The sequence below is a fragment of the Cricetulus griseus genome, chromosome 2 (genome assembly GCF_003668045.3).
Source record: "Cricetulus griseus strain 17A/GY chromosome 2, alternate assembly CriGri-PICRH-1.0, whole genome shotgun sequence".
Lineage (NCBI taxonomy): Eukaryota > Metazoa > Chordata > Mammalia > Rodentia > Cricetidae > Cricetulus > Cricetulus griseus.
This window is the reverse complement of record NC_048595.1, coordinates 18,002,749-18,146,927: the sequence shown is the minus strand read 5'-3', so window position 1 is coordinate 18,146,927 and position 144,179 is coordinate 18,002,749. Positions and strand designations below refer to the sequence as shown.

Genomic DNA, 144,179 nt, shown 5'->3' with positions numbered 1-144,179 from the left:
AGATAGTGGGCCCATTGATGGCAGTGCCTTGAGGTGGCCACATCAAAGCTGGAACTTGCTTGGTTACCTGAAGGGGAGGGGCCTGAAAACATGACCTTCCAGAAGACTCTGTGAGACAAGAGGGTAATGACTGAAAAGAAAGTCCAGTGTTTGGCAGACCTGAGCTTCTGAGAGGTGGGGGACAGCCCTGAACTTGGAGTTCAGTGCAGCATCCAGAGTGCTGTGTCTGAATCCCGCCTCCCAGGGACCTGCCATGGGCAGGCTGTCTTTTTTAACTTTTAAAAAATGCAAACGTGTTTGAAGTGAATTAAATTTTTTAAATTGATGAATGTATGTATTACATGGGAAGGTTCTCCTCCTCGTCCCCCTGCCCTCTCTTTGCTGGCCCCTCCCCCTCCATTTAGTCCTCTTTGTCCCCATGACAGTTTTCCTTCTACTTTCTTGTCATATATCCATCCATACATGATTTTAGGTATCCATGTAACACCTAGGACTCGCAAATGAGAGGAAACTTACCTTTCTGAAGCTGGCTTGATTTGCTCAATGTGATTATCTGTGGCGGCTCCATTTTCCTGCATGTGACATGACTTCGCTACTTAGGAATGAAAAAATCCCACCATAGATAGATAGAGAGATCCGCCATGTATGCACGCACATACACATTTTCCTTACGCAGTCCCCTAGTGTTGAGCTGGGAGCCCCTTTGAGCAACTACCCAAGTGTAGTATAGCTGGGTCACGTGGAAAGTCTACTTTTAGGACTGTTTGTTTGTTTGCTGTTTGAGACTGGGTCTCATTATGCAGCCGTGGCTGACCTGGAACTCGCTATATAGACAGGGCTGGTCTCAAATTGAAGATATCTGCCTGCCTCTGCCTCCCAAGTCCTGGGCGTAACAGTGTGAGCCACTGCGCCCAGATATTTCTAGTCTCCTGAGAAAGCTCCGACTTGCACTGTGGCAGGATTAGCTCCTACTCCCCCCAGCAGTGTAGCAGGGCCCCTTTGCCTCACCAGTGTCTGTTCTTATTTTGTCGATGATTGCTATTCTGACTGGGATGAGATGGATCCCGGTGTGGTTTTGATTCTCTTGTGCCGGGGAAGCTGGTTTTTCAAAGGCCTATTGTCCATTTGTATTGCATCTTTTGGAGAACTGTCTGTTCATCTCATTAGCCTGTTTATTGATTGGGTCGTTTGGGTTCTTGCTGTTGGATTTTGTTTTTCTTGGCGTCTTTGTATATTCCAGACACTAACCTGTCAGATACATAGCAAGAAAAGGATTTCTACCATTCTGTAAGCTGTTGCTTCGACTGATCTAATTCCATGAGGTTCTATTTGTCAACTGTTGGCCTACACCGCCTGAATGAGAGTCCTGCTTGGGAGGCCTTCCTATATCTGTATATGGAAGTTGTTTTCCTTGCTTTTTCTTCCAACGGTGTCGGAGTCTCAGGCCTGACATTAATTTAAGATCTTTGACCCAACGCTGATGAGATGGTTCAGAGATTAAGGGCAGTGGCTGCTCTTCCAGAGGCCCCAGGTTCAATTCCCAGCAACCACATGGTGGCTCAGAATAATCTAAAACTCCAATTTCAAGGTGTCTAATGCCCTCTCCTGACTTCTATAGGCACTGCACACAAGCAGGCAAACACTCACACACACACACAAAAAAAAAAAAACTAAAAAAATAAGTATCTCTGACTGTTTGGAGTTCTTTCCCTGATGGGTGGGAGGAAAGCATCTTTCTTTGTTCTTCGTCCTGTGTGTACCCAGTCTTCCTGGAATTGTTTGTTGATGATGCTGTCTTTACTACAATGTGCATTTTTGGCATCTTCATCAAAAATCAGGTGGCCATAGCGACATGGGTAACATATGCCCCTCTATTCTAACTGATTGATCTAGATGTCTGGTTTTGTGCCATCTGCAGACCTGTAGCTACCAGGTATTGGTGAGTCATACTGTGTGTGTGTGTGTGTGTGTGTGTGTGTGTGTGTGTGTGTGTGTATGTGTGTGTGAGTGTGTGAGTGTGTGTGTGTGAGTGTGTGTGAGTGTGTGTGTGTGAGTGTGTGTGTATGTGTGAGAGTGTTGTGAGTGTGTGTGTGTGTGAGTGTGTGTGTGTGTGTGTGTGAGAGAGAGTGTGTGTGTGTGTGTGTGTGTGTGTGTGTGTGTGTGTGTGTGTGTGTGTGTTACTGGGGATCAAACCCAGAACCCTGGGCATTCTAGGCAAGTGTGCCACTGCTGAGCTGCATCCCCAGCCTTCATCTCCATTACCCACTCTGCTAGGAGTTGCTCCAAGACCATCTGCAACAGACCGGAAATTCTGAGCACTGAGCCTCAGTTCCCAGGGCAGCTTCAGGACTTCCTAAGTCATTTCCAGAGAAGGGGGGGGGGAACAGGAAAAAATGGGGAAGGAAGGGTTTCAGTGCCTGAATACCGTATCCAGGCCCCATCACAGGCCTTGAAACAGCAGCTGGGCTGGGGGCACTACTCACGGTGAATGGGGGGTGAATGGGGGGTGAATGGGGAGATGAGGGCAGGACTGACTTGGTCTCACCTATAGAAGTCCGAATGAGAATCGAAACATCACATCTGTAACAAGTCGCTCCAGAGAAAGGAGGAGTGGGCAGGAAGAGACCGCCCCTCCAGTTCAGCTCCAGAAGAAGTCGAGTTCAGGGCTCAGGCACCTTGTGAATCTACTTACTCAGCAGCTGGTACTCGGGCATGTTAATCTGCTGATTCCTTTGAACTGCAATTGTATAAATGGGGGCTGGGGCTCACTTAGTAGAGTGCTTGCTTAGTGTGTGAGGCCCTGGGTCCGATCTCAGCAAAGCAGCAAGCAGAGTGTCCCTGGGATTCTTAGCAGTCAGGAGACAGAGGCAGGAGGATGAGACACTGGAGGTCATCTTTCTCTACATGTCAAGTTTCTCTCTCTCTCTCTAGAGAGAGAGAGAAGTGGGGGCTAATAAGAGAAACTTAAAAGAGGAAACATAGGCTCAGAGTGTATGCCACGAAGGTTGGCCTCCTGTTTGAAGCCCCCAGCTTGCTCACATTCACCAGTATGCAACTCCCTCTTTCCCAGTGCTAGAGAGAGCTGAGCAGGGAGCTTAGACATGGAGCCCTGGGGAGGGGGAGACAGCACAAAGCTTGGCTGTGCACACCCAAGCTGTATCCAGGCTCTACTACTTCTTTGCTGTGCATCTTGGAGAGACACACCTTCCCTCTCTGTGCTTGTTCTCTCCTCTGTGAAATGGGAGAGATTAACAGTACCCACCAAAAGCTGTCTGGATGGCCTATGCATAGGATGAGGTCAATACAGAGCATGACACAGTCAAGCCTGCATCAACGTCAGAAAGTATAAACAGAGATCCTTCCTCTTCCAGTACGTGGAAAACAAAACAAGCATGACTCTGAGCTGACAGAAAGTGGGAACCCTGCCTTTCTTCAAGACCCAACTTCAAGCCCACCCCCACTTTTCCCAGGAATTGGGGTGCCTACTGTCGTCATCCCTCATTCTCAAATCCAAAGAGATTTCCAAGTAGTGGGTGTGGGCCCCAAAGTGACGTACAGTGTCCTAGCTACAAAGTGGGGGGGGGCAGAAACCCTGATGGGTGGTGACTGAGGGGGGGATGAACAGCGCTGCTGTTCTGAACAGGTTTCCATGCCCCCCTCACTTCCCCTAGGCTGGCTGGCTTTTCTCTGAACGCCAAGCCAGAGCTCTCCCAGTCTATGGGCGCTGGCAGCTCAGAGGGTTAGGTTCCTCTTTGGGGTTTTCTTTTAAGTCTGGGAAAGGCATTTTTGGCACAAGGCTCAGACTTACGTGTGGGCAGAGAGGGTAGATTCATATAAGTTACGATTTTTGAGATTGCCACAGTCAGCCCCTCCCACCCAAACACCTTCCAGTGGGGAGTCCAGAGAGTCTTGACCCCTGTCAGGGCACCACTGTCATGAGACTGTAATTGGTGTGGGCTCCTTCTTGTCTCCCACCTGCATGTCTGTGGGTCATCTGGCCCCTTCGCTTCTGCTAAGAAGAAGGGAGTCGCTAGTAATAGGGGCAGCAGGTGTTAGGGGTCCTTGGAGACCCTGAAGGGGAAGGGGGGAAAGGGAAGAAGCAGAGGAGATCTTCCTTAATGTCACACCTGTGCCCCAAACCCACCTCACCTGGGAGAGGCAGGTAGCTCAAGAGTTGCTCCTCTGAGGACCTCCCCCATGTCTCCCTTGGGTGCTGACGGTGCCCACCCAGACCTGGAGACCTCAGGACCCCCTGAGTTGGTGCCAATGCTCTAGATCCTGGGTGTCTTAGCAAGAGGTAAAGGCCCTGAGTAAGTAAGGAGAAGTTTCCAGTGGGTTAGTGGGGCCCTTGGGCAAAGCCTGATACCCACCCCCGTCCGGGTTCCCGACATGAAGCCAAACGAGGCCATCTTCAGGCCAAGAATGAAGGAAATAAAATGCCAACTGTAGTTAGGCCACTGGGAGTGAGTGGAGAGCCAGAGGGGCCCAGAGGATTTATGGGAAATTCTCTTAGTGGTCGCACTTTTCAGACCTCTCAACACGGAGCCTGTGGTACTTACAGATGTAGGAAGAAAAAAAACTGTTTTGTCTTTTCAAAAAGAGAGCAAGCAGAAGAGGAGCTTTGCCCTCTCAGGCACAGGGGCTGAAGGACACCTGCCCTTTGCATGTCTCCAGCTAGCTCCATGTCTGTCTTTGCCGCCTCGGCTCTGGCCTGTCCAGTAGTGGAGACAGGATCTCCCTTGGTTTTAGGAGGGGCTTTAGGAGTGTCTGCTGCATACAGCAGACACTTGGGCCACACTTGCGTCTGAGGCATGGGCCCTGTAGCTCCCTGGGAGAGGCAGTCTGGTGTCCCGGCATTGCTCTCTCTTCTATTCTAGGTACTACTGACCCCTCTGGTGGCCATTTGTTGAGCACCTACGGCAGTGGTTCTCAACCTTCATAATGCTTCAGCACTTCAATAATACTTCCTCACACTGGGGTGACCCCCAACCATAAAATTCATTTTGTTGCTACTTTACAACCAATTTTGCTACTGTTATGAATCAAATTATAAATATCTGATATGTAGGATATCTGATATATGACCCCTAAAGGGGTCATGACCCACAGGTTGAGAACCACCGACTTACTGCATGCAAGCATGCAAAGTAAACACAACAGGCAACTGTGCTTGCTCTCCTGGACCTGCTATCCACTCCGCTCCATGCACATACACCCAGTTTATAGATGGGAGAAGTGAGGCTGCCGTGGAGGCAGTCCTTACCCAAGCCCGCAGTTAAAGAGTTCTGGGACCCCACTTAGGCCACCTATATCCCTGAATCGGCCTCTCAGTGCCTCTAGAGAGATCTATGAGCACACTGAGTCTACTTTGCAGTGGAGTGGGCATCCTGAGATCCACCGTAGAAGTGAAAATGCATCCAAACTCAGGGAGTTGGTGGGGCCCTCTCCAAGCAAAGCTGAAGAAGAAGAAAAGAAGGAAGGAGGCAGGGGTTGCATCTGTTGACAACTTCCTGTGTGCCAGGCACTGTGATGGTTCTGTTACAGTCGGGTCACATATCCACTTATTCTCCACGATAACCCATGCAGCGGACAGCATTGTTACCATAGCCATTTTACAGTTGGAAAAACTGAGTGAGGCTCAGGTGCCTAGCAAATGTCAAGGTCTGTGTGATGTCAAAGCCCCCTCCTATCCGGAGCATGTCTCCTCTTCCTTGAGGTGCAAATTCGCCAGCTCCTCAGAATTCTCCCGGAATGTCCCCAGCCCTGTTCAAAGACTTCCAGAGTGCTCCTGAGGAAGGCGGAGTCTGAACTGGACCCACCTTAGGCAGACCTGGGGAATAGAGGATGCCAAGGGCACCTGTGGAGTCTGCGGAGTGAGAAGGATCGTGCAAGGAATTCCTGGAGATGGGTGGGGGAGGTTGTATGTCTGTGCAGGGGACACGAGAGAGGAGCACGGAAGGAGACAGCCGAGTATGAGAGTTGAGCATGGCTTCAGGGCCAGTGGAGTTCAGGCAGGGTGCAGGCTGGGCAGTGATGGCTGCCCCACATCTCATGACGCATAGTCAGCTCCATGAAATAGGCCAGTTCAGAGGCACACAGTGAAGACAGGTTCCTGTACGTGCGTGTCTGCATGAGTGTGGTGAGACCACAGGCTTCCCGAGCCACTTGCAGCCCTATTTTTATCCCTCTCTAGACACACAAACATATAGCCAAAGCACGCTGCTTCTCTGACAGGAAGACTGTGCCAGGGATGTCCAAGTCTGGTTCCCGTCCAGCACAAGGGCACGGATTCAGATCAGTCAAAATGAGACCTATCTCAGGGTCACCCCAGGGACCCGGGCAGGTAGTGGAATTTCCAGGGCAGAGTGTAAAATGGTGATGCAGAACACAAAGTCTAAGTATTTGGGGTGGGGATGTGGAAATGGCCCAGGAACGGGAACCTGCTACAGAAGCTCACGTGAGGGTCTAACTTCGGATCCCCAGAACACACAGCGCCAGGCATACTTGTGTACCTCTGTCAGATCAGAGCCTCTGCAGCAAGACGGGAGGCAGAGAAAAGAAAGTGCTGGGACTCACAGGCTACGTAGCCTGGCCTACACAGCAGAACAAGAGACCTGTTCAAGCTAGGTGGCTGAGGACCAACACCCTAGGTTGTCCTTTACACACACACACACACACACACACACACACACACACACACACACCCTTTTAAAATAATATAGAGTCAGAAAGAGAGAGAAAGAAAAAAATTTCAGGACAGCCACTGATGATGGCATAGGCCTGTGATCCCACTCTCTGGAAGTAAAGGCACACCATCGCCACACACACACACACACACACACACACACACACACACACACACTTTTAAAATAATATAGAGTCAGAAAGAGAGAGAAAGAAAAAAATTTCAGGACAGCCACTGATGATGGCATAGGCCTGTGATCCCACTCTCTGGAAGTAAAGGCACACCATCGCCACACACACACACACACACACACCCTTTTAAAATAAGTTTTAAATAAAAATCGAACAACAATGAAACTTCATAGCAGACACCATCAGAGCATGAAGCCAGGGTCGGTGCCCTTCTTTTCAAGGGACCATGGACCTGAAAACCCGGCTCTTTCATTTCCCTGTCACTGCCAGTCATTCAGCCTTACGTGTCTTTGCTGTCCCCAGCTGAATAATGAATGAATGGGTCTGGGAGGACACTTGGTTGGTAAAATGCCTGTCTGGCAAATATGAGAACCTAAGCCTGGATTCCCAGACCCCACCTAAAAGCTGATATGGCTGTGCACATCTACAATCCCAGCACTGGGGAGGAAAAGACAGGGGGAATTCCTGGGACAGTATAACGCAGCTGGTAAGCTCCAGGTTCAGGGGGAGACCCTGCTCAGAAACTGATCTCATCTGATCCCAGAAGTTAAACAAGGTCAGGCCCGGTTAGTTCTTGGATGAGAGAAACAAAAGTGGAGGGTAATTGAAAATGCACAGTGTCCGCTTCTGGCATCCAGACACGTACACACACAGGTCTCCACACATGTGCACACACAGGTGCACACACACAGGTGTCCACACACACTGGTGTGCATACACACACACACACACACACACACACACACACACACACACACACACACACAGAATGAAGCCTGTGATGAGAATAAGCCCTGAAGATTCAGAGTCAATGAGAAACAGCATCCAGGAAATGTCCAGCTGACCCCTGACCCCATAGCATTTAGAGTTACAAAACACCTTTAGAATCCACAGAATATAAAAGCAAGCTGGAGGTCCCCACCCTCAGACAAAACCACCATCATTTGGTGTATTTCCTTCTAGAACACTCCATGGGGTAGTTTCCTGCCATGTGTGAGGCCACACGGAGAGTGTCTCAGAACCTTAGGATGACTGTCAGCAGTCAGCATGCTACACTGTGAGAAGAATCCTGTCTCGAGGGACTTGTAAGGACGGAGGGAATGTTCTGTGTCCAGTCATGCCATCCGGTGGCCATTGTCACATACAAACACTAAACAGTTGATAGACAGCCTGGTGCAACAAAGACTCTGGACGTTTAATATTTCAGTTATTCATTTGTTATTTGTTGATGCAGGGCCGAGGATTGAACCCAGTACTTTATACATGCTGGGCAGGCGTGCTACCACCGAACTATATAGCCTTGGCCTCCTTTTACTTTTTATTTTAAAATAGGGTCTTATTAAGTTGCCCAGGCTGGCCTTGTGAAGTCCGTCTGTATATACAGCCCAGACTGTCCTTGAATTCATGCACTGGGTGTTTTCATGCCTTTGCTCAGCGAGCCCTACAGATGCTAGTATGAAACTCATTTAATAAAGATGCTAAGGTCCAAAGAGGTTGATCCACATGCCTGAGATCACCCGTCCTGGGTTCAAACCAGACAGCCTGCATGGAGGCATTCACACTGTTCACACTGTTCACACCTCCCTGCAACAGCACAGCTACACAGAAATCTGGGTTTCCCTATGTCAGGGTGCACTCCTTGGTTCTACTGCCTCCCTTCCATCGCACATCCACAAACGCAGATCACGTGACCCCCAAACAACTCCAGTAAGAAAGGGGATGGAGGGGTGGGAGGCAAAATTGGCTCTGTGCTTTCTTGTAGAGCTCATTAGCGATGACTCTGGTTTGGTTCTGTCACCAGAGCAATGGGTCTGAAGGCCCAGAGTACGAGGGGGTGGAACCTGGCTGCGGATCCCCAGAGGCGCCGGGTCATCATCTTCACAAAGACAGAGGGAGACACTGAGAGAGGACTTAGCCTGAGCTGGAGGGACTGCAGAATCCTTCAGTCCTCAGTTCAACCCCAGGTCCACACCAAGCCCCTGACTGGGGTGCAGGCAGGAAAAGAAGAGCAGAGTGTGTGATGTGAGGACACGGGAGCCCGTGGTAGGCACCCTGAGCCAACTCTACAGGCCAGTCAAGGACGTCCAAAGCTCTGAGTGTGGCCCCTGTGGCCTTCCCAGTCTTGCTGATCCAGAGACTTGACTTGACCTACAGTAGCAAACCTGGTGTAACAAGAGGCGTCACGCCCTCTGCCCTGCCTGTGTAGACAATGGGGCTGGTGATAAAGCCTTTTGTCCTTGGCTTTGGGAAGCTTCTAAGAGGCCCTGATGAACAGAGTACTGGGACTTTAGCTCAGTCAGTGACCAGGGCTAGGGCTGAGGACAGTGACGCCTGGACAGGAACCAAGCTAGGATCATGGTTGGGGCCTGGTTTGTGGCATCTGGGGTTTCATGTCAGGGACATGAATGTCTTGTTCATGGCACATACCACAAAGGGTGGGATCTGCGAGCTGTTCTGCCAGTGGGGCTTCAGCTCAGGACTTCTGGGGGGTTCACTTTCAAGTTCACCAACCCCAGCTTCCAAATGTCATCTCAACTCCATCTCCACCCACACGGCGGCACCACCCTTCTGTGACTCAGTTGTGATCTCTACACACACACACACACACACACACACACACACACACACACACACATCACACACACACACACACATCACACACACACACACACCAACACACACACCACACACACATCACACACACACACACACACACACACACACCATGCACACACACACACACACACACACACACACACACACACACACACCATTCTCTCTGATGACGCAATCTCAAGCTTTGACATTTTTGCTCATTTTTCTGTATTCACCAGTTTCTCACTGCGCTCTTGTGATTTGCGTCCCAGGGTGGATAGAATGGCAGCTCAATTAATGCTCCGTATTAACCCCATTGTTTAAATAGACAATAAATAAGAGAGGCCAAGCAAGGCAATTCCCCCAGCAAGCATCCCCCAGCTCCAGCTGCTTCAGGCCCTAACAGCACGAGGTCCAGACATTCTCACCCTCAATACAGTCCCCAAGGAGCTGTTCCACAGGACACGTGGAACTGGCCCTCCCAAAACCCTCCCCACCTGTGCCCTCCTTTGTACTAAGTCAACACAACTAAAATTTGACCCCATAGCTACTTCATGTCCTATATGCCCACTGTGTGGTGTAGGCACACAGGCACACCCCCTTCACCCCAATAGACACTGGACCTGCTTTTCTAACCGGGAAATATCTCACACTCTTAGAGGCCCCAGCTCCGGCTAAGCACGATGTGACAGTGGAGGGGCCCCTCGGAAAGGCAAGAGGGCTACAGGGAAGCTGGTGACATCCTTCTGGGCTTTGAGCTCTTCAGCCCTCACACAGGGGCCATCAGGGCCCTTCCCACTGCCATGTGCCATGTGCCAGAGCTGGAAACCCTCTTGGGAATGATGAATCCACAGGGCTCTCAGGGCGGTGGGGAAAGACATGCAAATAGGAAGTGTCCCCAGGGCCCTGGGCAACCCCAGAGCTCATTGCTCGCCCCTTCTTCCTGTGAGGCAGCCTAAAAAAGAACCGTCTATCATCAAGCATGGTGAGCGCTTCATCTGGGGGGTCAGGGGCCCTCCCAGCGCTTCAGGGATGAGGTCTGATGCTGGCACACTGACTGTAGGAAGGTGGCCATTTGAAAGGTATTGCCTACCTGCACCTGAGCCCCTCTCCACTAGAAGAACTTCCCAGGGCACAAGGGGATTCCAGGCAGGATCTGGCTACCTCACTGTCTGGCCACCGACAGCTAGCTGCAGGTGTCACACAGCAGCAGCTCTGCCACCCAGACCACAAGGCCTGGGTCCCTCAGCTCCCTGTGGCAGCAGCAGCAGCCTGTGGTGGGGAATCAGAAAATTCACTGTGGGTGAGGCCCAGCCACAGGGTTTCTCGGACCTTCTGTCTGTCTTCTCTTCGGGAGGGCACTAGACGACCACGCCCACCTCCAAGAACAGATCTTCAGGATCTGGTGCCTAGCCAGCTTGTGGGTTATTAAAGGTATGAGGTGTGTCCAGCCTGATGTCACAGCATCCTAAGCCCCACTGGGGTGACCTATGACTGTCCACTGAGAGCTGAGCAACTCAGAGACCGATGACAGTCCTTGGGCATGGCTTGGATGGAGCACTGGATAATGGGTGTTCTCACCCTTGGCTGGAACCCGGAGGCCTTGGGTGTGGAAGGGCTTTCCTTGGAAGAGAAGGGACTGTGCTCAGAGCTTCCTGCCTGGCAGGGACTTTGAGGTTCTGGCAGGAGATGCTGGAGAAACAGCTGGAGGGCTGGTGTGCAGGGCACTCATTCCTGGCTCAGCCATCCCTGTCCCGGAATTTGTCCTGAGGGTTGTGGGGTCAGGGCTATGACAGACTCCATTCAAGGGGTGTCCTTCACAATGACACCCTAGGCAGCCGGGCTGTTGGCCTGAGGGAACACAATGGTGGTCCAACCTGGGCCCCCAGCTTAGCAACCTCTAGTTGCTGCCATCATGGAGGGAACTTAGTGACACCAGGGACACACAGAGTATGTCGGGTTGTTTCAAACAGCATGTACTGTGTGTTCTCGGCATTCTACAAAGATGCTAAGAAGGGGCGGGGGGGGGCAGAAAAAGCTACACAGGAGGAAGAGTAGCGGCCAAAGGGCAGACGCCAGCAACAGTTCTGGGTGGCAGGCTTGGGGTGGTTTTAATTTTCTTCTTCATAATTCTATTATTTTCCAATTTTTCCTTAATGAATAGGTATTATTTTCATACCCAGAAAAATATGTGTTTTGTTTTAAGAGATGAGGGAATGAAGGATCCTCTTCTCCCCTCTTGTGGACTCTGGATTCTAAAACCAAGGCCCCGAGTGGGAAAGGCAGACTTCACTCATTTGCCCATTCTGCAAATCTCCAAGAATGTGACCCATGTCTGTCCTCAGAATGTCACAGTCCTGGGAAGGAACGAGCCATCAGCACGTCCTTATAGTACATTGGGACAGGGAGCCAGGGTAGTATCAGAGATAGCTTCTCAAAGCAGGGAATGAAGACAGGGCTTTGGTGTGTGAGTAGGAGTTTGACAGTCAGGAAATGAGGATACCCTGGGCTAATAGAGCGGCACTGCTGTGAGAGAGGGTGGGAGGGAGACAGCTGGAGCACCCTTCTCCTCCAAGCACTTGGCATTTGCCCAGCTCTAGCACTCTGGCTGAGTCATCCTCTGGGCCTCAGTTTTGTCCTCTAAAAAATGGGTTGATGACATCTCTGGGTTAATGGAGCATTAGAGAGAGAGAGCAGACCCGCTCCTGGCATGCAAGGGTTTGGCTTTTGTTTTCTGAGACAGGCTCTTGTTATGTAGCCCTCACTGTAGATAAAGTTGGCCCCGAACTTGCAACAATCCTCCTGCCTCGGTCTCCCAAGCACCTGGCTACTTGCTTTCACCACACTTTATCCTGCCGGTGCTCTGGAAGCCAGAGGGGTCACTAGAGTTGGGCTGATCACCGGATCGTCCCTCCACTCAATCCACCCATCAGGTAGGCTCCAGTGTGTAACCTGTGCTGAGCTCCAGCTGTGTAACCAGGACTTGCCTTGGCTGAGGGAAAAGGACAGAGGGTACCTAGGGTACCTAGCTTTCCTAGGTAAACAAGGAAACATCGGTGTACCGGGGCCAGGTTTATCATTTTCCCATCTGCTCTGTCCAGGAGACTCCGGTCAAAGTCAAGCTCTTGTCTCTCTGCAACAAACATTCCCTGAGGGAAAGAGGCCACTAAGCGCCACCACTAAGGCACAGGTGTCTGCAGAAGAGCCTGGCCCAGGGAGGTCCTTTCCACTACCCGCTATCCCAAGTGACCACATGCCTGGTGAAACCTCCAGAAATCCCAAGTGAGAATCAGGGCAGGGCAGAACTGCACTCTGATGCTGTAGGCCACCATTGTTGTCACAGGATCCTGGGCTGCTACCTGCCCCGGTGCCCATGTCCCTGGCTCATAGCCTCTATCCATCTTGCCTCCCATTGCTGACAGGCCAGCTTCTCTGCTGTGCCCACAGTTCCCTAGCCTATTAGACTGGATGACCTCTCTCTCATTCTCTCATTCCCCCCTCCACACCCACCTGCGCAGCCCAGGGTAGTCTCTGAGCCTTTACCTTCATGGCATCAGGCTAAGTCCCTTTTGCCCTCTAAGATGGCTTATCCCTGGATCTTGGGATTTAGACATGGGCATCAGTGGGACTCTGATTCTGCCTGCAACAGGGACTCAGAGAAGGAGAAAGTACTAGATGGAGCTGAGTTGACTAGTACAGACAGAAGGACAAGCGGAGGCCCTGCGGCAGGGAGGAGAAGAGACTGGCATGTTGAGGACCTCTGTGGACAGACTGGGGCAATGGAGGGGCAGGGTAGAAAGAGACCAAGGCGGAGCTCTAGAACGGTGCAAACTACACAGAATCCCATCAAGGCCAGTCAAAGGGAACAGATGATCAGTAACACCCCCAACCCTCCTTGTCCTCCAACCCTGTCCCCAGTGTCACCCCCATTCTGCTCAATTGCTACCCACTCTGAGAGTAATCACTTCACAGGTTAAGGAACGCTGCAGTATCCACCACAGAGACGGGCAGGGAATAGCGTATTTAAGAGAAGTCAGCATTCTCCCCAGCCAGTCACAGCACCAGGGGACCAGTGGTGTCACTGACATCAAGGGCCAGACTTCTTAAAGCTAGTCCCAGATAAGAGAGTGTTCCCTGAAACATGAGGAATCTGAGTTAGAACGTAAAAACAAAAATTTGGGTGGGCAAGATGGCTCAGTGGGTAAAGGTGCTTCCTGCCAAGCTTAATGACCTGAGCTCAATCCCTGAGACCTACATGGAGGAGGGAAAGAACCCACTCCTGCAAGTTGTCCTCTGATCTCCACACATACATGGCAGAGCATGCGCACAAATAAAGGCGATATAATTTTGTTTTAACTAGAACTTTCTGTGTGCCAGAAAGGAACTGCCCATTAAGATTAGGAGCATGTCATAGCCCTCCGTGGTCTCCTATGTGGCCCCTCAACATCCTGTCACTTCAAGCACACCCTGCCCCCTCTCTGGACCTGTGTCTCTAGCAAGGCCGGATGCACACAGGACATTCTGTCCAAACTCCTCCGGCTACGTGGACCAACTGTGAGTCTCATAGCTAAAACCTGGTCCCAGGGATCTTGGGTTCTTTTGTATTTGAGGGAAGGTCTCAGGTGGCTAAGAGTGGCCTTGAACATCTGATCCTCCAGCTCGCTCCACCTCCCCTGTGCTGAGATTAAAGGCCTGCGCCACTATCTCCAAAGTATTGGGCGCTGCAGAGTTGAGCCCAGGGCTTCCTGGTGCCAGGCGATGGCCTCGCCAACTGAGGTACATCCACAGTCCAGACAAAGAACCGCTGGCGTGGGCAGATCCCTTAACTATGAGGGGTGGCAGTGTCCCCGTGTGCAAGTCGGGGATGGGGGGCAAACCTATGTGGCACACAGAGAGAATAGAAGGACAGTAAGGGGACACAATGTCCCACAGCCTTCCTGTAACCGGAAGGCGCTCGTCCCTGTCTCCTGACCCTCTCCAGGGTGTGGCACTGCTGGCTGTGGGTCTCCAGCCTCCAAGCCCCCTCTCCACTACCAGCGTAACCCCCCGACTCCCTGGCCTCCCCCACGTGCTGGGTGGCAAGGCATTGCCACAACCACATGAAAAGCCATTTCCCCGGGGTGTCCCCACACCTGGGAAAGCCGGCAGAGCGCCCAGCGCGGCCCCGCCCAGCGGCTGGAACACCGGGCGAGATCAATGCGGCCGGCGGGGCGTCGCCACCTTGTTCCAATCAGGGCCGGGCGCCTTCCGCTGGGGACCGTGCCCAGCGCCAGCCCCGGTCCTCCCAGGCGCAGCCTATGACCCGCAGGAAAGCCGCGGCCGCAGGGCCTGGGCCACCTGAAGCCCTCCCCTTCAGCCTCAGTTTCCTCAGCTTCCAGGAGTCTCTGGTTCTCAGCGTTAGTGTGGGAAAGCAGAAGAGACGAAAGACAGAGGACACCCAGACAGCCTGTGGGGAAGGAAGCCGGTATCCCGGGGGTGAGCCCTGCTACCAGCTGCTGGCTCTTTAATTCTCCCCAATCCTCCCGGTTTAGCCCAAGGTCATCTCCTCCAGGAGGCCCCTCCTGACTGCTCTAAGGCATGGGGGCCATCCCTCAGCCCCATCTCTCTTCACATCTGTTTCAGCAATGCCTTCCAACAGCGCTACCAGCTGCCAAGCCCCTAGCCGCATCCCCAGCACCCGGGGCATATTGCGTGTGCTCGACCTAACAGGTAGCTCCCACCTCATCTCCGTTTTCCTTTGTCTTTACCTTCCAATAGAAGCGTAAGACTGTAAACCTGGCCCTAGGTACAGGCTGGGATGAGGACAGAGCAGGTCTCTAAGCTAAAGGCTCTGACTGGGGTCCTGGGATGGGCTGAGAGAGAGACCCTGGGGCTGAGGACACTTGTGAGGATGTGAAAGCCCACTCTGGCCATGCCACACTCTCACCAGTGAGAGAGACTCTAACAAATGACAAAGAGCACCCCTGTCTGAGCCTGTGGCCCGGATGGTCCGGCAGGGTTTATGTGTCCACACCAGCCCAGGGTCAGCTGCCCACATCCTCAGCATCTCCCTCCTCAAGGGCCACAGACATGCTGAAAAGGAAGGGACAGCCAACCACTCACTGCACAGGGCTGCTTAATCGAGAAACAGTCTTCCCAAGCAGTCCTTGTCATTCACCCCCGCTGGGCCTCCATCCCTGGGGCTGGTGGTGGAGCCAAGGCCACAGGTCTGCCCTGCTTCCTGGAGTCTGTGCTCCGCTGATGCTCTCCGGTTCATTGTGATCTTGGACCAGTCACCAGCTTTGCCTCAGCTTCCTCCTGTGACAAGGGGGTGATTAGGGAGGGGCCTAACATCTAAGGCAGCTGAGCCAGTTATGTGAACCGGTCTGCAAAAATGCCTGGCATATATTGTTAGGAGCGAGGGTCCATGGGTGGAGGTGGGGGTGCAGCTACTGTACATAACAACGCAATGTCAACATCCGGAACAGTCCTCCATGCCCCAACCTCACCCTCCCAGGCTGAATCCCCAGGCTGAGCCCTCTCTCACCTGTGAAGTGAACCATGGCAGGGACCTGTAGGGTTGGTGGTATTGGAGGAGGCCTCAGGGAGCATGCTCAGTGGGCACTGGGTACCTGCTGGGTACCAGGAGATGCTGATGAGTGAGCCTGCTGCCATGAGATGGCTTCAAGATCCACTGGGCAACTGGGTGGAGAGCTAGGTGATAGAATGGCAATGTAGTTGAAACAGTGATCTGCCTAAGAACAAACAATGCACCAGGGACTGGGGACAGTGGTTCAGTGAAATACTTGCCTGGAACATGGGAGGCCCTGAGTTCAATCCCGGGTACCAAAATAAATTCAGGAATAAAAACTAGAAGGATGAACAGCCCCAGCTTTGATGTACCACGGACAGACACACAGCAATGCACACAGGAGCTTTTGTTAGCTTGGGGTTTTGTTATTGCTGTTCTTGTTCTTGTTTTTGAGACAGGGTCTGACTATGTAGCCCCAGTTGGCCTGGACCACACTCTGTAGACCAGGCTGGCCTCAAACTCACAGAGATCCCCCTGTCTCTGCTTCCCGAGTGCTGTGATTAAAGGCATGTACCTAAATATAAGCCTTTTAAATTTTTTTCTGTCTCATCCCTTGCCCCCAGGTTTGGAAGACAGAGAATCCTTTAAGACTTTTTCTATATATTGATTTATTGACAGGATCTCACGTAACCCAGGCTGGCCCCAAACTTAATCTGTAGTAGAGGGTGACCTTAAACTCCTGATCTCCCTGCTCCACAAATCAAGTGCTGGAATTAGAGGCATACATAGCTATACTTCAGTTAAAAAAATATTTTTTGAGACAGGGTCTGTTATGTAGCTCTGGCTGTTCAGGAATTTGCTATGTAGATCAGGCTGGTCTTAAACTCATAGAGATTCTGCTGCCTCTGCCTCCCGGGTCTTGGGATTAAAGGCAGACTAGACTCCACTAGTCCCAGCTGTCTTAATTTTTTTTTATATTTTGCTTACCTTTAAAATATTTTATTATAAACCAGGCATTGGTGGTGCATGACTTTTAATCCCAGCACTTGGAAGGCAGAGGCAGATGGATCTTTTGTGAGGGTGAGACCAGTCTGGTATACAGAGCAAGTTCCAAGACAGGCAGAGCTACACAGAGCAACCCTGTCTCAAAAAAACAAACAACAACAAAAAAATATTGAAAACCTTTAATCCCAGCACTCAGAGGCAGAGGCAAGTGGGTCTATGTTGAGTTTGAGGCCAGCCTGGTCTACAAAGTGAGTTTCAGGACAGCCAGGACTGTTACACAGAGAAACCCTGTCTCAAAAACAAAATTAAAATATTATTATAAAGCTTTAAGTAAAGAAACGTGTATGAAGTATGAGTTTTGTTGAAAGATGAAAGGACAGTGGCAAAGCAGGCCTCTGTGTCCACTTTGGACTTAACTGCTTAGATGACCAAAGTGATGACTGGACCCCACCTCTACCCCAAGGAGCCTCTTTCCAGCCACACCCCTCCTTGCACCTTCCACGGCGAGAGTGGGCATCACCCTCTGGTCCCTGTGTATACTGGTCCCTGTGTATACTTTCTAAATTAATTTTTGTTATATTATTTACTGATGTGCCACAGCACACCTTAGGAGATCAGAGGGCGACTTGCAGGAATTAGTTCTCTCCTTCTACCATGTGGGACCCCGGAGATCAAACTCAGACCATGAAGACTTAGCGGCCTTTGCCACCTGAGTCTTCTTACCAGCCTGGTTGTATGTGTGTTAGTAAGAGCAGGAGCTGGGTAGGAGAGCAGGCCAACCCTGAGGGACCTGAGAGAGTGAGGCTGAGCAGAGTCTCACAGTAGGTGATTTGTTCTCCCCATGCCATGGGTGCCATGGGTGAGCAATCACCTCCTGTCTCACAGCCTGAGGCAGAGAGTTCAACAGGGTCAAATTCAGCCCAAGAGTTCCTCTCTCATTTGTCCAATAAACCTTTACCATTTAGCTGACGCTGCCCTGAGTTAGCCTCCTGCCCTATTTGACAGCTGAACTCACTGTCTAAGATCCTGTTCTCAACTTGGATACCTCTCCTGGCGGTGGGGACAGTCCAGGGAGCTCTTCCTTTGCTTGTGTGGAGCCCGGTACTCACTGTCCCTGGTTCCACCTCAGCATCATGTGACCAGGAATGGTGGCACATACATGTTATCCCAGGACTTAAGAGGTGGAGGCAGGCAGATTGGTCGTCCAGAGCTGTCCTCAGCTAAACAGTACACTTGAAGCCAGACTGGGATATTTGAAGCCCTGTCTCAAAACTGCTGCCGCCGCCGCCCCGCAGCAGCTACTGCTGCTGCTACTGACTGATGGTTACAGCCAAGACTGAGGAGACAACTCAGTCAATAAAGTGTTTGCTGTGCAAACATGAGGATTTGAGTTCGATCCCTCAGAACCCATGTTTTAAAAACCAGGTGTGCTAGCATGTGTGCATGCAATCTCAGTGTTGGGCAGGTGGAGACAGGAGGATGCCTAAGACTTCCTGACCAACCAAATTTAGTACCATCACTGAGCTCCCGGCCAATGGGAGATCCTGTCTCACACAGTAAAGTGGAAGACATTAAGCTCTAGCCTCCACAAGCATGCACACACATGTACACGCATACCTGTATACATGTGTGTACTCACATAAGTGCGCCCACATACAGAAAATAATCAGAAGTTACTAATTAATCTGAACAGGAGTTCTGATGCAGGGTGGGTAGCCCTTTTCCAGAACAAAGTCCCCAGTTACCTTAACAGTTTGTCACGTGACACGGCTTCAGTAGTGCAGGTGTCACAGGGCCTTAACCAAGGGGTTCAGTGAGTACCCTTTACGGGGGTTCCAGCTATAGCAGCTGTGGCGAGTGTGCCCGAGCCTCACTCTCCATTTTGAGCACAGGAATGTTCCCCACTTTCAGGTGAGGGAGATGAAGCAGAGAGGGGAATGTGTCCATCCAAGTAGGAACCCAGTATCTAGCCCAGGCTAATGCTCTGCCCTCAGGGACTGTGCTGGAGGGTGAGGTGGGGGAGTGGGAGGGTTCCTTCTCCCAGTCAAAGTCATCTTTCTTTGAACAGGCAGATGGGCTCCTCTCCACCCTGGGACACTCTGGGGGAGGTGTGACGTTTGGGTGCAGGGCAAGGATCTCCTTCCGCTCCACCTCCTGGTCCACCACCTGCTCTCCCGTCCTGTTAGCCAGTGGCCACACAGCCCTGAGATGGGTCCCTTGCTCTGGACCTCATGCTACCAATGCTTGTGTTGCCCTAACGAGATGCCTGAGCTGGGGCCACGAATTCCTCCCACTCCACAAAGAGCAGCTCCAAGACCAAGACACTGCAGGACTGGTGAGGCCAGCGTCACTCTGCTTCCAGAATAGCACCTGTCCCTGTGTTCTCCAGAACAACAGGAGAGGGTGGAAAGAGGCTCAGCTGCCTCCCAGCCCTGTAAAAGAGGCCAGTCCCTTGGTCACTGATGCACACAGCTTACCTTAGCTCAATCCTAAAGCCACAGTAAAGAGGAAGTCTCTGCAGTGAATTGGGGTCATGCAGTCCACAGCAGGGGGTCATTAACACCTGTCAGGAAGTATGGCTGTGACTTCCACGCTTGGCACTTGAGGTTCCTGAAAGGCCAGTGTGGCTAGGGACATAGCAAACAGAGTCAGTCAGTGCCCTGAGCCAGAGGCAGGGTCCTGTCAGCACCCTGTACAACCTGGGTAATTCAGTGAGTGACCTTTCCTGGCTCTCAGTTTCTCCAGCCATAAGATGGAAAATTAATGGACCTACTCTAGGTGAGTAAATTCTAGGTCTCTCAGGGATGAGGCAGGAGCCAAGCCATTGTATCCCTGAAAGTGAGCCCAAGGCCCAGGGAAGGAAGGACTGCCCTAACTCACCCAGTGGTACCACAAGTATGGCTCCTCTGAAGCCACATAGACAACCAGGTCTATGAGCCTCAGGCTCAACCCAGGCCATAGGACCATCATGACGGCTGTTGGCTCTGTTCAGCATCCCAGGCTCAGGCCAATGACCCACACAGAGGTTAATAAATGACACAAACTGCAACAGAGCTACTCCTCAGCCCAGCTCTATGGACACAAGCCAAGTCCACGCCAGCCAGACTCTTCCTATTGTTTAAGTTGTACTTTCTACTGTTTGGTGATAACAGGGGAGCAGTCTGACTGTGCACAGCCACCTGGCTCGGAGAATAAGAAACATTACAGAACGGTTAGGAACACTTGCTTTGCAGCTGAGGACCTGAGTTCAGATCCCCAGCACTCATGGAAATGCCCCGTGTGTGTGACAGCCCACAGATAGAAGTAGGGGATCCCCAAAGCAAACTGGCTAGCCAGGTAAGCTGTATGGTGAGCTCTGGTTTCAGTTGAAAGAGGCTGCCTCAGTACATAAGGTAGAGAGTAACCAAGGGAGATTCCTGATGTCAGCCTTGGGCCTCTGCGTGAGCACATGTGTGCCTACACACACACACACACACACACACACACACACACACACACACACACTTCATTTCGGAGTTTGGGAGAACTGAGTTCAAATCTTGACTTCCTTGGCATTGATACCTCTGAACCTCTGGTCATTCATTCCACAAGTTGTTTTGAAGTTCACCTAAGCTACTATAAGCAAAAGAAGCAATGTGCGCCCAGGACATCCTTCCACCCTACATGCCAAGCCATGGCATGGGGTAGGTACCTGGCCTGTGTGAGCTCTATGACCAGGAATGGCCGCATGATTTAGGGGACCCCTTGTTCAACAGGTACTAAAACTTGCAAAGTTTCTGTGGTGGAGCATGTGTTCAACATGGTGCATGCCCTCCTAGGACCAGGGCCCTGTGATACCACACGGGTTACACCCTAGGGAGCTGGCACCACCTCAGAGACAGCCCGGGAGCTTAGACCCAGCCCAGGTGGAGGAGCTGAGGCCCTTCCCTAGCAGCTAAAGGCCTTACACTGGGGCCAGCCCTGCTCCCTGTGCTGCCTGCGGCTGAGAGGGTGACCGCTGGGCCCTGCCACTGTCGGTGGTCATGGAGGAGGCATAAAAGCCTGACTGTTCTCCACCTCGGAACGCCTGTTTTTATCTCACGCCATGCATACAGTACATAGCTGCTTTCTTTCCGCAGAGGGTTGCATTTTTTTTTCTTTTCCAAGGGCGACGCTGGAAAGCCATGTGGCTTTTATTGCTGGCAGGAATGTCTGCAGCGTTCCTCCCCACCACATAAATGGAGCCGTCATCTTCAGCCTTGTAAGGCCAAGGCTGCTCCCCTTCAAGCCATCAGCCTCTGAGATTAATTAAAGTTTCACAAGGACTGACAGGCATTACGACCTTTTTAGAGAGGTGGAAAATCCCTAATAGGACCCTGTGGCCCAGGCACTGCTGGGTGGGCTTCAGGGACAAGGAGGCCTACAACACACAGAAGATCAGGGACCCAGCCAGCAGGAGGTGGCAGCAGGAGGAGCCCAGGCTCTACCCTGTTCAAGGCTGTGATCTTAATAGAGCCCCTTCCCTCCCTGGGTCTTGGTTCTGCCATTTGACAAAGTTGGGGTCTTGAACTTGATGTCTTAGGGATTTCGTTTGTGACAGTAGAATTCTAAAGCCAACCCAGGACTCCTCTGCTGGGATTCTAATTCTGTCCCCACCACTGTCACTTCTCCAATTTGATTCTGCCCCATGAGACAGCAGAGTGATCAAGCTTTGCCTGGATGGAATCCCAGCTCTGTGGTTTCCCAGCTGTGTGACCTTGTGTAAGTTTCTTAACCTCTCTGTGCTTCTTCTGTTTTTCTGACTTGTCGAATGGACATGACGACAACAACCCCTAAAATACTTAAAAGGTGGCTGTATAAGTGAGCATGAAGTGCAGAATATGACAAAGGTGACTGCCACTTACAGGAGCTCTTCCTGTCCCTGCCCACTGCTATATGGGATGGTAGGTGTGAGCTGGGGAGTGAAAGAACAGATTTTTTTTGTCAGAGTCCCCTAGGGCTCCAGGTGCAAAGTGGAGGTCCATGCTGTGTTGCAGCCAGCAAAGAGGGCACTGGTGGGGAGCCCTAGAGACTGTTGGTCTGGTGCTGGGGAGCACATTCTTCTGGGATCCCGGGTCACCCCGAGAACCCAGAGAATGGAATCTCTGCCTTGCAGAGGCATGGGGAGGCTGAGTGGGCACAGCAGAGCCAGGGCTCTCAGTGACTGCTTATACAGCCTCCTTGAGGGTCAGAGACTGAGCCAACTCCCTCCAGATACAGAGGCTGCAGTGGGCTTCCTTCCCCACCCCCAAGCCCAATGAGCCCCCTCAGGGTTATCTGCATCCAGATAGGACAGGTCGGAGGGAGTGGGTCCCCATCCCCTAAAAGGCAATCGGGCTGTGGGAATGCAGAAGTGGCTTACAGGTTCTGATCACGAACAAAACCTGTCTGGTGTCGGTGTCCCCCAGGCAGGAACCCAGGACTGCTTAGGAGCACACTCTCCTTGTTCAGAGGAGAAGCTGAGGCCAGAGGGAAATGGAGAAACTCTGCCTTTTCTGCTTGCCTCTGGCTGGGTGCTGGGGTCGCATCCTCCCTCCCTCATCCCCGCAAGGCTGCTGAAGGCAGCTTGGCCCCTGCTTTGGACAGCACTCACCAGGGATCTGCTCAGACCTGGCTGCACCTCCCCACTTCCACAGCCTTTTTGGAATATTTTCTATGTCGTCTGGGCGTGAAGGGTCTGCTGAAGCCTCATTTCCGTTACAACGAATGGGGCCAGAGCTGCTATGGGGACTGCACCCTGCCTGGTTCTTGGTCAGGGTCTCAGTCAAGGCTGGGACTGGTTTTCCAGTCGTTCTCATTTCAGGACCAGATTCCCACAGAGCCAGGAAAGGTATCCCAACACCCAGCTCTCCCTCACACCCCTGCCTCCCTCTAAATCTGGCTATGCACAGACAGGTGTGTTTTCCAATTGCAGAAGGCATAGCCAGATTTAGAGGGAGGCAGGGGTGACTCCAGAGTTGGAACCTCTGAGGTAGGGGTCCCCACCTCTCAGGAATTTAGCTATATCACGTGTTCTGATCGGTTCAGTATGTGCACACAGCCAGGTTACACGACATCTTTGTATTTCGATATTTTATATCATGCATCTGAAAACAGGATGCAGAGATCCGTTTACTATCAGCTCTTTCCGGCTTTCTCTTTCTTAGCCTTCAGAGGCTCACTGCTCCTCCCCTCCCAGCAGGAACCCCTTATCCTCTTCCCAATGAAAAGGTGTTTGATGGAAGTGAAGTTCCTTGTGGGACAGGAAAGTCCCCTGAGAGTTCCAGGGACTAGGCTGGGAGGCAGGGTCCACATTGGGTCCCTCACACGTGGGTGCCAGGACCAGAATGGAGAAATTCAGTTTCTGGGGGTGGGAGGAACTATGGTGTTGATGGTGGTGTTCACTTGCTGCTTAGGTTAGGGCTCATTGTGGAAGGGTGGTGGTGTGACAGTGGGAGCCTGGAAGGCAAGAAAGCCCTTGAAGGTTGCCTTCAGTGCTGGCTCTGTCTAAAGGCAGGCAGTCTTTAGTTCCCAGGTAGCCCTCAGGCGAGCCTAGGAGGAAGGAGGGGCAAGATGGCCATGACCATAGCGTGGGCTCTGAGTCCTGGCAAGCTGTGTGGAAACTACAACCTGATGGATGTTTCACAGTTGAGGGTGTGGCACTTGCCAACAACAGTTGGCATAATAGAGCATCCCTCTGTGCCAGGCCTGTGCCAAGCACTTTACACGTTATCCCCAATGTTATCCCCTGTACAGATGAAAGGAAGGCTCGCTGATATTTGGTGCAGGGTACCTGGATAAAGGAACACAGACCTACTAATAATAAGTCAGGCTCCAGACTCCCAAGGAATCACACCCACTCAGTCCCTCCCCGAGACAGGGGCAGCACTGTGCTGCCAAGACGCCATCAGAACCCTCTCTTGGGTGGGGTCATTCTCAGGCGAGGAGCCTGCTGTAGATGACCCAGCTTGGTCCAGTTTACCCAGCAATGCACAGACAGCTGAGAGAGGAGCTCCCATCTCTGCTTCCTGGCCTTGTAGGGGACACAGCGAGGTGCTCTTAGATGGCGGCATTTGAGAGAAAGTAGACTCGCTCATCAGTAGGACAGAAAGGGACAGCGATCACGTGTGTGCTGCACAGGCGGGAAGGGAGAGGGTATGGCAGGTCCTGGTTGGTGGCAGGAGCTCTCCGGGTCTGAAAACTGACAATGCTAAGTAAGATAGTTCTAGGTTCGTCAGTCCAGAGCAGCAGAAGGAAGCTGGGCGGGTACCAGACGGATCTAAAGATGAAAGTCTGAGCCTTCTGTCCTAGCCTTAGAATGAGTCTCAGAACAAAAGTAGGAAAATGGTGCGTTTCTGTAGAAGAGACTCCAGAGGAGGGCACCTATCCCTGAGAACCGGGGCAGGCAGCCCTCGGCCGCGGCCGTCCGTTTGTCCGATACGTGGCCGCAAATACAGTGAAGTCAGGCCAACGAACACTCTGTCCAGAAAGCAGCTCTTTCCCGGCGCCCGGCTGCTTGGAAAACCAAGGCATTGCAGCTGGCGCACATCTGTGCCCTGAGCCTGGCGGGGCAACTGAGCAGCCAGCAAGGCGCCAGCGCCAACTAGTGGGCAGTCCCCGCCACTGCTTCAGCCCGGGAGACCCTTCGCCCGCCACCTCGGGCTGCAAACTGGGAACCAACACTTCCCCAACTCTAGGTTCTGGTGACCACAGGGGGCGGGCGCCATCCTAGGGTTGTAGCTGAGTCCAGATCCAGGATCAGACGAGGGGGCCCCCCAGAGCCTCATTCTCTGGAAACCGGTTTGTTAACTCGCTGCAGGGACAGAAAAAGAAAAAAAGAAATTAGGCGGAGGGGCTAGTAAATGAGGCAGATGCAAACTGGAAATCCAATTTACACACCACTGAGGCATCAGGTCACGGCCCACAGTCGTTCGAGGGTAGAGTAGGTGGCTCGTCGAGGGTCTGGGCCCTACCTGGTGGCAAGCAGTGGTCCCTTTCCAGGGGAGCCCCTTGAGGTCACACATTACCAGGCTCGCAGGATTTCCTCTGGTCCTGAGACTGTTGCTGGAGCTTCGGAAGGCACAAGGACCTTGACCTAGTGATAGTCAACTCCGAGTCATTGGTCCTCTAAAATGTCCAGTAAAGGACCTTCACAGTCCCTTGATTCCTTGATAGCCTGAGGCGCTAACTTGAGGTCCAGAGAGGAGCGCAAGACAATTCTCCTGGAGTTCCTCGGATTCAGGACAGAGCTCATGCCCACTGTCGTGCGCCTACGGCCTGATTTCGTTTTTTGACAAAATGGAGTGTGCTAGGCTGAGGTCAGATACAGGATGAAGTCTTGATGCCGCCGTCGGATCCTAGGTAGTGTTGCTCTTGGGGCTTGGAATTGGTCGTTATAGACGCGTCCACTGCCACTGGCAACGAAAATGCAGTCGAATTTCCAAATCACTGAGAGAAACGCAGGCGTTCGTTCCCGCAGTCCAGGGAGTGCAGTTGGGGGCGACCCCCAGTGACTGTGGGCTCTCCTCTGCTCTCTAGCCCTTTAGCTGTGTGCCTGTACGCCCATGCTGGGCCTAGGAGACGAGAGAAGGAAAAGTTGGGGGCAGTGAAGCCCAGGAGCGGCCGGGCCACCGTCATGAGTAACCGTGGAGACCCCAGGACCGATTTCCCACAGCGCCCCTGACAGCGCTGTAGATCACAGCGCACTAGGGCCAAGAAGACCCCTTTCCATCCACAGGGAGAAAGCAGTCCGGCTTCTCTCCAAGCCACTGACAGCTTTCTTCCTGTCACAGATCGGCAGATCCTTTCCACGACACGGGAAGGAGGCTGCATGCGGGGCGGGGGGCTTGGTTTGACACCAAAAAGCACACGTGTTGCAGGCCCTACTGTATTTTTCAAAGAGCCACCGGCCGCCACGACAGAGAACGACTCCACGAGGCCTATAGATCCTGAAACTAGTTTTGATTGGACAGGGTGGTTGACCCCAACCCACTGCTGATCCGTGTGGGAACCCCCATTCTGTCTGCCTGGAAGGTTGACACAGAGGCCACTGAAGGCCGAGACCGCGCGGAGCTGGGGAACGTGGAATCCCGCGTGGGGAGGAAGCCCTGGGGTCAAAATCGTTTGTCGGGTGGAGGGAGTGAGGAACCAGCCTTGGGTGTCACCGCAGCGACCAGTTGAGGGTGCAGGTTCCGGGCTGCGGTGGCCAGAGCTGGAGAGCCCAGGCTGCGACCCGAGGGAGGGGGACGGAGGCTCAGCCCAGGACGCTGGAAACCCATCTCTGCCCCAACGGCAGCGGTTGCTCCCGACTCCCGGGGACCGCGGCTCCCGCGCGGCTACTGGGACGCGGGTGTCTAGACCCTTCGGGGCGGGGCCTGGCCCCTGCTAGGCCCGCGCGGGCCCGAGCCTCCCGGTCCTCCCCGGCGAACCCCGAGCCTGGGGGCTGCGATTGGCTGCGCCCCGCGTCGCTCGCGCGGCCCCGCCCCGCGGCCCGGGTACTAACCCCGCGCGGGCGGCCCGCGGCGCAGCCACTTGATTCTCTAGGATCCGGGCTGGGGCCGCAGCCGCCGAGTCCGAGGGGCGGGCGCGCGCGCGCGGGATGCGGGACTAGCGGGCGCGCGGCCGACCGTCGGGGCGTCCCCCCCGGCGCCGCCCCCGCGCTGGCTGGGCCCCGCGCCGCCGCCTTCCCGCCGCCTGCTTCCCGCGGCTGCGGCCGCCCGCGCCCTGACGGCTGCGGTATGCGTATTCCCGTAGACCCGAGCACCAGCCGCCGCTTCACTCCCCCCTCCACGGCCTTCCCCTGCGGCGGCGGCGGCAAGATGGGCGAGAACAGCGGCGCGCTGAGCGCGCAGGCTGCCGCGGGCCCCGGCGGCCGCACCCGGCCCGAGGTGCGCTCGATGGTGGACGTGCTGGCCGACCACGCGGGAGAGCTCGTGCGCACCGACAGCCCCAACTTCCTCTGCTCCGTGCTGCCCTCGCACTGGCGCTGCAATAAGACCCTGCCGGTCGCCTTCAAGGTGAGTGCAGGGGGCCGGGCCGGGAGGACGTGAAGGAACCTGGGCCGTCCCCATTCCGGGAGCCCAGGCCGGGGAGGACTTGGGGAGCATCAGGCTGGGAGGACACGGAGGGAGATGACACCCAGCTGGCAGGACATAGGGGTGCCCGGGAGCCCCTGATGCAGGACCCCAGGCCCGGAAGGACCCCAGACGACCCCTCTATAAGAACCCAGACCCCAGAGGACATGGGGACACCGGATTGGGAGGAAGAGGGGTCACCCAACCAGTAGGACATAGGGGTGCCTGGTCACCCACGCTACAGGAGCCCAGGCCAGGAATGACATGGAGGGAACCTGGGTGTCCCCTCTGCAAGAGTCCGGGTCCAGAAAAATATGGTGTGCTCAGTCAGGGAAGATGTGGGAGGGCGGCCAGGAGAACTGGGTGGGGGAGTCCTCCCGCCGCTCCCACTGCAGGCGCCAGTACCGAGGACCCCGCTTTGAGATCGGTGCACCACGGCCTGTCGGCCTCGCTGCCCACAGGACTCGGGGACTTGGGGTGCTCCCTCTCGGGTGCACCGACAGCTTGGAGGAGCCATACCTCTCCACCTGGCCTTGGCAGGGCCCTGGAAACGGGAGGATTGGGCATTCCAGATTCCTCGGGCATAGCCTAACCCGTAACCGGGAAGAGGATCGCCAGAGCTGGGCGAGGAACCGGGAGGTTTGGGGTGCAGAGGGCAAGGAGGGCCTGGTCTACCCCGCGGCGCCGCGCCTCCTGCGCTGCTGTAGAGACACTTCCTTCCCACACTCTCCACCTCGGGCGGCTGAAATTTTGCACTGGGCGACCATAGGCCAATCCTGGAGCGCGGTTCCCTAAAGGGCTGCCTCCCGCACAAGTCTGCATCCCGAATGACAGGCTGACACTTGGGTAATGCTTCCATCCTGGTAGCCCCAAGTCGTTCAGAGAGTTGTTTTTTTTTTTTTTTTTCAACTATGCCAGGGATAGGCAAGTGTTTCGTTTTCTTCTCTTTCTTTCTTTTTTTAAGGGGGGCAGCCAGATGAAACGAAAACGCCTTGGTTTTCCCCTAAACCTCTCGCAGCTGCCGCGAGAAAGGGCAGGGCAGGAAGGGCCAGCGGCTGGGGAGGTGGTGGTGCCCGAGGTGGCTGGGAACGCCGGCTGCTGGCAGCTGAGGCCCTCCTTGCTCCCATTAAGACTTCAAATTGGAAAGAAAAAAAAAAAAAGACTGGTGACTCTTTGAGGTCTCCCGGGTGACATCTTAAAATACCAGCGGGGGAAATCTCCAGGGGAGGAGGGGGGAGGAGGCCCGTGTGACTGTAATCGTCAGATCGGAGGTTTTACTGTCACTTGGAGCTTAAAAGGAATCTTTGAAATTAAAAGAAGACAGGATGTTGACAGGAAATCTGGCCTTTTTAATCAGACCCCAAACATTTTCTCCTTGAAATCTTTACCATCTGGACCCCCAGTCCCTGCACACGGCAGCCACGTTTAAATGGCTGTGACTCTGTTTAAAGTCTGGTTCAAAAGGCATCGGCCTCTTGGTGTGCCTTGGGTGGAGAGGAGGGGGGAAGAGATGACATTTAAGTGGGCAACGCCACCCACCCACCCTGCAGTTCCCAGCAGGTACAGGTTTAGTTATCAAAACGGGGTTTTCTGGATCAGCTTACACAACATCAGTTTTGCTTTGCATTTTGCATTTTCTCTGCATAACGAATCCAGACTCCAGCGAGGCTATTTAACTGGGCCTTGGCCACATGGCTGGGCCAAATTTCATGCCCCAAAGGGCGATGCGTTAACTTCGAGCAAGGAGTACCCCTGTTATTATCATTGCTGGTTCTTCTGCAAGGAGTGTGTAGTCTTCTTTAGAGCCCCACCCTTGGCAGTGACCTTGCTGATTGACAGCTCTGGCTTAGACTTAATTTATTTAAAAAGGGAAGGTTTCTTGGGGCTCACATTAACCATTGGACCCAGGATTTTGGGTATGGAGGGTCCATCATTTGTGTCTTGTGTTGGAGAGGGACCTACACCACTAAAGCCTCTTCCACCCCAGCCTCCGAGAAATCTTCAGTGAGCCTGGAATCTAAAGGAGTGGCTGGGTGCATCCCTCCTTTTGGCCTTTCTAAACCCGTCCTTTTTCCTCAGGTGGTGGCACTGGGGGATGTGCCTGATGGGACCGTGGTGACAGTGATGGCGGGCAATGATGAGAATTACTCCGCTGAGCTGCGCAATGCTTCCGCTGTCATGAAGAACCAAGTGGCCAGGTTCAATGACCTTCGCTTCGTGGGCCGGAGCGGGCGAGGTGAGCAGGAGGGACCCTGGGATGGCAAAGGTTGGGATAGGGATTGAGGGAGGCCTCTGGGTCTCAGCCAGAGCCCTGGAAACAGGTCTGCAGACCCAGCCGCTGTCTGAATAGCAGCTCTCCAATCGGGTAGACATTGTACTACCCTTTCATGTGAATATATTTATGGTCTCCTACTAGTAGAGTTTTCTCCCAGGTTTCAGGGTTTAGCAACTACTAAAAGCCTCTAGTGTGGCCGCTTTTCCCACTAACATCCCTGATCTCACAAAAGATCCGGGGTGAAGGTCCTGTGCGGGAGCTCAAGCAGGGTGTGGATGTCTTTTGGTTGGGGCACCCCAGCTACTCGCCCTAGGTGCAGGAGGACCCCGTGGTCTCCCGAGAGCTCTGGGCTTCTTCAGGTACTTTCAAAGTGAGGAGAATTCAGGGCGGTATGATGAATGTTGGAAAGAGAAGTTTGAAAGCTACCATCTCAGCCTCAGGCTCACGCTGGTGGCTGCCCTGTCAGTATGATCCACCCCGGTAGTGGCAAGAAGGCAGGACCAGACGCCACAGTGGCTGCCGCCAGAGGCTGTTGAGTGGGAGGCACTGGGACCCGAAACCCGTCATCATGTAACTCTGGGGTGGTGGAGCCCTCCTCGTTCCCATGCCCTGAGGCTAGGAGGATCTGCGGCTTTAAGACTAGCCCTGCTGAGAAGCGGCTGAGCCTTGAAGTGGCTGAGCCTTCACCTTCTGAAGCTCTGGGAGCCTCCAGGGTTAGGAAGTGAGCCGGCTCCCGTTGGCGGCTGCCATGGCTGGGGCAAAATGGTACTTTTCAACACCAATAAACAAGACCTTCTCAAGGTTGGAGTTCCCTGGAAGCCGCCAGCCTGCCCCACTGGGCATCTGGGCACCATTTTGCCCTCTGCAGCCGTACAGTATATACATACAAATGTCAAACATATTTTTTGACTTTTCAGCATTAATTAAAACCAGAATGTTATTTGCATGTAATAACTGTTTACTTGTTACTTTTTATGAAACTGAAATAGTTTACATTCTTTCGAACATTTCCTGTTCCTGTTGGCTCCCTTCCCCACGCACAGATTTCTTTCAAACGTAGCCCTTAACTGGCTGCAGGTTGATGGATGGAAAATGTTTGCTTTTATGAATTAAGCTTTCATTGCTGCTCCTAATTAGTCTCCAAGCCCCTTTTGTCATCCCCAGTCCCTGAACCCTTTGCAACTTAATCGAAGTTCTATCCCTGAGTGGAACGTCACTGCTACAGGCCCCAGGTGAGGGAGCACACTATAATGTCTGTCCCTAGAGAAGTGGATAGAAAGTGAAGCCCCACAAGTCGCTAAGCACTCCAGGCTCCCTTCTCCCTCCACGCTGCGCTGCTCCCTCTCCTGGGAGGTGACAGGAAAATTAAAGGGTGATGATTCTCTGATGTACTGTGACCTCTCTACAAACTAAGGAAATATTTTGATTTATTTCGAGACAGTCTCACAGTGTAGTGTAGACTGGCCTGGAACTTGTTACATAGTCGAGATGAACCCCAGGCTTTCAGCACTGCCTCAGCCTCCTGGGTGCTAGGATTGCAGGTGTGGGCTGCCTCACCTAGCCCACAGAGGATTTCTTAGTGAATTGTACCACCCACAGACAAGGGCCCAGGCCATTGAGGTCCCTGGGGAGAGATGTGTTTTCAAGGTGTCACTGAACTGCTCCAGTTAAAATGTTCTGTGTTCAGCCTCTCTCCAGCCTCAGTGGTTCCTGAAGGGAGGAGGAAACCCCATAGACTTCTTCTTGCCCATGGAACTCTGGACTGAGTGCTCTTGGCTCCTGCTCTTCCAGTCTGAGTCTGAGTTCCAAACCAGCTAGGGACTTGCTGGATAGCATTAGGGAACTGACTTAACCTCTCTGTGCCTCTGTTTCCTTATCTGTGAAACGGAGGGCTGATAACGGCATATTTTAATGAGACATAAGAACACATTGATATAAGTGTGAGTTCTCAGGTACTGAAAGTTGGGTACGTGGTAGAGATTTTGTTCTTTAAATGGTTGGCACTGAAAAAGCCTTTGAGGTCCCTTTGAGCCCTGTCACACTCACTGATTCTCTGATTGCAGTGTGGTTTGGCCGGGGGTGGGGGAAACCCAGAAGGTGTGCACTGTTGAGTGGGACTGGTGGAGGCGCTGGTGTGAGGGAGGCGGGCCAGAGTGCACAGTGGCTACACCTCTGCCATGCTGTCCCAACAATTGGGAAATTCCCTCTTGAGAACATTCCTCTGATTAACCCGGAGAACCTGGGCCACTTTAAGTCAAGATAGAGATAACCCAAGAATCTTCCCTTGTTCTTTGATGTCTTCCAGGACTAACAATCCTAGATGATTTCTATGTATTTTGGCTTTAAAAAAAAATTCCTGCTTTCTGTCTGAATCCCAGAAAGATCACTTTCCATAAAGGACAGACATGTACCAGCACCCTGGTACTTTCATGACACTGCAGGTGAGAACCAAAAGGAGAGCAAGCCAGACAGGTTCCTCCAACCATTGCAGCCCCAATGTCTTGCAATCTGCATTTTAGCTTCCTTCGGAGGCCATTCAGTCCCTGAATCTCTGCCATCCCATAGCTTCGAGGAAAAGAAAATAAACATCATTTGTGGCAGAGACAGATTTGAATATGTAAATGTCTAGTGAAACCACACCTCTTCAACCTGGGCCGGTGCATCCTTCACCAAAGCCCCTTGATATGGGGTGACAGGACTCAAAAGTGTGACTGTGGTCTAGCTGTCAGTCTGTGTCAGGACTTTCTGAAGATGGAAGAAAAAGTCTCTGCGGAGCAGTGAACAATGGTGGTGGTGGTGGGGAGGTGGAGTGATTGTTGTTTTGTTTTGGCTTTTTTTTTTTCTTTAAACAGTGCTAGGTGTCAAAGTCAAGCGAGCCAAACGATCTGACACTGAACCACATCCACAACACCCCTCCAATAAAAACAAAACGAGACCCCATTCTCTGAAAAATTCACTAGTTATTAAAAGAACCCCAAATTTGCTTTAGTTTAGGAAAAACTAAGTTAGGTTCTTGATTCAGGAAGATTTTTTTTAGCACAGTTTTGTTTTGTTTTGTTTTTTAACACATTTTTTTCCTTCCTAGGAGAATTTAATTCTTTGTGACCCTATGCAGTGCTGGGCTTATGTGCTCTCTCTCTCTCTCTCTCTCTCTCTCTCTCTCTCTCTCTCTCTCTCACACACACACACACACACACTCACCTGTCCGCATGTGCATGGACTCTAGGGTGCATTGAATCCACCTCTAGGGTAGATGCTCTCTTTGGCCCATCACCATGCCAATCCCCAGCTTGTCTTCCAGAAGGCAAAGTAACTGCTGGCTTAGGCCAAGATGAATCACTTAGCACCTGTCATTAGCTGGCTAAGAGGCCGCAGAGTATGTGCAGAGAGACTTAGGGTGAGAGCTGTAGCTGTAGGCTGATGGGACCTCTAGACAAGGCATAGATGGTGTCTTGCTGAAGCTGAGAGGCTGTGGAGCTGGGGGCGGTGTCCAGGCAGCTCCTGTAGGTAGGGCTTGATTGTAACTTCTCCCCTTGTGGCCTGGCCCCATTACATGGCTGCTGGGCTCCTGTACCCCCACCTCCTCCATCTTCCTCTCAGCTTCCTGCTCCAAAAGAGAGTTGCTCACACTACGCACCACGGGGGGGGGGGAGACATTGGGGCTGGAGGCAGCTTGCCCTGCCCGTATTTCTCAAGGTTTCTCATGCTCCTGGACCCCAACCCTGATGTCCTGATTCCCTTTCCTCTCTGTAGGTAGCTGAGAAGGCAAGGAACTGTTGAGGTCTGCTGGTGACCTCAGGAGTGTCATGTGGTTTGCTCCCTGGGGCAGGATGGGAGGGGAGTGGCAGGTGTTTAGTTGTGTGGGGTTAGAAGGGGGTGGCAGCTGCAGCAGATTCTGGGTCCTACCTGGATACTGTGTGAGCTGACCAACCATGTCCCCTATGCGAGCTGAGCATTTACAATAGTTAACTCAGTCTCTGCCACACACCCGGTGGTATCCTGGGGACTGGGCCAATGGGGTGACACTTCTGGCTCGGGTGAGCTTAGCATCTAAGAGAGTGAGAGAAAATCAACTCAAAGATGGATTCTGAAGGGAACTTTGCAAGGAAACTTCACAAAGGTTCCTGAGCAGGAGGTGCATGGGGCTACAGAGGCTAACAGCTACATTTAAGCCATGTTGGGGGTGGGTAGTCGTGTGCGTTGCCACTGTGTGGAACAGATTCCATAGTAAGCTCTAGCCAAGGGTCTGATGATGACTATAATGTTGACTTTGTGATGAGCATTGAGGGTATTTGGAAAACTCTGTAAGGACTGTCACGTGATCTCTGAATGTCTGTGTAGCTTGTTGGTGACAAGGTCATAGGTACTGCTCGTTTAAACTTCTGTGGCTTGTGGCTTGCATTCTGGCTTGAGAGAGGCTCTTTCCAGTTAGGGGTCGGGGACAATACTATTGCAAATTTTCCTATCCCAGATCCCTGGCCTGCTCTATACTAAGAAGGGTCAACCACAGAGGCCAAATTGAAAATGTCCACTTTGTGTGCTTGGTGTTTGAGGCCCTGGAGATGGAACTCAGGACCTGAAGCATTCTAGGCAAACCTCTGACACTGAGTCACACTCCCCCGGCCTCTGAAGTGTCACCTTTAAATAAAGAGGCCAGGGAAAGTCCTCATTGAGAAGGTGACTCTACAGTACAGACTTCGTCCTCAGAGTCAGGGTTCCTGGTAGCTGGGGCTCCAGGTACCAGCCCCCCCCCACTTCACTGTGGCCCCCGAAGCAATGAGGTCAGAGAGCCAGTCCTGCTTCCCTCTAGCTTCCCATTGGCTGGGAGGAGGAGTCTAGGAGAGAAATGATACCAAATGAGAGGGCAGAGAGAGGACTGTCCCCAAGGAGAGTGGAAAGGAGTCTGCCCTGTATTGGCCTAGACTGTCTGCAGTTCTCTTTCCAGAAATGAAGCAAATGGCCTCTGGCCTGAGGATGAGGGCCAAGCTGGCTTTCCTAACTAAACCTTCAAGGATGGATGCCTTAGCGTTTGCATCCTGACCTCTGCTGCCTGCCTTGGGGACCTTTTTCCACTGAGGGATCTGTTTCCCAGGGTACTCCGACTGTACTCTCCTGAATCCCAGAAGCCCTTGGGTTCGGGGGCTCAGCTGGCTAGCCTGGCTGCCTCAGCCATGCTCAGTCGTCTCTTGTTTCCAGGGCTAGGGGCTAGAATTTTCCCTTGAGCAAAGAGAACATTAAGATGGCTCTGCCCTCTGGTACAGCAGGGCTGTGGAACTGCACCAGTCCTTAGGGCGCCATTAATGAGATCTGCCTCCAGCAGCCTCCTGAGGGCTACCAGGGCCACTCTGAAGAGGCACAAATGCCTGGACTTGGACTGCCCGTGGGAGTCCCCAGGCTTCTATCTCAGGTTCACAGTTAGATCCACAGAAGCAAAGCAGGTTGAGGGGAAGTCAGGCTGGGTATCTGTGGAGTCCCACCCCTCACCCCAGTCTCGTCTCAGGGTCTAGCCACCTGCCTAGATCCTGGAGATACCTGTAGAGACACAGAGCTCTGGACACAACCCAGTGTACAAAGCAACAGAGTGACTAAGATGCAAAACAAAACAAAACAAAAACACAGGCTTGCCCTTTGACATTCCCTCACCTGAGACCTTTCATGCCAGACAGAGCTTTCACAGCAGAGTACCTTCCTCTATTTCCTGCCTGGGGAGATCTGTCTAACACTGAGAAAGAGAACAAAGTTTGAGAAAGGGCTGAAGTTAGAAACCAGGGTGTGGTGGCCATCACCCAGACAGCCCATAGCTGTGGACAAGCCTCAGATGGAGCAGTTGTCGAAGGTCCTAGAGCCCCAATGGGAAAGTCTCGAGAACAGGAGGTGGTGATGTGCACCAGATTCTGGTGACCGATAGTAACCAGAGACAAAGTTTCAGTCTCAGTAATAAAAGATAGACAAACAGAGTCAAGAGAAATTCGAGATCTCCCATCGTGATAGACACAAGCCAGTGGCACTTGAGTGACGTATGACCTCACACCACGCATGATGAGGTATGTGTCCCCAGAGAGTCCAGATCAGTCCCACAAACTCATCCCAGGCCCCTGAAGTGAAGCACTCACTCAACACTTCTTGCAACTCCCTGGGAGGAAGTCAGCGATACCGACAGAGATTTTGACACATGGAAGGTCATTTCCATTTTATTTTAAATGATAGAGAGAGAAAAAAGTATTATTTTAAAAGATTTTCCCCTCGAAGGAATTTTGAATGAAGGCGTTGGAGCCAAAGGTCTATCTAAAAATAGAGCTGGGTTCTGGAAATAACAGTACCTACAGCTCTCCGGTCCATCCTCCTGCAGCTCTGGCTGCACACGGCAGCAAGAAATTAACAATGACATCAGGAGGTGGACCAGTCAAAGCAGACTTCCACCAGGGGGAATATTTAGTAGCCATTAAAAATTGAAGTTTATGGAGAATTTGTAATACTGTCACAGGGAAAGAAAACAAGGCAGGGGTTGGAGAGATTTCTCAGTGATTAGAGCAACGGCTTGTCTGGCAGCAGACCTGGGTTCAATTCCCAGCACCCACATGGTGGTTCACAACAGTCCGTAACTACAGTTCCCAGAGATCTGATGCTGTATTCTGATCTCTGTGGGTGCCAGATCGCATACATGATGCACAAACAAGCATGCATACATGCGGGCAAACAGGCAAAACACTCAGACAAATAAAATAAATATTTTTAAATTAAAAGCAAGACAGGTCCCAGCACTCGGGAGGCAGAGTCAGGAGGCTCTCTGTGAGTTTGAGGTCAGTCTGCTCTACACATCAAGTTCCAAGACAGCTGGAGTTACATAGAGAAACCCTATCGAAGAAGAAGAAGAAGAAGAAGAAGAAGAAGAAGAAGAAGAAGAAGAAGAAGAAGAAGAAGAAGAAGAAGAAAGAAGAAAGGAAGCTATAGATTTTAGTACCACAGCAACTGTGTAAATATGCATGCCCACTCAGATAGGTGGAAGAGAAAACCCCAGATGATGATGGTGGCTATCTCAGCTAGTGGAACTGGGGGGGTGCAGTTTCTTCTTCACTTTAAATATGTTTTGTTCTTATTTTTTCTATGGAGATCACTAATTACTTTCAGGAAAAGAACACCCCACCTATCTGAGATCTTTACCTTAAAACTGTATGGGTCCCTAAAAAGAAAGACTATCACAAAAACAAGTCACATAAGAGAGAGAAGAAGCCAAGAGGGTGGTGTATGGTAGGACAGCTGGGGCCACACCTCCTGAGGCCTTGAATGCCAAGCCCAGCAACTTGCACTATACTCTCCCGCCTTCTCTTTGTGTTTAAAGTCGGGGGCGCTGGTGGCAGAGTGAAGGTGGGTGACCGGGAGGCTGAAAGTGTCTGGCATCAAACTCCTGCCTTGATTTTCCCAGGGAAGAGTTTCACGCTCACAATCACCGTGTTCACCAACCCTACCCAAGTGGCCACCTACCACCGAGCCATCAAGGTCACCGTGGATGGACCCCGGGAACCCCGACGTAAGTGCTGCTAAGCCCTGGTCATGGCAAAGGGTCAAGGGAATAAGGGAACAGGGGGCTGGACCGGTAGCTTTGTGTCCCCCTCTGAGAATTCATAGGGTTTCAGCTAGACTTGCTCAGCCCCAGGCTCTGAAGGGTCAGCAAGGAGGTCAAGACAGTTGAGCCTCTCTAGGGACAGCCTGGAAGAGGGATGGAACCATGTTGAAACCATGGGGGGTGGCATTTGGGATGAGGATTAGGCCAGTTTTTTCTGCACCCCAGTTGCCTCCACAGTAATGAGGCATGTAGGGGAACAGCCCCCCCCCAAGATTGGAGCTGGTCCCATGTGCCATGAAGCCACGCCTCTTTCTGAAAACCCTAGGTCTTCAGAGCTCAGGCAGGCTGGCTACAGGACCCATATAGACAAGAACGGGAATGCAGTCGGAGTTTTCAGTGTGCACTGAGTGTGTGTGCAATATGCACAGAGTGTGCATGCAGTGTGTACTGAGTGTGCAGTGTGCACTGAGTGTGCAGTGTGTACTGAGTGTGCAGTGTGCATTGAGTGTGTGTGCAGTGTGTCCTGAGTGTGCAGTGTGTACTGAGTGTGCAGTGTGCACTGAGTGTGCAGTATGCACTGAGTGTGCAGTGTGCACTGAGTGTGCAGTGTGTACTGAGTGTGCAGTGTGCATTGAGTGTGTGTGCAGTGTGTCCTGAGTGTGCAGTGTGTACTGAGTGTGCAGTGTGCACTGAGTGTGCAGTGTGTACTGAGTGTGTGTGCAGTGTGCACTGAGTGTGCAGTGTGCACTGAGTGTGCAGTGTGCACTGAGTGTGCAGTGTGTACTGAGCACCGACTACATTCAGGGAGTCTCAGTCCATCAGAGTCCAGGTCTGCAGCGGGGGTGGAATTTGCACACTTACCACAGGGGTCCCTCATGACATTTGAGCCAAAGAGTTTCTCTGTTTCAGGGAGGTAATGGCCCAGGCCTGATGGCTGCGTGCTTGTGGGGACCATGACTTTTGCCAGTGGGGATATGCTCCTGCCTCAGGCTTCCACTCTGGCTGATAGGGCTTGTGACAGGAGAGCAGGTCCTGGGACCTCTGCTTAGTGCCAGGGGACACAACAAGTGTGGCTTGCACTTACATCGGTGAGTCCATTCAAACCTTGGCGTCAAGCTTGACTTCCCATCTAGTGCTCCAGCAGGTAGATCTTGGGAGGGGCCCAGAAATGGACCAGTGGCCTTGGGGAAGTCTCTTTGCCATCCCCTTAACTGTAGGACTTGGGCAGGTCATTTCCACCCTCATTTTTCTTGTCTGAGAAATGGGTTTGCACCAGCAAGCAACGGATGGCCAGGAGACTGGCCCTGAGCACCTTCTCTGTGATGGGGGCTGATCTACCACCACCACCCCACACCTGCAGCTCAATGGCAGTGTGTACATAGCAGATGGCTTTGCAGAATGGAAGGGTTTCCTGAGCTCCTGTGTCTGGTCCTTACCTTCGCACTTCCACCACCACCCTCAGGAGCAGCAGGGTAGCTGCTGGGAACCTCATCAAAGGGGCCATAGCTCTGCACCCTGTCCCCAGAGTGGGCTTAGCATGAAGATGCAGCACTTGGGGCTATAGTGAGCCTGGGAATTAGGGGCAGAAGGGAGAGGTTCCAAGGAGATGCCTGGATGGAGGTCCCAAGATGCCCCTGTGTCCACCTGTTAGCTGAGTGCTCCCTGAGACCTGTGGAAAAGGGTGTGGCTCAGCCTGCCCACAGAGCCCTATGAGTCCCCTGCCTACCTTCTCCTGCTTCCCCAACCCGCTACACCTTAGTTGTCCCTTTCTGGAATAAGGTGGCTGGGAGGGGGACAAAACAGAAAGAGGTCACTGGGGTCAGAAGCTGGAATTGCTGAGTGGCCGAAGGCACATGCTATCACTCTCTGGACCTTCTTACTAGCTCATTTTTGCAACAGAGCAGAGGGGTGGGGCATTTCTCCAGGGTACCCCATCCTTGGGACATGCTTACTCCTGCCCATGGCCTACCTGGCCCAGAAATCAGGTCTCCTAGTCTCAGCGTGCTTATGCTTCCTCTTCGTTGGACTCAGTTTCGCTCTGTAAAAGAGGGAAGACCCCCCTCCACACACACACACACACACACACACACACACACACACACACACACACACACAGCTGCTGGTCACGGAGTGACCCTGTATGCACAGCCTGTGCAGTCTTTCTATGAGCTGACCCTCAGCAATGCCCCCTACCCTGGGGAGGTAGTGCCACTGCCTGAGGTGACCTTACCACCTCCAGATTCCAAGTGGGTCTCCTGGAGGCAGGCTGAGTGTGCAGGAGGGATTTAGGGGGATTGTGTGATTCCTAAGTCACTGATGACCCACAACTCTCTGAGGCCTGACTCAGCCTCCTGGCTCTCAGATTTCTGTACTTCCCTCCTCCTCCACTCCTGGACCCCTGGACCCCCTGGATGTCAGAGCCTCTGAGGGTGAGTGGGGCTGGCCCAGAGTCCGAGAGCTGGAGTCTGCATCCCTGAAGCCCAACTGTGGTTTCTGTGGCCAGGTCGTTCCCCTCTGGTGCCTTGCAGAGCGTGCCCAGCCTGCAGCCGGGTGGCCAACTGGGGCTGAGGCTGGCGCAGTGGCTTCCTGCCTGTGTGGCCTCGGTTTCTGATACATCCCTCCCAGTCACTGGGGACTGGTTCAAATGCAGGTTGCTGAACTGGATTCAGCACTGGGATAGGAAGTGACGCAGGGCCTGACCACACTGGCAGTGACCACAGTTCAGGAACAACTAGCCCCATCCTCCAGGTTCAGCAGGTGCTGGTACCTACCGTGTGGGGCCCAGCTTCCTCACCCTTCTCAGAGTTGAGGGCATGGCCTGGAAGCTTCTGTTCCCCTAAATACACACAAAGCAATTCCCACAAATAGTTTCCCAGGCACCTGGCATCCCCCCAGCGCTGTTCCATGTGCCAGGGATGCCGCCCTGAACCCCACCTGCTGGTTCCAGAGGAGAGGAGGGGTAAACAGGTTTGACAGTGACCACGGTCACGGTCGTGCCAAGTCTGGTGATGACTCCTCCTTCCTCTCTTGTACCCTCCACCCCAACTCACCCCACTCCAGCTGCTGGCCTCTGCCAGGTATGCTCCTGCCTCAGGGCCTTTGCACAGCTGCTCCCATGCCAGAGTTATGCCTCCACACTAGTCTGCATGCTCCACCACACCAGGGTTCTTTTCTTTTGCTTGGCAAACACGTGCTCCTGGCCCTGAGGATGCCCTCTCGAGCATTTAGTTGATATGTCTTAAATGGGTCAGGAATAAGCTCAGTAAATAATGTGTTCTTTTCAGCAGTGGGAAGGAAGCTGGAGTGGGCAGAGGGTAGGCAGTTGGGCCTGGGGCTTCTTGGTGAGGTTCAGGACTGAAGGAAGTGGACCAATAGCAGTGTGGCTCTTGGGACCTGGTATGGGCAGGAAAAATGACCCAGTGCTACTACACCTGGGCCTTGAAGAAAACTGAAGTGTGGTGCTATCCTGGACTCTAGGTGTGGGGAAGCTGAGAGAAGGTCTAGAGAGACGGCCGCAACTGGTCATTCAGTATTCCAGAGCCTGGGAGCACCCCAGGCAGATCCAGGAGAACCCGCCTAGCGGAAGAGAAAGGGTTAACCTCAGACCTCCCAGCTCCCCTAATCAGGCCCAGGCCTGGAAGCCCCAGTTGCAGCCCTGGGCGGGAGCTACCTCCCTGCCACTGGCCCTCCGCCAGCCGGCTTCCCTGCCCAGCCACCACTGGTTTTCATCTGCTCACAGGGGGCCAATTCACAGCAGACCACCCCAGGCCCGGCACCCGCCTGCCATCCAAGTGGCTGATCCGAGTCCGGTGTAAATCTCCCCACAGGCCGCAGAGCAAGCTCGGCAGCAGACGCACAGTGGCTGCTGTGTGTGAGTTGCTGAGTAGCAGGCTGCAGGGTGGCTGCTGGGAAGCGCTGAGCCAGCCCAGGGCCTGGTGGCTGGGGCTCACCTTGTTCCCAGGGCCCTGCCCGACTTTGCCTCTCCCTACATCCCACCTCCTGCCTCATGGAGGCCAGACATGGAGCTGGCCTCTTGCCAACCAGAACCCAGCTCTCCTGTCAGAGGAACTCTGTGGGCTAGGCAGCTCATTCCAGGTTTTAGTATCACCTTGTGACCTTGGCCTGGTGCCTTCTCCTTTCCATCTGTGTAGCTGGGGTGGGGGTGGGGCAAGAGAGCCTCACAGAGGATTGTGGCCTTGAAGTTGTCTGTGCGGTGGTCCTCCGGGCATAGGAATCCCAGCCTCCTGCCCCGCTCCTGGAGGCTAGGGCTAACCCTGGCAGATGCACCAGGAATCTGGCAGGTGGAAGAACCCATGCTGGCCTGGTTGGGGACAGTAAGGGAGTCACAGCTGGACTACATAGTGTGTCCCTGTGGAGTCTTCCAGTCCAGTGGCTTTGACCTGTGTCACCTGCCTGTGAGGTTGACTAATGACTTAGCTCTGTTGCATGGGAGCTGTTGACCCAAGAGTGGGAGGCAGGTCAAAGGAGGGTTGACACCTCCCCTGAAGGTCAGAGCCTGAGGCTGTGTACTTCTCAAACCTGACTTCACCCTCAGGCTGTAAGCTTTTGTCCCCATTTTACAGAAGGCACAATGGAGGCCCAGTGAGAGTCAGCAAACTTTCCCAGAGCCCCCACTGGTTGATGGCTGCCTGTAATGGGCCTGGGGCTAGCTGAGCCCTGCCATCCCACAGACAGGGTCCTGGGCACTCACTGTGATCAAAAACCCTCAGCAGGAAGCTGGCAAGTAGTACAAGCAGGATAAGACAAGTCAGGGGCCCTTCCCCAGGCACCCTCTGTCCATGAGGGTCCTACCTTTGCCAAGCCCATCTTCCTACGCCTGGGGCAGGATGACAATCACTTTACAGGTATGGAAACTGAGGCCCAGAGGAAAGCAACAGTAGTTGTGTGATTGGGACTCAACCCTGAGCTCCAAAGCAAGGCAGAACCCTCCAGGGTTCCACTGAGACCCTGAGTCCTAGTTAGGGTTTCTGTTGCTGTGACAGAACATCACCACCACAAGCAATTTGAGAAGGAAAGAGTTTGTTTCATTTTACAGCTCTCAGGTCACACTCTGCCACTGAGAAAAGTCAGGGCAGGAACCTAGAGGCAGGAGCTGATGCAGAGGCCGCGGAGGAAGCAGAGGAAGGCTGCTTCCTGGCTTGTTCTTCAGTGATGGAGTGTGACTTGAGAGCTGGAAGATGACATTAACCCTTTCCTCCCCGAGTTGCTTTTGGTCATAGTAGCATAGTAACTAAGACGCTCTGTCATACTCCTCCCTGGGCTGGGCCCTAAGACCATGTCACACCTTTCTCCCCAGGTGGGCCCTGGGGAAAGGAGCTGGCCAGTTGTCTCCTGTGAGACAGCCTGTCAGTGGCTCTTCCCAGCCTTGCTGTTTCCTACCTGTACAGTGGGGACATATGGGTCAGTTCTCCCTCATGAGGCCACAAGGGCCTCCTAAGCCTGCTGTGGAGAAAGCTCCCTATGCCCATCAGGCTCCAATTTCTTCTGCTCTTGACTGCTTTCAGGGCTGTTCGCAGGGCTCTTAGATTGGGCCCAAAGGACAGGCAGCCTTTCTGACAGAGACTGCCCTGCACTCAGAAGGACAGAGGGTGAGAGAGAGGCCAGGCCAGGAGCAGCGGGAGGCCAGAGCTGTCCAGAGCTGTCTGGTTTCTTTCCTCTGGGGGCTGAAGGCCAGTATGACCAATGCTAACTTCTTGTGATTTTAAGCCAGTGACTCTCCAAAGGAAGGGACCTAGGTGAGCAGACTGTGCAGTGGGTGTCTGAGGGAGAGACTGAGGCACCAAGCACAGAAGGGCAAAACCCCAAGTGGCTGAGGGAACCAGGCAGCTCCATGCTCTTTTACTGTGGGAAAAGGAATAAAAGGCTTTTTCTGTGGCCCTCCTCCCCGGGCACAGGCCAGGCGCTTTCCGCTCAGTTCTGCTCCCAGTATGTGGGCCTCAGCCTTGTGGCACTGAGACTTTCTGGCGCCCTGGCCACGTGGGGTCAGCAGGCTCTCCTCTGCCTCTCCCTGGCAGTGGCTCCAGCACTGCACAGCCACAGGAAGCAGTCCTGTGCAATCCTCTTCCAGGGAGCCTGCCCTATGCAAGCCACTGGGTCCCAGCTGGCTGTGAAGCCTCAGTGTCCCAGGGGTGTGGCCACCATTACAGGTTCACAGACAAGACACCTACACCACTGACCAGTGGGAACGCCAAGAGGAAACAGTACAGAAGGGACACTGGGCCTGGAGTTAGGGATCTGGGCTGTCCTCCTGGTCACCATCCTAGCCTCAGTGCCTTGCTATGTCATCTGCCTTCCCTGTGGTTGTTGTGATGAGGACACTGTAGCTCAAAGTGGAGGGAAGAGTGATCAGTTAGACCCATGCCACACCTGTTAGGATCCATCCTTGAACTCAGACTGTCCTCAAGTCCCGCTCTCCTGCCGCTGGCCACAGGAACAGCTGTAAACACACAGTACACTGTGACTCAGAACCAGAGGACTTTGCTCATCGGTGACGACAGTGGCAGGCCTGAGGTTTTGCACTAGCATTTCTGTAGACCCATTGGATGTCTTGGAGCTTGTGGTTGACTGAGACACCCATTTCCTTGCCCCCAAACTGCCATCTGGTCAACCCGAAAACTCCCATCTATCCGGTGGGCTTCCTGCCTGTTGAGATGGCTTGGAATTCATTGTCCCCATGTCATCCACACATCCTTGCCATCTCCAGGAGCCTCAGAGCTTTGGCACTTCTACTGAGCCACATCAGGGCACCATGATACCAGCCAGTTGACCTCAGCAAAGCACAAGCCTTCTATCCAGTTCCCAGCTACCCGCCTGTCTCATTACAGACTTGCTCAGGCCCTAGGCCAAGGTGCCCCAGGCCACACTTTCCCCTAGAGCCTTTGGGGTGGTGACAGCTGCTGCCAAGCATACTACAGGCCTTGGCTGGGGCCTTATGAGAGGACAGCAGGGTTCCCTGGCTATCATGACCTGCTGAAGGATGCCTTCCAGGAACCCCTACACAGTTTCTGAGGCTTTCCCGAGTCCAGCTGGTCCTGTGGTAGGCATGTGTGGGAGGTTTGAGCTCCATGAGACCCAGAGCCTTTATACTTCCCTTTCAGTCAGGAGTCAGGTTCTTTCTGGGTCCCTCACCCCAGCGCTGGTCAGTGGTCACACTTTTCAGGTCATAGTATCACTTGTCCAGCCTCAGGCAGAACAGTGAAGACCCTGATGTACCACTCACCTTTCTGTAAATCTAGAAAAGTCCATGTCACTCCAGACCCAAACACTCAGGCAAGCTTCTCATGCTGAACACCCTTCTTACACTTTCCTAGCACGTCCAGGGTTAGGAAACCCCATCATCTTGACATGCTGCGTGACCTCAGACAAGCCTCCACACCTCTCTGAGCCATAGTACAGAAAAAACCTGGGAGCCAGGATGAGCTAGTAGTTAGACAAAAGGCTGAGATGCCTGACGGGAGATGTGAGCTTGTATGGGGCCAAAAAGAGACATTCAGAATTGCTGTCTACCAAGGAAAAGGGGCAACTGCAACTCCAGGGGATGTGACAAACAAAGTCAAGGGACATCCAGTGATGTGGCTCTTCTTGTCACACTCATGAGCTCTCCCAGGGTGGCAGGGAGGGCATTTCCGAGAGGCTGGTCACTGTCCCCACATCACAGGTGAGGAAAATGAGATCCCAGAGAAAGTGATAGAATAATAGACCAGGCTGAAGCCATTCTAGAAAGTTCCATGAATGGACTCTTTCTCTGTTTTTCCATGCACATAAACCCCCAAAGAGGCTGGGAAGAGAAACTTCAGGGTTGGTGAGGACAGGCACTTTCTGACAAGGAGTCTCAGTGGCCAGAGCTCACCTATTCTTACTTAGGAACTCGGTGTGTTGTTTGAGAAATGAAAGATGGGTGGTTGAAGAGTGTGTGTGGCTTAGTGGCACCCCTAGGTGTCCCTCAACCATTAGTGGGTGCACTGCCAGCCTGGAGCTCCTATGTGGGCTGTGGCTGTGCAGAGGATGGTAGAGAGGACTAATACGATACTCCACCAGTTACACTGGTCCCTTGGCCCTGTGTCTAGGCAGGGACCTGAAGCCTGTATGTAAGCCCTCAATGACCAATGCCTCTGCCCTCCTTCCTCGGGCCCTGAGGGGAAACATGTTTGAAGGTGGCTAGGTTGGCCAGGGCCAGGTGGCCAGCACTGCCTTACTGTATCTCCTCATGCCCTCACAGGAGTGCATGGAGTATGGGGACCTACAGGCAGGGAGCGGGGATGGGGGGGGTGGGGGCTTGGGGGCTTGGGGCTTGGGGGTGAAGGTAGTATCACCCCTGGGGGCCCCTCCTGACTCTTTGGCAACATGCCTGCCTGAGCCATTCTTCTAGGCCTGTTGTCTCAGTATTCTTTTCTGTCAGACCATATTGGGGAGGTTTAGGTAGTTCAGACCTTAACATCACAGCATGCTGACTGGCCCAGTCAGAGTTCCCAGTGTGATGTAAGAACGACCATTCTGAGGAGAGACCAGGCAGCCTGAGGTGGCACATAGCCACCATCTCTGTCTCGTTCAGAAAATCAGAGCCTTCCAAATTAGACACCAGGAAGAACTTCCCAGTAGGGCAAGGCATTGCAATGGCTGATGGGCTCCTCGTGCTCCACAGGGCACCGGCAGAAGATAGAAGACCAGACCAAGGCCTTCCCTGACCGCTTTGGAGATCTGCGCATGCGTGTAACACCAAGCACCCCTAGCCCCCGTGGATCACTCAGCACCACAAGCCATTTCAGCAGCCAAGCCCAGACCCCAATCCAAGGTATGGAAGAGCAGAGACTTGTGGGGATCGGGCAGGGTGTGGATAAGGAGCCACGATGTGGTCCACTTACTCCAGGCCAGGTCCTCGGGGGAGATGGCTCCCACACTGTTTCTTGGTGCACAGCTGGAGCAGTCTGCAGTCTACACTACCAGGTCAACTCATGCACAGTGTCTGACCTTGGGATAAGCATGGGCAGATGTGGCTGTCCCTCCCTTCTGAAGCTCAATATCCCCTAGGGAAATGAGGGTGACCCTGTGGTGTGCACAGTCGTGGCCACCATGTCCCCGCTTGACACACACTTCTATGACCTCAGCCATCTCATAGCAGGGGAGGGGAGAGATACAGTAAGGATATAGCCCCCCTTTTCTTTCTTCCTTGAGATGTGGTTTCTTTGTACAGCCCTGGCTATCCTAGAACTAGCCCTGTAGTTCTAGAACTAACCAGGCTGGCCTTGAACTCACAGAGATCCACCTGCCTCTGCCTCCCGGTTGCTGCGATTAAAGGCGTGCATTATCCCAGCAGGGTGGGGATGTCTCTTCCTGGGGCTATTCACACCTGAGGCTGTGACATGGGGTGCCAGCACCACCTAGCCCAGTCCCTCCACCCATTGTCACACAAACAGAGAGCACTAGGGTTGGACTGTATCCCCAACTGCCTAGATGAGGCAATTAGGCTGCAAGCAGATCTCCCTGCGGCCTGTTAGCCTGGGGCAGGTGTTTGACCAGCCCCATGGCAGACTTTGTACTTCCACCAAGAGTCAGAGACAGGAGGCTAACTGTAGCTGGCTCAGGCCAGGCAGGAGCAGATGCCAAGCCACAGAGGCCAGAGGGCTAGCTGCTGCCCTGTGTGGCACTTGTCCCTTCAGCTCACCAGCTGGCTCGGGGTCAGTGTGGCAGATGAAACGAAGCTGAAGAGGGTTGGTGCCACCCTTGGGTCTAATGTCTACCTGGGCCTCTCCCTAACTGAGGACTTCTGAGGGCCTAAGAAGGGACCAACCATTGTGGCCTGAATGGGCTGAATGCTGGCACGTCTCTGCCCTACCTTCTGCCCTTCTCCACATTGGTCTTACCATGAGAATGCATTGCCAGGAATATTAACCACGTGTTCTAGGCATGATACAGTGTCAGGGGCATGGCACCATTCCTTGGTGTGCCAGGAAGCTGGCCCAAGGTCAGGAAAGGCCCTACCCACAGTTTGAGCCCATGGGCTTGTGAGTTTGAGATTCGGCTCTTGAGCCCTGAGCCCTTGGAGGTTCATCTCTGGCCTCAGTTAGTGCCTTGCCTCATGCCTAGCCCTGTCCAGGAGCTTTTCCTTGCCCCAAGCCCTCAGGCCAGCACCTACAGATCCTGACCTGAAAGGGATGAATGGAGTCTAGCCAGGGACACCACAGAGTCCAACAAGGCTGGACAGTGCTTCCTGTCCACCAGTTCCCTTGAGAGAGGAGTACATGGTTGGCCTGCCACAGTGAGAGGGTGTGGTCTTTGGACTCCGTGCTCCCAGGTGCCAGACTCGGCCTCCCCATAGCCCTAGGCCTCACCTAGCCAGTATGGCACGGACGGCCAGTCCTGACCCAGGGTTCTTCAGCACCATGTTAGCTCCAACTGGCCCTTTGGTGTTCAGGAGAGGGTCCTGGATACCCACCTCAGGAAGAAGCATGTACTTTGCTATGGGGTCAACCTGACCAGTTCTAGCTCTGCCTTGCATTGGCTGTGTGATTTTAGGAAAGTCACCTAACTTCTCTGAGCCTCAGTTTCCTCACCCATAAAGTGAAAACTGGTTTCCAGTGAAAAGAGGTGTCCGTCAGAGTGGCTTTGGAAGGCTCAGATATGAAGAGACACAACGCACTCTCTGGTCCCAAAGGTTCCCGAGGGGTGCCTCACCACTCTCCTTAGTGCCTGTTAATAGCTTTGACCCCTAACTTTGGTCACTGTAGGCAATGCCAGGACCAGGGGGCGGGGCTTGCTGCAGCCTCCCACAATGGGGGCTTCTCACAGCTCAAAGGGCCCATTCATCTGCACACAGCAGCTGGGGCAATTTGGAGAAAATAAACATTTCCTCCCGCTGCTGGGTTGGCTGCTTGACAGTGGCCCCCGGCAGCTCAGATTTCTTGGGGCTGTGAGGCTGAGGAAACTGCTGAGGGTCTGAGAGGGTACCTAGGGCAGGTACTTCCCCACCACTCTGGAGGAGAAGCGGGAGCAAAGAGGAAAGAGGGGGGAGGGGCAGTGGCAGCTCCATGCATTCCGGTCCCTCTCTGCAGGGCGGCGGTCCCACTGTCCCATCATGACAAGCCTGGTTCGGTCTGCTTTGAGAACAGGGTCCCCTGCTAGCGGGCATCAGTGTGTGGTGTCTTCTCATCTTGCTGGTACTGCAGCATCCTCTCCGTAGGACTCCTGCATGTAGACGGGCATCAGGCATCTTGACCTCCCAGACCTCAAGACAGACTGACCAGTCAAGGAGTCCCAGTTTTCATTTCAGAAAGCTCCAGCTGCGTGACCCTTGTCCAGTCTCTTCACCTGGAGCCAGGGTCAGCCCTCTGTGGTGATCCACAGCCAGGACCAGAGACCCAAGGGTACCAGATCCTGAGGTCACCTGACACCTTGGTAGAGCCCAGGAAGCAAGAGGCCTGAGCTCTGCATCCCCAAACACAACTGGTCATGGCCAGAGGGCCCACCCAGAGTGGACACCAACCCTATTGGCCCAGAGATAGGGCCTCCCCTGGTCTTTCATCCATGATGGAGGAGGCAATGGGCCTCATGAGGCTTTGCAGGCCAAGGCTCTGGGCCACCACTCAGGACTGTCCCCTGCCCACTGCTGCCAGGGTATGAAGAGGGCCCCAGGTCAGGGTTTCATCTTATCAGGGTCCCAAACCAACCACCTCTGGGTACCCCAAGCAAGAGGTATGACTGCGGCTGCAACAAGATAGAGAGAACACCACAGGCTGCCCGGCCTGGCTCAGTTCTCAGCATTTTAAATGTATTAGCAAATTTGATCCAGGTCCTCAGGACATTGATGCACAGAGAAGTTAAGTGATTTGACAAAGACACATGGAGTGAGAGGCAAAGCCAGGCAGATTGAATGGCTCCAGAGGCCCCCATGGAAAGTCCTGCCATCTCCATGAAGAGGAGGCCAGTGTTGGGGCTCAGGACAGTGTGTGCTCTGTGACCCTCATGCCTCTCCCTTGCTGGGTCCCTGTTTTCCCACCAATGGGGTTAGGTTTGTTCCCAAAGCCCATGTGAATACTGGGATTGGGACGGATGGCGGGGGTTGTGATTATAATAGTAGGTATACAGGTTGGCATATCCCATCTTAGAGCCCACTGAGGAATCCAGACCCCTGGTGTTCCTATGTGGGATCTGACTGCATTTTAGTCAGGCTGCGGAGGACCCCCAAGAGCCTCCAGCAAGTGTTTCACTTTGCACCAGAGGTGGTGAAGGTTCATGTATGTAGTTGTGTGACCACCAGGCAGCTCCAACCTGCAGGACAGCCTTAGAAGACATAGGCTCAGGAAGTAAGGTTGAGGACCAGCAGGTCCCCTCCCAGCTAGGGCCCCAGTCTACCTACACAGGGCACACGGGAATGCATGTGTGCTGCTGCCCAGCCTCTCTTACTTAGCCCATGGCTGTTCCCAAGATCAGAGGTGATGTGTCTGTCTTACTGTCCTGCTGAGAACTGTCCTGACCGTCATCTGATGCCTTGCCCCCCTTGACTGGGCAGTTTACAGACCGAAGCTGTTTAACACACACACACACACACACACACACACACACAACACACACACACACGGGGGGGGGGGAGCAACGGAGAACAGAGGCCTTCTGGAGCATTCTAGTATTTTTTTTTTTTGTGCACAAGGGGGGGGGGAATCAGCTTTCTTTATTTCTGCCTCAGTTTTTTCCTCTTCAGAGGTAAGGTCCAGCTCCCAGTCTCACTGGGCCGCTGAAGACCCTATTCACACCCTTGATGAGAGTGAGCTGGTGGGGGGCCCTGTCTAGTGACTGACCTAGCGGGATAAGGAGGGCGGGGCCCCTCTACCTTGGCCCAGAGTTCACCTCCCACTCCTGCAGCAAGAGTTCCTAGAGCACTCCTTGAATAGCCTAGGCAGAGGAAGGAGGGGTCCCCAGGAAAATCATCCTGCAGTGGCAGAGGGCCTGTGGTGGTTCTGGCCTGTGCATCTGACCCCCCCTCTTGTTGTCTCCAGGCTCGTCAGACCTGAACCCCTTCTCGGACCCCCGCCAGTTTGACCGCTCCTTCCCTACGCTGCAAAGCCTCACGGAGAGCCGCTTCCCGGACCCCAGGATGCACTACCCGGGGGCCATGTCTGCCGCCTTCCCCTACAGCGCCACGCCGTCGGGCACCAGCCTGGGCAGCCTGAGCGTGGCGGGCATGCCGGCCAGCAGCCGCTTCCACCACACCTACCTCCCGCCGCCCTACCCCGGGGCCCCGCAGAGCCAGAGCGGGCCCTTCCAGGCCAACCCCGCGCCCTACCACCTCTTCTATGGCGCCTCCTCCGGCTCCTACCAGTTCTCCATGGCAGCTGCGGGCGGTGGCGAGCGCTCGCCCACCCGCATGCTGACCTCCTGCCCCAGCGGCGCCTCGGTGTCCGCGGGCAACCTCATGAACCCCAGCCTGGGCCAGGCTGATGGCGTGGAGGCCGACGGCAGTCACAGCAACTCGCCCACGGCCCTGAGCACGCCGGGCCGTATGGACGAGGCCGTGTGGCGGCCCTACTGAGCACCCTGGGGACTCGCAGGCCACCCGAACCCGGCTTTCCAGCGCTAGGCTACAGAAAGAAACAGACTTCGCCCTGGTCCCAGGGGCCAGAGCTGTCGATGGCTCCCAGAGCTCTGACTAGCAACAAGTTTGAGCGGAGGATGTGGGGACCTCCCCCAGGACACTGCCCCAGCCCAGATCCACCTCTGTTGTCTCCAGTCATGCTTAGGATTATCTCCCGAGTCAGAGGCTAACCCTGCCCATGAGGGAGGAGGCCTTTGCTGGCAAGAGAAGCTCAGGCTCAGAGATGTCCAAATTTCCTCTCTCTCACCCTGTACCCTGGGGACCAGCCCTCCCTCTGCATCCATACTCAAGTCAGTCCGAAACCCCAACCCCTGAGATGACTTCTTCACTGTAGAGAAGGAGGACCCAGGAGACACCCACACCGGTAGCAAACTTGACTTCCCCATTATCCCAGGCAAGCTGTCCTTGACCATTTCTAGCTTACCTAAAGACACCAGGCCCCAGAGCTGACTCATCCCTGGTGGCAGGTCCCTAAAGTGAGGAAGGCCTCAACGCCTCCAAGCACATTGCAGCCTGAAGAACCAACTCGGTTCTCAGGGGCAGGGGGCCACCCCAGCAGAAAGTCTTAACCATGGGAAGCATCCCTGCTCTGTGGGCTCACTAGGTCCAGCCAAGCTGCAGCCCCACTCCCTACATGTTTGTACCTAGAAGCAAACAACCTTGAAGCAAAAGAGTGACTTCATCACGCATTTTAAAACAAGGTCTGTGATAGGTGAAGTTCTGTGTATGTGAAAGCCCCGCCTCCGCTAGTGTGATGTCAGTAGGCTCCTGCCACCCTCAGACCTGGCAGAAGGGGACCAGGGGCTCCAGGAGACCTTGTGGAAGCTCTGTTGAGGTGTGCAATGGCAGAGCAGTGTCCAAGCAAAGGTCGAATGGGAAGACTTGGCCTGGGGCTTGGGTCATGGGGACTGCGGGAGATTGTCAGTGGGATAGGTTTAAAAGCTTTGCCAAGAGCTGGCCCACAGGTGGTTTTTAAACTGAGTGAGCCACATCCTCTGTGGCCTTGGGACTCTCCTCTAGAAGGCTCCTTAGTGATGGTCTCTGTGGTTGTGCTTGGCTTCCCCTCTGCCCACACCTGTATCAGCCACATATACACTCTGGTAGGTCGGAGGGCCCTGCCAATCCTGTGCAGACACCTCCTGTTACAGTTTCTTTTGCCCCACCCTCATGGGGGAAAATACAAAAACATTTTCTATCTCTTGAAAGTAGCTGAGTTAGCCTTCCAGCTCCTGCATCTGGGAGGGCCACCTCACCTCTTCTCAGGAAGCAGCTATAGCCCATTGCCCTCCTACCTGCCTCTGCCACTGGTCCATGGTGTAGATTGGCCCCTACTACCAAGGAAGACACCTTTCAGGGTCCTAGCGCCTAGCACTGTGCAAGTCACCCCAGACAACTGCCCTTCCTGATATCCAAAAGCAGCTGGAGATGGAAAACACACACACACACACACACACACACACACACACACACTCACACACACACACACACTCACTCACACACACACACACACTCACACACACACACTCACACACACTCACACACATACACTCACACACACTCACACTCACACACACACACACACACACTCACACACACATACCTTACCCCTCTTTCCCAACCTTGATTAACAGAGACTGCTGAGTCTCTTGGTCCTACAGTGAGTACAGGCAGCCTGGGCTGGTAAAAATGGGTCCTTACTCTCAAGGCTACTTTAAAGTGCTCCTTGGAAGCACTGGCTAGTAAGAAAGCACAAGGAAGCATAGGGGGTTGATACAATGTCACTGTAAGTATGTGTGTGGGGGTTCTGACCCTTTGTGACATTGTTATCCTGAAGTATCCAACCCGCTGTGAGCAGGTCTTCCTGAAGCAGGCTCAGAGTTGAGGGGGAGGAGAGGGCCTGCTTTGCACTATAGGCTGCTTGGTGTGTTTGTTTTTTATGCACAACTTGCTTGTACAGTCAACTGCCCATCTTGGGTACTATTTAACTGTAAAATGAAAATTGTATTTGTTACAATAATATAACAGATGCCTCGAAGGACCTGTGTCAGTCTTCTAGAGTTGTGATGGTGGATGGGGCCTCCTGCCCTTGAGCAGGAGACCGGGGATTATAGGACATGGTTGCTGGGAAGTCCTCCATCTGGCTCCATCGGAGTAGCTACAGAGACCTGGCCCAAGGACCTCTGGAAGGCCACCTTCCTGGCTGGGCTAGGACCCCAGAACATCAGATAGATCTTCAAGATTACACTACCCCCTTTTCCCCTGCTGGCCATGTCAGTCGCACAGAGTCAGAAGCTACAGACTTCAGACACAGACACAGATTTGGGAAGGGACAGGTTGAAGGAGCAGCCAGCCACCATGATGAGGGACTCTGAGTAGGGTCTTCTCTGGGATGGGTGTGATAAGGATCCCTTTGGGGAGCCCTATGAGGTAGAAGTGCTTCCAGGTCTGCTTGCTGGGACACTGGCAGCAGAAAAGACAGGACTGCAAAAACTGTCATTTGGAGATGAGATGACTGATAACAAAGAGAGCTGTCATGGGGTCCATGGCTCCTGGTAGCTGGTAGTTGCCAAGCTAAGACCATAGCCTGAAAATGGGGGCTGTGGGTGATGGTGTAGGGACCTGGCTTGATAGTCCCTTTCTACCCCACTCTCAGCCTGTGTCTGACCAGTTGAGACACCAGACAGAGATTTTCATAAGATAGGCAAAGCTCTGTGGTGCCTGTCCATTTAAAGTTTCAAGATGCTGCCCTGTGGTAGTATTAGCCTGCCTAAGATCAATCCCCAACAGAAAATTCCTGTTTTCCTATCCTGGACCCTGGACCTTTTCCTACCCAGCAGCACCTCTGTCCCACAGGATTCTGGTCGCTGCTGCCTCAGGACCTGTCCCCAGGTACACCCTGAGTGGTCACCCAGCAGGACCTCTCCTTGGGTTAAGTCACAGCCCACAGTCTTTTATTTGGTTTATCTGAGGGTGAACCTGTAGGTGGCCCCTACAACTGAGGAACAAAACCTCTGACTTTAACGCCTGTCTCCTGCACCCCACATGTCAAAAGGAAACAGATCAGAAGTCCTGGGCTAACTGGAGACAGGGATACTGGAGGAAGCCATGCAGTTACCTCTGCAGCCTGTGGGGTGGTGGCAGGAGTGACTTCCAGGCAGCAGAAAGAAAGCAGCAATTGCCATTGCCTCCCCCCACCAATCCCCTCCCACTTTGGAGAGGAGTGTGGACTGATATTAGGAGGCGCTTCCCAGCCTCAGGAGAGTCACTCTTGCCCTGCCGGGGGTTTCCTCACCCAGTAGTGACAGTGACAGTAGCAGCTTCCTGTCTCTGCCCTTCAGAGCTACCCTCCTAGTCACATGTTCCAGATGTTAGCACAGTCACAGGCCCTGAGCTCCCAGGTCCCACCAGAAGAAGGGGACCTAGAAGGAAGAGCAGACTTGTGGGTAGGAAGGCTCCACAGCCCAGTCAGGCTCGTGTACTTTCCAGAATCAAAGGGACACTGCCAGCCCAGGTGAGGAGGTCAGTCTGCTGCCAGTCTGGAAGCCCTGAGGTCCTTGAGTCTCATCCAGCCAAGGAATCCACTGACTTGATTTGTGACTGGCTTAGTGGCAAACTGAGAAACAACTCCCAGAAAGGACCCAAGCCTGTGACATCAAGCTTTGACTCTTGTCCTGAGAAGTATCCGTCCTGTCCGGACCATGGGGAAACAGGTCTGGGAGAGCCAGTGCTGTGTGACATGAGGACAGGACCTGACACAGACAGACACAGATCTGCCTCCCTTCTCACCCAGCGTGTCCCTGCCCCAGACTGCACTCCCACAAGCAGCGAGACCCCAGCATGGACCCGGAAAGGGGCAGCTCTCCACATCCCAGCTCAGAGGGCTTCAGTGGCTCTGTTCATCTCAGGCTCATAAATGAAATGAGCTGTCAGAGGAGCTGAGTGTAAGAACAACCCTCTCTGGCAGGAACCCAGACCTCCCCTGACTCCTCCCCATGGGGGCTGTGCAGAGTGGGGGCCCACGTCCCCCCAATATCCGCTGCTACACCTGTGTGGTCCCAGCCAGGGGAGTCTGGGAAGCCGGATTCCAAACTTCCTATTTTTAGTTTGCGACTAAGAGTGGGCTGTTTGTTTTATATATTTATATCCACCACAGAGTGCCTGCCCCAGCCAGCCGGGAATGCAAAGGGGTGGGTGGCCCTCCTGTCAGTGCCACCTCCCTGCTGTGCCCCAATGTTGGAACTGTCCAAGACTCCTTGGTGCTCTAACGGGGCAGCTGCCATTGGTCACATAACCTGTGCTCCGCTTCTGGGCACAGTATCTTCAAGGCTTTGGCCACAACCCCCTCGGTCACGCTCCAAGTGCCATCTGCAGATGCTCAAGTCACAGCAAAGCAAAGTGCTGCTCTCAGGACAGGCAGGGGACAGCAGGTCGGACCAAGTACAAAGACTCCTCAGAGGAGGCATCTCTCCCCAACAGACAGGTGGAAGGATGAGTTGAACATAGGGCAGACAGGACAGCCTTCTCCAGTCATAGAGTCCTGTGTATAAAGGTTGGGAATCAGCTTGGGGTAGCTGGAGAGGAGGGTGGGGAAGGGAGTTGGTCTGGGTCTTGGGGCAGTGGGGAGGCCAGCTGAGGAGTGTGGGAAAGAAAGTGAGAGCCACAGAGAGACACTTGGGAAAGAAAGTTAGAGAAACTCAATAGCTGGTCTCATGGTGATCTGAGTACAGAAAGCAGAAGCTGTGAACATCAGAGTAGGAAGAGCTAGACAATGTCACAGACACCTAGCCCCTATGTCACAGGAAGGACTCCATGCCCCGACATTATCCAGTTTGGACAAGCTAGTGTTGTGTAGTCCTGACTATCCTGGAACTTGCTACATAGACCAGGCTGGCTGAGAACTCACAGAGATCTGCCTCCAGAATGCTTGGATCAAAAGCATGTGCCACCACATCTGGCCAAGGTGAATGGTGTTTAACGGAACCATGGAAAGAGGCCATAGTCATTGTTACCACTCAGTTAGCTCTTTTGGGATTTCCCCGTCCCTGTCTCGGTTTCCTCATCACAGGCCTCTCTGACCACTGCCAAGGTCCTGTATAGCTCAGTCTGATCTGGCCATCCACTCTCTTCTGGAGTCTGAGGCTGTGGAAGTTATGAGAGGGAAGTCCCAGGTTCCCGTGTTTATGTATTACATCTTAAATACTTTTTTTTAGGAGATAGGGTCTCATGTAGCCCAGGCTGGCTTTGAACTCCTGATCCTCTTGCCTCTACCTCCCAAATTCTGAGATTACAAGTATGATCCACACCTGGCCAAATAATGCTTTTTAAAGTGACATTAAATAATCCTTAATCATGGAAGGAAAAAAATAGAGCAATACAGATTACTAAAAGGAACATAAGAAAATTTACTGATGATTTCAATGCCTCCCAAAGTGACTATTGTGAATATTTTGAGTTTTCTTTTTAGAAATAAATATCTTTCTAGTCATTTACACTGTGCATAGTTTATCAACATTTTTTTTTTTTTTTTTGGTTTTTCGAGATAGGGTTTCTCTGTGTAGCTTTGGAGCCTATCCTGGCACTTGCTCTGGAGACCAGGCTGGCCTCAAACTCACAGAGATCCGCCTGCCTCTGCCTCCCAAGAGCAAGGATTAAAGGTGTGTGCCACCAACGCCCGGCTTAGTTTATCAACTTTTTGCTTTTGCTTGTTTTTTGGGTTTTGTTTTGTTTTGTTTTTGTTTTTGTTTTGCTTTTTGTTTTGTTGGCTTTTCGAGACAGAGTTTCTCTGTGTAACAATCCTGGCTATCCTAGAACTATCAACTTAGTTTTAAAACTAGATAAAGTGTCAGAAGGCAGAGACAGGTAGATCTCTGTGGGTTTGTAGCCAGTTTGGCCTACATAGTGAGCTCCAGTTTCCTATATAATGAGGCCTCAAAGTCAGAAGGAAGTCAGCCCCTCAAGGGGTTAACACTGGCTCTGAAGGGAAACAAGACCATTCTCATTCTCCTGTGGTGTGCCTTCCATGACATAATTTTGCTATAAAAACCATCATCAGAGGAAAAAGAGAAGTAGAAATGAGAAAACATCCTTGCTTAAAAGCAGAAGCGGGAAGTCCTAGAGTCTGGGGATGGGGCTCCACAGAGGAGGCCTTACCCAGCATGCTTGGGGCCTGGGTTCCATCCCCAGCCCTGCACAAACCAAACTTGGGTAAAGGGGCTTGTAATTTCAGCACCTCTCCTCAAGGTATCTGGAGAATAGATCTTCACATGAGGCCTCTTGCTTTTTCCTTTTATACCTCTCAAATCCTAGGATTAAAGGCATGTGACCCCAAGTGCTGAGATCACCTTTGTGTGAGCTGTTTCTCTTTAGGACTGGATCAATTCCGTGTAGTTCGGTGTGGCCTTGAACTAACAGAGATCCATCCACTTGTCTCTTGAGTCCTAGGATTAAAGATGTGTGCTACCCCTGCCTGGCTCTGGCTAGCTAGTCTGGCTGCTGGGATTAAAGGTGTGTATCACCATTGCCTGGCTCTATGGTTTATAGCTAGCTTTGCTTTCTGTACCCTCAGGCAAGCTTTAATAAATCAAAAATAATACATCACCACCACCCCCCTTTGGCTCACAGCACTCAAGTCAGGTGGCTTATAACTGCCTGTAACTCTATGTCCAGGGGAAGTGACACCCTCTCTGGCCTCCATGGACACTGCACATAAACAGTGCACACACATCCATGCAAACACACAAACATTTTAGTTTAGCCCATTTTTAAAACGTATCACTTTTTTCTAACAATAGATTCAATGCAATCCCAGTCAAAATGCTAGTATATGATTGTGAATGTTTCAAACTGATCCTGATGTCTACACAGCATTGCAAATGGCCCAGAATAGCCAGTACAATATTGACAGGGAAGAGCAAAAATGGAGCACATACATAGATGGCTTAAGGCAATTTTTAACCACTCCTTTAAGATAAACATGTTAATTCGATGATTTTTAAAGAACAGTTTTAGGCCCATAGCAGAACTGAGAGGAATATACAGAATCCCCCACTCCCAACACACACACACACACACACACACACACACACACACACACACACACACACGCACCTTCTCCCAACACAAATACAGCTTGTCCCTTAGCTGCATCCCCACCAGAGCTATGAAGCTATTCCTGCTAAGGAACGAGGAGGACACAGCAGTTCCATTCCAAGTCTGTGGCTCTCCTCGGAGTGGCTCTTGGGTGTTCTGTGGGTTTGCACAGTGCACAATGACACAGTGCATCTCTGTAGACCAGACACCACACCTCATGCCGTTAGTACTCACCGCCTGGCCCAAACCCTGACCCCCACCCATCTTGATGACTGGGATTGCATTGAATCTATTGTTAGAAAAAAGTGATACGTTTTAAAAATGGGCTAAACTAAAATGTTTGTGTGTTTGCATCTAGATATCTTGATGATATCTAGAATGTTAGATAGTTCTGACACCTTGCATTATTTAGCCTTCTCTCTCTCTCTCTCTCTCTCTCTCTCTCTCTCTCTCTCTCTCTCTGTGTGTGTGTGTGTGTGTGTGTGTGTGTGTGTGTGTGTATACACACACGTGGGCATGAGCATATACGCACAAGAGAGGGGGAACAGTCATGCACACATGATGTCCATGGGTGGAGTGTGAGAGGACAACTTGGAGAAATGGGTTCTTTCTGTCTATTATATGCAGGTCCTGGGGACCAAACTCAGGTCATCAGGCTTGGCAACAGGCACCTTAACCTATTGAAACATCCTGTCACCCACCCTGCTGTCGGTGTGCTTTTTAGGAGAATTTTATTTTTCACACTGAAAGAGAGCTACAGGACAGGTGGTTTCCTAGTTCTTTTCATGGCTTGATAGTCCATTTCATTTTAGTGCTGAATAGCATTCCATTTTCTGGTTATACCACAGTTTTTCTATCCATTCACCTACTGAAGAACATTTTGGTTTCTTTCTGGTTTTGACAATTATGATGAAAGCTGCTGTAAACATCCATCAGCAAGTTTTTGTGTGGAGTACCAAGAAAATGAATGAATGAATGAATGAATGAATGAATGAATGAATGAATGAAGCAGACTGTGGCTTGCATGTGTCATCAGCCCAGCATGTGTCAACACATGTTACAATACAGAGGAACCTTAAAAGTGTTACTGTAAGTGAATGACAAGACCATACACATTGTGCCATTCTAGGGCAGCCACGCCCAAAAGAGGCAAATACAAACATGGAAAGTAGACTAGTGGTGACCAGCAACTCGACAATGGGATGTGTTAGTGAAAGGTTAAAATTTCCATGGTGTCTTGACTCTGAGGCAACAGGAAGTTGACTGACATTCACACTGAGGGAAGCTTGAGCAAAAGAGACCTCAAAGCCTGCCCCCACAGTGACACACTTCCTCCAACAAAGCCACACCTCCTAATAGTGCCAATCCCTTTGGGAGTAATTTTCTTTCAAACCACCACACATGGGGAGCAACAAAAATATTCTACAATTAGTGGTGATGGTTGGATAACTTTATATTTTTATTATTTATTTTTATTTATTTATTTTTAAAGAGTTATTTATTATGTATGCAACAATCTGCCCTCATATATGCCTGCACGCCAGAAGAGGGCACCAGATCTCATTATAGATGACTGTAAGCCACCAAGTGATTGCTGGAAATTGAACTCAGGACTTCTGGAAGAGCAGTCAGTGCTCTTAACCACTGAGCCATCTCTCCAGACCTTTTTTTTTTTTTTTTTTTTTTTTCCTGAGACAGGGTTTCTCTGTGAAACAGTCCTGGCTATCCTGGAACTCTCTCTATAGACTAGGCTGGCCTTGAACTCACAGAGGTTCACTTGCCTCTGCCTCCCAAGTGCCAGGATTAAAGGCATGCACCACCACTGCCCGTGACCTTTTAAGTAACAAATAAGTGCTACCAATTAATGCACATATCAAACCCAGATCATGGGCAAGACAGCAAGTGCTCTACCACTGAGCCACATTTCCAACCACTAATTAACACATGGGTCAATTAGGGCTAATTAGGGGCTGGAGATGGAGCTTCATTGGTTTTGCCTAGCCTGCATGAAGGCCTGGCTTTGATCCCCAACAGTTCATAAGCTAGGCATGGTGGTGCACACCTGTAGTCCTAGCCCTTGACAGGTAGAGGCAAGAGAATCTGGAGTTTGAAGCTAGCTTGGCCTACATAGATAGTTAAAGATCAGTCTGAGCTCATGAGACCCTATACCCACCAATTAATTAATTGGATAATTAATTAATAATAAAATGACCCAGTGATAGAGAGTGCTTGATGCTGAGTTTGCTCCCCAGCACCCAAGCCAGACAGCTCACAGCTGCCAGATCTGGTGCCTCTGGCCTCTGAGGACACCAAAACACTCATGCTCACACACACACACACACAAACACACACACCAAAAGATAAAATCAAATTATCTTGAAGTCAGCGGAGATGACAGATACATTTTCTCCATGTGGTGACTGTCCTTGTCTCAGGGTTGTCAACAGAATCGTGAACTAACCATCCACTCAGATCACAGGCTTCTTCAGAATCTCCAAGAGTGTGTGTTAAAACATGAGTCCTCTCTGGGACCTCCTGACTCAGCCAGTGCAGCCTGGGAATTTGCATTTCTGGTAAGTTCCCCGGTGCTGACATTTGCATAAATTCACTTGCAGACAGCACTCTAAGTCTGATCCTAGACTGAGGGAGGCCTCAGGGTCCTGTGACCCTCTGCCTGAGCCCTATAGCCAAACACCCCTGTTTGCTATTGTCTTGGTTTTCCAGTTAAGGAAACTGAGGCTCAGAAGGAGAATGGCAAAACAAGTCTTCTGACTCTGGTTTGAAGATGTGTCCCAGAATTGTGGGAGGGAGGAAACTAGCGCTCTGCCCTCACCCCATTCTCCATCTCCCCACCCCTTCACCTCAGTCTGGCTCAGGATATGCTTCTCTCCTTTATGCCGCTCTCCCTCTTTCTGCTCTCTCTGGAGCAGAGGTATGCCCCACCCCCCACCCCCACCCTCACCCCCCACCCTATAGACATCCTCCCACTCTGACCATTAACTTTAGTTCTCAACTTGATACAACCTAAAATCACCTGGAAAAAGGGGCTCAATGAGGGATGATCTACATTGTCTTGTCTTGTCTTGTCTTGTCTTGGGGGATTGTGAGCACCTGTGTGGGGAATTGTCTAATTAAACTGATTGATGTAGGAAGACCCAGCCCACTGTGGGTGGCGCTGTTCTCCAGTCAGGAGGTCCTGAACTGTGTAAGAGTGAAGGGAATCAGACTGAGCACCAGCAAGCAAGTGAACTTGCATGCATTCATTACTCTTGCCTCTTGACTAGACGAGATGTGTCCAGCTGTTTAACTTGACTTCCCCACAATGATGGACTGAAACCTGAAACTGTAAGCCCCTAAACTGCTTTTTGTCAAGATATCTTAACACAGCCAGAGAAATGAAACTAGGATCCACTCAACCTGGGAACCTGGTCTTTGTCCCAGCCGGTGGACTCAAGATGGGACAGTCTGAACCAAACCACAGAAGCCATGATTCTGAGGTCTGTCAGGGGTCACAAAAACAGTCACAGCTGGGCATGATAGCCAGCACCCATAACCGAAGCACTAGAAAAGCTCAAGACCTACCCGGGGAACATGAACAGATCCTGTCTCAAACACTAAAAACAACTGAAGACTCCCACAGTGAGGTCCACGGAGCTTTTCGGGGCCACGTTACATCAGTGGCTTCTAGCTGCTGTCACTAGTACAGAAAGTGACCTTACCCAGGTCAACCTTCCAAAGGTGTGGGTTCCTGGCTTCATACATTGCCTGGCTTTTGAACTGTTTGAGACATACATGGCTTTGGGGACACAATTAGGAATTTAAAACCAGTTGTAGGGGCTTCTAGGTGGTGAAGGTACCTCTGGCCTGGAACAATCATTGCAAAGGATGGGTGTCAAGGCCACATTCCAAGAACCCTGTGCACAGCCCCACATCACAGACCACACTGCCTGCCGCAGCTGGATGCAGGAGAGAATCTGAATCACTCTCTCTCCTTGTTATGAACCAAGGTGGCAGCAAGACAAGTCCATCTCAGCTGGTGCAGGGGAAGAGAGACCAGGGAAGGCACTGGCCAGGAGGACATGGATGTGGCCACTTTGTAAGCCACAGCCTTCAAAATGTGCTACTTCTCAAAGGCCTCATTCCCTGTTTGATAAACACAATGTTTAGTGGGGAGACACTGTTTGAGCATCTCTGAGAGGCTGGGTTTGTCCTGTTTTAATATTTCTGGAATTGGGTGTGTCCCACCACAGCTGCTGGTGGGGCTCTCTCGTTGCCTGCCGATGCTGAACGTCACATTTGTAGGGGACTCTATGACTTGGGAGAACCCTCAGAGACAATGGGGGAGTGTTCTTTCAAGTCCTAGGAACCACATCTTTGTGGGCACGGGGTGGAGGAGGCTCAGCAGCATTCCTCAGTGGGGAGTCTCAGACACTGGCCACACAATGGCAGAGCTTGTGCCAGCGGCTGTCTGCCATCTGAAGACTCTGCAGGAAACACCGCATCCAAGTTCGGTTTGGTGACTCACCCTGCAATCCCAGCACTTGGGAGGAAGAAGCAGGAGAATCAGGTGTTCAAGGCCAGCCTCAGCTACATAGAGAGTTCAAAGTCAACCTGGCCTACATGAGACCGTGTCTCAAAAAACAGAACAAACAAAGAATAAAACAAGAAACAGCACAAGCAAAAGCTTCCTAAGTAGAAATAGGCTGTGGAACTCCGTCTGCCAACAGCTCTCTCCCAACATGGTGGGAGTTACACTCCACGATGAGCAGGTAAGCAGGATATCAGAACCCCTGAACTGTGATGTTGCCAATTCCCATGGTGTAAATGCTCCCTACACACACACACACACACACACACACACACACACACACACACACACAGCTTATAATCCTAAAAGCGCTCTTAAAAATAGGATTAAAGGTTCTAAGTTATAAATAATTATAATTTTAGCCAGGCGTTGGTGGCGCACACCTTTAATCACAGCACTCAGGAGGCAGAGGCAGTCAGATCTCTGTGAGTTCAAGGCCAGCCTGGTCTATAAGAGTTAGTTTCAGGATAGGCTTTAAAGCTATACAGAGAAACTCTGTCTCGAAAAACCAAAACAAAAAAAAAAATGTAATTTTTTGCTTCCTAGGACATGTAAAGTAGAAGTCTGTCTACTTTGAATGACATTATAGACCTGTTAAAATAGAATCATAAATCCCTTTAAGTTGTTTTCTGGGGTTTTTTTTTTTTGTTGTTGTTGTTTTGTTTTGTTTTTGTGCTCTCAAGACCTGGGTAGAGCACTGGGCCAGGAGTTAAAACTAAGAGATGGGTCCTAGGTATGCAGTGCTGTGTGACTTTAAGCAAATCAGTTACCCTCTCTGAACATGTTTCCATACTTCCAAAACAGGGGTAATGCTATTCTCTGCCCTACAGGGCTATGGTAAAGGTTTGTGAGACATCGCACACAGGATGGTTGATCATGTGCCCTTGTAATGGCCCCTGTCTCCTTCAAGGCAGCACACAAATGAAAAGTGCTCCGCCAGTGTAGAAAGGTCATATGACACAGATGCAGAAGAGACAACCAGACAGTGACTGGACATGTCACCCACAGCCGAGGTAGGAGACACTCTGGGAACAGTGTGGCAGGCTCAAGCCCACTTCCACATGTGGGAACATCTGCCCTGTGGTCAGACCTGCCATCCTGGCTCACTCAGAATGAAGAAGTGTCTGCAGGGGTGACTCCTGTCTGCAAAGGGCTGACGTAGTAGACCCTGGGACACAGGAACCAGGCTCTAGCAGCTGATATGGAAATGGCTCGTGGGAGCTCACCCTGCTGCCCAGCTGGGTGGGAGTGAGACCTAGGGGCTGAGTCTGTGATTAAGCAACGGGGCCTTCCCAGGCAGACTCCGGCCTGAGCTCTGTCCCCACTAAGTGTCTCTGCACCCTCCTCTCTGAAGCCTGGCTTCTGCTGATGGGCTCCCGGAGAATTCCAGCAGCTGCTTACACAGTGCTCAGCAGCCCCCACACTGTGGGTGTCTCTACTGGTGCAAGTGTGAGGAGACAAAGTCAAGTTCCCTCAGCACCATACTCAACAGGAAAACTCACATGAATGTAACACAGGTGCTCAGCAGAGGGAAGCCTGGAGCTGGGAAAGAAAGCCCCCCCCCCCCCCCCCGGCCACTGTCGCTCAACACCGGGTGAAAGTTTCCTGGGAGCACAGCATCTCCTTTAGTGGGGGAAGGTTAGCAAAGCACAGGAGAATGGGGCATTGCTGACTGGTGACACCCGTTGCTCCAAAGGCAAGCCTGGCTTTAGGCTGGGGACTGCACAGAGGTCCATGCTTGCGGACCCTCGTGCTGTGCTGGCCTGGCCTGTACTATGACAGTGCTGGACTCCAGGCCTAGACCATGCCTCCTGTGCCACAGGGGGCTGACCTGCATGCTCCCTCTCCTGGACTTGCTTTCAGCTGCTTTCCAGGAGGCTCTGCGAAGGCAAGGAGCTAGGGGAGGGTATGAAGAGAAGCTGGAGTGTCCTGCTTCTCTCCTACCTCAGCAGGTCCCCAGAAGCAGCCGTGTTTCCTCTGTCCCAGCTCCCACTCAACAAGCCTCTGATGGCCCCTGTAGCCAGGACTGTGGGCCCTGCTAACCCCATCACCTCTCCTGGTCCTTCCATCCTCATGATGGTGACCATTGCCCCCCAGTGTTTCATCTCCAGGTCCACTCACTGTCTCCCCCTATAGCCTGTGTAACTTTCTGCATTAAGTTCCTTTGTCCATCAGGAAACAAGAGTGCTTCTGGCTGGGCAGTGGTCACCCCATCCAGACCTGCCAAGGCCTGTGCTACCTGTTTTAGCATTCTGTTCTATTCTGTTAAAAGAAAATTAAGCCCTGCCTCACCCAGGTGGCCCACACCTTTAATCCCAGTACTTTGGAAGGCAGAGGTAGGTGGTGGATTTCTGAGTTTTGAGGCCAGGCTGGTCTACACAGAGAACTTCTGGACAGCCAGAGCTATGTGGGGAGATTCTGCCTCCAAAACAAACAAAAATAATAATAATTAAGCCCGGAGAGTATGACAAGAAAAACACAGTTGAGCCCAGGTTCTGTGCCTTGGCCTCACCATCAGTTAGCATGTGGCTCCTTGCTCTCCCGACACATCACGTGGTGCTTGAATGTCAACCTAAGTGGACTGTGATGGCTCTTGAGTCCCTGTCAGCATGGCCTCATGAGACCAGGACCTTGTCCTGCACAGCCTAGAACCACAGCCACCACATGAAGAATGAACATGGGCAAGCGTTCCCAGCATCCCAACACTGTCCCCATGTCCCTTTCCACTTTCATGGCTGGCTTTGAGCTGGGTCTTCAAATGCCTGCCTTCTGCCCACCTGTGTTCCTGGTCCCCACTCTGCCCAGCGGTAAGAAAGTGACCGGGATGTGGCATTTCATGTATTTTCTGCCACACAGGAGGCTGTGACAGACCCCCACACCCTCAGCCCTTGGCCCAGTCTGCTCAGTCTCACCAGCACAACTTGGTGAGTACAGTCTCCCCAGTGCTCCAGGCCAGGAAACAGACCCACATGTGACATGTGACACACAGGCACTGCTGGCCCAGAGCAGCTCCTGTGTGGGGATGGGGGGCAGGAGATGGAGTCACTTGTCCTTAGAAGCCTGAGAGAGGACCCAGGAATACAATTGGCTTTTTTAAAGTTTAGATTAGCATGCAGGGTAATGGGTTAGGACATCTTCTCACATATGTGTTCTTGTTGTCAACTCCTTCCCCCACTCCCTCCCCCCTCCCCTGTACCCTCTGGCAAGTTCCCTTCCTGCCCCAGATGGCCCTCTCTTCTGCATCCTTATCACTGCCAATCCATTCCTCTCCCGCACCCCCAGACCTCTTTCTCTTCCTCCCAATGTCCCCTTTCTAGTTTCATGGCTACACACATACACAAACACACATATATGTGCACACACACGTAATTTTAAGTCTGGGTTGCACATGTGAGAGAATCGTGTGGCGTTGATCTGTGTGTGACTTATTTCACTTATGACACACTGTTCCAGTCCCACGCATCTCCCTGCAAATGCTTCGTTTCCATTTCATTTCATTCACCATTTCACAAAAGTCCGTGGTGTGTCTGGAAAACAGCCCAGTTGATAAAGTGCTTCTTACTGTACAAGCATGAGGACCTGGGTTCGATACCCAGCAACCACATTAAAAAAACCAGGCATGGAAGTGTGTGTGGGATCCCCAAAGCTCACCAGCTAGCCAGTCTAGCCGATCAGTGAGCTCCAGATTCTGTGAGAATGTCTCAAAACCCAGTGTGGAGTGTCAGTGTGGTAGCACAGTAGGTAAGATGCTTGCTGCCAATCTCGATGACCAAGTGCAGTCCTGGGGCCCATAGAGTGGGAAGAGAGAGTCCGTTGTCTCCTGACCTCCGTCCGTAAGCTGTGTCACATGTCATCTGTAAGCTGTAGCCACCCACATCCACAAACACAAAATAAATAGACGTGAAACTAAAAACAGACAGACAGAAGTTAATGTGAAGAGTGATCGTGGAAAACACCCAGTGTCAACCTCTGGCTCCCACTCAAACACTCTCAAAGTGCACGCATGCCCACATGCACACCTACACGCACACAGCGCGTATGTACAGTACACACAGCACCGTCCCTCCTGCCTTCTGCTCAGTCCTGTGCAGCTGTGGATGCTCGCCGGACATGGGAGAATTCCATTTTCCAGACAAAAAACTGGAGTTCCCAAAAGCAAATGACATCTGCCCAGGTGACATCATCTGTCTCTTGAGGAAAGAGGCCACTGCCGAATTCTGCACTTCCAGCTCTGGGGTGTCTGAAGATAACTTTGGGAACTGAGGAATCAATGCCCCCTCCTGGGCAGGCAGCTCAGTGCAGCTTCGCTGGCTGTCCTGCTTCTCACTAGCCACCATGGCTGGTGGAAGACTGACCTGATGTGCACCCCAGACAGAGAAAAACAGCTAAGCTAAGCTGACCTCTACTGTGTGCAGGGGATGGGGTTAGCAGAGAGCTCTCTCTCTCTCTCTCTCTCTCTCTCTCTCTCTCTCTCTCTCCCTCTCTCTCTTTCCCTCCTTCCCTCAGATTTATTTATCTTTATTTATGCTTACGTGTGTTTGCCTGAGTGAGTTAACATGTACCACATGTGTGCAGGGGCCACAAGAGGGTGATGGATCCTCTAGAACTAGAATTATAAGCCGGGCGTTGGTGGCGCACGCCTTTAATCCCAGCACTTGAAGGCAGAGGCAGGCGGATCTCTGTAAATTTGAGACCAGCCTGGTCTACAAGCGCTAGTTCCTTATAGAAAATTGTGAGGTGCCTAGTGTGGGTGCTGGGAACTGAACCCCGGTTCTCTGCTGGAACAGTGTTCTTTACCACTAGGCTATCTCTCCAGCCCTGTGGAAGGGCCTTAGTAGCCTGGAAAACAAAATACATTCTTTTTGTTACAAATAAATAAATAAATAAAACAAAACAAAGAAGCAAGTCCAGGGGAGTCTTTGGAGGTAAAGAAGGGCATGGATAGGAGAAAGGGCATGGATAGGAGAAGCAGGTGACATCACGTTCTGTCCCAGGGACCCAGACACCAGGTCCTCGGGGAAGCAACATGGTAAACAGAGAAAGCCTGACCTGTGGCTGGTGCACTCAGAGCTCTACCCCCAAGCCAGAGGCCGTTTTCTTCCCCTGTGCTGGGTGTGTTCTACATCTGGCCACATGCAAGGAACACACCCAAGGTATGGAGTGGGGGATCTGGGAGGGAACAGGGAAGACAGAAATGGGGTCAGGAGGCAGTTTACAGCAGCAACACTAAGTCACATCAGGCAGTGAGCCCCACCAGGTCCCTGGCAAGGAAGACACCGAGTGTCTGGGATTCAAGGAGATGGAGGAGTGGGATTGGTCAGATGCGCGTGTGCTTGTACACACCTGCAGAGAGGGCCCTCCTCAGCCTTGGGGACAGGGCCCATGTCCAGCAGTAGTGCTCAGAGCCATGCCCAGAATCTGGTCACCTGCATACCTGCTGCACACTCCCATGGGTCCTGAGAGTTCACCTGGCACAAGGCACATCTCCTTTCACACTCCCACTCACATGTGACTCAAACAGCTCATGCACACACATACACACATTCACACACACACACACATTCACACACACATTCACACATACACACATTCACACACACATTCACACATACATACATTCACACACACATACACACATTCACACATACACACATTCACACATACACACACACATACACACTTTCACACATTCACACACACATTCACACATACACACATTCACACACACATTCACACATACACACATTCACACACACATTCACACATACACACATCACACATTCACACATACACACATTCACACATTCACACACACATACACACACACATTCACACACACATACACACATTCACATATACACACATTCACACATACACACACACATACACACTTTCACACATTCACACACATATACACACTTTCACACATACACACATTCACACACACATTCACACATACACACATTCACACATTCACACATACACACATTCACACACACATTCACAAATACACACATTCACACACATACACACTTTCACACATACACACATTCACACACACATTCACAAATACACACATTCACACACATACACACTTTCACACATACACACATTCACACACACATTCACAAATACACACATTCACACACACACATTCACACATACACATTCACACATACACATATTCTCACACACACACATTCTCACATACACACAATCACACACACCACCACCATACACACCACCTTAATTTCTTTTTTCTCTATTGGAACATCTTGAACAACCACACAAAGGTTGCCTGTTACCTTCTGTCTTCTCTGCTGGCTGGTGTCACCTGCCCCTCCCCACTAGCTGAGTGGCAGCCATATCCCCATAGCAGTGCCCGAGGCCCACCACCTCCAGACAGCATTCTCTGCGTCCTGCCGCCTGCCACACCAGCCAGGCTCCCAGCAGCGCTTCCATGATTGGCTGACAACCTGTGCTCAGCTGTTGCTTTGGAGAAGGCCAACTGCCAGCTCTAGGTACCCTGTGGCGGGCCACCAGCACTGCAGTCCCCACCAGCCCTTCCAGCAGGACTCTGCATGTGGCCACTGCACTTGAGGGAAGGCTGGAAGGTGCCTGGCGCTGCTCAGTAGTGACCACATCTGGGCTTGGCTGGAGCAGGAGATACCTTCAGTTTTAACACCAAACCTACATTCTTTTTAGAACCTGTTTACAGTGCCCTACTGTGAATCCCTGAGCATGGAACATGTGCTAATGATAAGAAACCTACTGTTCGCATGGCTCCTCCTGTGTGTGCACCAGAGGCGGCTCTGTGGGCTTCATGCTTGGGAACTCACTTAACCAGAACCCAGTCCGGTCTACTTCTCCAAAGGCCTGTGTGACAAAGGTGTGGTCACAGCTCCGAGGAAGGGAGAAGAGTCAGAAAGTGGAAGGGTGGGGCCTGGAGCAAGGTTTTCAGCTACTAAGAACTTGACTTTGAAAGGGATTATGGGACCCAGAACTTCCTCTTTGTCATCAACCTAGCCGTACGTTGAATAGCTTACCCTGTGTTGCAACTGCCGCCATTGTGTGCCACCATGATGAACAGGTCCCATAGCATCATGGCCAGTGCACCACAGACTAAAACCTCCAAGTGCAAAGGTGAAAGCCATGTGTTTAGAAGGCCCTTGTCCCAGGGAGCTGCTTAGAGGATGCTGACTGAGAGGTGAGGGGCTGGGTGAGACAGCTCCCTCCGTAGCTTGTCCATGTTCACTCAGCTGGTGCTGAAGTGACTAGAGATGGCAGGAGGCTTGTTTTCCCATCTTCTCAGTGGAAGGAACACAGATGTGTGTTCACACAGGCCCGGCAAGCCCCCAAGCGCTTTCCCTGCCACAGATGCCTCCACACTACACATTAGCCCTGGTCACTGAAGCCAAGGGGCGATAAATGCCATGGGTCTGTTTGAGCTTTTGGGCAGTGCCTTGGAGAGCTGAGGAAGATGAAGGGCAGTTCCACCCCTCCTGGCTTGTGACTCGCATCTGCAGGAGAGTGAGTCTTGAAATCCTATCTGCTTTCACACATGCCATAAAAAGCAGGCTCTCCCCCGCCCCCATCCCTAATAGTGTTGGGCCCCAGAACTGTCACCCTGAACTGGAGCCACATCTTAGAATTCTCAAAATAAGACCTGGCCCGACACCCTGGGGGAGACACGCCCACATGTGAACAGTGGCAGATCTGGGGCGTGAAATCGCGGGTAATTTTTATTTCCTTCTTCGTACTTTCCCACAGCTTCCAGATTTTTCTACACTGAATGCACATTGCTGTTATAATTAGAGAAAGAAAAAAACCCACTGTGATGGGTTTTCTCTTTTCCTCCCAGGAGACATAGCATCGGAAGCCTTCCAGCCATTGAGTGTCAAAGGCGCCAAGCTTGTTACCACAGGGGGAAATGAGAAGAGACCACCCTCACTGGTGCCTGCCACGGGGAAGATGTGGCACAGACACCTACCTCATCCATTGTCTGGGTTCTGCTCCCCAGTTCACCAGTAGGGATATTGAGGCATGCAGGTGGGGCACCTTGGCCGTGTTCACTCAGCTGGTACTCGCAGAGCTAAAATCAAACCCAAGACCCTCCTGTTCTCTCTACCTCTGGTAGGAAATTCCATTTCAAAACATGCAGAGGGCCAGTCATGCAGGCACTCTGGAGAAGAGGGCCCAGTTCCTCAAGACAGGGATGTCCCACTGGCCATCAAGAAATCATAATCCAGGAGGGTTGTTTGTCATTTGTCTTTCTCATTTCTTTTTCAAAGTGTGTGTGTGTGTGTGTGTGTGTGTGTGTGTGTGTGTGTGTGTGTGTGTAAGCCAGAAGAGGGCGCTGGATCTCCTGGAGCTGGAGTTAACAGGCAGTTGTGAGCCACCAGTGTGGGTGCTGGGAACCAAACATTGGGTCTCCTGAAAGAGCAGCTCACACTGCTAACTACTAAGCCACCTGTCTTGTCCTCGATTGCCTTTTTCTTCAGGACTGAGGCTTGACTTGTGTTCTGTGCACATTAGCTAGACTGGCAACATTGGTGCCTAATACAGACAAAGCCACAGTAGATATGGCCACCATTGACTTTCTTCTCTTGGAAACAATAACCATACATACTGCAAGATCCATTGGCCCAGGGAGTCCATTGACAATGAATGGACTGCTTAGAAGAATCCAGAAAGAAGAAGCCATATGCATAAAGATGTCTGTGTCAGTGCCAACCACTACAGCAAAGAATTGCCATTCCAATAACCCAATGGGAAAGATTATAATAGTACATTATCAACAATGGACCAATAGTGGTGTCAACAAGCTCTGCAAGGCTACTGATGCTGCCACCTCCTGATGAAGCCCTTCTCATCATGAATGAGGCTAACTCAATGGTCCAGAGATGGTGGAAGGATGCTGATGTAGTTTCCAAGGTGAGGTCATGCAACATGTTGCAACGTCTTCCATGGTCTCCATAGCTTCCTCGGGGAAGTCAGCTGCTTTATCATGAAGACTCTTGAGGTACACCTTGGGAAGGCCCAAATGCAGGGGAGCACAGTGCTCTGCCCTGGCAAGCTCAACAGAGGGATGGCACAGACACAAAGTAGAGCAAGAGATGCAGATGCCAGAGACGGCAAAGACCAAAACCCGTCAAAATTCCAGAGCCACAGAGATGGCTCAGTGAGTAAAGTGCTTGCCACATAGAAGGCAAGAGGGGCACGGGGTGCACACCTGTAATCCAGTGCTGGGGAAGCAGAGACAGGAGGAAGCCTGTAGCATTTGGATCAGCCAGTCTAGCTGAATCAGTGAGAGGCTATGTCCCCCAAAAATAGGCAGGGAGTGGTGGCGCACGTCTTTAACCCCAGCACCCTGGAGGCAGAGGCAGGGGGGATCTATGTGAGTTTGAGAGTTCCAGGCCAGTTAGAGCCACATAGTGAGATCTTGGCGAAAGAAAGGAAGAAGGAAGGAAGGAAGGAAGGAAGGAAGGAAGGAAGGAAGGAAGAGAGAGAGAGAGAAAGAAAGAAAGAAAGAAAGAAAGAAAGAAAGAAAGAAAGAAAGAAAGAAAAAGAAAATGATTGAGCAAGCCATGTGGCAGTGGCCTCCGGTCTCCAGCACACATGTGTATATAAATACATGTGACACTGCCCCCCAAACACATCACGAGTATGTACACACACACACATATAAATACAAAATAGTCTAAATTCACCTGTGCTTTATAGATGAAGGATAGTGGCTACCTTTGTTTGTTTGTGGAACACTAGTGGAAGGATAGGTCAGGAGGGGACACCTCACCTCACCTCACCAAGAAACAACCAGTGGCGTCCTTTTTCTTTCACGTGTGTGGGTGTTTTGCATTCTTGGATGTCTATGCACCACATGTGTGCGGTGCCCTTAGAAGCCAGGGAGAGAGTGGAATTGCAAATGGTTGTACGCCACCAGGTAGGTGCTGGGAATCGAACCCAAGTCCTCTGGAAGAACAACCAGTTCTCTTAACTGCAGAGCCACCTCTCCAGCCCCACATCCTTTAGTTTGCAAACTCCACCTGTGACCGTGTAAGCTGTCCTGCAGGCAACCGTGGCTCTCAGCGAAAGTTTTAAATGTTTTAAGATTGTCTATTTCGGCCGGGCGTTAGTGGCGCACGCCTTTAATCCCAGCACTCGGGAGGCAGAGGCAGGCAGATCTATGTGAGTTCGAGGCCAGCCTGGTCTACAAAGCGAGTGCCAGGATAGGCTCCAAAGCTACACAGAGAAACCGTCTTGAAAAACCAAAAAAAAAAAAAAAAAGAAAAGAAAAGAAAAGAAAAAAAAAAGATGGTCTATTTCACTAAAAATGTGAGGCTCCATTTTAAAAAAATGTTTTAAGACTATTATTTCCCACTCACTGTATAAAATGTGGACATACATGGCCAGGCTGTGGCCAGGGAAGAGGGAATCTGCTTAAGGGAACATGTCTACGTGATTTGCATCCCTGTGAACACACACACACACACTCACACACACACACACTCACACACACACACACACACACACACACACACACACACACCCTGGAGCAGGTAGTATTTGTACATAAAAGACAGAAAAAGAAAGTTTGTATTAGGAGACAAAAATTCTGAGTAACTTAAAATCGTCAAGCGTATCATTTACGGAGCAACATATTGTCTTGGAAAAGATGAAAAAGTGGCCGTGGTATATGTGACACATTCCTACAGGGCGTCCACCTAGAAAGCAAAACACAATCTTCAAAGGGGGCAGCATTTTGGTCACCAACAACCATGCTGCTCATAGTGTCCCTTGCAGAGCCTCCCTGTGGGGACTCCCCATCTTATGGAGCAGGAAGTCAGAGTGGCCCTAGTCCCATGGTCCAACCAGGCCAGACAGAGGGAAGGAAGGTGGTGAGTGATCAGAGAGAGAAGGGGGCACTCTGGACCTGGGGATCCTTCCTGGCACCCTTAGGTCCAAAGCCATATAGACGATCACCCTGGAGCCCCTGAAAGCCACACTCCAGAGAGGATGATCAGCTGGCATAGAGCCAAACTTTTCTCCCCCAAATCAGCACCACTTGGTTTCTGGTGGGAGTTTATCTAACACTGCAGTCTCCAAACGTCATAGCAAGGGCACTGGCTGGCAGTAGCTCCTCTCAACCCACCCCACAGACTGGGTGGAAGAGCTGTCTGCCCCTGGTGGTGTCCCAAGTACCAGTCCACCATGCACCTGCAAGCCAAGTCTCCTGGTCTCCTCATCTGAGCACTTCTTGCCCTACTGACCCAAACAGGCAGAGAGTTCTTGAAGCTTCAACGCTGTACTAACTGTACTGTAAAAATAAAAATAAATAAAAAATAAAATTTCCCACAGGGGCTGGGTATGTAATTTAGGGAGAAAGGGCCAGCCTGCCTGCCTAGTGTATGTGAGGCCCCAAGTTTGATCCACAGCAGCACACATGCATGTATGTACACACACACACACACACACACACACACACACACACACACACACACACGGGAGGGGTGAAAACAAGCAAAACAACCGGGTGTTGGTGGTGCACGCCTTTAATCCCAGCACTCTGGAGGCAGAGGCAGGCAGATCAGATCGCTGTGAGTTCGAGGCCAGCCTGGTCTCCAGAGCGAGTGCCAGGATAGGCTCCAAAGCTACACAGAGAAACCCTGTCTTGACAAACCAAAATAAAAGAAAAGAAAAAAAGAAGAAGAAAAGAAAAGAAGCAAAACAAAACAACAACAAAAGCTGAGAAACTGTTCACAGCAGTGATCACAAAAAAGAACATTAGAATCAAGGCTGGTGATGTCAAGCCACTTGTCACACAATCCTGAAGACCTAAGTTTGATCACTGGAACCTATAGAAAAAGAAATATGACTCCCAAAAGCTGTTCTCTGACGGCCACATGTGTGCTGGTAATAAATAAAAATCTTCCAAATCATTAATTCACAAAGAACACATATAAATTAGTTGAAAAGATCAAGATGCCAGTGGCTAAGATACTAGTCCCAGGTCAAGCGGTGGTGGTGGCGCACACCTTTAATCCCAGCACTCGGGAGGCAGAGCCAGGTGGATCTCTGTGAGTTTGAGACCATCCTGCTCTACAAGAACTAGTTCCAGGACAGCTTTCAAAGCCACAGAGAAACCCTGACTCAAAAAACAAAAAACAAACAAACAAACAAAAAAGGATAGGAAATAACAATGGCCAGAACTGTGGCCATTGCTCAACCGCTAGAGGGCGTGAAGCAGAGAGGAATAGAACAAACCCCCACCCCGCCCCCAGAACACCAAGCAAAAGCTTTAAAACAGCCCCTTTTTGTTTACATTTTTAATCCACTTCCTAAGACCCTGTCTGGGAGCTACACTGGTGGAACACCCCGAACCCCTACCCCCACCTCCCCCCAACCCACCCCACCCCCCCCAAACCCCGCCTCACCCCCCCCCAACCCTTCCACCTTCCCCCCTAGCCTCCACCCCACCTCCGCCCCCTTCAAATGCTCATGCTTTCATTTCCCATTTCTGATTCTTTCTTCTGAACTCCATACTCTGGGTACAGTCCCACTTGTGCACTCGAGGCTGTCTGCTGTGACTAAATGTGTCACCGTGAGAGCTGAGAACAACTGAATCCTGCTCATCGTGGGATAGGCAGCAGTGAGGGGACCTGACCAAAATCTAGAGTTGCAGATGACGTGGGGATGCTTGCAACATAGTCTATTAGTGATCGAGCATAAAGCCCTAAAACTCTCAAAGGAAAAAGCAACCTCTAGTCAACAGGCTGTCCTGAGGGCTAACCCGGAGTTACAACTCCGTGGGGGAAGTGGGAGTGAGGTTGCTTCCAAGCACCCCCACCCTGCTTCCCTTGCTTTCCATTCTCAGTGAGCACAATGACTTTGGTCATCACTGAAAACAAAACAAAACAAACAAACAAACAAAACCCAGCAGTACCCACCCCCCAAATCCCTTGTCATTTCCTTAGTGAAACGTTTCTTCATAAATCAGCTGAGTTTGGCTGGGTAAAGGTCTGTGGCAGTGCTTTCATGAATCGTTCTTACCCTTGGCTTGCATTGCCTGGCCATCTCTATTTAGATCTCTTCTCCCTTGCCATTCTAGAAACTTCTGAAAGGCAGAAGCCCAATGGCACTGTTTTCTTCATATCCATATGTCACTAACACAGGTAAATCATGGAGCTGCCCGGTGCTGATGTGTTTGAACCTGAGATGGACACTGGGTGTCAAGGCTTGCCTGTGGTTCACCAGAGAGCAGGAGGGACTCCCTAAAAGCCGAAAGGAGAGGATAAAGATACAGGTGTGGCAGTCCCACCTGCTGATCCTTGAGGATTTGTGTCAAATCCACGCTAACCCACTAATGCCCACTCCGGCCCTTAAGTAGGCAAGGAGCTCAAGCCTCCATGCTTAGTCACTCGGCCGTTCCTGGGTCACACAGAAGCTGGAGGCGATCCAGCTTTGTGCCGTAATGATTTATTTCTACAAGATAAGGAAAGCAGGTGTAGAGTGTCAAGTGGAAAAGTAACTCCAGAGCACTGCAGGATTTTCCCTTCACAAAATAAAACTGCGGGCAATGAAATCGATACTTCGCCAGAGACTTGGAATGAACTCCATTTGTATTCATTTACATTTTCTAATCTAAAATGCAAAGCAGGCAACCTCGAGATTCCTGCAAAGACCCTTGAGTTCCAGAAGGACCTGTGGAAATTAGGTGCAATTTCTTAAACTAGTGGAGAGTAGACAAAGTATTTTTCTTGTAGCGTGTGTATGTGGTGTGAATGCATTATACAAGTGTTCACATATGTTCAGGGGACATGTGTGGGCATGTCTGTAAAGTCCCAAGGTTGACAGATCCACCTCCATTGCTCTTTGTCTTGTTCATGAAGGCAGGCAGGGTCTGTCGATTAAGCCCTGAGCTTGATGATTCCAGGCTGGTCTCGTCTAGCCAGCATGCCCAGAGACCCCTAGTGCTGGGATTACAGGTGGTTTCTGTGTCTATGTGAAATTTAAGTGGGTTCTGGGGACCTGAACTCAGATGCTCTTGTTTGTGAAGCAAGTGCTGTGTCCTCAGTGCCATCTCCCCCGCCTGCGGTGAGATTGTGTGGAGGCTTTGAAAAAAGGGTGTTTCCAAACAAAGAAAGGCATCTTTGATTAGACAACAGAGGCTGACTCCAATTCCTGATCCTCTTGTGCCCACCTCTCAAGTACCGGGATTCCAGGTGTCCCCAAGCCTTCTCCATTCCTCCTGCTTTCCCAGTCCCTGCTCTCCCGTGGGACCAAACAGGCCCCGCCTCTTCCACACTGAAGGCTGGGCCAATACACTTGGCCAGGTGGCCCTGGAGCCCCTGGGCTCTCAGCATCCTCTGGTGAGGCTGCTGAGCATCCCCACAGAAAAATCCCCTTGGCTGCCCCACTGCCGGGCCAAGAAGTCAAGCCTGGCTAAACCCCTGCTAACCTGGGAGGCGACAGCATCCAACCTAGTGCTAAGGGAGGAAGGGAGGGGAAGAGAGGGAGGGAGGGAGGGAGGGAGGGAGGGAGGGAGGAGGAGGGGAGGGAGGCAGGGAGGCAGGGAGGCAGGGAGGCAGGGAGGCAGGGAGGCAGGGAGGCAGGGAGGGAGGAAGCTTAGCACTGTAGCTGGTTGAATGAAAATAGTTCGCTCTTATTTGGGGAGGGAATAGGAGAACAAGGGAACTCTTGAGGAAACAGGGGCTTGTCGTTTTCTTATTTTATGACGTGGGATCAGAATGCACACCAGCTTTTCCTTTTGTCCTAGGCACATCAAGTCCCCCTCTCCAATCGTCCCTTCTAAGTGCAGACCTAGGGACATGCTCCACTGGAGCCTAAGATGCATCTTAGGCTCCAGTGACAGTGTCACCAATGTTTGGAGACAGTGTCACCAATGTTTGGAGATCTTTCATGCACCATCACCTCTGTCAAAGGCCATGGCCTGTCTTTCTTTTAGGTGGCACCCTCTGCTCTGTGAGGCTCAGGCCCAGCCGCGCAAATGCACGTGCGGGGAGTCACCCGGCTCCAAGGTCCCTGGAGAAACAGCAGAGCGCCCTCGCTCGGCCTCGACCCAATTGCCACCCAGACCTGGCAGTCTGCCGGACGCAGGCCGAGAAGAGGGTGCAGAGGGGCGAAAGGCCCATGCCTGAACCAACTTCGGGGCAGGTGTCGCCCCTCCCCCCTGCCCCGCCCGGCCCCGGGGCGCGAAGTGTCGCTAGCTAGATGGCTGCGTCCGTTCGCCACAGGAAGGAGGGAAGGAGGCCGGAGGTGCCTTCACGACACGTCGCGGCCCTGACAGATCTGATAAAGAGGAAGGAAGCCGACGACGCTGCGGATCTGAGCTGACAACTCCCCAAACTGCCGGCGTCCTGCAGCTGGCCTCACGCCGTTTGCAGAAGTGGCGCCTGAGAGAGGGCCGCCTGCGCCCCCTGCCGGGCATTTGTAGAAAGTCCGGGCGACAGCCAGGGCTTTTGGACCAGGGTCCACTTCTTGGATGGTGTGCATAGCTTGTCTGAGCCTGGGGCCTCTTAACTTCTGCTTGTTGCAAGTGATTTGCCCCCAGAGAATAAACCCAGTTCTGGGGGCGCCCCAGCTGGAGCCCAGTTGACCTGATAATCTAATTCGTTTGGTTGTCAACCTTAATGAGAAAAGCAGGCACACTTTCTAAAGATGACACACACAACTTCACACGGCTACAGTTCATCATTGGGACAGTCATTTCCTAGCTGCGTGACCTTACACAAGTATCATACCCCCCGTGCTTCAGCCTAAATGATAATGCTCTATAATAGGATTGTGAAAGAATGCTAATACTACCGTAAGGCACTTAGAGGGGCTGCTAATGTGATACGTACAGGCTTGTTAAACGAAAGCATTTAAAATGGCAGCATGGCCGAGAGAGGGGATTTTCCTGAGGACTGAATTACAGACCAGAGTCTATTCTCTCTTTTGCCAGAAGCTCCATCTGCACTTGAACCTGCACCCTGAAGTTGCTGAATGTAGAATTCTACATGCATCAGTTAGGTCTATTTGGTTGTTGTTTAAATTCCACACACACACACACACACACACACACACACACACACACACACACACACCCCAACACATACCTCTTTTCTTTGAAAAAACAAACTTTTTTTGAGACAGGGTATGACCTTGGGCTTCACATCCTGCTGTCTCCTGCTCAGAGGTTACACAGTACTAGGGATTGAACCCCGGTCTTCAGGCTTGCTAAGCAACTGCTCTAGCATCTGGGTTACATAGCAATTCCCATTTCCTCCTCAGGCTGAGTTAAAGCCCGTTCTGCCTGTTTGTCCTCCTTGTGGTGGGTTTCTTCACTGAGTGTGGCAGACTTCTCCCAGCTGCAAAGCCACCCTGGTCTCCCTGTGGTACCCTCACTGGCTCTGCACCGTTTGTCTGGTTGTTAGAAATGGCCAGCAGTTTCACCATGATGTGCTTGGGTGTGTTGAGTTGTTTTTACTTCACATGGACTTTACATGTGTTTCGTGGATTTGTGGTTTGACTCTTCTAATTGGCTTTCAGGAAATTCTCGGCTCCTGCCCCACTGCCCTGCTCTCCCCTACCAGGGTTTACACACACATCCAGGCTGTGGTCCATGCCTCTCTTGTGGGTCTTGTTTTCCTGGTTTTCAGTTGTTTTGTACCTTTTCCTTTCTTTGCTTTGATTTGGATAGGGTCCCCATGCCTGTATGTGTATGTGTCCATGTTGATGTGTGAGCATGTGAGACCAGATTGCTCCAACACATCAACCTACAGCTCAATGTTTTAGCTAGCCTGGCTGGCCGGCCAGCAAACTCCACCCTGTCTCCACCTCCCAGTACTGAGGACACTTAAAATAAGCAGAATCCTATAGCATGTGACCTTTGCTGTATGGCTTGTATCCCAGAGCTGTTTATCTGGCTCATCCATGCTGTGGCATCTGCCACTCCCTCAAGCCTGCTCACGTATTACTCACTGTCCATCTACGTGGCAGTCCACTAGTCAGACGGACATGTGAGCTGTCTCTATTGGATACTGCAGACAGCAAGCACAGTTACAAAGATGCTTGAAGACACTGTGAACACATCACACACCCCATCCTTCCTCCCTCCAAATACCCCCCTTCTGCTTTCATATCTGAATTCCTTCTCACATACACCCTCCTGTTCCCAGCTCTCTCTGGAGCCCTCCCTCCCCACCATTGCCTCCCTCTAGTTTCTTTATTAAACTCGGTCACGTAAGTTCATTTTCTAGCAAACACATAATGTACGTTGAGCATACCCCCATATCCCAACCCCCTCCCCCTCCCACTAGTCCCTTTTGTCCCCCCCCCCTGAGTTTCACTTCTCCTTCCATGTCGTCTGTACACATATGACTGTATGTGTCTATATAAAATCTAGGACTCACCAATGAGAGGAATCGGAAGGTTTACCTTGCTCAGATTCTGAGTTCATTCACATGGTAGATTAGTTACAGTTGTATCCATTTTCCTGTAGAGGACACAACTTTCCTATTCTCTTCCTCCCCCTCTTTTCAGTTTCAGTGGAAATTTACTTAGCAAAGCTAAACAATATAAATACTTCAGAGAGAGACTGGAGCAGGCTGCTCCAAGGCAGGGAAAGTATTTCCATTGTGCATAAACCACATTTTTTTTTTTTTTTTTTTTTTTTTTTTGGTTTTCTGAGACAGGGTTTCTCTGTGTAGCTTTGGTGCCTATCCTGGCACTCACTCTGGAGACCAACCAGGCTGGCCTCGAACTCACAGAGATCCACCTGTCTCTGCCTCTCGAGTGCTGGGATTAAAGGCGTGTGCCACCAACGCCCGGCCACATTTTCTTAATACATGCCTCTCTTGTTGGGACACCTGCACTGGAACTGTAGCTTAGCTATTAGGAACCATAGTGCTTCAATAAACACCGATGTGGAAGTATCTCTGGGATACACTGGCTTGGAGGCTTTCAGGTAAATACCCAGGAGTGGTGTGGCTGGGTGATGTAGTTCTATTTTAAATTGTTTTTTTGAGGAACCTCCATTTTGATTTGCATAGTAGCTGCACCAGCTTGCATTCCCACCACCCTGAGTAAGAGTTCTCCTTACTCACATCCTTGCTAGCACTTGCCACTTGTTTCCTTTTTTAATTATACAATGTGTCTGTGTGTATGTATACAAGTGCAGGAGCCTCAAAGGCCAGAGACGGACAGCTACTCTGGAGCTAGAGTTGCAGGCAGTTGGGAGCCACCCAACGTGGATGCCAGGAAGCAAAGGCAGGTCTTCTGCAAGAGTGAGTGCCCTTAACTGCTCAGCAGTTTCTCCAGCCATGAGGCATTTGTTTTCTTGGTAATAGCCATTCTGGCTAGGATAAAATGGACTCTCAATATAGTTTCAATTTGCATTCCCTGTTAATTAAGGATGTTGAATGGTCTTTCAAATATTTACTGGTCATTTGTTTCTTTTCGGACTATACTCAGTTCATTTGCCCACTTACTGGTGGAAGGTTCATTTTTTTAGTCCCCAGTCAGATAAATGTACAGTTGGCAAGGATTTTCTTTCATTCTGTAGGCATCTTTCCACTCTGGTGATTGCTTTGCATACCATACAATCCAGCATGTCTGTTCTTGATACTATGTCCTCACCTGTAGTGGTTAGCTTTTAAATGTCATCTTGTCACAACCTAGAATCTTCTGGGAAGAGATACTCAGTAAGAAATTATCTAGATCAGGTTGGCTTGTGGGTATTGTCCATTAACTGACCCAGCCTACTGTGGGTGGTACCATTCCTTAGGCTGGGCCCTGGACTGTGTAAGAGTGAAGGAAGGCGGCTGAGCAAAAAAGCATGCTGGTGGCATGGCTGCATTAATTTCTCTCTGCTCTTGACTTTGTCTTCCTGCAATGATTAACTATAACATGGAATTGTAAACTAAACAAAGCCTTCTCCTCACACGCCTTTCGGCAGGGCATTTTGTCACAACAGAAATGAAACTAGGACACTGTGCCTACATTTTATATGTTTCATGCCTTACATTATGTCTCTGACCTATTTTGAATCAATTTTTGCACAGGGTGAGAGTTGGGCATCTAGTTTTGTTCATGTATCTTAATTTCCCCAGCACATACATTGTCTTTTCTCCAACGTATGCTTTTGACACCTTTATCAAGTATTAGGTAGCAGTAGCTATGGAAGTTTATTTCTAGTCTATTCCATTGACCTATATTTCTTGAGTTTGTGTCAGTACCATCCTGTTTTTGTTACTATGACTCTCCAACATTGCTCTGTTTATGATTATCTTGGCTGTTCAGAGTATTTTGTTCTTCCATATAAACTTCAGGAGATATATATGTATATATATTTGTGAGGAATGTTACTGGAGTTTTGGTGGGGAATGAGTTGAATCTTTTCTAAGAAATCAGAAAAAAAAAATTTCCAAAGCCTAGGTATAAGCCTAACCAAAGATAAAAGATTTCTATGATTCAACAAATACAAGAACCTCTCTTGCCAGGTAGTGGTAGCACACACCTTTAATCTCAGAGGCAGGCCAGCCTGGTCTACAAAGCCAGTTCCAGAACAGGCTCCAAAGCTACACAGAGAAACTGTCTCAAAAAACCAAAAAGAAATCCCCACTAGACATGTCCCCAGGCTAACATGATGTAGACAATATGTCTAGACCCCCCTGCCCAAGTGATTGTAGTGTGCCAACCTGACAAAAGACCACCACAGCTGAGAACAGAAGAGTGGGTCTGATTTTCAGTCCAAGTTAGTTTGCATCTTTTAATTAATGAATGAAGACTGTTTGCACTTGGGAGTATCGATAGAAATATGCTAGCTGCTGTAATTGTGTTTTATCCTGGCTTAGATTATTGCTTTCTTTCTCTTCTATCTGTGGTAGGGGTTTCTGGCTGTGTTGGACTTGATGGACCCTTTTCTAGCTCTCTTGTTCATGCAGTTGTATGAAATGTATTCTTCTGAAGTCTCCCGTCTTTTTTTCCTCTTTGTGTTTAGGGCTCCTTTAAGTGTTTTCCCGCAATGCTGGCTTGGTGGCCATGAACTTTTAGTTGGTGCTTGTCTTCAGCTGTCCTCATTGTTCTCTCAATTTTAAGAGAACTTCACTGGATATAGTAATCTCACTCACTTGGCAATTACTACTTTCAGAACTTGCAATACCACTATGTTTTCTGGCTTTGGGGGTTTCTATTCGGAGGTCTGGTGTTATTCTGATGTTTCTGTACACAATTCACTGTTCTCTTAGGGTTTTTTAGGGTTTTTTGTTGTTGTTTTTTGAGGCAGGGTAGGTAGCCCTGGCTGTCCTAGAACTCACTCTGTAAAGCTGCCTGGCCTCAAACTCATAGATCCACTTGCCTGTCTCCTAAGTGCTGAGATTAAACACAGAGAAGCCCTGTCTCAAAACAAAGCAAACAAAAACCACTATAACAATAATCATTTTTCTCAAAACAGGTGCTTATAAGCTTAAGTTTTTCCTACTTATTTTTCCGTCATCACCCAGGTTTCCTTCTGAAGAAACTGATGTTAACAGCCTAACTTATCATTTGCTTAGTATGAGTATATGGCAATTATACTGACTTTTTAAGTCTTTAAATTCATTTTATATATCTGGTGTTTTGTCTTCAGGTGTGTTTGTGTACCACAAACATGCCTGGTGCCCAAGGAGGCCAAAAGAGGGTGACAGATCTCCTAGGACTGGAGCCACAGTTGGTTCTGAAGCACCATGTGGGTATTGGGAGTTCAAACCGGGGTCCTCTTAACTGCTAAGCTACTCTCCAGCCTCTGACTTTTGATCTTTGATGTTGCATGTAGAAATTCAACTGAATCCCGATAGGAATTTGCACACTATCTTAGATTACACATGCACACATATGTTCTCTCTCCCCTCCATTCCCACGCCTTTCACCACTGGGACGATCCACAGCAGCTGTGAAAATCAGGGGTGTCAGCTGTGGTGGGACGTGGCTTCCACTTCACGCTCTTGTCTCAGTTTTTGGATGTTAATTACTGGTCCTGGGGCTGGAGAGTCAGCTTGACAGTTAAACCACATAATAATGCTCTTGTCCAGGACCACACCAGGCAGCCTGTCACTCCAGCCCCCAGAGGATCCAATGCCCTCTTCTGCTCTCTGCAGGCACCCCTATATACATGAGCACACAAGTGTGCGCACACATAAAAACCAGGTATTTTTAAGTTTGCCCTATTTTGCTAATAGTATTGGTTTTCACTAAATCATTCCCTACACCTGTTGAGTTGATAAGCATTTCATTTTCCTTCCTGGTAAATGTGCTGAATCAGATCAGTAGTCCCAAACGCTTCTACACCAAGTTATTTCCAGGAAGAAGAAAAAAGAACCTTTTGGTAGTGAAAATATATTTATTTACTTTATTTTTAATACAATAGCTGCCAGCAATATACTGGTGTTGATGTTCCAGAGAGAAGAAAGAAATTGCAAGCATTCTGTGCTCAGCTTCATCCCTACCCAAGGAATTCTATAAAGAACACTCCAGTCCTGTTCAGCATTGTGGCTTGGGAGATGAATTTCTATGGCTTGGACTTAAATTTTTTCCACGATAAAATAATTTTAGTTGCCTCCCACTTTGGTAATTATAAAGATGAACCTTTAGAAGTCTACCTTGAGTTTCTTAACAAATGCTCCAGCGCTCGCTCTCTCTTTTACCCAAATGACTATTGCCAGCCTAAGACACTGGTGAGTCCACTGCCACTTGAGGTGTGGACCAAAATCTTCACTAAAAAATAATTTCTACTTCCCCTCACTTTTACTTTGTAGATCTTTCCGAAGTGGGTTTTTAAAAAAAAAAAAATATGAAGAAATAAATCCTATCTACATGCAACTCTGGCGAGACTCTGTAATAACTCAGCAGAAGTATAAATGCCTAAATTCTAGTGCTGATCCTCCTAGTGCACTACCACAAAATCTCATAATGGTATGCAAACTGCTCTGGAAGCTAATGTCACTGAGAAAATCTTATTTGCATTGTATTGGAAATCTGTATCTATAGAACAAAGGGAGGTATAGTAGTTAGAACACTGAGGCTTTCCCACTGTTTAATAGTTTCTCAGTATCCACTCAGAACCCCCCTCTGAGGTGAAGGGCTTGTACAGGAAGGAGGATAAACACAAAGGGAGGAGTCACTGTGTGGACAGGAGACTAGATGGTCCCTGTATTCCAGCCCCACACTGCACCAACTGCACGGGATCAACATTTCCAACCTTTCAATCACGGTCTGTGCACAGATGCAGCAGTGAGCGCTTGCTGTGAGCCTTCCTTTTTATAGCTTTTGTCCATTTACCAACCAATCTCAAAGTTGTTTGACTTTCTTCATATAAAACTAAAATGTATCTCTCTACCAAGAAAAACAGTTCTGCCTTTGTCAAAACCAAGGCAGGCTTCCTTTCCTTGGACATCTGGAGACAGCAAGAGCAACCATGAGGCAAATTAGGAAGCCATGGAGAATGAACACCCAAGGATGGGCATCTCATGCCAGCTTCAGCGCATCCTCTTCACTGTCCTGGCTCTACCTCTAGTGTGAGAAGCCCTCCCTGCAGTCACTTGCAGAAAGAGCAGGCATTCATTCTCTGGAATCTTCCTCATGAAAGATGCAATCCCACCCAAGGATAAGTTGTCACTGTGTAAAGATGGGACACTTCTGGCCCATGGAGACACTGCAGGGTCAAAGGAGAAGAGATAGTTCCTCTCTCTGGAACCAGACATATCACCTCACAGTGTTTGCAGCCATGGGTACTCACAGCCTGCCAGCAGTAAGGGTGAAAGCTGTGGCCGAGGCATCTCCCTGAGCCACAGGGAGACCTTCCCTTTGTGCCCATGCTAAGGGAATTAAGTTTTAAAAGGGAGCTGCTGATGAGTCAGATGCTTCCATAGAGCTGGTGTTTATTTACTGTCTGCACACCAAAAGGGAAGGCAGGCCGCCTTAAAGCAGTGTAGTGTGGGGTACAAAGCCTGTGGGAGACAGCACTTCTTGAACAAGTTACATTAAAAAAAAAAAATCACCAAAAACGTAGTATGGTCACAAGCAGGCTCTGGAGGGCTACTCAGAAAGTCCACTTTGTTTGGGACACAGCAGACCTCTCCTTTTACCAACTCATTCCCTTTTGTTAGACTTGAAATAACTGTCAGCTTAGACTTCCTTTAAAAAAGGAGAAAACAAGCCAGACATGGTGCAGGCTCATAATCCCAGCATTCAGGAGGCAAATGCAGGAGGACTGCCACAACTTTGAGGCCATCTTGGTTCACCTACCAAGCCCCAAGGCTTCAGAGAAACATCTTATGTCAAAACAAATGGCAAGAAAAAAAAAAAAAAAAAAAAAAAAAGAGTGACATTCCTCAGTGTGGCCACTGACATTAGGCAAAAGTGTGGGAAATAAACACTCACTGTGCACACTCACTATGAACAACCACAATTTATCCCAAGAGTCGTGAAGGACCTCCCACTAAGTCTAATGCAAATGGAGGTGGAATGGGAGCATGTGACCTATGCTTCATGGGAGCTTAAGAAGGGCAAGATGATGCATTCTACCACCCCACCCCAGAGAATCCGCTTTAGGAGAAAAGTGTACTTGACATTTCAGTAAGCTGACTCTGAACCGGATTAACTTCTGAGTGATTCGCATGCTAGTTACAGAGCATGTTGCAGTGTTGCTCAAAGACAGGAAGATACACCTTCACCCAAGAAAGGGGCTTTTTACAAGAGGGAGATGGGGCTTGGTACGGCTCAGAGACAGAGGCTTGTCAGGCCTGGGCTCCATCCCAAGCACAACAGGGAAAGGGGTGGGGGTGGGGGGTAGAAGAAAAAACCTGTTACAATGCAGGCAGCGATGATACTGTTGCAAACATATGCACGGCCCTGGGTGAAACCCACAGCAGATAACACAATAGAGAACCCACCCATCTACTCTTATCATTTTGAGAATTTTCAGTTTCTACAAAGTATCAGATGTTATGATTTATACAAATGACACATTTTAGACAAAATTAACTATCTACCAAGAAACCAGCAGTCTCTCTACAGAAGGCTGTCAGTCTTCCAGAAAACAACACCCTTCAGCACACTCCAGGACAGACTACACTGAAACGGCATGTCCAACACAGTAGCAATCCTTCCATATATATTCCTTATTCAAAATTACAACTCTCCCCCAACACATAAATATTCTTTGTACCATGCATTGTACACCAGTGTGGGGCCCACTGATGTCACGGCTACTATTCTAATGGTTGAACACTTGAACACTGCACCTCAAGTCTGCCATCTACACACTGTGAATGCACATGATGATTGGGCTCCAGCGTGACAGCAAACTGCCTCTCGTGTGACGAGCTTGTGGTGGAGTACCTCCGAATTGGAGGAGAGCAGATGGGCAGGGCAGGTGGGCCGGATAGAGGATTTTAGAATAATACTGCTTAGGAGTGTGTATTGGAGATAACTACTACACTTTGTCTATCTTTAATCCTAGTCTTGAGTAACTGCATGTTCATGCAAAATACACTTCTACTTTAGAGGAGGCAGAGCAGTCTGTTAGGAAAGCGTATTTTGGGGGAATCTGAAGGCATCTCGCTTGAAAGTGCTGTTTACTTGGTAAGTCTCTTGGCGACATCGCTGTATGCGATTTCCACCTCCTTGTCGCTGGGACAGGTGTTGGTGAACTCATCCCTGCTGTAGGCGTTTGTCAGGTATCTCCAGATACCTGTCATTCCTTTAGGAATATCAAAGTTGCGGTACTTTTTGGCCACCACCTGAAATACAAGAGATCAAGAGTTACACCTACCTTAAAAGTCTCCACACTAGGCATGTCTGACTGAAGTGACTATTAATTCTGTGAACATTGTCAACACATTCTAGGGGCGGGAGCTCTTCCAGAGGACTACAGTTCTGTTCCCAGCTCCCATGTTGGGCAGCTCACAACTGCCTGTAACTCCAAGAGAGAGGAAAGGTACCCCCTGCTGGCCTCCAAGGTTACCCAGGCGAACATGCAAGCACAGAGAGCAAAGCTACACCTCACATGTAGAGTAGGACTGCCTGCTACTCCATGCTCTTGGAAATGTGACAGTCAGTGGCTATGGAAGCCTGCCCTGGACATGGGGAGATGGCTGAGTATAATCACTGGGTAAATATTTTTTAAACACATACTATTTTAAGTTTGTTTTCTTCCTTTTTTGGTTTGGGCTATTTTTTTGGAACAGTCTCGTGTTAGTTATGTTGACTTTGAACTCTTGATTCTCCTGCCTCCATCTCCCAAATTCTGGGATTGCATAGCAGCTTCTAAAACCGTTTTTTCTTGTCTTAGATCTTTACTACATTACTAATGCTCATTTAATAATTTACTATGGTGTCTCATAATAACCACTTGGCATTTTTGGTTTTTAATGAAAAGGGCCAGGTGGTGATGACCACCAAACAGGATTTGACAGTGTCAGTCCAGTTCAGAGTTACCTATTACATCTTTGAGTTTGTGTTCAATCATAGGAAAAGAAAAAAAAAAAATTCTTGCTCAAGTCTCATTTTTTTTTTTCTCCCTGAGACAGAGTCTCATGTAGCCCATTCTGGCCTTGAGAGTCCTGAACCTCCTCCCTCTATTTTCTATTGAGCTGGCTCTAGGACGTGCTGACTCTGTCCACTCTGGCTGGATGGAGAATGGCTTCCGTGAGGAGAGCACTGCTCCAGGCAGCACCCCTACTTCCAGCAGGCCTACCTTGACAATGTGCAGCTTGGGCAGCAGGTTGCAGTCTGCCAGTGTCATCTCATCGCCATCCAGAAATCTCCGTGTGGAAAACTTGATGTCCTCCATACTGTTCTCATCAATTTCGTCAGGGAGGGGAGAATTCAGATACTCATCCAGTTTCTGAAGCGTCTTCAAGAGCCCCCTCTCCAGTGCTGAAATAGATGGGACACTGTCAGAGAGGAAGCCTGACTCTGAGCAGGGGTTGTGCTGCCTTCACTTGTACCCTCAGCGCCTGAGAGCAAGACAGAAGATTCCCATCCCCGGAGCTTGCCTGCACAATCATTCCCACAGGGTGTAAACAAATCAGAGTGGTATCTATTTTTACCAACCAACAAATGCCCGCCGCCCCCCTCAAAATGATGCATCCCAGCCCCATTGATATTTAAACTGCAAAGATAGGTGGGGAAAGCAAATTATTAATTCACAGCTAGGAGAAATCCTTGCCGAGATGGAGAGCATGATTCTGTTCACTGGGAACTTTTGGATTTACCTTGAAGAAATATGTCAAGGGGTACCAATGCCTGAGCAGACAACCTGAACAGAAAGCCTGGGAGCCTGGGGTCTTACTCTGCCTTGTAACACTCAGAAGCACAAGTTCAGACTGGATAGTCAAAGCGACAGTACTGAACTAGCAGCCTCCTTGAGAGCCAAGAAGACTAGATGCTATGACTGCTAAGCCATTTGCATGCACCTGGAAAGCCAAAGTCAGTTAGCCTTAGAAGAAGGAGCTGGGACATTACAGAAAGAAAAATGCAACAACAGACAGAGCCTCCACTACCCCCTTCCTTTTGTTGTTGCTCTGGTTTGGAGACAGAGACAGAGACAGAGACAGAGAGAGAGGGAGGGAGGGAAGGAGGGAGAGGGAGGGAGGGAGGGAGGGAGGGAGGGAGGAGGGAGGGACAGAGTGTTGAACTATAGCCCCATCCTTTCTTTTACATCCTAATCCACTACCCCATAATTCTCAAAATTAATGAAATCATACTAACATCTGGTAAAAAGATAAAATAAGGTTAAATACCATGATCTCATTCATGGTAATACATACATGTGTATGAACAATGTTGGAGCCTTTAAATCAAAAAGTATTACACGCTTCACATCAGGTATTTCACTAGCAACATAAATCCACCCTACCCCAACACTTCTTCCAGTTGCTAACTCTCTATCCATCCCTTGGTCTCTCTATGGCAACAGACACAGTCTTCACTATGTAAGAACTTAGAGGTACCAAAAGATGAATGAATTTAAAAGACAAAAAGTAACAGAGTCCAGAAGTCATGTGAACAAGGAGAAAATAAGTATTCAACAAAATATAAATGGATTCGTGTAAGCTAAGTGTATGTAAGAGTTTGGTCAGAAGCTGGAGGAACTGTTTGGGAAGGATTATGAGAAGAGGCCTTTTTGGAGAAGGTGTGTTTCTAGGGGATGAACTTTGGAGGAATCAAGTCCATGCCATTCCCGATGTCTGCCTGTCTTTCTCTTGGATCAGACTGAAGCTCTCAGCCAGTGTTCCAGCATGACACCCACCTGCAAGCTTGCTTCTATGCTCCGCTGTGATGACCAGGGACTATCCCTCTGAAACTGTAAGCCCCAATAAATTCCTCCTTCTCTAAGTAGCCTTGGCCTTGACATCTTAGCACAGCAACAAAAAAGTAAGACACAGACCTTTTCATTCCCTTAGGCTGACCTGGTAGTGAGGAAAACACTCAGAAATGGTGACAGCGAGCACCCTTTTCTAGCTCCCAATCTCAAGGAGGAAGTGGAAATCTTCCACTATTTCCCAAGTTTGGTGGTTGCTATTTTCCAAAACTGGTTAATAAATGTGAGACACCTGAGGAACTTTGTGCTTGCCGGTAAGTATCTATGGGGGAAGACTGGAGCGCCAATTGTTGTACAACACAGAAAGTCCCCTTTAAAATGTAAAAGGAGAATGAATGAAGTTTCTACTTAAGTAAATACCATGTTGTATTTGTACACTGGGTATTGCTGTGATTTGTATAATAAAAAGCTAAATGGCCAATAGCTAGGCAGGACTTCTGGGCAAAAGAAGAAAAAATAATTGAGGCATACAAGAGATGCCATTAAGGACTGGAGAGGTTAGGAGCACTGACTGTTCTTCCAGAGGTCCTGAGTTCAATTCCCAGCAACCACATGGCAGCTCACAACCACCTGTAATATGATCTGGTGCCCTCTTCTGGCCTGCAGGCATACATGCAGGCAGAACACTGTATACATAATAAAAATAAATCTTTAAAGAAAGAGACGCCATTGAAACTCCAACACACAGAATGGGAGAGAGGTAAAAAGCCATGTGGTGTAGATAATAATAAAATAATAGTAATAATAATAATAATAGTAATAATAATAATAATAGTAATAATAATAATAATAAAAATAAAAATATGGGTTAATATAAGTTATAAGAGCTAGTGGGACAAGCCTAAACTATAGGCTGAGCTTTCATAATAAGTCTCCCGTGTCATTTTTTTTTCTTGTGAACTAGCTGCCCAAAGAAAAATCTGATTACAGACGGATGACAAGCATATAGATCTGGATTCATCAAGGGCACCCTCACTATTTCCACAATCAAGCAGGAGGGTTGTTTCTGTTTTGTGTTTGTGTTAGGATTCAGGCACTATGCTGGCCTGTCAAGCAGTGCCCTGGCCAGCCCAGGGTCCTATGGTTGCTATGTCACTGGAGAGTCTGCAAGCAGGTGCAAAGGGTTAAAAGGCAAACACTGCCCACTTCTGCCCTCTCTTTTCCCACTGTTCCTCTGAAGGGGCAGACAGTACTCCCCGCCCCTTTCTCCCCATTCCCTTCCCTTTCCCCCAACAAAGCTTCCTACTTAACAAGGTCCATCTGCCTGGCATGTTTGTCCCTTGCCCTTGTGGGATCTGGCCATGGTTCCACCTCATGCGGTATTATAACATTGGTGCCATGACTTGGATGGTTCTCCTGGCATTTCCTCCTGTCCACTGGCAGTCTGAGGTACGCTGGGATCCTGTACCTACCACAGTCTGGTAAGACTGCTCCAACCCCCCCCCCCCACCTCTGGCCATACTTCCATAAGGACTCACATCGTGATCGTGGTCTCTCACTGTTTTTTTTTTTTTTTTTGGCTCCATTAAAAACCCCAGGACCGACCATGTAACTCTCGGGTAAGCCCTGGCCCGACTTTATGCTTGATGGACCACAAAAAGTCAGCCTGTGCCATCTCATCTGATCCTCCCTTGATCTTCCAGGACACCAGAAGTTAGGCATTGGATCTTACCTCACTCATGGAAATGGGCCTACCCCCTTCCAAAGGGCCACTTAACAGCACTCCATATCCCCATATTTCACAGGACTTTTACAACTTCCACCATCTATCCAATGGCTGAAAGGTGTACCAAGCTCTTTCTGTTTTTTTTTTTTTTCCCTCTGTTTCCTTTCCTTGTCTGTCTGCCTCTCATCTAGCTACAGTGGGGTCCCACCACCTCCCACTGTGACTAAGCCTGTTTCGGAGTGGGATCTTCCTGTTTCGGAGTGGGATCTTCCTGTTTCGGTAGGCATCTCATACTCTGTGTATGGTGTGACCACTCGTGTGTGATTCTAAATGCCTGAATCCTAACAGGTTTTTTTGTTTGTTTGTTTGTTTTTTAGAAAACAGACAGCAGAGGGTGCTAGAATTCAGAAATAAATTTGGGGAATTATGTGCACTCTGCTGGACCTGGAGACACAGCAGTGAATCATCATTTAAAAATAAAAGATTGAAAACACACAGCAACAGATACTACCTTCTACTACCTTCTGGTAATATTATACAGGCCGATGGTAAAGTATATATAGCTAAAACACGATACATAAATTATTGTTAGTAATATAAACTAATGAGAATCCAGGGTTAGTAAGGAATCAAAGGCATGATGAAAATCTTTTTATGGTTGTACTTAAAAGAAAACAGCTGGGCAGTGGTGGCTTAGGCCTTTAATTCCCAAGCACTAGGGAGGCAAAGGCAGGCAGACCTCTGTGATTTCAAGGCCAACCTGGTCTACAGAGGGAGTTCTAGGACAGCCAGGGCTACACAGAGAAACTCTGTCTCAAAGAACCATTGAAAATGGAGAGAAAAATTAGTAATAATTTATGGTTCATCATAAGGTATGATCAACAGAAAAGATACAAACAGGCACTAGGAGGTTCCAAAGACAGTGCTGGCCAATGAAGTGAGTGAAGTCCTCAGGAGGGTAAGGAAACACCAATACTAACTAACCACTGGGAGGCAGTAGCGGGTCACCAGAAAGTGATCAGTCTGCAAGTTAGTTACGGCTGTTCCTCTCTTCTCTCCAAGAAGTTATTAAAAACAAAGAGCAATACAGCATACACAGCTTAAAATTGATTATGAAAATAAAAGATAACATTTTGGCCTATGCAAATATAGCAAAATTTTAAAATTCAGACACCCATGAGTCAGAAATGTATGATAATGAACATTTTGAGGTTAGTGGAAATACAAACTGGTCAGACTTTGAAATTGTGGCAAAAGTAAAATGCATAGATTTTCTGGACAAGGTGGCACAAGCCTGTAGTCTATGTCCAGGAGACCTGAGGGCCACATCCTAAGATGCCATCTCAGAAGAGGAAGAAGGGCTCAAGCCTTCCCACATCTATTTGGAATCTAGCTCAAGGACAGTCACTGATAGCACAGTCACAGCCAAAACCCCTTGAGGCCATCTACAAGGTCGAAATGGGAAATGGCAGATACAAGTCCTATTAAATAAGGAGTATCCCTAAATTCCTGAGGCCAACTTGTTTTGCCTGGAAGGACTGGGGTGGGGGTGGTGCAATTCATGGTCTCCTCCTGCCTCAGCCTCCTGAGTGCTGGGGTCATGAGTGGCAGGAAGCATTCTTAATACATAATAATGTAAACATCACAACAACAGTTTTATATAAAATAATTCCAGCCACCTTGGATCCATTATTGAATTCAATACTGAAATTATATTGAATTTACTCTCCAATTATAAGTCAGAGGATCAGCAGAAGTGTCTTCTGGACATGATAGGATGCCTGCACTCATGAACTCACAGCATCTGTGGTCACTGCACAAGACAGTTAGCATTCCAGCATGGGAATGGGGGAGACGATGAGCCCTGTCCCTATCTAAGGAACTCCTGACAGCTGATGGCTTCTGGGGGAGGGAGAGTCAGTTTTCTTTAAAGGTGTGACTCCTGGTAGGTCACCCAGGCTCCAGGGGATGGTACCACACCCAGGAATATATAAACAGCACAAAGTGTAATCAGTGGGTTATTTTTAAAAATGAAGTTATAAGAGTGGGGAGATGGGGGTAAATCAGGCGGAGTTGGTGGGAGGAGAGTGAATAGGATCAAAATACACTGGGTGCATGGATGATAGTCTCAAAGAATAAAAAAACATATGAAAAGATTATCCCTGCACAACCTTGGCTTTTCCAATAAGCAAGACTTGCTCTATTACTTCTATGGTTTGAATGAGCAGACCCAAGGCAGAAGTGCGAGTGTGACATAAAACATTTCTGCTGTTAAGATGTATACATCAACCTAAGCACTGCCCTGGGCCCTAGCCCATTTTCTATCTGTGGGGCCCAGGGCAACTTGGTGCCCACCTGCCACCTGGCTGCACTGCTGCCCTACCAAGGCTTCATGGAGACCAACCAGATAGTAGGCCTGAAGTTTCAGTTTACCCTGGGGCAAGTTGGGACCTCCTGGGCACCACCCAAAAACTGACCATCCAAGGGGGAAAGTACCTAAAGTTCCAAAGGAAATACCCCATCCCCTTTCACCAAGACACCCCTAGATAAATGCCAGCCAATTAGGGGTCCTGAACCTTAGAAATCCCTCACCCCAACCTCTGCTATGATAAAAACCCTCTCTCAGCTGTCAAATCACTACATCAGACAGAGTCCAAACTCAAGCTTGAATAAAGGCTCTTTGCTTTTACATACTAGATTCAGTCTCCTTGTTGGTCTTTGGGGAACTCATTGATCTGGGCATTACACTCTAGACTAATGTTGATCTAGACAGCTAAGCCCTTAGAATTAGTTCCTATAGGTCTTCAAACTCTTCATATATGCTAGATTTTACAAGTATTTACTTACTAGGCTAATAAACCAAACTTGTCAACGAGAAAGTGACAATCCACTTCTGTAAAGTGCTGGTATGTGGGTGTTGGGAGATGGATGCCCTGCTGCCTAGGCTTATTAAAAGCATGCAATTGCTCTCAGCAGACAGAGAACTGGAACAGACACACAGGGGACACCCATTCAACTCAAATATAATTTGAAAGTGTTTTCTAAAGTCTCAGGGCCATGACAGGTCCCCATGGGAAAAAAGTAGCTTGGCAACTCAAATTCTTATTTACCGATAGGTACTGACTATAAATAAGGCCTTGTAGGCCTTGTTCATTAAGTGCTCTGTCCTTTTCACACTGGTTGCAGCACTCTAAAGACAGTAGGCGTAGGTGGCCACTTAAGGCAATAACAACTTGACAGAAAAAAAAAAAAATAGAGTACAAAGTTATACTTAAGTGAGTCACTTTCTCTTTCCCCAGCCCTCATCCCACAAGGCAAAGGAAAACTCATTTTATTCTCCTCTTCTCCCCATCATGTAGTAAAACAAATCCAACCAATTCTCCAGCCCTCAAAAACTGCACACAGAAATAAAGCATAACAACTGTGAAAGAGCACAAAGGGCTGGTCAGCTAGCAGACCCGGGTATAAAAACCAGCTTTGTGAAAACATCGACCTGCACAAGCAGGGAGCAAAACACACACTCTGGGAAGAAGGGACTCCAACTTAACCATTTGCTCAGGGTGTAAACTGCTTAGAGAGAAACATTTTTAGTCAGGGAACCAAACAGCTAATTACTCAAGAAAATTGCTTCTATCCAAGGCAGCCACTGGAACACATTATAAAAATAGATGTAAGAAAGGCTTGGGCATTAAAACTGACCCCCATTCTCCCTCACGGAAGAAACCAGATATCAGAAAGGAACCCCCCCCCCCCCAATAGCTGAACACTGAAATGCAGGGAAGTCAACAAGTGCTTCACTTTAGGTATTTGCTGCTATTGACAACACTGATCGTCATCCCCCAGCTCCAGCCCACAGGCTACCAGAGCCTTTGGAGCCCAGGCCAAGCTGCCTATAGCCAGAGCAGACTCAACATATATTCAGAGGGCAGGTTTTTGTCTGTTTATTTATTTATTTTTTTTTTGTTGCTGTCCTAAATGTTCGGGGTTTTTATTTGTTTTCTGACAGTTTCATGTAGCCCAGGCTACACTGTATCTATACTACTAAACGGGTAACAATGACCTGAAACAAAACCTCTAGTTTTATGATATAAAGAAATCTGAAGGCTGGTGAGTCTAATCACCTTCTAAAGGCCACTCCTAAAACTGCTCCTGAACAGCAATCAGCACACAGAGACACCACAAAACACAGGCACATAGGCTGCCAGTACCCACAATAAACAAGTGACTTAGTAACCAGTCAGTTAGAGCCAAAGCCATCTATCTCATCACCACAGCCACTCTGCCCACTGCTCTGGCTGTACCTTCAGTGCTCAGCTCCATTCCCTTGAGGTAAATTCCTCAGTGTCTGAGAACTCAATGGCCTCCTATCTCACATCTACCAGACTCCAGGACTAGAGCTGGGAAAGCAGCAATTTCACCCTCCCTGACGACAGATCTGAAAATTACAGCAAAGCCTGAACTCCACACACTCAAACACTCAATGTCATCCTAATAGGTCAAACTGTTGTGTGCAGTTTTGTTTCATTTTGCTTTCTGTTGTGACAATCCAATTTAAAATCCTTTACCTTCATTAGCCTCTGGCCTTGAGTTCTTGATGTAAGCAGAGAATTTGGCAAAGATGTCCATTCCAGCAGTGTTTGATTCTGGGTGTTTTGGTGAAAGCTTTAAGTACCTAAAGAGAAAAAGTGATACTAGATTACATATACTTCCAGAGAAATTACCCCAAATCCTATCAATCAGCAAGCCACTGTGCAGGTGATACCAGACATCTTTGAACAGTTACTGATCTAAGAAATGCCACCATCTGTTTTCTATGGTAGTTTTAAAATGTTTTTCCTCTTAGACAACAAAAGCTCTGCACGGTGTTTTTGTTCACATATTAATATTCTTGGCAGTCAACGGGCATCCACTCCCCACCTCCATTTAATGATTAGAATGCTAAGGAAATGGCTTGTTAAAGGGCCAGGAGAACACACAGGAACAGATGTCCTAGAACAAGACTTCTCAAGCAGGCCATCCAAGGGAGCTTCCTCGGTGGAAGGAACGTACCCCACCTTCACCTCCAGTGTGGCAACCACTAGTGCCAGGGGACTATCAGAGCACAACTTTAAAAGAACCACAAAGAAACAAAGCCAGTCACACTCAAATTCTCAGCAGACGGGAGACACAGCTCCCACAGCTGGGTGCTTAGTATGCCAGGCACTGGCCTGGTGCTGTGCAGCAGCATGAGGGAACCAGACAGCAGGAAGAGCCCAGGCTGGTCAAGCATCTTGATCATCCACAGCCGGCTGAGGACAAAATAGGAGGTGGATCATTTGCTTCCAAACAGCACCCGAGCCTTTCCCATTCCCTCTGTGCTAAATATGCTATAGTATTTAGGACAGTAGTGCTGCACAATAAATACGAAGGATGTCAGACTTTATACTGAACCCTGTTTTGTGTTGTGACCAAGTTTTCAACTTTAAGAAAGCCATGACACACCAGCTTTAAACAGGCATTACATGTTTAAATTTCAACTGCACATATTCAGCGTGTTTCTTCCTTAGAAATGGGAAGTCTGTGGGAAAAGCTGGGCTATTCCTCCTTCCCTCAGCAGGGTTTGCTTCCTCTCAGAGTCTGGGCTAGAGACACTTAGGCCCTGAGCCCTACTTCAGAGAATATCAATCAGCTGGTCAGTCCTGGAAAATAAGGTAAATTTTCACACTAAACTACTTATTTCAACTTTCTCTAGAGGATGCTGTCTGGTCTATTTCCCTTAAATTAAAATGAAGGGAAAACAAAATTTGAAAGAAACTGTATTACAACAAAATGTTTTCTTTTACTCTCTCTCTCTCCCCTTCTCCCCCCCCCCTCACACACACATTTACTGTATACACACTATAAATATATATTTCCCAGGCTTACCTGAGTGCTGGAGTCAACATATTTTATTTACATTTCTTCTGCTTACTATTGTAAATTTAGTAAAGGCTTATCTTCTAAAAATCTCAATCTCAAAAATCAAAACAAAAAAATTAAAAAAAAAAAAAAAAAAAAAAAAAAAACCTCAAGCTGGTTTCCTTTTTAACAGGTCCACCTAGTCTCCAAATTTCTCAATTTTTAACCCTAGAAACTTATTCCATAAGCATTACCATCAAGTATTTTAGTGAATAAATCTAATGAGTTTATCTGAATCATACATGTGCATGAATGTTCTTCCTAAGTACAGAGCTCTCTCCCCACCACCTGAGTGGAGACAGTCACTCCCAAGGTCAGCATCCCTGGATTTTCCCTGACTCTGAAAACCAGCTTACAGTGGCAGTGTCGGCAACAGCACCAAGCATCCCAGCAGAGCCAGTACGGAGAACACAGTGCCTCTTCAGTGCATCCATGTCCTCCTCTAGCCCAGTGTGCAAAATTAGTCCTGCCAGGGATGACAGTGTACACTGTGATGCTCGATCTGGTGAAGCTGAGGCAGGAGGATCATGAATTTGAAGCCACAAGACAAAATACAATGACCTGTCTTCTATAGAGCCTCTGGAGTTACACACTGACATCTATCATCTTCTGTTCCAACCTTTCATCTCTAGTAGCAAAGCACAATTTAGTCAAAAACCCAGGTTTGGGGCCAGAGAGACGGATCAGTGATCAAGAGCATTTGCTACTTACTCTTGCAGAAGAGGACACAGATTCCATTCCTAGGACCCATGTGGAGGCTCACAACCACCCATAACTCTAGTTCCAGGGGATCTGACACCTTCTGACCTCCACAGGCTCCTGCACACACAGGTATACACACATATACAACCAGGCGCACACACATAAACATTAAATTTAGACCTGCAGTTTCTTACAGAAAAGTTCTGTGTATTCAGCTTTACGCTGGTGGCCACATCTCAGGAAATGGCGGTGTGCCTGCATCTGCCCTGCAGGGGTGGGATCACAGTGCTCAGGGCTCCAAGCACTGCCTTTGGACAGGCTGGTCTACCTGCTAGGGCAGTTCTGCTGTCCAACCCCCTCATCCCTACAGGGCTTCATACAAACACAACACAGCATGAAGAGCATTCGTTAGGCCTGGAGTGAGCCGCAGCTACACAAGTGAGTTTGAGCCAGTCTTAGACTACAGCAGACCTTGTTTTTTTAAGGAGGAGGAGAGGAAGGAGGATGAACAACAAAAATAAAGAGCCTGTCTATACAAACCTTTACTCAGAAACCCTTCAGGCTATAAATAAAAAGAAAAATGCTCTAGAAAACTTAGTACACTATGAACACTAAAACAAAAAGACTTTGTGTTTAAACTGAAAGAAAAATCCATCTCCAGGTATAGCAGCTTTATAACCTGCCCAAATAAAATGGAGATAAAATTGCTATGTAAAAAAGAACAAGTTGCAGCCAGCACTCAGGAAGCAGAGGCAGGTGGAACTTTGAGTTTGAGGCCAGCCTGGCAGCCAAAGCAACATAGTTAGGCCCTGTCTCAATAAACACATAAATAATAAAAAGAAAAAGGAAGACTGACAAATGTTTATTTCCAAGGTCCAATTCAATACAATGGATGTCAAGAAATCAGAATATTTTGGTTTTAGCTCTATTTTTCCCTAGTATCTATTTCTTCTGCAAACTATAGCAAGAAGGAACAATAAAAATTGACTTTTTTTGCTGCTGAGAAGTAGAAAACGTAAGAAAATGTTTGCTTGGCCAAAGTGGATATACCACTTTACCCATGCATTGATTTAAAAACTTAAAATAAGGCTGGAGAGATGGCTCAGTGGTTTAGAGCATTGGCTGTTCTTCTACAAGTCCTGAGTTCAATGCCCAGCCCTCACATGGTGGCTCACAAATGTCTATAATGGAATACAATGCTATCATCTGCTGTGTAAGATACAAAACCTTCTATTCTATCTGTAGCTTTAATTTCCATTACAATGCTAGTAGGACTGAAGAGTTTAGAATAACTTAGGGAATGCCAGACACCCTGCAAAACTGCCCCAGAGCAAATCGTAGGGCTGGCAGTACCACAGCCAAACTAGATTTTTCCAACTGAGTGCAGCTGGAACCTGTCCTGCCCACCAGTAGCCAGATTAGGGACTCTCTAGCTTAGACTGATTCCAGCCTTTCTTAGGATGGCCAAGCAGAAAGCCCATCTGACACTGATGATGCATGAATCTTACAAGGCAGTCCTGGTTATCCCAAATTTAATGCTGTGAGAATCTAAAGGCCATCAAGGAAGAGTGTCTGGAGACAAAGACTTATTCAAAGTGGTTGTGCTATGTCCAAACATTCTGATACTCACTTGGGGGGACACAAGACTTCTTCAAGAAATTCCTCAATCTTATTTACATCCGTTTTGACTTCGCTGTTGAAGGTTATAAACGGTGGGTGGGTCCCAGGAGCCAAGTTCTGCAGATCTGCAGGCTTCCTGTAGGCAAAACAGTGGTCAAGATGAGATCACTTTTCATTCTAAAAAGGCAACAACAGCAAGTTCTCAGGCAGTTTGTAAGAACGAGCAAGCCCCCATGTTTGTCCCCTAAGTCTAAGAGTTGCACAGTACTCTAATCAGCAGCAGCCCCATACATGGCACATATTGTGTGATGAGAGCATTCAGAGTCACTGATTTGCCAGTGGTGGTGGCGCACACCTTTAATCCCAGCACCCAAGAAGCATAGGCAGGCGGAGCTCTTGAGTTCAAGGCCAGCCTGGTCTACAGAGTGTGAGAGTTCCAGGACAGGCTTCAAAGCTACACAGAGAAACCCTATCTCGAAAAATGGGGGTGGGGGGTTGGGGGCGTTCACTGATGTATCAACCAAAAGATGAATCCTTCATCCTTGGGCCTGGAAAGAAGGCTCAACAGTTACGCATATGTATGGCTCTTACAGAGGAGCCAACACCCAAATAGGCAACTCATCCACCTGTAACTGCGGATGCAGAAGATCCGACATGCTCTTCTAGACGCCATCGGTGCCCACACTTGCACACACAGGCACATAAACACATGGTTAAAAATACAGAAGTAAATATACTTTAAAAAGATAAAAACAAAGTCCTTCATTCTCGTCCCAAATCCAATAGGTTGCTTAAAGTTGGTGGTAAAATGAGGGGCAAAGACTTAAGTCAACCTGCAGCTTCAGCTGTGACACTACCTACCTCTGACCAGGGCCCATGAGCCAAACTTCTCTACACCTGAATTCTTTCCTAATTTTCTTTGTTTGCTTTGTTTCAAAGTGGATATAAAACAAAGAAGAGCAAGCAAGCTCCCACAGTTCTGAAGTATAAGAAGAAATCCTGATCCCTTTACCATCTCCATACGAGTCAGACTAACGACGCAGAAAGATGACAGGGAGGCTATCTAGTCTCCCAATATGTAAAAGATGATGTGAACAAGGTAAGAAATAGCACAAAATAGATAAAATACGCAGTGTGTGAAAATACCTATGCTTTGAAAGGACTTGTCCAAATTGATTTTAAGTCATCAGAAGATTAAGTAAAGTCAGGAATGGTAGCATACCCCTTTACTCTCAGCAGATCTTGGTGAGTTTGAGGCCAGCCTGGTCTACATAGCTAGCTCAAAGCTAGCCAAGGGTATAGAGAGAGACCCTGTGTCAAAACAAAGATTAAGTAGAAATAGGCCCAAAGACTTATGCAAGAGGCAGGAGGGACTACAGAAATGGCTCAGCAGTTAAGAGCAATGGTTGCTCTTCTAGAGGATCTGGGTTTGAATTGTAGTACCCACATGCTGGCCAAGAATTAGCCAGTCCAAGGGGATCTGATGCCTCCTTGTGGCCTCCACAGGCACTGCACTGACATATACACAGGCCAAACACCCATACCATAAAATGAAAATAAAATCTAAAAAGAAAAAACTGGCAAGAGGCAACCTGGGAGTGGTGACAAACCTACAATCTAAGTATTCAGGAAGCTAAAACAGGAGGATCATCCCTGGCCAGTCTAGCTACCACTCTAAGAACAAAGACAGTAAAGTCTCAAAAACAATCGCGGTAATAGAAAAGCTAGTGGCCACATGGTTAAAACTACAATTACTAAAGAAATCAAAATGTAACAAGGAAGACATTTTCCTACTAGAAAAAGCTAAAAATATTGTGAAACACTGATAAAGAAGGCTAAACTTTATGATTCTAACCATCAACAGCAAGGCCTGTTGCTCCTACCTGGCTAAAAGCTGGCCCAGCATCAGCGTGTAGGGAGATTGGTGTATTGGTAGTGACAAGACAAAGAAGTCATAAAGCACCATGTCATTCACCCTGATCTAACCTCGCTTCTGGGACATATATTCCTCAAAGCCACCTAAACTGAACATGGTGGCACACACCTTTAATCCTAGCACTCAGGAGGCAGAGGCAGGTGGATCTCTATGAATTCCAAGCCAACTAAGGCTAAATAGAGACTCTGTCATTAAGGGAGTAAAAAAAAAAAAAAAAAAAAAAAGCCAATAAACAAAGTGAGATCTAAGAACCTTTTGTTTTTCAGCCCATGTTTAAAAAGTCACCTACTGGAGAGATGGCTCAGAGGTCAAAAGTGTACACCGCTTCCAGAGGACCAGAATTCAGTTCCTAGCACCCACATGGGGTGACTCACAACCACCTGCAACTCCAGCTCAAAGGGATGTGATGCCTCTGGCTTCCTAGGGAATTGCACTCATGTGCACATATCCATACACAGACACACATGATTACAAATACTAAATAAAGCATCCTCATAGCCCCATGTGGGCTGACCTGACATGTGTAACCCCAGCACTCAGGGGGCTGAAGCAGAATCACTTAGCTACAGATCAGCCTAGGCTGTTATAGAGTTGCAGGCCAGCGTGAGCCACAGATGAGAGACAAACAAAAGGAAAACATCCACAGTACCTGGAGACATACATCAAGGGAACTAGGATGGAAATGTCAGGAATTACTTTAAAATATTTCAGAAGAGACTAAGAATGGAACAGCACAAAAATGATAATAAATTCTGGTGACTGAATTGGAGGCATGGAAAAGTATTTTCTACCTTTTTTTTTTTTTTTTAAAGACAAGGTCTCATGTATCCCAAGCTAGCCCCAAATTCGCTGTGTTCAAAGTCACTTACACCCAACCCAGCTCCAAGCTGGCATTGAACTTCTGTTACTCTTGCTTTGGCCTCCGGAGTATTGGAATTACAGGTATGGACTACCTACCATACCTGGCTAATTCTATTCTGATATTAAATTATTAAACAAGCAGCTAACAACACATCCCATCAAAGAGCCTCCCACACCATTGCAGCCCACAGAGCTAGTTATCTTTTTTTTTTTTTTTTTTTTTTTAATTAACCAGCCCGCCTGCCCTCTTCCTTCCTTCCTGACCACAAATGCAAAGAAGTTGAATTAAAAATATCTTTAGGTATATCACAAAGAATTACTTTGACATTAAAAAGGATTTCCAAAAGAAAGGATCCTACAAACTATAATTAGTCCTGCTATATCCATTTCCCCAGGTCCCATTCATGGCTCCATCTTTAATTTAGATTAGGAAAAAGGTACCTCTCTTTTGTCTACATTCTAATTAAAGATATAAAAATTAGCTGTGTTTGATGTCTTTAACCCAGAACTGGGAGACACAGGTTGAGTTCAAGGCTGGTCTATACAGAGAAATCCAGTTTCAAAACAAAACAAACAAACAAAAACGAGACTTTTAGTACTTAATTGGTTAAATTTTAACTCAGAGCACCTCCTGTACCCGGTCACTACAGTCTAGCTCTTCCAAGAAAACTATGGCACAGATGTCTATAGGAATCTCAACTGCAGAGGGGACTGCTAAAAAGTCTGGTTTGGTTTTCAATTCCATCTTTGCCTGAGTGTTCTTTACTCTGACAAGGAAAAGTTAAGCAGAGAAGGATGGTCCACACTCTCCTTTATTTAATAGTGATTAAGGTAACACTTTTACAGCTACTTTTCAAGGTAACTCAAATTAGAACTACTAACTCACCTCATTGGTGGGGGAGGGGTCTCTTAGTTCCAGGCAGAGGCCTGTTGTTCTTTCATCACTAAAACAACCACAGGTCCCTAACCTTAGTGGTCTTTGGTCTGCAAGTCATTCACTAAAGGCCCTCAGAGTCACACTATTTCTTTTTGTTGTTGTTGTTGTTGTTTTGGTTTGTTTGTTTGTTTTGAGACAGGGTTTCTCTGTGTAACTTTGAAGCCTATCCTGGCACTCACTCTGTAGATCAGGCTGGCCTCGAACTCAGAGATCCACCTGCCTCTGCCTCCGAGTGCTGGGTTTAAAGGTGTGTGCCACTACTTCCTTCTCAACTGCTTGTACAGAGTCCAGAAACTAGCAGTTCAAGGTTTACACATTTTTTAATTTTCAGTTTCAAGTTCAAAAGACTAATCAAGCAAAACAAAACCAAAGGTAATAAAATAGCATCTCATCAAACTCAAACTTCACAAAGAGGGGCCATGGAGGAAGCTCAGTGTCAGAACATCTCCCAGTGCACAAAACCTTAATCCCAGCACCACATACATGCACGCATACATGTGTGCATAGTGAAGCTAATGATAAGAAAGTTCTTTGACCAGATCATGTGCAAATTTTGACTACCTAGAAAGTAATTTCATCATTCAAAAGCATTAACTTTCTCAACATGTTTTGTTTGTAAACACATAGCAAAGTATATGCCTAAATGTAAAGTAAGAAAACATAATAAAGCCTGTACTTTTATAAATATTATCTTATGAACAGGCTAGAGTTGGATAAAAGGGAAGAAAAGGCTCAACGCTTTAAAAAAATAGCCTGTGGAAGGGACCAATGTAACTAGCTCTTATTTCCACAATTAGGCATGGCAACTTTTTAAGCACCCTGCCAAAAAAACAAGTTTCTTAGAGGACGGGGTAAAGTGAATGAAGCCTGAATAGGAGTGGGTAAAGCCTCTAACTGCATGGCTGGGTGGACAGTCACCTGCTCTACCAGTGACCAAGTAAATAACAGCTAAAGGAAGGTAATTCAAATGAAGTCCTTAGGGCTTCCACTGTCACGATAACAAAGCATTCTATAAGGGGTAGGTTACATCAGTTTTAACTTTAATGGAGTTAAGGGTTCAGTAATGGTTATGCACCTTAAGGACCCTAGTGTTCCATGTGACCCTCAACAGCCCCTTTTGCAGATGCTTTCCCAACAGTGGCTGCAGCTTGAGACAAACCATGAGGCGATGGCGGAACACTCTAGGACATCTTCTGTTTATTTCCTAAAAGGCTCTCAGCCCATATTCTGCAGTTCACTCAAGCTCATTCAAGTTTCCCCGAAGTGAGAAAAGCCAAAGCCCTGGATTCACACCTTGAATTCTGCCTCAGCTGTGCAGAACTCCAGAGCTGAGGCCTCCAGACTGTAACTCTGGTTTACTCTAGTAGATCTGACTGAAATACATTATTCAGTTCTTTCCCATTTCGTTTCTGATGAAATGCAAGAACAAAACACAAAAAACAACAAAAGAACAAGAAAGAAAGGAAAAGGGAAACCCAGTTGGAGCTAATATTGTTAAGTAACTTAAGTGACTTAATTTCAATTAAAATTTAATTCATACCACTTGCAACAACAGAAAAGCATGAGGCTGGTGGCTTGGTTCCAGTTGCTCAGTATAAAATGAGCACAGCACACATAACCCACATGGGAGCTGGCTCTTGAGGGTCACCTGTCTCTGAAAAGGAGGGGAAAGGATTGTCTCCAGTTCCAAAGCATAGCATTATATAATCAAAAACCTCACAAAGGTTAGTTAGTAGCAGAGGACCTCTAATTGTTTTGTGCTAGTTTCTTTCAGTTAGTTGCTCCTTACTTTTTACTATCTGCAGTCTTCTGGCTGACTAATGAAGTCACAGATGGCTGAGTAGTCATAGGCTCCTCCTTCCTAACCCTGTCTAGTGAGTGATTACAGGACTTCACTCATTTTTTGCTACATGTTATATTCAGCTCATCTTTGTCTACTTCAGTATCAATTTGTGAAATACACACACACACACACACACACACACACACACACACACACACACACAGTTTGTTTTTGTTTTCTGATACTGGGTTTCTCTGTGTAGACCTAGCTGTCCTGGAACTCACTCTGTAGACCAGGCTGGCCTTGAACTCCAGAGATCTGCCTGCCTCTGCTTCCTGAGTGATGGGATTAAAAGTGTCTAGCACATGCAGTATTTTAAAAATAAAGTATCACTCAATACTTCAGGACACATTTTAATAACACAATGTATAAGTAGAATTTGTATTAATAAGAGGTTTAGAAAAATATTCATTATGGGGCTAGAGTGATCTGGAGTTCAGTTCCCAACACCTACAGCAGGCAGCTCAGGGGATCCATGAGATGCTCTCTTCTGGTCTCCACATATATACGTAATTTAAAAATAAAATATTTTAAAAAATAGATAATTCACTGTTTCACAGAGAAACCCTGTCTCAAAAAAAAAAGATAAAATTTTAAAAAAGAAAAACATTCATTAATCACTTTTCTAATTACTGTTAGCAGCCTCAGGATTTACTCTCTGAATTCTCTTGGAGAGAAAAACACAAAAACATGCAGTAGCAAAATTCTCTTAGGGAAAAGGACAGAGGAAAGAAGACAGAAAGGCAGAAAAAGGCAGAAAGGCAGAAAAAGGCAGAAAGGCAGAAAGGCAGAAAGGCAGAAAGGCAGGAAGGCAGGAAGGCAGGAAGGCAGAAAGGCAGAAAGGCAGAAAGGCAGAAAGGCAGAAAGGCAGAAAGGCAGAAAGGCAGAAAGGCAGAAAGGCAGAAAGGCAGAAAGGCAGAAAGGCAGAAAGGCAGACAGACGGACGGACACACAGTATCTAGTTCAGAATCTCTGAAACTGTCTTGAGATGAACTGCAGGGCCGGTCTAGGAGTCTCAGCGGCTTCATGAAGGAAGATGAAGTTGCCTTTCTTTCCTGAATGACTAACAGCCACAGGAAACCGGCAATTTCTCTAGAAAGCCTCCCTGTTCCGTTACATTGACTCTCTGTGTGTGTCATTCATACATCTGCTGCTGAAAAGCTACCAGGAAATGTCACTCATCTCTCAACTTCAGAAAGCAGGACAAGACAGACATACATGATGGTGGCTGCTGGTTTGAGGGATGGTTGCTGATGTTGCTTGCAGTGGCTGTTTTGAGACAGGGCCTCGTGTAGCCCAGGCTGGCCTGGAACTAAAGATTCTTGCTCCTTATAATCCTGGGATTGCAGGCATGTACTACCATGCCCAGCTTGAGACACAAGAAAACTGAAAACATCTTGTGTGTCTATTTAGAAATTAGATTTTGCGCTGAGTTTATAACTCCTTTTAAAAGGCTTGGCACTATCATTTTCATGGCTCCATTGTTACATTTTAAACTACTATGAAACTACATTGAGGGGCTGGAGAGATGGCTCAAAGGTTAAGAGCACTGACTGCTCTTCTAGAGGACGGGGGTTCAATTCCCAGCACCTATATGGCAGCTCACAACTGTCTGTAACTCCTGTTCCAGGGGATCCAATACCCTCATAGAAACATTCACTGATGCAGGCAAAACACCAATGTACATAAAATAAAATAATTAAAAAAAAAACAGAAACTACATTGAAGCCTAAACAATCACAATACTCCTCCATAACAATTTTGTTACCACAGTAACCTGACTCTCAGATTATACTGTAATATAGTGGTTAATGTACTATATTACAAATGGTATGCCTATATTTGGAGAAGGAAATCATTATGACAGTGCAAGTAAGATGATTTTTTATGTTTAACATAGAACTGTACATTTGCCAGAATTTCAAAAAGTGACCTCCATTTATTCTCTCAAGAGAAAGCACATAGAAAGTCACTGGTATGTCAGATATGACTGCTTTGTTTGTTTGTTTGTTTTTCGAAACAGGGTTTCTCTGTGTAGCTTCGGAGCCTGTCCCAGTACTTGCTTTGTAGCCCAGGCTGGCTTCAAACATTACTGCTTTTCCTGATAAAAAGCTAATGTTAGGGCTGGGGAGATGGGTCAGTATAGAAAGAGGTTGCTGGACAGGTGTGAAGACCAAAGTTCAGATCCCCAGCACTCATGTAAATTCCTGGTATGACCACATGTGCCCAAAACTTGGAGAGACAGGCAGATCTCAAGAGACAACTTGGCCAAAATGGTGAGACCTGTTCTCAGAGATGGAGTTGAGGACTCAGAGGTTAAGAGAACTGGCTGCCCTGCCTGACAACCCAGGTTCAATTCTCAGCACCCACATAGTAGGCCACACACTATAACTCCAGATCTGCGGGATCTGATGTCCTCTTCTGGCCTCTGTGGGCACTAGACATGCAAGTGGTACACAGACATATATGCAGGCAAAACACCCATACACATAAAAATAAAAGAGAGCCTGTTCTCAAGGGATTAAAATGGAAAGCAATAGAGCAGGATACCCAACATTCCCCTCTGGCTGCACACACATGAAGAAAGACAGACAGACAGACAGACAGACAGACAGACAGACAGACAGACACACACACACACACACACACACACACACACACACACACAACTTTTTAAAGTTTTCTATTTCTATGCACTTCCCCAAACCAGAGGTCATCAGCTGGAGAGAGGCAGGTGACTTAGTGTGTGTCCTTCTGATTGTCTCTCTTCAGATCACTAATCTTATATTTTGTTTTGCTTTTATCTTTTGAGACAATGTCTCACTACGTAGCCCTGGGTAGCCTGGAACTCAACTGAAATCAATCCTCCTGCCTCAGCCTCCCAAGCATACCTTCACCTTCTTATAGTTCCTGCTTTCTCTTCCCTTCTCACCTTAAATGCCTAGCTATAGTACTGGAAGGTTTGACTATGATATAACAGAGCAATAGAGACACTGGTCTCTGGCTTAGGAACTCTGGGTAGAATGAGGGTAGTATAAGTCTTCAAATAAAGATCCTGGTTAGCCGGGCGTTGGTGGCTCACGCCTTTAATCCCAGCACTCGGGAGGCAGAGGCAGGCGGATCTCTGTGAGTTCGAGGCCAGCATGGTCTCCAGAGCGAGTGCCAGGATAGGCTCCAAAGCTACACAGAGAAACCCTGTCTCGAAAAACAAAAAACAAAAACAAACAAACAAACAAAAAACCAGCCGGGTGGTGGTGGCAAACACCCTTAATTCCAGCATTTGAGAGGTAGAGGCAGGCGGATGTCTAAGGTCAGCCTGGTCTGAACAGGTCCAGGCCATACTCCTTTCTCCCAAGCTTTCTCCCCCACATGGTGACGTGTGATAGTGTCTGCTGGTGGACTACCAGTTCTAATACATGTTTATCTGCAGCTCTTGTTCAAATAGCAATTGCCGAAATAGAGATTCTTTCTGTAGTCTGGATGCCATTTTATCTAAAATGCCTTTAATACAACTTCATCATGAACAGAGAAACAGGCTTGGAAATACCTCCCACGACAGCATTGAGGCTGCACTGGAAACAAGCTATGGCAGTGTGGGAAGGCTCACAATTGTAAGGTGTGCATATGCCAGCACGGCCATTAACGCGGCCTGAGACTCAGAACGCATGCCACTGTGCCAGAGGCAGACACGGCCTGTTCTTATGGATGAAAGCTAACAATCACTGCTTCAGGGTGCAGAGTGGGCTTCTCAGTAGCTCTCGGGGGGGCCGTCACTCTGCACTGGCATGTTCTGGAATCGGTACTTTCACAGCGGAAGTGGGCAATTTTCAAGATTTGCAGGAAAATAAGCTCAGTGGGTATTTTCTCCCCCACAGATTTCCAAAGAGTCACAAAGCTTTAAAAACTAAGTATATATTATGGAAGGTATTTCATACCATGGAGTACTTCACTCTTTGGTGACAACTTTATTACATGTTGTTTCTGAGCCAGTGTTCATTCTCTTTGGTTACTTTCTTTTAAAAATGTTCAAAACCCTGCAAGCTCATGGGAAAGGTCTGAACAGATAAACATCACAGACCATGCCTCAAAGCAGCCATCTCCACCATAGGACCCCAATGACCTGGCTGGAGGGGAGGGAGTACATCTTGTGGACCTTCATTTTATCCTCCTGAAAGCCGAGTGTGGTATCAAACACCTGTAATACACATGTATTTAGTGTAGGGAGACACGGTTAAACTCAGGAATGGGAGGGCCGGAGCAGGAGAACTGCCACCTGGGCATATTGCAATCGGTGGCTCTAGGAGGGAAAATTATTTTAGATATACAGGCCTTGACTTTAGCTGTTCTCTGATATTGATCAGAGACATAACCCTAGAAAATGCACATCCTTGGTACTTCCTGGCTATAAGACCCCAAATTTCCTGTGGGTCACTTTTTGTAGATGGAATTCAATGCTCTCAAATATACCAGCCCTCAAGTGTCAATCAACTTGCAGAAATAACACCTCACAGATCTGTAAATTTGAAATGGCCCTGATGTACTCACTCACTTCATTTTCCCCACCAGACTCAGTATTCCTGGTCTGTTAGACAATCAGGCACTGTACTCAACTGTTCAAAGAAGGCTTTTCAAAGCATGGCAGTCAGCTCATTTGTTCCAAGCCAAAGCTGGGACAGAAGAACACCATGTAGTTTTAGGACATAGTAAGGGTGTGTGCCTGCTGTCTATTTTTAGGAGTTATACTGAGAAACTTCCTTTTTGAATATATGTAGGAAAAGAAAAGTAATAGCAGAGTTACTGCAGGACTTATTTCATTCTTAAAATAGCTCTGTCCAACAGGAGCAGACCAACGTCCTCCCAGGAGCTTGCAGTCATTTTAACTCTTACTATCTGCTATCAAAGGCTTATTTTCTACATTCATAGACTATCTCCAAAGGGGTTCCTGAAAGACTGGCTATTTTAAACAAATACACTCCCCCCCTTTTTTGAAACAGTCTCTCTCACTCTATAGCTCAGGCCAGCCTTGAATACACAACAATCCTCCTGCCTCTGCCTCCCAAGGAAGAGCCGCCCATCCAGCTAACAAATACACTTTTAAATCTTCACATTTCAAAAACTGTTCCAAAGAAGTAAACAGTAAATGGTGAGGCACTGGCAGAGTTAGCCCCCACGAGTGCTAAGCTAACTGGGGACAACTCTATGACAACTCTCCGGATAAACAACCATCAGTTCTGCCACCCGTCAAACGGCAGCCAGCAGTTTTCCCTAGACCCTATTAACAACTCGAAATGCTTAAAAAGTAATCAGTAAGCAAGGCTGCAACATTTATGTATCTATGTCAAGAGCACTGTGTGGGGCTATGGGGACGGTTCAGTGTTAACCTAGCACATACGCAGCCCTGGGTTCAATACACACCATCAAAACATGAATAATTTTCACTATCAGATCCTAGATTTTCCACTGGTACAATTTGTTTTTGTTTCTAATTTTGGTGTGCGTGTGTATGTTGCCTACATGTGTATCTGTGTACCACTTGCGTGTCTGGAGCCCCCCAGAGGCCAGAAGATGGTGTCTGATTACCTGGAACTGGAGTTATATACAGATAGTAGTAAGCTGCCATGTGGATGCTGAGAATTGAAGCTGGGTCCTCTAGAAGAACAGCCAGTACTTTTGAGCCCTCTCCAGCACCAAGAACAACCTCTTACTGCACCTGGAGCTCACCATTTTGGCTAGGCTGCCTGGCCAGAGAGCTACTGAGATCTGTCTTTGGGGACTGGGGGAATGTAAGTGTTCTTCGGGCATATTTGCTAAGGGGACAGAAGTGTTCTTGAGACATGCAAGACTACTTTTTTTTTTTTTTTTTAAGATTTTATGTATTTATTACGTACAGTCTTCTGCCTGCATGCCAGCAGAGGGCACCTGATCTCATTCAAGGTGGTTGTGAGCCACCATGTGGTTGCTGGGAATTGAACTCAGGTCCTCTGGAAGAGCAGTCGGTGCTCTTAACCTCTGAGCCATCTCTCCAGCCCCCAATTACTCTGATTTTATACCAGACTTGATTTAAATATCATAGAAAACATGGTATTCCCTGAAAAACAGGTTAAATGAAACAGACCACATATTATTCAGCTTTCTAAAACTCCTGTTCCATTAAGCTATGTCCCCACCTCGGTTCTCCCCTCAAGGATTCCAGATGCTATTGTTCATAGTTTAGCACCCTTGAGATCAGGGAGATGTCAGTCAGAAAGCAAAGCTCTTCATAGCTCTGCTCATCCATATTAAAGTGTGGCTTCAGGTACTGCTAGGCAGTTTCAGGTTGACAGGGCCAAGGAAGACCCGAGAACATTCAAGGGTGGCAAAGGCACTAATGGAAATACTATAATTTGAAAATTATATTGTTTTTTTGGTTTGGGTTTTTCAAGGCAGGGTTCTTTGTGTAGCCCTGGCTGTTCTAGAACCTGCTCTGTAGACAAGGCTGGCCTCGAACTCAGAGATTCCATGGGATGAAAGGTATTCACTGCCACCATTCCTTGACCCTAATGTTTGTACATGTTAGATCTAGCCTTAAACAGAAAGCTTGACTAATATGTGTTTTCTTCATGTGCAATCAAAGCAAAGGGCAGGAGGAGCATCCACGCAGAAGATAAACTACACACTTGCGAACTATTTCATACCACAGCCATTGCTTACCTTTTCAGGTCAACGGTTGTGACACTGAACACAACTCCTTTAAGCCAAAGAATCATGAAGAGCCTCTGTGAAAAGGGGCAGTTTCCTATGCTCTCTCCATCACTGCCAGCCTGGAAATAGAAACATTTAAAAACAAGGTCACAATGAGGACAGTCATATAGCAGCGCTTCCTATGAATTCCAATTAGAAATATTTATTTGGGATGGCAAGGAGGGTGAAGATACAGGTCCAATTATTTTGGCCTTTCATTTGCCTCAGCTTCTTCTCAGAAAAGGGCAGTCCAGTAGAGCACCATCCCAGATGACCTTGTACTGAAAAGGAGACCCTATTACCACTTTCCAGTGTGGCAACTAGCAGCAGCATCTGGCTGATGACATCTTAAAATAAGGATAGTCCCAATGTAATGACGATTTCATTTGGCTTATCTTTAAAAGTCACATTTGTTTTGAGTTTGAGGCCAGTTCAGTCTACAGAGTGAGTCCCAGGACAGCCAGGGCTACACAGAGAAACCCTGTCTTGAAGGGAAAAAATGTCATGTTTGGCTAATAATATTATGATTTGACAGAGATGTCCCACAAATTTTTTGGCATTTGAATACTTGGTCCCAGTTTGTGGCACTGTTTGGGTATGATTCAGAGGTGTGGCCTTGGTGGAGGAAGTATATCACTGGGTGTGGTTCAGGTTTCAAAAGCCATGAGACATTCCATTTGTTCTAGTTCCTATTTATGGTGTGAGATGTGGGCTCTCAGCTGCTGCTTTCAGCAGCCAAGCTTGGTGCCCTGCTGCCATGCTTCCCACTGTGATGGTGATGGACTTGCTTTTATTTCTCTAGAACCCTGAAACTCTCTATAATAAACACTTCCCTCTATAAATTGCCTTGGCCATGGTGTTTATCCCAGCAACAGAAAGTTAACTAATGCAGGCTGCTGTGTTGAAAAGTGCGCCATTCCCAAAGACACATACATCCCTGACACAAACAAAGGCAAAGTCTGCATGGGTCTTGATAGTCTTTTTTTGGGGGGTGAGGGTGGGGGAGACAGAGGTTCATTGTGTAGCCCTGGGTGTCCTAGAACTCACTCAAAAACCAGACTGGCCTCAAACTCACAGGGAGCTGCCTGCCCCAGCTCCCCAAGTACTAGGATTAAAGGTGTGTGCCACCACAGCTGATAACAGTATACTGTATAAGGCAACATAAAACCAGGAAATGTATAGATGTCTCCAAAGAGTCAAATAACTACTAATCATCTCTCATTTAAAAAGAATCATTCATACACACACACACACCATGGATTTAGGATATATATATACATATATATATATATATATATATATATATATATATATATTGGAATATCCTAATCCATGTTATTCATGGAGCAAGAAAATAAGCAAGCACTTTTTTATAAGCTTTTCCTAATCCTACAACATGGATGAACAGTTACCTTCCCTGAGTGCAATGATGAAGGAGGTAGAATTTTCTGAAGTCTTGAATTTTACCAGGTATGCCCAAGATTAAAAGGGAGACAGGGGTAGGGGTAGTATGGTAGCATACCCTATAATCCCAGCACTTGTGAGGTAGAGGCACGAAGATCAGGAGTTCAAGGTTATCCTCTATTACCTAGCAAGTTGGAGGCCAGCCTGAGCTATGACAACTCAGGATAGAAACACTGATCACTTAAGAGCACTATTTTCCCATCCCAGTTCATTCAAACGATGAGTCCTTTTGGGGTTTGGACGTACCAAAGCAAAACAGGGTACCAGAAATATGGAAGTCCATCTGCTTATTTACACACACACACACACACACACACACACACACACACACACACACACACAAACACAACAATATGAGCCATGAGCAGAAGGCAGTTTGCATTAAACTTCCTAGGCAACACACCAGATTTCTTGAATTTCCTTCGGGGTTAAAAAAAAAATTTGAGGACAGGTGGTATTGGTGCACATGCAGGAGGATCTCTGAGTTGGTGACCAGCCTGGTCTACAAATCAAGGTACAGGACAGCCAGGACTATGCAAATAAACCCTGTCTCAGGGTTAAAAAAAAAAAGGGGGGGGGGCCTCAATTATCTTCCTCTTATCTTTTGCTTTTTGGCTAAAGTAAGCAATTTGTTCTGCCATATCCCACCAGCCACTGCCATGCAGCTTCCACACCAGAGACACAAAGCTGTAAATCTCTACACCATAAACCAAACCAAAACTTTTCTCTTCAGTTGTTAGTTATCATGGATATTTTATTATAGTAACAGAAAGCTGACTAATACTGCAAGTATCCAGGCACACTTGGCGCTGCCCCTTGGTGAACCTGGTAGAGTGCTTCACCCCTGTGCACATGGCCCTTTTAAAAATCAGAACTCACTAGGCAGTGCTGGCGCACACCTTTAGCTCCAGGACTGGCAGAGGCAGGAAGATCTCTGTGAGTTCGAGACCAGCCTGGTCTGTAAGAGCTAGTTCCAGGACAGCCTCCAAAGCCACAAAGAAACCCTGTCTCGAACCAACCCCCCCCCAAAAAAAAAATCACACAATCTGAACAAAGGAGAAAAAGTAGGCTTAAACTAAATATACAAAGCTGGGCATGTAGCACACACCTTTAATCCCAGCACTTGGGAGGCAGCGGCTGGCAGATCTCTGTGAGTTCAAGGACAGCTTGGTCTACTAGTAAGTTCCAGAACAGCCAGAGCTACATATAGTAAGATCCTGTCTCAAAACAGTAACAACAAAGGAATATCGGCCGGCCAGCTTTTGATTGCATATGTCTGTGCTCCCAAAATTCAGGAGACTGAAACAGGAGGCGTATGGGAGGTGGGGGTGGGCCTCAGCACTTGCTTGAGTTTTGTTCTTCTGGAAAGGGTGTTCTGTCTACCATGCGTCTGCCATGGCTCTTTGCTCACTAGCCCTTCCTCCCCCAGCCTGTTGTAATTCTGCAATTGCACAATACCAGCATTTAACGAGAAACCGCTGGATTAGCTCCCACATTGCAGAATAGGGGTCAGGAGCAGATGCCATCAACATTTTAATGTTTTACTAAGTCAAGGTTAAGGAACTGCTCACTTAGAAAACCTAGTTTAATCAGTCTTTAGACTAGTCAGATTTAAAAATAACTAAAAGGGGGCTTTAATAACTTTTTTCCCCAGGACCAGGAGTAAAGGTGATGGGGAGGGGGGGAGCGCTGAAGGCAGAATGGTCTCCTTACCATTAAATTCTTTCCCTCCACACATTTTCTCAGTGATACAGAGCAATGTGTTACCAAAGAGAGTGGCTTAAGTTTTGTAATACTCCATTTATCTTTAGTGTGGATGCTAGTGGTCTAAACGAAATGCCTTGTGGGTGTGGAGGTGTACACCTGCAGTCCCAGAATGCAGGAAGCTGAGGCAAGAGTTTCTGACTAATAAGACTACACAGGGAGTCTGAGGCCAGCATTTCTTGCTCTGTAAGTTCAAGACCCCATCTCAAAAAAAACAAAACTAAAGAGAACGGGAGGGAGGGAGGGAGGGAGGAGGGAGGGAGGGAGGGAGGGAGGGAGGGAGGAGCTGCCAGGAACACTCTCATGACTTCCCGTGCTTTAAATTTATTTACAAGTCACAAAGCAGCAGCATGAATGACCCCAACATCTGCTATCTCCAAGTCTAGTCATCATGCTGAAACCACTGTGTGGGCTCTCTGGGTCTCAATCTTCCCACCAGGTCTGCAGAGTACACCGGAATCCCAAAGCTCAGACTCAGACACATCGGAAATTGAATAGTGGACTTCATTAGCTGTACAATCTCCAGTAAACTAACATCTGTGAAAGCTGAGTCAATACACATGTAAGGGATCGGCTAGGTCAGGATACCCATAGTGCCCAGCACGTGGTAAGAGTTTAGTAAATGTTTGAGTTTAAAATACTTCTGTGGCTCATGCCTGGTAGGAAGACAGGGAGCGACCAAGAAGGGGCCAAGGCTAGGTAATAAAGGTATCGAATTTCCAAGATGGCCAGCTTCTTCTTCAACCTCCTGTTGAGCAGCAGGCCCCGCCCCCTGCTGAAAACTGGCTCAACAATTCTGTCTGCAGGGCTTTAGATTTCTCTGCAGCTACCTGTCACACTTCAGATTTTTCCTGCCTTTAATTCTTTAATTGGCAGAGAAAACAAACCCAGTCAAGGGCCCTAGACTACATCATTTCAAGACTATTTCACTAGCATTGAAAAAATAAAAAATAAAAGGAACACAAGCCTAACAAGACCCTCAAGCACTCAGTCACTAGGATACCCAGAGTCCCTTGTCTTTTTTTTTTTTTTAAGATTTATTTATTTATTTATTACGTATACAACATTCTGCTTCCATGTATATCTGCACACCAGAAGAGGGCACTAGATCTCATAAGGGATGGTTGAGAGCCACCATGTGGTTGCTGGGAATTGAACTCAGGACCTCTGGAAGAGCAGTCGGTGCTCTTAACCTCTGAGCCATCTCTCCAGCGCCAGAGTCCCTTGTCTTTCAGAAAACGAGAAAGACTCTAAGAACATGTTTAAAATTTTCCCCATAATTTTTTGTGTTTCGCACGTGTGCTAGCTTGTCTATGTACATACACAATGTGCGTGTAGGTACCTGTGGAACTGTTTTAAGACACATATATGTATGCATAAGTGTAAGACTATGCTTATACATATATGTGTGTATGGCCAATGAGATGGCTTAGCAGATAAAGGCTCTTGCAGCACAACCTTGGTGGCCTAAGTTCGATCTCCAGGGTCCATGTAAAGGTAAATGGAGAAAAATCTACTCCAAAGTTGTCTTCTGACATACAGTACAAACAAACACACACACACACACACACACACACACACACACACACACACACACACACACACCCTGTGCCCACAGGCGTGCAATAGATTAATAACAACTCCATATGATAAAACTGAGTAGAGCAAAGCAGAAATAATCTTTATTTAGGAATGTCAAAAATCTCAGGCCATGGCCACCACATCATAGTACTATAATTTGATAAAGTCAAATTGAAAGGATTCAGGCATTATGCTGGCCTGCCCCGTTACCTGGCAGAATGCACTCAGGCAGAACTCTGGTCAGCCCATGAGTTCTAGTCTGCAGCAAGTGTAAAGGACCCCTTTTAAAAGACAGACCCCCACCCACTTATGCTGTCTTACCGTCTTACCTTCCTCATCTCTCTCTCTTAGTGTTCTGCTCTTACCCTTTTGTCTCTCCCCCTCTCGCTCTCCCCAACCAGGATTAAACCCTATGGTTAATGTATCTTGTATTTCATGTTACATATAGCACGCTGTCTTTAACTTAAACAAAAGAACAACACAAATGATATGGCATGCAGGAATCACTGTTTCCAAGCTCAATATTTGCAAATAAAACAGCCAAGGACAAGATTTTAGACTTGGTCCAGGACACAGCCAGAGCTGTGTAATAGGGACCCTGTTTCAAAAGAACAAAGACCTCAGACTTCAGGTGTTCCCATTCCCTTGCTCAGCATCAGCATGGCCAGCTCCTGAAGCCTACGCCACTGAGAGAGGAGCTGACCAAATACCTTTTGAATCATACAAAACTAAGCAGGGCTAGATGCAGGCCAGCGCACAGAGCATTTACCCCTGAAGATGAACTCTGCTCTTGCAAAACAAGCTCTTTGAATTAACCCAGTTAATACTTGGATCTGCTCACTCAGCAGAGGTGGCAGCTAGGAGCACTCAACTAGACACACTCTCAGAAAACTCCACCCACTCCCTCTAGTCAAGTGACCTGCCCTTGCTAGAGTATTGCCTCTTCTACAAAAAAGGACTGAACAGATCTCATTGGATTGTTATAGGAATCAACAGTTACCACATACAAAGGATTAGAAATAGCACGAGGCTCCAAAGGAAGGGGGCAGAAGAGGCTGCTGTTCATTGTTTGCCCTTTCTTACTTTTCAGTATGTATAATTCTCGTGCAACAAACATAATTGACATGTAAATTTACAGTATTTAGCAATATGGACATGAATCTTCCACCCTCTCCCCACCCCCCAAAAAAGGCACACCAAAACCTTTCTACCGAAAATACATGAAAATTAAGTAGGAGGGCTGGAGAGATGGCTCAGTGGTTAAGAGACTGGATACTCCTCTAGAAGACATGGGTCAATTCTCAACACCTATATGGCAGTGCAAAACTGTTTGTGACTTCTGGGCTTTGTGGGTACCAGGCATGCACATGATACATATATGCAGATTAAAAAATACACATAAAATAATAAATTTGTCGGACGGTGGTGGCGCACGCCTTTAATTCCAGCATTCCGGAGGCAGAGGCAGGCAGATCTCTGTGAGTTTGAGACCAGCCTGGTCTGCAAGAGCTAGTTCAAGGACAGGCTCCAAAGCCAGAGACACCCTGTCTCGAAAAACCAATAAATAAGAAAATGAAGTAGGGTTCCAGAATGAATATGGAAAAGCTCTGGAGATGTGGGAATCTTTGAGAAGTCCACAGAAGCAGGAGTCTCAAATACCTAGAAACAAAGTCTTCAATGAAATACATTTAAAATGCCAATTACCAGATTCCCGGCTTTGGGCCTGATTCAGCCCGCCTTTGGTGGGGGTCTGACACTGCAGTTTTTACTCAACATTTCTAGTAATTCAAAGTCTGATGCATTTGGTGGGTACATTGTATTTTCATAAACACTAACAAAGGAAAAAAATCTGAGGAGGAAAAAGAAAAAAATCCACAGCTGGAAAGAATTTGCTCCATGGTTAAACTCTCCTTTGGACTCTGCTCTTTGAAGGCCAGTAACTGATAACCAATTGGTAAATAACAGTGAGATTCCCTTACCCCCTATTAAAAGAATGCTTGTTGGCCCATAGTGATGGTGCACGCCTTTAATACCAGCACTCGGGGAGGCAAAGGCAAGAGCAAGACCATTCAAGCCTGGTCTACATAGCAAATTCCAAGCCAGCCAAGGCTACACAGTGAAACCCTTTTTCAAAAAAACAAACAAAAAGAATGCTACCCTACCTCATCTTAAACTAGAACACACTGAAATTTAAGTAATCCAAGCCAGTTTATAGTCTGAAAAAAACACCCATTGAAATTCAAAACCTGGCCAAGTATGGTGGTGGTAGCCGTTAATCTCAGAGATAGAAGCAGGAGGATCTTAGTGGGTTCAATTTAAAAAAAAAAAAACAAAACACAAAAGAAAAAACTTTTTCTTGGTGATGGGATAAGCACACTACCAAACTACATCCCTAGTCTTCAACCATTTAAAACTAAATTTTCAAAAACTGGGAATAATTGTTATGATCTGGAGCACAGAGGGGACCTTGGAGGATCCAGTGACTGGTGACAGGTAAATATGCCCTCCAGGCAGATTTATTGGGGGATGGGAAGGGTATAAGAGAAGGGATGGGAGGGAGAGAGGTGAGAGAGAAGGGAAGGGGGAGAAGAGGGAAAGAGGGAAGGGGAGAGAGGGGAAAGGACCTGCCTGCCTCTTCAGAGGGACAGTGGGAAAGAGGGAATAGGCGGAGCTTGTCTTTTAAAGGGAACTTTTGCTACAGTGCCAGGGTACTGTGTACCAGGTCTTCTCCGAGAGGCGGGGCCAAGGTGTGCTTGGATGCTAACAATAATAGCACCTGTCTGGTCTCTAATCCTATCACTCAGGAGGAAGAAGCAAGGGGATCAGAAGTTGAAACTCATCTACAGTTATAAAGCCATTAAAGAAAAGCCAGCCTGTGCTACATGACATCCCAGGGTCTAAAGAGATGGGTTAGCAGTTAAGAGCACTTCCTGCTCTGGCATAGGGACTGAGTTCAGTTCCCAGAACCCACTGAAAACGCCAGCCCCAGAAGATCCAACAACTTCTGACCTCCTCTAGGAGGCTAGGGTAGCCTACTTCCTTTACAGAAGCAAGTGGGCTAGAATAAAGAGATGGCTCAGTGATTAAGAGGGCTTGCTGCTCTTCCAGAGAACCCAGGTTCTATTCCCAGTATCCACATCTGCCTGGAATTCTGGCTCCAAGAACCTAATACCATCTTCTGGTCTCAGCAGGTACCAGATAGATGAGTGATACACAGACATGTATGTAGACAAACCATCTATATAGATCAAATAAAAATGCTAAGAAAAATGGTGGCAGTTCCTGCAGAACAGTAGCAGAGATTGGCCTCTGGCCTTTACTTGCACACGAACACAAACATTTTGTCCATTACCTAATCCTGTGAAGACCCAAATGAACACCAGAGATCCAGTAAGAACAAGAAGACTTGACTCCTGCCTTCCTATTACCTGTAGTCTACAGTGCTTACTCTGATGAGAACTCAGTGAAATTTTTAGTCTAAAATACACTGAAGTTCCCAACCTCATCTCAAGTGAAGTAACACTCGTTTAACATTTTCTCAAAAGTGCCATAAATTGCCTGGTGGTGGTGGTGATGCACGCCTTTAATCCCAGCACTCAGGAGGCAGAGGCAGGTGGATCTCTTTGTTTGAGACAGCCTGATCTACACAGAGAAACCCTGTCCCCAAAACAAGCCTTTTCATATTATTCTTTAATTTTAAAGGGAGAAGTCCAGCAGCTACTGTTTCCCCCATCTGAACCAAACTTAACCCATTACTACCAAGGTCACCTGGAATCAAACTTACTGTGTTAACTAAAATGGGCCAACTGTTTTAGCTAAATGCCCTGCTAAGTACACGTCTAAAGCATCCTCCTCATCACAGCTGCCCATGGTCACAACCACCCATGGTTACAGCTGCCCATGGTCACACCTATAGAGCTGGAAAAGACGCTTCATCTTCCAGACTCTCAAGATGTTTGTTGTCTGTTTCCTTGGTAAATGACCAAATTCTGATTCAGCTACCAACTGTGACTAATAGTTCTATTTTTAAAAGAAAAGGTCTCACACACACACACAAACACTTCTAGAAAGGACTCCTTGGATGTGACTGTTGTAGCAGAACTGATAGTATCTTGACGTTGAAATCAACACCAGAAGACAAAGTCAAGAGTAAGGAAGAAGCAGCTAGTATGTGATATGCCTGCCGCACATGGAGACATACTCTTCCCATATTTTTATCCATGTATTTCCTTGACTGTTGAAGCCACACTGAACTTGATCAGATTTTTCTGTTATTCACAGTCACAATTAGCTAAATCAATACTGTCGTTTCCCTCTGGTTTAGACTAGCTGGAAGGGCTGGGTTAGATCAGGGGATTTAATCTCCACTACTTCCAAAAGGGGCACAGTATGAAGAATAGAAGAGTATGTGATGAGAACAAGCAAGGGAAAGCTCTTCATTTGATACAGCAGAAGCAAGCTGCAGCACCCCAGGTGCCACTACACCTATAATTAGCTCTTTCTCACAGGCTGCCATCTAGACTACTCTAAGCCGTGAGTGAGCTGGGTAGGTAGCATTTGTCCCCCAAAGTCTGAGAACAGAACATCATACAGAATGCCCTGTACCTCTGTATGAAAATAGAACCCAACTCTATTTTCTCAGCATTGCTCCCAAACACTGAAGCAAGCAAACAAGTGGGAATGAACAGACCTGATCTTGTGAAGAAATAGGTAATATCAAGATAAATATTCCAACAGCACTAAGCACCTAAGGGCAGCCAAGTACTCAGAGACTGGACAGGGCCCTGCTTCAGATAAGATGCTCACAGGAATCGCCTAGACTAAGGAAAATGGAGTTTCTGACTGGGCTCAGTGAGCACAAGACCAGGCTATAAAAGACATCCGAAACCACATTAAAAGGCAGATTTTTATTCTCAAAGAAGAAACAATTCATTGGTTTGCTTGTCAAATGTTTATCAAGAGCTTTCTTTTTTCCCCGAGTCAGGGTTTCTCTATGCAGCCCAGGCTGTCCTAGAATGCAATCTGTAAAGTGGCCTCAGCCTCGAGCTAGATCTGCCTGCCTCTCTCTGATTCACAAGTTCTGGAATTAAAGGTGTGTGCCACAGGCCCAGCCTATCAAAGAGCATTGACCTCCATGTCTCTAGCAAAGAATGAAAGCAAAGTATCTGGTCTGAAGCATACAGGTGCTTCAACTTAACTACCCACTGTGATGCTGGAGACTACCTAACCGCTCTGGTTCTCAAGTTTTTCTCCATAAAATGGGGAAGAATGTGCACTTCAAATTATTATAACTATCCAATGAGTAAATAGATGAGGATGTCTAAGAATATTGTCAACATGTGCAAAGTGGTCGGTAAAAATACACTGAGTGTAGTTCTGAATTGATGGGCGTGGCAGGAGGAAGCGTGAGATCCCAGCACAGGACAATAGGTCATCACTGCAGAAAGGAATGAAAGGAATTGATAGAGACACTGAGGCCAAAGACCAATTTCCATTTAAGGCAATAAGAAGAACCTTCCTACTGAAAAATCAGGCTGCAGGTGTGGAACTGACGACAGACATACGGGAGCTAGGATGGGCAGGACTGGTTAGAGGCAATGGAGATAGAAAAAAAAACTGTAGTCCAACTAAACCACAAAAGTACAATCTTGTGCTCAAGGGACTTTGGAACCTTTGGGTTAAACACCTGGGTAGAGAACAGCCTCAAGGTGGGGGAGGGAGAGCTACAGCCTGCTGCAGGGTAGTGTCCAACCCTTCAAGACACAGCAGAGGAGTCTATTCCCCTGGAGAATCTACAAACCAAAACCATTCCCAACCTCAGCACACACTTGGGGAGAGAGGTAGGTAGGAATGAGAAGGTGTTTTGTTTTGTTTTCCTCTTTTCTTTTTCACATTTAAGAAAATGCAGCCTGGCGATGGTGAGACACATCTTTAATTCCAACACTTGGGAGGTGAAGGTAAACATATCTCTGAGTTCCAGGCCAGCCTGGTCTACAAAGGGAATTCCAGAACATCAGAGCTGTTATACAGAGAAACTCTTTCTCAGAAAACAAAAAAAGAAAAAAAGAAAATGCACTAAATGTTTATAAATGCTGCACTAACATTAAAACACTTAAATAAAAGAGAACTTGAATTTTAAAATACTGAGTGCATTACTGGAGGGAATTAACTGTGCTAGAGAATACCCCCGAACTCTTGCTCCCTACTAGAAGCCCATACTGGACAGGAAAGAGGGGTCTAATCTGTGCTAAAATCAAACCTGACTGTGCCAGCAGAACCCTTTTAAAAAAAAAAAAAAATGTTAGCTGGAGATCACACTGACACTCCATCTGAACATCGCAGGACCAAAATGGAAACTATGGCTCTGCGGGTCTATTCACTGTCCAGGAGAAGCAGTGGCTGCTATTTCTTCAGTAGAAATTATAAACCATATATATTTAAAGCCTTGACTGAAAGTAATCCCACCTTTTTCCCCAGGGACCCATCTTTTTTTCTTCCAAATTCTCCAATAAAGACACATTGTAAGGTGAGCATGGTGCCACACACCTGTAAGACCAGCACTGGGGAGGAGGGAGGAAGGAGGCAGGAATACCAGGAATTCACAGTCATGCTCAGCTTTATGGTGAAGTCAAGGTCAACAACACAAGAGACCCTGTCTACGAAAAAGAAAAGGAAACAAACAACTGGAATCCCCACACTCAAGAGGCTGAAGCAAGAGAACTGCTGCCAGTTCTGAGACAGCCTGGTCTGCACAAGTCCAGCTGCCTGGGCTACGGAGACCATGTTACCCAGCAAAAAAAGGAAAAGGAAAAGGTAGAAACTGTGAGGAATTGCAGGTGTCAGCACATCCCTGTAACTTCCAGCACTCAGGAGACTGAGGAAAAGGATAGCTTGTTTGAGGCCTGCATAAAATACATCGTGAGACCCTGTCACAAAACACTAAATAAATGGCTGAAGAATTGGCTCAGTGGTTAAGAGCTCTTGCCGCTCTTCCAATGAACCTGAGTTTGCACCAATGTCAGGCAGATCATAAATGCCTGTAATTCCAGCTGGCCTCTAAACACCTGCACACATGTGGTGTACATTCACACAGACATATGCACATAAATAAAAATAAATCCTTAAAAATTAAATAAACAAAGATTATAGTGAGTTCCAGGTTAGTTGGGGCTATATAGTGAGACCTCGCCTCAAAAATCAAACAAACAAAATTAATGTAAATAATTTTCCTCTTTTTTTTTTTTTTTTTTTTGAAGCCTCAAACCTGTCTCTGCCTCCCAAGTCCTGGAATTAAAGGCATGCACCACCATGCTCCACTATAAATATTGCCTTTACTTAACTCAACACATCTAAAATATCATCTCAACATAAAGCATTAGCCCAGAGTTGGTGGTGCACATCTTTAATCCCAGAGAGAGAGAGAGAGAGAGAGAGAGAGAGAGAGAATGGCATTTGTGAAGTCTTCACAGTCTAGTGCATATTTAGTAAGTATAGTCCATATCAATTCTAATTGGACAGGGTTCAGGTACAAGTGTCACCTTGGGCATTTCCCATTGTACTCTAGGGTGGATGTCTACATAAAAAAGCCCCTGGGAAACTTCTGCAATGTCATGTCACCACAACCACAGACTGAAGATGTGATCCAGACAGACCAATCCCGAACCCCAGCTCTTATGAATGACTTGTTCTTATTTCAAGCATCAAGTTTTTCTCATTTAATGAACTACAACAGATTAGAGCTAAGGCATTGAAGAACATGGGGTGTATCAATAGAACTAAATTGGCAACATAGGAAAGATGTGCCTATGTGCAAACACATGCAGAAGACATCCAGGCTATCCATCCAAACATGGCGGTTCATTCCAGACCCTGCTCTTATTTTTACCCATGTATTTGTTTGTGCCTGTGTATGGGTGTGCGTGCAGCGGCCTGCAGAGGCCAGGACTGTCACTTAGTCTCAAACTTAAGGTGCCGTTTCTTTAGCTGTCAAAGAACTGGGATTATGGGCTTCCACCACCATGCACGGCTCTGAATTTGTTTTATGTTTGGGACAGGGTCTTATGTAGCTCAGGCTAGCCTTGAACACAAAATAATCTTCATTGTGACATATCTAGGAGTGACTGTATATTATATATTAACCTTGCTTTATGGTACTTCTAACTCGGCCTCTGGGGTGCTGGGATCACAGGTGTGGTGGCCCAGACAGTGAGACTTCATTTTATTTTATTTTATTGAAAGAGAAAGAGTGTGTGTATGTGTCCCATGGCACACTTGTGGAGGTGAAAGGACAATTCTATGAAGTAGATGCAGTGAAACCCTGTCGAAAAAGACACTACCTCAGGACCTCTCTGTCAGCCTCCCCAGAGCTGGAATTACAGGCTCGAACCACCATGCAGGCATAACCATCATTTTTTTTAACCATCATTTTTTAAGTATCTTCTAACCAAAGATAAATTCCCCAGTGTCCTCCTTTGTTTATCAACTGATGATGAATCGAGGATACATGAAATTCTTCTGCAAGTCAAATCCAGCAACCCACTTTCCCCAGAGCCAACTTAACATACATAGAACTACAACCTATGAATAAAATAATTAAATAAAATAAAATGAATAAAATAATTAAATGAATGAATGAATGAATGAATAAAATAATTAAAAACAATGAAAAATTCCTCCCATCTGTGCTATGGCAACTACCTAAGTTTGTTTGTTTATTTATTTATTTGTTTGTTTATTTATTGTATTATGTACAATGGTGTTTTATAAAGGGTTTTAGGTCCCCCCGGAAATGGATTAAAGACAGTTGTGAGCTGCCATGTGGTTGCTGGGAATTGAACCTGTGCTCTTAAGGGTTAGCCATCTCTCCAGTCCCATGACCCATCATCTCTCCAGCCGAGCTACCCAAATTTAATGTGCAACCACTATTTCCTTTTTGTTTGGTTTGGTTTTGTCTCCAACTCCCAATCCCAGTAGTGGGATTGAACCCAGGGCTTTTGCACATATGAGGCAAGTACTCCACCACTGACCTACGTCATCAGCCCTCTTTTTACTTTTTATGTTAAACAATACCTCTGTGTCTGCCTTACTTTAGATATAACCAACAAAATCATTTGGAAATAAAAAACTCAGAAGTTTTTAACTTGCTCACCAATTGCCTTTGATTCATCTACATTTGTTTCCAGTCAACTATGTCTAACTGAAAAGTTAATTCTTGGGACCAGACTACGGAATCTCAGGTCTCAACTTTCTCCCCCACCTCCCACTCCCCATTTTTTTTGAGACAGGGTCAAAGGCTGGCCTTAACTTCACTGCACAGACAAGATGACAGTGAATTTGAGCATCCTGTCTACCTTCCTATTGCAGAGGTCCCATGCATGGCCATCAGGCTGTTGTATGCAGAACTGGGAATCAGCTCTTGAGCCTCAAGCATGCTAGGCAAGCACTCTAGTGCGCGCGCGCGCATCTCTCTCTCTCTCTCTCTCTCTCTCTCTCTCTCTCTCTCTCTCTCTCTCTCTCTCTCTCTCCACACACACACACACACACACACACACACACACACACACACACACACACTCAAACCCAAGGCTACAACTTTGGCATATAAAACAAACCTAGACTAGACAGCATCCACTTTACAGACAACAGCAAAGACCCATCACCATACATGCAGGAGTTAAGCCTGGCCTGCCAGTTACATGACTTTAAGACTTTAACCCTCCTCACTAACCTGTTATTAAGTTGAGACCAGTGGCTATAGAATAAGCTTCTGGCCAAACCCAAATTGCATGTTGCAAGCTTAAAGACCAAATAGACCTTTTTTTTTTTTGGTTTTTCGAGACAGGGTTTCTCTGTGTAGCTTTGGAGCCTATCCTGGTACTCGCTCTGGAGACTAGGCTGGACTTGAACTCACAGAGATTCGCCTGCCTCTGCCTCCCGAGTGCTCGGATTAAAGGCCTGCACCACCAACGCCCAGCCCAAATAGACTTATCTGTGGTGTTTGCTATGATATAATATGGAACACCACACACCAGCAACAGACATAATATTCTTTGCATGCTTTTATACCTGTAATATGCATAAAAGTTTGCCTCAGAACCCTGACAAAAATTTAGAGAGTGAAGGATTATCTCTTATATTGCCATTTACCCTACTGTGGTAAATAGGAGTTATGAAAGAGAGACAGACTCATTTTTCTCATTACCATGACAACACACCTGACAAAGGCAGCTTAAGGAAGAATTTGTTTGGCTCACAACTGGAGAGGCCACAGTCTATCATGGGAGGGAAGGCACTGCAGGAAGTGCTTCTGGCCACTCCACATCCAACACTAGGAAACAAATGGATGCTGTCTACAGCTGGTTTTCTCCTTTCCCCCTTCTAATCCCAGCACATGAGGAGGGGGCCCACATTTGGGGCAGAGCTTCAATCCTCAGTTACACCTCTCTAGAAATGTCCTTGGACACTCCAAGGTGTGAACTCTGGGTGATTACAAGTCCAGACAGATGACAATGAAGACTGACCATTCACAACTTCTTGACCTCTTGGTTAAAACCGAGTGAAGACTAACCAGTGGACCCCGGATCCTGAGCTCCTGGAATTTCTATCAGCCAGGAACAACAAAGAAGCTGAGAAATGATTCGGAAGAATGGCAGAATGGGCACTAGCTGCTGGACCAGAGAGAAGGAACTCGTTCTGCTAAGGCAGCAAGGTCGTCAAAGAAGGGTGCACAGCTATTTCAACTGATGCTCCGAGAACATCTGGCTTCGTAAACTGACTCCAAATTGTTGTTAGTTCTGCTCTAAGCTATTTCTCATAAGATGCCATGAGCAGCCAGGTATTGCGGCACAGCACTTGGGTGGCCAAGGCAGGAGAGCTCTGCAATTTCAGATCAGCTAGAACCAGAGCCAGACTCTGTCTACATAAATAAATTTTCAAAACCTTTTTAAAGTTATGCCTTATATGGCCAGGGTGGCTTCTCATAACTATAAATCCTAGCATTCGGAAGGCTGAGGCAAGACTGTTTGAGACTAGCCTGGACTCAACAGTGAGTTACAGCCAGCCTGGGCTAGAGTGAGATCCCCTCTCAAAGTTGTTTTTAGTTTTAGTGTTTTAAAGAATCCCAGCACTTGGGAGGCAGAAGCAGGCAGCCCTACGTGAGTTCCATGACAGCCGGGTCTACAAAGCAAGTTACAGGACAGCCAGGGCTGTTAAATAGAGAAACCCTGTCTCAAAAAACTAAAAAAAGATGATATGCCATAAAACTTCCCTTAGAAGCATGTCTTGGCACACTTGCAAAGGGCTCTAGGAAGGGCTGCAAGAGCTGAACACATTTACTGTGAGTAAAAAAAAAAAATGCTTTGGGAAGTGAGCTTCAAGAGCCCTTATCTGAGAACAGCATGTGCTCTGGCCAAAACCAGGAGATTTATCCGCCTTTCTGTTCTTCTGCTACCTCTATATGCAGCCAATCAGAACAAATCTTATTGCCACTTAACTACACTGGGATCTAACTAGTGAAAACACTCAATAACAACAAATTCACATAGAACATGTCTCTTACATGAGTCCAGCCCAAGCAAAAATATCTTTGACAAAGGCTTAACAGTTACATAGCCAGCATGAAAAGGGGCTGATCAGGTAGATGATACGGTCAAGAAATTTTAGTTGTTTACTCAAGGTTCCCTTTAAATGATTTGGTATATTTCAAGGGGCAGAGGTATATATAGAAGACCACAGGACTAAGCCATGTAGTAGCCTGTTCAGTGAGCCAAACAGCCAGGGAGGCAGACTGAAAAGTACTGGCGGGCCTCTTCAGCCCTGCTTAGGGAACTGTGTAAGTGTGACCTCACCCCTGGATCACAGAACTATATTTAGTTTATACCGAATATGGATGAAGTCCTGAGCGGAGCCATTTCCTCTCTCCACAAAAAGAAACTTCCTTGCTTTTCTTCTATCAACAATGCAAAGGGTGGGCTCCTCTGAAGGGGGAGTTTTAAAGAGAGAAAAGAAGGAGAAATAACTTGAGAAAAACATTAACAAATGAGGACGTAGATTGTTAAACTTGTCCCAGGTTAGCATTTCTAAACTGGAAAACACTTCTGAAATCCAAATTCACAATGTTCACGCGAGGCTCCTCTATGGTGCTTCAACAGACCCTTGAAAATACTTTACAGCACACTAATTAACCAAGCCCCCAAACACAAAGAGGTGAAGTGAAGCAATGGAAATCCTATAATTTCCTTCTAAATTTTTTTGTTGTTGTTTTTTTGTTTTGTTTTGTTTTGTTTTGTTTTGTTTTGGTTTTTTTGTTTTTTTCGAGACAGGGTTTCTCTGTGGCTTTGGAGGCTGTCCTGAAACTAGCTTTTTTTTTCAGGCTGGTCTTGATCTCACAGAGATCCGCCTGCCTCTGCCTCCCGAGTGCTGGGATTAAAGGCGTGCGCCACCAATGCAGGCTCCTTCTAAATCTTAACAAGAGGTCTTAGGGTAGTCACTCTGTGTCTCATGTGAGGTCTGAGGTTCAGGAGTTAGCACCTAAAAAGAAAGAGGTGGGGAGAAGAAAAGAAAGAATCAGACAGGAACTCTCAAATGCCTTGGTGCAGACCCCAGCCCTGCTATTTACTTCCTGGCCCTCACTGAACTTCATGTATGACACAGAACTGACATGCCTATTTCAGAGTTTATGTGCGATTAACTTGGCTAACACATATAAGAGCCTGGTGTACTGCGCCTGGCACATAATCACAGCCCAGTGCTGTCTATTATCCTGGCTTTAATATCTTGGCTTTTATCAGTTTACTGTGTCCTGTGTGGGAGTAAATTAAGTACTTTTAAAAGTTTATAACATTATAATAAGATAAAAGATAAAGTCACTTTATGATCCTTGAGTCACCTACTAATTACAGCCATACACTTGAGGTTTACAGCTTTATTACAATTCCACTGTGCTATAAGGAGGAAACTAGACACTTAGACTAGAAATGAATAGACTAGGAGACTGCAATTCCACCCTTACCCCTTAAAAACCACTAGCTGGTCATGATAACACATGCCTTTAATTCCAGCAATCAGGAGGCAGAAGCACTATGTCTGAGTTCCAGGCCAGCTAGAGATGAAAAATCTAAGCATAAAACCTGTAAATCAGGGCGTGATGGCACAAAAATGTAACCCAACACTCAGAAATCAGAGGCCAGAGGATTTCGGTGATAGCCTGGACTACTAAGTTGACTCTCTCAAAATGGAAAAAAAAAAAAATCATGTAAATTTATACTACCTCTATTTCTTCTGCTAAAATTAAATGAACTCAGTCTCTTGGGATGAAGATTTAAAAATATCTAAACACATCTAAAGAAAGTATTATTTAATATTAATTAATATTATGACCAATCAACTTAATAATTGTATACAATAAAAATAAAAAAAGCATGGAATTTGGTAGAACAGGAAACCAAAAAGCATTAATTCAAAGTACCTGTACAGAAAGAACCACTATATCCAATGTTAGACTGACTCTTGATCTCTTGAAATTTCATTACAGAAGAGGAGGAAGAGAAAGACACTCTTCCTAATGTTTTAGTCCTGAGAGCTGAGGCAGAAGGACCAAGATGGAGCTCATCAGTCCCCTAGTGAATACCAGCAGGACTGTGAGCTGCTGGCTAAATCGGAAAGGAGTCCCAATCAGATCCTGGGACATTTTTCATACTAGCTCTTCATTTCTGATTTAGAATGGAAAGTTCTCTACCTATTTGCAAAGCCAGTCAAGCAGATCTTAGTAACATCCCAGAGGTTGAAACCACACATATAGCACACATAACTAACCTCTGGCCAGTGCAGTCTTAACTGCATCCCAGAGGCAGCATAAGAGCAAGTGAGTGGGCCTGCTGTGTGTCACACTCTAAGTGGTTTTCTTATTAATACTATTAATCTTACCAAGCCCAAGAGTCAGATTCTACTACCTCAATGGAGACACCAAGTGAATCGGGGAGCCAGGGTTTAAACACAACTGCATAGCTCCTGCATCCAATTTTTTAAGGAGGGGAGGGGGGTGCCACAGCATGCATATTCATGCAGGGGTCAGAGGACAAACTTAAGTGTGAGTCCTCACCTTCCTTCCACCTTGTTTAGACAGGGTCTCTTGTTACTTCTACTCATGTCAGACTGGCTGGCCTGCAGGGTCTAGAGATTCTTATGCATTTCTGTCTCCCAGGAGCACTGAGATAACAGGCACATGCTACTGTGTCTGGCTCGATGGGTCCTGGGGTTCCAAACTCAAGTCCTCGAACTAGCATGGCAAGCACTTTACCCACTGAACCATCTCCCTAGCTCTCCAGTACCCACTCCTATCACTAGTACACTCTGACAAACAGCAATGCACTAAACTTAACTATATTCCTGAAATATGAATTCTAATCACCCACACCTTCTAAATGGACCAACACTCTAGTGCCAACACAGATGATACCCTCCAATTCTTAACTTGGGGAGATCTCAAATATATCTTCGCACTTAGAAGCTGAGGCAGGAAGACTGTGGGTTCAAGGCTAGTGTGGACCACACTGAGAAACTGCCTTACCAAAAGGGGGGAGCAGAAGAGGGAGGGGGAAGGAGAGAGGAAGGAAGGAAGGAAGGAAGGAAGGAAGGAAGGAAGGAAGGAAGGAAGGAAGAGTTAAGCTTCCAGTTGAGTATATCCTAAGAACCACTTTTGAGATACTAAAGCAAAAACAAATATGAACTAAGGCAGTGACTTTCCCTATTTTTTTTCATTTGTTTTTTATGGATTTGTTTGTTTGTTTTACAGTACTAGTGATCGAACCCAGGGCTAGTGGCAAACACTCTACCACTGAACTACATACATCCCCAGCTCCAACCCAATATTTGCTTCACCCTTTCAACCTAACTGTCTGGCTTCTTGTATGAATATTCTTGTGAATTTAACAAGCACTTGCATTTTCCCAAGCATGTGATTTCTTTTTTATTGTTACTTTTCTCACTAGCCGCCTCTAAAATAAAGTGTGTACAAAGTGGGGTGAGTGGTAGGGAAGCCCAGCACAGTTCTTCAGCAAGCACTTTATTGAATAATAATCCAACAAGTTAATCCACAATGCAGTTACACACAGCACTCCACAAATGTCTGTATCAGTTCAGTTAAGTATAGAACGCTCTTCCATGAATTCCTTCTACCCTGCATTTGGGAAAAGCAACACAAAAATAATTCAGTGAGACTAAGCATCTACTCTAAATACATTCACGCCAAGCTTCTGCAAGGGGAAAAAGCCTGGCAGCCAGGGAGTTACAATGGCTCCCAGTAAAGAGCTTCCTGGGACTCTGGCGGAGTGCTCCTTCCTACACTATAGCTGCTCTGGCCACTCAGAGTGGCACTCAGAGTGCATCTGCTTTGTTTCCCCTGGGCCTAGAGCAACTTCTGGTATCCAACAGGCACTTAAGTAAAGGCTAGTTTAACGAAAATTGCTTAAATTGGCACTAATTTGTACCACTCCGTATTCATGAAAAAACTGCAAAAGAGGACACAAAATACAATGTGCTTTATTGGTGACTCCTAAATTTGCTTGCAACATTATTTTAAACAAGACAAAGTGACAGATTTTAGCAATTATCAATGCCCCAGCATCACAGCCTACTTAGAAAAAATATATATACTTAAAGTGATAACTGCCAAAAAACAAGGAAGAGCCGGGTGGTGGTGGTGACGCACACCTTTAATCCCAGCACTCGGGAGGCAGAGGCAGGCAGATCTCTGTGAGTTCGAGGCCAGCCTGGTCTACAAGAGCTAGTTCCAGGACAACCTCCAAAGCCACAGAGAAACCCTATCTTGAAAAACCAAAAAAAAAAAAAAAAAAAAAAGGAAGAAAAGCAACGGTACCAAGCCTACGAAATGACGGAAGATATAAGCATCATAAGGGGGAATCAAGTTAAATCTTGAAAGCAGATTGATTGAAACCTGAATTTCATTTTATTTTGGGAAGGACTGCTCTCAGTTCCAACATTAGAGAAAAGACTCCTGCAGTTTACCGTATAAATGCTACCTTTCAAAGCTTAACTGGACTGTGGAACAAGACCCCATTTCAAATGAACAAAATAAATTTTGTTCAAATGAACAAAATAAATAAATGAATCATATATGGAAAGCTTTACCTAGAGCCAGGAGTGGTGGCACATTTCTGTAATCCCAGCAACCAGAAAGCAGGGACAGTTTACCATGCATTTGAGACTACCCTGGACTGAGTTCAAAGCTAGCTTTGGCTATAGACCCTGTCTTAAAGTTCAGTTGGGAGGATGGCGGGAGCTAATTTGGCACCTGAAACAAAGAGAAAAAAGAAAATTCTTTAAGAAATTTTGTGTTTCTGTTAGTTTTGAGGTTTTTGGTTGTCCAGGTGGGAGTGGTGAGACTGGCCTGAAACTCAGAGAGATCCACCTGTCTCTGCCTCCTGAGTGCTGAGATTAAAGGCGTGGGTGTTTATTTAGCTTTTATTTTATGTGCATGAATGTTTTTGCCTTCACTTGTGCACTACATGCATGCCTAGTGCCAGAGGCCAGGAGAACATCAGATTCCCTGGAATTAAGGGTTATAGGCAGGGTGTATGCCGGTAGCTGTGGGACCCTACTGGCAGTCCCAGCCCAGCTGCTTCAACTTATGAAGGTGGGTTTTGTCATGGGTTACACTGTGGGCATGGTGACCCAGGCACCTTCTCCTGTCTCAGGATCAGAATTCAGGGTTGGGAGCCGATGGGCAGCATTGGGAAAACCATGATGCAGAGTGGTGGAACCTTATTCATGGCCATCAGAATGAGCATAAGATGATAACCACAGCAGTGACTGCCTGCCACATCTATACTTTCCCACCCATTTTCACCCTTGTTCAGTAAAAGTTTTAATTCTCAAGAAGTTGTAAGAACTGTACTGGGTCCTCTGCAAGAGCAGCAAGTACTCTTAACTGCCAAGCCATCTCTCCAGCTTCCAAAAAGAAAATTCTTAACTTACTGCTTTGGACTTTGAAGATTAACTAAAAGTCAGCATTAACTGTACACAATGCCCTGCTATCCTAAGGCTAGAGTCAAATGAGACTACCTCTATAAGGTGAGATCCCTTTCAAACTAAGGACAAGTCACACAAGAAACAGTGAGTGGAAGGCTTCCGAGAAACAGAGTTGACAACTGACCAGGCACTAAATCAGCAGTGGTTTAATGACACAGCCAGCAATTTATCAGCCAGCCTATGCTTTAAAAAAAAAAAAAAAAAAAAAAGATTTTATTTATTATGTATACAACATTATGCTTCCAGAAGAGGGCACCAGATCTCATAACGGATGGATGTGAGCCACCATGTGGTTGCTGGGAATTGAACTCAGGACCTCTGGAAGAGCAGTTGGTGCTCTTAACCTCTGAGCCATCTCTCCAGCCCCGCTCCGCTTTTTTTTTTTTTTTTTTTTTTTTTTTTTTTTTTGGTCAACTACCCAGCAAACACAATGTTAAATAGATGGTGCTATTCCAGAGGGCTGCATATTTTAAAGGGTATTCCCAGTCAACTCTAATCAGCAGTAGAGTTACCAACTATACCTAAGTGCATTTACTCATTCAAAAAGATTTACTGAATGCCTATTAGGAAGCAAGTGATCTACTAAACACTGCAGTGGATACAGAGATAAACTGACAGAGCATCCTACTACAATGACCTTCCTTTATTATGGCAAAGACATGTGGGGCAAAAAAAAAAAAAAAAAAAAAGGCTTTCCACAGAGAGGTAACAGGAAAGTGATCCTGAAGAATAAAGACATTTAAACAGACTTAGGGACTCACCTAGAGATTAACAAATGGGAATGCAGTAGGAAAGGATGCTTCAGGTAGGCAGCAAAGCCCATATGGAATAAGAAACAGAAGCACTCCAACTAGCTAGAGTAAAGGCCCAAGAAGCAGGAGATACATACATGTGTCCATTCACTCAGTCTAGAGTATGATGGTTATAGGCTTGATTTGAAGTTACTTTACTTAGAGAGCAACAAAATGGCTTCTGCACTTGAGGTGTAAGGAAGAGAAGGAATACATCTTAGTTGGATTTTCAAAAAACATTGCTTATAGCTAGTACAGTTCCTCATGTTGTGGTAACCTTCAACCATACAATTATTTTGTTGCTACTTTATAGCTGTAATTTTGCTACTGTTATGAATCATAATAATTTGTATTTTCTGATGGTCTTAAGTGACCCCTGTGAAAGGGTCGTTTGACAACCCAAAGTTGAGAACCACTGGCTTTTAGCAATTCTCATCTCCCACTGTGGCTGCAAATATACTTTATGTTCTAAGAGATTGTTTTTTTGTTTGTTTGTTTGTTTGTTTGTTTGTTTGTTTTCCTTTGGTTTTTTGAGATAGGGTTTCTCTGTGTAGCTTTGGAGCCTGTCCTGGCACTCACTCTGTAGACTAGGCTGGTCTTGAATAACAGAGATCCGCCTGCCTCTGCCTCCTGAGTGCTGGGATTAAAGGCGTGCGCCACCAACGCCTGACTACTTCTTTACTTTCATAGATTCTTGTTGCCATTCAGATCACTTGAAACAATCAGACTTCTACAGCTTTTCCCATACCCCAATTTCAGCTTGCAGATGAAAAGCCGTTCCCCCCCCCCTTCCTTTGTTTAGTAACTATTTCAGGCACTGCTGTAGGTGCAGTATATCAGTGGGCAACCGGAGGAAAACTAAGCATGAATCTACATGTGATTAATCGCTGTACAAGAAAGCAAGGAAAGGGGTATTGGGAATGACCAGGGTATGTACTTGCTTCCTCATGCCTCCTTTCCTTCTTTGTTTCTTTTCCCTCCTCTCTACCCCCGGGCACGGGCAAACACACAGAAGAGTTTATAATTAATTCCACAAACAACCAGCCAGCAATTTCAGGCAAGTGTCAATTTAACTTTAAATAAACCAAACTTGCAGAACATAATACAGAATATAATAATACAAAGAAACATGAGTTTCTTTAAACAACAAGCCAGTTACAGCCTCAGTGATACCTTCCATCCTTAAATATTCCACTCATCTCTAAATCAGTTACCTCATTTAGGCTGTCGTGTAGAAAATCATTCCGAAGCTTTTAATTCAATGGATTTTGCTTTTTGTTTGTGAGGGTATTTCTGTTTATCTTTTGAAACAGGTTCTCTAGTGTAGGCTGGCTCAGACCATATATCCCAGAGTCAATCTCTCTGACTCCATTTCCTAACTGCCAGGATTAGATTTTATTCTGTTTGTATCGGATCTTTGGCCTTGAACTAAGAGATCTTTCAGTCTGTTGAGTGCTGAAGTTATAGGTTTGTATCACCATACCAGCTAGTTTTTATTTGTATTTTTGTTTGTTTGCTTGTTTGTTTTGAGACAGGGTTTCTCTGTGTGGCTTTGGAGGTTGTCCTGGAACTCTTTGTAGGATCAGGTTGGTCAAACTCACAGAAATCTACCTGCCTCTGCCTCCAAGTGCTGGGATTAAAGGCGTGAGCTACCACCGCCCATCTTTTATTTGTATTTTTTAATTTTTTGAGAGTCTTGCCTGGAACTTGTGATAATCCTCCTGTCTCAGATTCAGGAGTGCAAGATTACAGGCATGAACTCCTACTCCCAACTTCACCTGGATTTCTGAAGACTAAATGGAACAAAAAGTCACTGTATATTACAGTAAAAAGATGGTGCTAAGCATCTGACTGCTCACGGCTCACTTACCTAAAATCCAGCTACACTGTGAGCTCCTTGAAGAGAAAGGACCTGTGCTTCTTGTCTCTCAACTGCTGTTTGCTTCAGTCATTACCCCTACACGTACTCAACCATTCCTAAGCAAAAACTCTCTCACCACCTCCAGTCCACACATACAGAAGGGATAAGTTAATTCTGAAAACAGCTCCACTTGTTGTGGAATAGAATATTTGTTTAACTATGTAAAGATGTTGCTACATTTGTTTGTGTTGCAGAATAATTGTTTAACTATGTAAAGATGTGTTGCTGTTTTACCTTGCCTGTTGGTGGCCCATGCCTTTAATCTCAACACTCGGGAGGCAGAGGAGCAAGTGCTAGGATAGGCTCCAAAGCTACACAGAGAAACCCTGTGTCGAAAACAAAAACAAACCAATTAAAAAAAAAAAAAAAGATGCCTGTGTTTGGTCTTTATGCCCTGGGGTTGCTAGGAGTTTCCAAGCCCACGCTCCCCCACTCAGGCTGAACCTCATGGCTATGACCACCAGTGAGTGCCCAGAAAGATAGACATGGAGGACGAAAGAAAGTAGGATATAATGAAATGTAAAGGTAAATGAAACGGTAAGGTAAAAATGAAAATGTAAGGTATGAATGAAAGGTAAAAAGTCCCAAGGCAAAGAAGAAAAACAGGTTAAATTAAGATATAAGAGCCAGTGAGACAAGTATAAGATAAGGCCAAGCGTTCATAATTAATAAGTCTATATCATATTTGGGGGCTTTTGCAAAAATGTAAGCTTACCCTTCAATACTGCCTTGCATATTTGTTACCCTCAAACCCAACATCTAATTTCTTAAGTGTAACCACCTTCTTTTTCCCCCAATTAGTGTATATAGTCAGACTTCATAGCAACCACTCTCCCAGTATTCCTAAATAGCAGGAGCACCCAATTTGATTCCTCTTTAGTTTTAATGATTGCTCAGTTGAGCAATCTACCACCTGGTCTCCACCTTCAAAAATAAAGCAACTGGTTTGGTTGTTCGGCAAGAAAAACATGCAGAGCACTGGCCAATCCTCACAAGTCCCTACCCAGGTTCCATCTAACTGCAATTTTGTATCTCTGGTGTTTGTTCAGATTTTCTTTTATTCTTCTCCCACACATACAAGTAAATAGCCATGCTTCCAGCTGGTAAAATTCAGTGTTTGTGCTACACCTGGTGAGTGACAGTTTTACAACTCGATTACAATGAGAATTAAATGTTCTTCCTAACAATTAGTTCACCCATGAAACTGGAAGGAGCTTCATGACATACACACAACCACCAATAAAAACATGGAAAACTATTAGGCTTCTAGCTTAGAGCTGCATTTCAAATTCAAAGAAAAAGGAAACAAAATCCACCAATACTAGAAGAATAAGAATCTGTGGTACACTCAGGTCCACACCTGGTCCTAGTTACAATATTGCTATTTTTCAAACAATGCACAAATTTAAATGCTCTTATTCTAAATATGGTCTTATTTATCTACATTAGGTTGTGATTTAGTCTCACACAATATCATGATTTTATATTTTAAGTAAGGAGGGGAAAAATAAACAATGCTAATTGCTGGGCCTGGTGTCCTAGCTACTCTGGAGGCTGAAACAGAGATAGCTCAGTGGTAAAGTGTGGTTCTTGCAGAGGACCTGTGTTCAGTTCCCAGCACTCACAATGCAGCTCACAACTGTCTATACCTCCAGATCCAGGGACCTGAGGACCTCTTTTGGCCTCCTTGAGCACCAGGTACACACACATGTAATACACAGGCAAAACACCCATACACACAAAATAAATTAGTATGTTTAAAAATAAGCCAGGAATGAGAACACTTGCCTTTAATCTCAACATTTTGACGGAGGCGAGTGTCTGCAAGTTCAAGGCTAACCTGGTCTATAGTGAGAGTTCCAGGTCAGCTAAGACTACTTTGTGAGACCTTGTCTCAAATTAATTAATTTAAATTCTTAAGGGGCTGGAGCATGGTAGTGTACTTGCCTAGCATACATAAGGCCTGGAGTTCCATCCCTAGTACCACCAAAACTGGAATAAAACAAAAAGCTAATTCATATTCTTCACAGTGATACTTGATACTGACCACTGAGGTCTTGTGAGCCAAGACTCATAAAAGGCAACAGAACTAAAAGCTCCTAAGAAATTCACAAACGTACGCCCTGAACTAAATTTAGAGTTCAGTTAAATCATATGCCAAAGGTTTGTAATCATAACCCAAATGTCATTTTCCATCAGAAACTCATTTCCATTCTCTAAACCAGCCTTTAACTGAGCAAACCTATCCTAGCTTTTTGGTCTACTTGGTAAAAATCTTAACTCATCATGCCTTAATCACACTTCCTTCCCATCCTGCCTAACTCACTTCCCAGAGACTCACTCATTCCCTACTGAGGAAACACCGGAAAGGAGGGGAGGAGGCAGTCTCCTCACCATTCCCCCACTGGCTTCTAGGCACCCCTCAGGCAACCTTCCAGAACAACTTGCCTGTCCCTTGACTGTCACCACTCCTGTCACTGTTATAGGCTCCTCTGTGTTCAGTCCCCTTGGCTCCAGTACCTGTCGCTTCCCCATTCTGCTGAGCTCCTTTTAGAATTTTCTATTTAACCAAAATCATCACTTGGCATTTGCAAAAGTAGTCTGCTTTAGTTCTACAGAAAGAGCCCTGGGAAAAAGGTAACAAGGACAAAGCTTCCATTAACCTCACATTTTACACTATTTCCAAGTTCTTAAGTTCCTCTCTAGAAATCCAAATGAGCAAACCAGTTAGAAAAGGGAACACTGTCTTCACATTGAATCTGAAGTTTGGTTGTTCCATCTCGGCACCACTTTCTTTTGGGGGCGGGGGGTAGGATTCTGTGGCTTTGGAGGCTGTCATGGAACTAGCTCTTGTAGACCAGGTTGGTCTCGAACTCACAGAGATCTGCCTTTGGCAACATCTGTTGTTTGAAAGTATCGAAGTCTGTCCCTGAACTTCAGACTGGAAGCAGGAATCATTCACACCTTCCCAAATGGGACTAGGAAAGGGAGCAGAAAGCATGCCAGAAGCAGAGGGAGAAGAAAGCCTATGAAAATGTGAGCATTAACAAAGCCCAGGCTGCAGCTTACTAGCCATGATCTTGTCATGATCTGAGTCCTCTGGCTCCTTCCTTCAGAGAATCACTATCAGCTCCTGGAGTTCACAAATGTCTAAACTAACATCTCCTCCATCTCAGCTACCTCCAACCTACCTAGTCCCCTACTTTTTCAGAGTCAAGCTCAAGCCTCCTTCAATCTTTATGTATATATCCTAGCTTAGTTTACCGTGAACTATGACTGACTCCATAAGCATGTGCCATCTTGCCATTTGTTTTGTCTTGTGGTACTGGGGATTAACCCCAGGACCTAACAAGCTAAATAGGAACTCTACCACAGAGTTACAGCCATCTCTCCTTGAGATGGGTTATCTGCATCTAACTAACTCTGCAGATTAATGTCCTACAAAAACCACTCCTCGGGGCTGGAGAGATAGCTCAGCAGTTAAGAGCACTTGACTGCTTTTCCAGAGATCCTGAGTTCAGTTCCCAGCAACCACATCTGTGTAATCAGATTCCTTCTTCTGCTGTGTGTGAAGACAGCACTCATATACATAAAATACATGAATAAGTCTTTAAAAAAAAAAAAATGCCGGGCATTGGTGGCACATGCCTTTAATCCCAGCACTCGGGAGGCAGAAGCAGGCAGATCTCTGTGAGTTCGAGGCTAGCCTGGTCTCCAGAGTGAGTGCCAGGATAGGCTCCAAAGCTACACAGAGAAACCCTGTCTGGGGGTGGGGATGGGGACAAATTAAAAAAGATTTCAGCCATATAGTGGTGACTCACACCTATACATCAAACACTTGGGTAGCTGAGACAGACTGCTGTGAGTTTGAGGCCGGTGTGAGCTCCAGAGCTAACTCAGGCTAAAGTACAGTGTGATCCTATGTTCAAAAAAAAGAAAAAAAAATTAGCTGCTACAAATTTAGGATAGCTGCCTGAATAACTAACACTGTCTAGCATACCGACCAAGACAACCACAATTTTCTGCCTCTCATTGCTTTCAAAATAACTGAGTATTTTCCCCATTTGCATTCCCCACACACAGGTTTTGAGACGAAATCAACACCCTTTATCACATTTTACTTTTTCCTCCTTTCTAACCGAGACTGAATCAGCATAAAACTGGCCTATATTAAGCATAGATAAATAAAAACCATTTCACAGATGAAAAAAATAAAGCTTGAGAGAAAACAAATTGCCCAGGATCACAGCCAATGAGCCCAGAATTCCTTTTTGTTTTGTTTTGTTTTGTTTTCCGAGACAGGGTTTCCCTGTTGTAGCTTTGGAGGCTATCCTGGAACTAGCTCTAATAGACCAGGCTGTCTCGAACTCAGAGATCCGACTGCCTCTGCCTCCCCCAGGGCTGGGATTAAAGGTGTGTGCCTCCACAGCCAGGCTTGAGCCCAGAATTGTATGACTAACCTTTGGCCTCCAAGCCCAAACAGACCTGTGAATTCACACCACATATATGGAACACATATATTGGAAGGGGCATGCAAGTGACTCAACTTTGGGAAAGCACACCCCACCCATCTCCTCCTGTATGTACTAAATCAACAGTGAGCAGGGCATCAAGCATCCATCAAGTCATTTCTAAGGATGTGTGTGTGTTGCTGAAAATTACACACAGGGCCATGTTAGGCAAGTGTTCTACCCCTGAGCTACATCTCCAACTCCTTCCTAGTTTTTAAACATTTTTCTTGCAGTATTATATTGGCTAAGACCTCCAGAACCATACTAGCAGAAGCTAGGAATTGTATGTAGAATTTGTGTGTGATTCTAGGTTGTTATGTTTAATGCTGTTTGTGAAACTGGGTCTCCCTATGTGGCCCTGGCTAACTTGGCAGCTTCCAGCTCAGAAATCTGCCTGCCTCTGCCTCCCAAGTACTGGGATTAAAGGGCCAGCCTCGTATTACTCAGTCTATAATGCTGAGTGGAATAACACTTCTAAAGTTTCACCCAATAAGCACTGTTCTTCAGATTAATACATACACTTTGGAGGTTGTTTATTTCGTTATCAAAAAGCCTTCCACTGGGTATGATGTTTCACACCCATGTAATCACAGCACCCAGCAGGCTGAGGCAGCCTGGACTACATGGGTTCCATGACAACCTAGACTACAAAGTGAGACTCTGTCTCAGAAAAACAGAGGAGAGGGCAGATGAGGAGACATCACTAGGTCTAGATCTCTGGTCTAGCCTTTTCCCTGTTCTATGCCAGTTCCCATTCCCCTCTTCCCTTTCTCTTACTTCAGATTCCTTCCTACACACCTCCAAGTTAAATTATGTCTGCCGCCTCGGGTCACAGAGAAAACGCTATTTGGGGAATCCTATGCCTTTCTCTTTCAAGTCTCTAGACCAGTGGTTCTTAACCTTCCTAACGTTGACTCTTTATTGCAGTTCCTCATATTGTGGTGACTCCCAGCCATAAAACTATTCTCGTTGCTACTTCATAACTGTTTGCTACTGTTATGAACTGTAATGTAAATAAATGTGTTTTCCAATGGTCTTAGGAGACCCCATGTGAAAGAGTCGTTTGATCCTGGGGTGAATACTCACAGGTTGAAAACAGCTGCTCTAGACCAAAACGTTTCTAGAACTAGTTACTGACAGAAAAATACTAAGACAAACATCGCTACCACCCTGCAGATTTCTTCCTTCCATCTCTGGAACACATCCTTCAATAATTTCCGCTCTTTCAAATTATAACTAAGAAAGGGCAGACTAGGATTAGATTCCTGTCGAATTTCTAATGTGTTGCCTGTTTCTACCTAAGCCTGGCTATTTGGTGGCCGACAGACAGAATCTTAGGGTTTCAAAGGCGGCTCAGGAAAGCAGAGGACCCAGATGTTACTAACTTTTCTCTCCTCCACTACTCTCCAAAAGGGAGGGACGCAGAGAGCCCTCGGATAGTGTTTGTAGGTGAAGAAGGCAGTTCCAGGATTTTAAAGCTGAAAGGGACGAGAGGAATTTTAAGGCCGAGGGAACTAAGAATGGCAACACCAACCAGAGCAGCCAAAAAGTTGCATCATGTAAAAACGCGCCGCGCTTGAGAAACAAGAAAACCAGATGGTGGTAAAATACCGGACAGGAAAACCCAAGTCGGGAATCTCCGTCTTTTCCGGAAGCCCTGGGGCATCCACCCTTCTTTTCGCTTTTGCTTTTCTTTTCCTTTGCCTTTTTTTTTTTCCTGTTGTCTGGGGGTTTGGGGGGGTCTGTGTACCATGGGTTCACATTTGTAGCCCTGGTTGGACTCGAACTCGAGGCACACAAGCCTCAACTGCTAGGTCCTAGCCTGGTCACCACTCCCGCGTTAGGGAAAAAATGTCTCCCCTCCCCCGCGGGGGAGGAGGGCAGGGTTGAGGGGTCCCACGTATCCCAGGCTTGCCCTGAGCTCGGGAAGGAGCCAAGGCTGAGCCAGAACTCCCAACCTTTCTAGCCCCACCTTCCCCGTCGCTGGGTCTGAGGCGTGCGCCACCCAGTCCGGCTCCCGGTTTTCCCCTTCATTTTATTTAACATTGTATCGAAATGAAAGTTTCAGTTTCACACCGGCCGAGCGCCAGCGCCCGAGTTAAGTTGAGTGAGCGATCAACTCGGCAGCCCGAGCCCCGCCGGGGCTCCGCGGGCGAGCGAGCGGGGTGGGGTCGGACCGCGCGAGGAGAGTGACAGGACCCATGCGGCGCGGCCGAGGCGCGCGCGTCCCGCCCTGCGGAGTCGGCCCTCTGCCCTCTGTCGCCGCGCCCGCCGGGAACGCCGAGGTCCCGCTGCGAGGCGGGAAGACGCGGGCCGAGACAATGGGAAGGAAGGGGCGCGGGAGGCGAGGCGCTGCAGCCCTCGGGCCGCGGGGACGCCGCGTGGGGGCGCTTCGGGGGCGTGGGGGACACGGGCCGCCCGAGACGGCGAGCGCTCGCTCACCTTGACGAAGAGCTCGATGAGGGGCTCTTTGTCCTCCTCCTTCAACCCGTTCAGGGGCATCGACAGCGCCATGGCCGGCTGGGCTGGGCTCCGCGGACGGCGGCTGCGGCTGTTGCTGTGACTCCGGGGTTGCTGTGGCTGCGGGTTCCCGCCGCGCTCGCTCGCTGGCTCGCTGGCTCGCTGGCTCACTCACTGGACAGTCCCGGCGTCAAGCTGCCCGCGGCCTCAGATCCTCAGCACCGCCTCACGCCTCGCGCGCGACTCGGAGGGGGTTGCGGTCCCAGCCACTTCAAACCGCTGGGCGGGACCTGGTAGGCGTGGTGTGGGCGGGGCAGCAGCCCGGCGCCTCTGGACTCTGCAGGGGAAGTGGGCGGGCCGGACGGCGAGGGGCGTGGCCTCAGGCAAGGAAGGCGGGGAGGAGCGAGAGGGGACGAGGCGGGGTCGGAGGGGGTGCGGAGGGAGCGCCTTAGCTTCAGGCGACCCACCACTGCGGAGCCAAGGGGACGCCGCGAGGCGCGGCCTAGGCTGGGCAGCGCGGATTGGTGGGGCGGTCCCCGCGAGCCACGCCCCCCAGAGGGCGGGAGGGAAAGGCCCCGGGAGCCGGAGCCTGACACCGCCTCCCTCCGTGGCTCGCCCGCGTCCTCCGCAGCTGCTGCTGGGTGGGTGCCAGGTGACCTCATGCGGTGGCTCCTCGGGCCCTCTCCCCCGCTGCAGCCGCGGGACTCATCATCATCCCCGCCCGTAACCGGGGCGGCGGCCGCCTTTTCCTGGAAAACTTTTGCGAAAGTTTTCATGTCCTTAAGAAGTACTTTTTTCTTCTTCTGACTGCGGGCTTCCTCTCGGAATGCTTCTCTATTAGATGTCCAGATACTCAAAAAATTCGTATAAAGCCGT

At 48.2% G+C, this 144,179-nt stretch overlaps 2 protein-coding genes and 1 pseudogene across 2 annotated transcripts in view; 2 read left to right on the top strand and 1 right to left on the bottom strand.

The window, feature by feature from the left end:
- Runx3 (RUNX family transcription factor 3) overlaps window positions 1–50,439 on the top strand; it is a 54,727-nt gene extending 4,288 nt beyond the window's left edge. Inside the window, exons 2-6 of the mRNA XM_027399667.2 lie at window positions 26,738–27,000; window positions 29,137–29,293; window positions 36,756–36,860; window positions 45,559–45,708; window positions 49,907–50,439. Coding sequence (XP_027255468.2) covers window positions 26,738–27,000; window positions 29,137–29,293; window positions 36,756–36,860; window positions 45,559–45,708; window positions 49,907–50,439 — 1,208 coding nt within the window. The remainder of the gene's footprint in view (window positions 1–26,737; window positions 27,001–29,136; window positions 29,294–36,755; window positions 36,861–45,558; window positions 45,709–49,906) is intronic.
- A 33,099-nt stretch (window positions 50,440–83,538) lies between these two features.
- On the bottom strand, window positions 83,539–143,566 carry Clic4 (chloride intracellular channel 4). The gene is made up of 6 exons (XM_027399668.2): window positions 143,286–143,566; window positions 111,736–111,845; window positions 99,479–99,604; window positions 95,775–95,881; window positions 87,915–88,096; window positions 83,539–86,958 (listed from the first exon to the last, which is right to left on the bottom strand). Exons 1-6 carry the CDS (start codon window positions 143,355–143,357, stop codon window positions 86,794–86,796), a joined length of 762 nt encoding a protein of 253 aa, XP_027255469.1. The 5' UTR covers window positions 143,358–143,566; the 3' UTR covers window positions 83,539–86,793.
- On the top strand, window positions 133,167–133,386 carry LOC118238287 (annotated as a pseudogene).
- Window positions 143,567–144,179: the final 613 nt, after the last annotated feature.

Bases quoted from the DNA above. Each gene is read 5' to 3' on its own strand.
- Clic4 (XM_027399668.2), bottom strand. From the start codon at position 143,357: ATGGCGCTGTCGATGCCCCTGAACGGGTTGAAGGAGGAGGACAAAGAG. The intron at 95,882-99,478 runs GTGAGTATCAGA...TTTTCTCTTTAG, and splicing joins GAAGTCTTGTGTCCCCCCAA to GTACTTAAAGCTTTCACCAA. The intron at 86,959-87,914 runs GTAGGCCTGCTG...CTTGTATTTCAG, and splicing joins CCAAGCTGCACATTGTCAAG to GTGGTGGCCAAAAAGTACCG.